The sequence below is a fragment of the Oncorhynchus keta genome, chromosome 7 (genome assembly GCF_023373465.1).
Source record: "Oncorhynchus keta strain PuntledgeMale-10-30-2019 chromosome 7, Oket_V2, whole genome shotgun sequence".
Classification (NCBI taxonomy): domain Eukaryota; kingdom Metazoa; phylum Chordata; class Actinopteri; order Salmoniformes; family Salmonidae; genus Oncorhynchus; species Oncorhynchus keta.
In genome coordinates this window covers 26,329,182-26,468,738 of record NC_068427.1, presented here as the reverse complement: position 1 = coordinate 26,468,738, position 139,557 = coordinate 26,329,182, and the positions used below count along the sequence as shown (strand labels likewise).

The 139,557-nt window shown below is 43.4% G+C and overlaps 4 protein-coding genes across 10 annotated transcripts in view; 2 read left to right on the top strand and 2 right to left on the bottom strand.

Moving 5' to 3' along the window:
- LOC118385832 (rho GTPase-activating protein 20-like) overlaps nt 1–9,878 on the top strand; it is a 77,354-nt gene extending 67,476 nt beyond the window's left edge. For both annotated transcript variants that reach the window (XM_052522357.1, XM_052522356.1), the window contains exons 10-13: nt 588–697; nt 1,202–1,385; nt 6,330–6,444; nt 7,865–9,878. In XM_052522357.1, the coding sequence (XP_052378317.1) occupies nt 588–697; nt 1,202–1,385; nt 6,330–6,444; nt 7,865–9,522 (2,067 nt within the window). In that variant the 3' untranslated portion in view covers nt 9,523–9,878. The remainder of the gene's footprint in view (nt 1–587; nt 698–1,201; nt 1,386–6,329; nt 6,445–7,864) is intronic.
- A 10,931-nt stretch (nt 9,879–20,809) lies between these two features.
- Nucleotides 20,810–44,757, bottom strand: LOC127931097 (adrenodoxin-like). Of its 2 annotated transcripts, XM_052522354.1 has the most exons (5): nt 44,462–44,757; nt 37,565–37,771; nt 27,592–27,716; nt 22,768–22,897; nt 20,810–21,771 (listed from the first exon to the last, which is right to left on the bottom strand). In XM_052522354.1, the coding sequence occupies exons 1-5, from the start codon at nt 44,626–44,628 to the stop codon at nt 21,654–21,656; spliced, it is 747 nt and encodes a 248-aa protein (XP_052378314.1). In that variant the 5' UTR covers nt 44,629–44,757; the 3' UTR covers nt 20,810–21,653. The 2 variants fall into 2 exon arrangements, with proteins under 2 accessions (XP_052378314.1, XP_052378315.1); XM_052522355.1 differs by lacking the exon at nt 37,565–37,771.
- On the top strand, nt 40,378–101,850 carry LOC118386231 (radixin-like). Of its 5 annotated transcripts, XM_052522352.1 has the most exons (15): nt 56,051–56,250; nt 58,633–58,726; nt 60,492–60,591; nt 84,844–84,927; nt 91,921–92,139; nt 92,268–92,419; nt 92,601–92,684; nt 92,800–92,946; nt 93,312–93,408; nt 93,613–93,776; nt 94,701–94,831; nt 95,963–96,123; nt 97,730–97,822; nt 98,361–98,570; nt 99,543–101,850. In XM_052522352.1, exons 2-15 carry the CDS (start codon nt 58,689–58,691, stop codon nt 99,705–99,707), a joined length of 1,845 nt encoding a protein of 614 aa, XP_052378312.1. In that variant the 5' UTR covers nt 56,051–56,250; nt 58,633–58,688; the 3' UTR covers nt 99,708–101,850. The 5 variants fall into 5 exon arrangements, with proteins under 5 accessions (XP_052378311.1, XP_052378312.1, XP_035629678.1 ...); XM_052522351.1 differs by lacking the exons at nt 56,051–56,250; nt 58,633–58,726 and adding an exon at nt 40,378–40,433; XM_035773785.2 differs by lacking the exon at nt 58,633–58,726 and having other exon boundaries at nt 56,052–56,250.
- A 662-nt stretch (nt 101,851–102,512) lies between these two features.
- Nucleotides 102,513–130,777, bottom strand: LOC118386230 (probable ribonuclease ZC3H12C). Its single transcript, XM_035773783.2, has 6 exons — nt 130,469–130,777; nt 121,956–122,774; nt 121,660–121,799; nt 107,967–108,201; nt 107,744–107,850; nt 102,513–107,652 (listed from the first exon to the last, which is right to left on the bottom strand). The coding sequence occupies exons 2-6, from the start codon at nt 122,642–122,644 to the stop codon at nt 106,169–106,171; spliced, it is 2,655 nt and encodes an 884-aa protein (XP_035629676.1). The 5' UTR covers nt 122,645–122,774; nt 130,469–130,777; the 3' UTR covers nt 102,513–106,168.
- Nucleotides 130,778–139,557: the final 8,780 nt, after the last annotated feature.

Here is a 139,557-nt window from a genome sequence, read left to right as displayed (position 1 = left end):
ACATACACACACACACAATCAAGGGTCTGTGTGGATTAATCATAGACCAGTTCTAGCCAGGCTTGTCAGATCAGATATATTGAGACATCAGAGAGAGGAGGTTTGAAAGATCGGTGTCATCCTGCTTCAACGATACACATCAAAATAATTCACTGCACAGCGCAAACACAGCTGCACCCTCACATACACATATTTACCACAGTATCTAGTGTGTGTGTGTTAGAAAGTCTTAGACAGACAGAAAGAAATGAAGTGATTGGAGCGAAGAGAAAGCTCAGGTAGAAAAACACTCAATTCAATGCACATGTTGGGAGGTTGGTGCCAATGGCTTTACTGTAAACCTGTAGCTGTATTAGATCAGGTAGAACAGAACACAGAGAGAGAAAGAGAACACAGGCTGCTGTTCAGTTAGCTATATTACTATACCCACTCCAACCAACAAACCAATAACAAGTGAGCTGAGTGAGCTTTCTATTTTACATGCCATGTTTTCAGGATCCATATTAACTCCACTGAAGAGAAGCATATGTGGTGATGGTGAAGGGTGTTCTAACATATAATGTGTCCCTGTGGTTGTGACCCGATAGGACTTCCTGCGGAACATTCCGGGCAGTCTGCTGTGTGTGAATCTGTATGAGCAGTGGGTTGCAGTGATGGCGCAAGAGGAGGAAGAGCAGAGGATGCAAGCCATCCACAGGTACTGGTATTCTCTGTAACGCACCTTTACAAACACATACACACAGCGAAAACAAAGCTGCTGTGTAGGGGTGGCACAGGGAGAGAGAAGGAAAGAAAATGGGCGGGAAAAGCTGTTTTGATCCAGAGGCATGAAAATAAAGTCCTTCTCAGGCCAAGAGGAAAAAAAGAACATAAAAAAAAACAATGAAAATCTGAAGAATTCTTTTCCAGAAGACTCTTAGACAAACAATAACCTGACACAGCTCATCTGATGTCTTCACTGGAAAGAAACTGTCCACAGGAATGTGACAAACTCTATAATCTGCTGGATTTTCTGAGGATGTAGCAATGTATTTGCGTGTGTAGAATATGAAAATGTATGCGTGTACTACTGTAAATAGCTTAAATGTAAATGTTTGTGAGAGGGGGGGATGTGTCTGACACATCCGAAGTCTTACTAGATGTTGTTGATGTTGTGTATTCATCACTGATTATTTTGTCTGTTCTCACCACCCCACCCCAGGTTGGTCCATCTTCTGCCCAGTGAGAACCTGTTGCTACTCAGACATGTGGTTGCCATGCTCCACTGTATCCAAGACAACGCAGGCGACAACCAGATGAATGCCTTCAACCTGTCAGTGTGCATCGCTCCCAGCATGCTGTGGACCCTGTCCCCCTGTAGCCCAGAGGGGGAGGCAACCAAGAAGGTGAGACTGGACCCTAAAAACGATTTTTTAGGTTTCCCTCTCTGTTAAGTTACTTTTTATATTTCTTCATTTTATTTTAATGTCTTCTTTCGAACACATAATTGTACCATACTTTCAAAGTGTATGTGTATTACTACATAATACTTTTGCTTATATCACACACACACACACACACACACACACACACACACACACACACACACACACACACACACACACACACACACACACACACACACACACACACACACACACACACACACACACACACACACACACACACACACACAGAGAGAGAGTTCCCTCAAATATTTTCCGGCACTGAGCAAATTTCAGATCTGCTGAGCGCAAACTGAGGCTGTATCCCCTTAAGTTACAGTTTTAACAGTGGCCATGTAGGCTACTGTGGCTATTTGATCACAGTCTAGGCCTACCAGAGTGACCTAATATCAAGAACAATAGAGAAAATGCATCCCCTAACATTTTAACATGGAAATAGCTGTTCTGTCATTCAGCCTGCAGTAGCAGACAATGTGTGGTGTTCAACGTAGGCCTACATTTCATGAGACTTTTGAAAATAAATATGCAGGGCTTGACATGAACCTTTTTACCCTTCAGACAAGGAGGTGACTGAAAATACTGTTGTGTTGTTTGATGCAAGAAACCACTTTACAAAAGAAAAATATCATAGCATTATTACAGAGAATCAGACAAATGATTCTACCCTCTGCCTTTTGGCTACTTAGCTCTCAAAAGACAACATTTCCCCTTTAAGACAAGAAAAAGCTCTTTACCTGACTCCCTTTTCAATGTCTAGAAATGTACATGTTTTGTGCTCTTGTAGGATGCAATTACTCTCTAATTGCTGACTACAAATGATCTATAACGGGGCTAATAACTGACTAACTAGCGAAGGATATGAACAAAATGTGCACACATGGCTACATGCAGCCTTCGTTTTGATCTCAAAACAAGCACATCTACAGTACTCATGACTGCTCATGCTGTTAACACAGTCCATTTCAAAGTAAATGGCACAGATCCATATATGGTAATGATCTATTTCCATATAGGCATACTGCAGCTCTGATTGTTTGTGCCGCACCGGTCTGTATATATTAGGGGCTGAGTAGTGTGTGTCAATGCAATCGTATCCTACTCAGATGCATTCTGCTTACAACAAATTTTGTTTTGTTTGAAAGTGACTAATATTACATTGATTCTATCACAGTAAAGGGAAATGTTGATAGTGTTAACAGGGAAAACTCTAGAACAGTGTTCAGCAACCTTTTCAGAGTCAAGATCACTTTGAGTCAAAAGGCAAGCCAAGATCTACCACACATATTCTTTCTTTTACATGACCTAAAAAACATAAGTCTATGTAACATTAACCAATTAAAAACAGTTCTGTAGCAATGAGGTTTGTGCAGTAAGCTATAGGCCCAGTACATTATCACTGCATATTGGCTTTAATTAAATGCAGCATACATCTAAATAATTCAATTTTTATTTTACTGGGCTGATGGTGCCTGCATCTGATGGTCAGTCTCAGTGGAGGGAGAGAGCAGCAGACTGATGGTCTGACTCTCAATGTCCCTCCACTCTCCCTTTCCGCCGCTGATACAGACCAAAAAAGTCTTCCAGCTGATGGAAAAACCAGTCTCACAGCATTATTTCTGCCTCATGCACAAATTCATGTTGTTACTCGTATGAGAAAAGTCAAATATCCCTCGATATTAAAAAGACCCAAGCCGCTAACAACGCAAGCCTAGAGATACTTTCCCACTCATTCATTACTGCTGCAGTGCTTGTTGTAGTGCTGAGTGAAAATAGGAAGAACGCAAATTTCATGGCTCATAAAAGTGTTGAATACAGTGTTGACAGTGGAATTAAACATGAATTCACTCATAAAAACAGCATCTGCTGTATTCGTTGACAGTCTCTCTCTAGTCATGGTTTTACATTTTGTTCTTTATTTTTCTCACCAATTTCATGGTATCCAATTGTTAGTAGTTACTGTCTTGTCTCATCGCTACAACTCCCGCACAGACTCGGGAGAGGCGAAGGTCGAGAGCCATGCATCCTCCGAAACACAACCCAACCAAGCTGCACTGCTTCTTAACACAACTCACATCCAACCCGGAAGCCAGCTGCACCAATGTGTCAGAGGAAACACCGTACAACTAGCGACCTGGTCAGTCTGCACTGCACCCGGCCCGCCACAGGAGTCGCTAGTGTGCGATGAGGCAAGGCCAGCCAAACCCTCCCTAACCCAGACGACACTAGGCCAATTGTGCGTCGCCCCATGGGCCTCCCGGTCGCAGCCACCCGGGAGGCCCTTGTGCCACCCGGGAGGCCCTTGATTTTAAACATTTTGAAATCTCACAGTATTAACTTTGCTGTAGCTTTCTTTCATGCCTGCTATGTTACAGAAGACACTGTCATCTGAGCCATCTGATTGGCCAGCGGTAGGCCTATAGTGCACTTGTTTTGTTCTCTGGGCCTGCCGGGAAGGCAGAGTTTGTACCTTCAAACAGATGAAATGGTTCAAAATGGCAACAGTTCACCTACCCAGCACGCAGGGCAGCTGAATTTGATGCACCTACCCACAACAGCCCGTGACGAATAAAAAAAAAGGAACATGTGACCACTGCTCTAGAAAGTTTAGTGAAATTCAATCTCGTTCTCCTCTCTATGGGCTTATATTTCTGCTCAGCAGTACCGGGGCTACTGCGTGTCCGCACACGCGTGCAATTTAGAGGGAACGTTGCATACACACACACACACACACACACACACACACACACACACACACACACACACACACACACACACACACACACACACACACACACACACACACACACACACACACACACACACACACACACACACACACACACACACACACACACACACACACACACACACACACACTGTATGTCTGGCGGGCTAGGCACCAGGACAGGGTGTAAAGGAAAGATATACTGTTGCCACATAGCTGTCTGACTAAGCAGGATGTCCAATGGAAGAACAAACAGCAGTGAGGAGTTAGAGAGTAGAGTGTGTCAACCTCCTGCTACAGTAAAAGCCGCATGCTGGGCTATACTATATACGTTTTCTCTTTAAACCTGGACTGACGTACTCCTTTTACATTTCTCTAGTCACAGGTTTTCAATCTCTGTACTGACACACACACACTTGAGATCACGGTGACACATAACAAATGTGAAATTCGTACCCTGACAAAAAAGCTTGACATTTTATGATAACTTACTCACAAGGAGACTGTAAATATCTGAATTGACACACCAGTTCACAGTCATAACCCTACCACAAGACTACAAGACTGTAGCCAACCATGCTAGCCCTGAAATGATTGAGTTCACCACCAGTGGCCCCAGATGTATTGTAAGTTAATAATAAGCAAGAATAAGTCACAATGTCTTTAATAGTCTCTAATTTTATGGTCGATTTGGACACATTATTGTTGAAACACAATCAATCTGGGTGTTTCCAGATCTTTCTCTCTCCTTGTCAAATGTGTATTTGTTTCTGGTGAGGCTTGGGGCCTGTTGAGGTTCACTGGGAAAAAATCCAAAGCATTTCCTACAGATTCCTGAGGGCGAGTGTGTTTTCACAAACCCGCTATGCTAAAACACTCCTTTCTGTCTTCACACACGCGTGCAAACACACACACACACACACACACACACACACACACACTCACACTCACACTCACACTCACACTCACATTCACACACACACACTTTTTTTCTGTTTGTTTGTATGTGTGGCCCCAGCGCCTCTGAAGGGGAAAAATGTGATATTTCAACATTCCCCTGATTGGTCGCGGTCTCACAAGGAGCCAAGTCAAACTGGGCTGGCGTGGGTCTGGTCTCTAACGGCACTGGGCAGTCTGGAACACTGCTCTCCTTCCACTTGACACGCAAACCCTTATTTTCCTCCACTTCCGCTCCCTTTTCCACCACAGTTCTAATTTAGATGTTTGTGGCTCCTACAGACATGTTAGTCTCCGAGTGGCTTGAGTAAATATTGTGTGCTGTGTTTGTCAGAAAAGGTGGCTGAGATACACATACTAACTTTGCTTTTGAACGATTGAGAAAAGCTGAATGAGTGAGTTTCTAGATGTTTCCTCTAGATGTTTCCTCAGTGGGTTAAATAAGCAGCCCCTCTGATGGACAGAACCAGGCCAAATACAGGGAGAGACGCAAGGAAGGAGGGAGCGAGAGAAGCCTTTTTCCCTAGCTGGAGTTCCGTTGTGTTGGACTAGCTTGTGAAATTCGTAGCCAAGCTCTAGCAGTCCATTCACTCCCATAGCCCTCTGAACACAGGCGTGTAACACAGACTGACAGACATATGGTAAAAACCATGACACACACATCTGGCCCAACAACACACAGATAGGCCCCATGTTTGTCTCCTTCATATTTCCATAACCTCATTCTGTCTGTAGACTCTCCATAAGGGAAGCTAACAAAAACAACACATTTATAATCACTGTTTTTTAAACGCTTTGCCCTAGGGAAACATTCAAATCCCAGACTGGAACTGACTGTTTGGGAGCATGACTGACATTTTGTGTTTCAGATTTGGAGGTTTATACTGTGTAACTTGGGTTTTAATTCATGTTTGCTATGTTTGTAAACATCTGGGAATAGACAAGATTCTTTCTCAGATTTAGTTTTCTGTAGTCTCCTTAAATTGTGATTCTCATCTTAGAAAAAGGAGTTCAGACGATTTACATTATGTCAATTTTGATCAGCTATATGTGGCCAGTAAGAAAGTTGGCAAGACTTTACATCTCTTATACCAGGGAAACTACCTGTGAAATAACCTTTAACTTGCAGTCGGAGCCTTAATCTAGGACCAGTCATTGACTTGTGTGACTGAGGTGTAACCAGGTCTATGATCTGTTCCTAGGTCTGTGAGCTTGTTCGGTTCCTGATTGAGAACTGCAGGAAGGTCTTGGGAGATGACGTCCCCTCTCTGTTTAGTGGATTCCCTCAGAAGAGCAATAGCAGCGACCATGGATCAGGTAAACAAAGTCAAAGTATTCACTGAAGAAATAACAACATCTAATTGCAAATTATATTGTACAGTGCTCTAAACAAATGCTGTTCGTTTTGGTTGGAGAAAACATCATAAGATAAAGTTGGATAGGGACAGAGGGAGAGGGAGGAAGAGAGGTCCAAGCAGAACTGAAATGACACAGAGGTGGTTTAATTTGCCATGGGTCTTCACAAGGGTTTAGAAAGTTCATGAGTGTGTGTGTTTATGGCAAGACAGTGGTTCTGTGTATTGTAGACATTATCATCATTATAGAGTAGATTAACCCTGACTAGCTTGTGTGTGCGTGTGCGTGTGTGTGTGTGCGCGTGCGTTGAGTGTTCTCTCAGACCTCTTCATAAGTCATTGTCTCTGTGAGGTCTGCTGATTGGGGTCACCATGTTGACCTCATTCATTAAAGTCATTAGTACACTCTCAGACACTCATTAACACACCAGTCAATTTCCTCTTCTCCCCTAAACCAGGGGTAGGCAACTAGATTCAGCCGCGGGCCAATTTTTGTTGGAGCGGCTGGTCGGTGGCGGAGCATAATTATAATAATTTGTACACTGCAAATTGACCACAGCTAAGCCCAAAAAGAGATCACACAATCATTTATCTAAATTGACCACAACTAAGCCCAAAAAGAGATCACACAATCATTTATCTAAATTGACCACAACTAAGCCCAAAAAGAGATCACACGATCATTTATCTAAATTGACCACAACTAAGCCCAAAAAGAGATCACACGATAATTTATCTAAATTGACCACAACTAAGCCCAAAAAGAGATCACACGATAATTTATCTAAATTGACCACAACTAAGCCCAAAAAGAGATCACACGATCATTTATCTAAATTGACCACAACTAAGCCCAAAAAGAGATCAAACGATAATGTCTTTTTTTCAATTTGTGGGAATACTTGGAAACATATTTCCTAAATTAAACCCATTTTCAGCTAAATTCTTGGAGATTTGAAAGTATTTTTATTACCAAAAACTCACCCCAGGTTGAAATTGGTGAAAGCCCTCAATGACACCCATGCTATAACAGCCTTTTGGACACTAGAGGCCTCAATCATTCTTTATGACCTAAACCAACCTCTATGAATGGCAGCTGTATGCTTGGGACTATGACAGCACTTTGCGCTTGTTTTCAAACCCTGTGTCTATCTAATGAAATGGAGGTTTGTTCAAACTCTCTCCTTCTCCATTTCCCTCCACCCCAGCTTTATTGGCATGATAGTCAGTCAGTGCAACATTTCCAACACTTCCAAAGCGGAAGTGGGAACATATGAAATCCATAACAATCAAAATGGGCCGCATGTCATAACAATAATTTTAGCATATTAACTCTCTAACTCCCCCCGCTTCTCTCTTTTCCTCTCTCCTTCCCTCCGTAGACGTGTCCTCTTTCCAGATGAATGACTCATCCTATGACAGTCTGGAGAATGAGTTAAACGAGGACCCAGAGTCGCCCTTCCAGGAGTCCCACCCTCTGAGAGACAAGGCCAAGCCTGACAGCTGCAGCAGAGACTCTGTCATCACCCTGAGTGACTGTGAACCCGACCCTGACCCTGAGGCTGAGGCTGACCTCCTACATATTCCCCCACTTGCCAGACCCAGAAAGTTCACCCCCGCCCTACGGCAACCACGCCCACGCCAGTGCTATGTCCAATCACAGGGCCCTAGGAGGTTACGACGCAGCTCAGAGCCTGCCATCGGACACACCCCCGGAGCTCTGATCATCCAATCGGATAAGTACCATTTGGCGTCTCGTAAAGCGAGCTATGACGCGGCGATGGAGGGAGAGGAAGAGGAGGAGGAGGATGAAGTGTTTCAGGGGCTTAGGGCTCTGCAGCTGAAAGACAAAGTGATCGCAAGTGGAGAAAGAGGAGGGGTTGGAACTCTCGGGCAGAGGAAACTGAAACACACCCCACCCTCTCCTTTACGACTGGACGCCAGCTGCTCTAGCCTGTCCTCCCCAGCAACCTCCCCCACAGGCTCCTCCCTTAGCTCCTTAGACTCCGCCTTCTCCCAATATTCCACAGACTATGTCACCAGTGCCGGCTTCCTGTTGGCTGAGTCTTCCCCCCGCTCCCCCCTTTCACCCCGCTCCCCCAAGTGCTCACCCCCGAAGAGAGATACAGTGGACTGGAGTGAAAGCCAGCCCCCTCATTCCTCCCGGACACCCTCTACCCACCACGGACTGCATCCCAACACCTGGCTCAAGAGGAACCTCCGACTGTCACTACGGCAACCCGACAATGGACACCTGGAGGAGGAAGTGGGGAAGGGGAAAGGGGTTAGCCTCCCAAAAGCCTCAGAGGGTAAAGGTGTAGAGGTGACCACCAAGAGGAGGTCCAGCAGCCCTCCATCCTACCAGCAGGCTATCCTACAGCTGCAGAAGAGTAGGTCTCCCTTCTACAGAGGCACAGAGAAACCCCTTACTGTCAGAGAGCTACAGTTGCTGCACGACCAGGCTTGCAATGCCACCCACAGACACCCCACAGGATGTGACGTCACCCAGCGGCCCACTGGAACAGGAAGTGAGGTCATCCAGCCTCCCCAGGATGTGTTCTATGGACAGAGTGGCTCAACACTAACCCTCCAGAGGCAGAAGTCTCACTCCCTCACCCTGGCCATGGAGGCTGGCCGCAAGGTCCTCACCCTGCCTCGCAGAGCCTCTGAGCCCTCCATGGTGACAGATGCAGCCTCCATCCTCACCCTGGAAAGGCCCTTGGTCAAGTCCCAGACCCACGGGGTCAAAGGTCAGCAGCTCCCTGAGAGTGGACTTAGAGTGTCTGACATTGAGCCACAGCGCAACGGAGCAGGCCCAAACTCAGAGCCACGCTTCTGCCTCTCTCCCTCCGCCACGCGGGCAGTAAGGGACTACTTTTCCTCACAGGAGCGGGCGGATTCAGGCGCGTGCCTGCAGAGGAGTCAGGAGGTGGCTCTGGCCCTTGTCCAGGGGAAGAGGGAGTGGCAAAGCAGGAAGTGTAGCAATCCTTGCGTGGACGACTTTGACCAAATGTTCTTTGCAGAGGAGTCTTACGTTTAAAAGGACTTTTAAAAGACTCTGGGCTTGTTTTATATGGCTAATCAATGTTTGTAGCATAACGTTTTTATGTTGTCATATATGTAGTTATTTTCCCTTGGTTATGGTAGATGCAGTTGTTTGGTTGTGCTGGAGCTTTTCTTCAATATCTCTGGTAATCAACAACAGGTATAGGTCTATATTTATGTTCATATGCTTTGATATAGTGTTGTGCGAGCTGTAAGAAATCAAATGTGTATTTTTGTACATGATGCCAATACTGCTGCTGTCCTATAGAGTATATTTGCTACAGAATGCACCATTTGTATATTATGTACGCACATGTTACTGCCAAATAAAGGAAACACTTGATGAAATGAGAGATGCAAAGTATATTGAAAGCAGGTGCTTTCACACAGGTGTGGTTTGTGGGTTAATTAAGCAATTAACATCCCATCATGCTTAGGGTGATGTATAAAAATGCCCAGTTGCCCATTATTTTGGCTACCATGGCTAGAAGAAGAGATCTCAGTGACTTTGAAAGAGGGGTCTCAAAGGAGCTTAGTGTGTCTCAGTCACCAGATCTCAACCCAGTTGAACACTTATGGGAGCGGTGGCCATCAACAAAACACCAAATGATGGAATATCTCATGGAAAAATGGTGTCACATCCCTCTAATATAGTTCCAGATGCTTGTAGAATCTATGCCAAGGTGCAATGAAACTGTTCTGGCAGCTTGTGGTGCCCCAACGCCCTATTAAGACACTTTATGTTGGTATTTTGGCAGTTACCTGTATATCTGATGTCTAATGCTTATGAAAATGAATGATCAGGATTTGTGACAAAACAAGCAAGTATATCGTAGAGAATCAATGTACCACCACTGTGAAATATATTTTCCTTGGCCAAAAATATTGTATTTTCAGCTGTTTGAAGCTAGTGTACAAAACCGAAAGATGCAAAAACAAAACTTAAGACCGGGGAGCATAGAAATAGCGCACATAGAACAGATCTACAGCTTCTTAGACTTGATTTCAATGAGAATGACAGATCTATAACACACATTTCTATGTGAATTTGGTCAGGCCACCCAAAAAGTGACAGATTGCAGCTTTAAAGGTTGCATTCTGTTCATAACACATATTGTGTCTGTGTCTCACTACTCACATACACTGAGTATACCAAACATTAGGAACACCTTCCTAATATTGAGCTGCACCCCAGTCTCCCTCAAAACAGCCTCAATTTGTCAGCGCGTGGACTCTACAGGCTACTGAACGCATTCCACATGGATGCTGGCCCATGCTGACTCCAACGCTTCCCACAGCTGTGTCAAGTTGGCTGGATGTCCCTTGGGTGGTGGACCATTCTTGATACACATGGGAAACTGTTGAGTGTGGAAAACCCAGCAGCATTGCAGTTCTTGACAAGTTACATATTGCAGCTTTAACTATATAACTAACTATTTAGCAGTCTTATGGCTTGGGGGTAGAAGCTGTTCAAGGTCCTGTTGGTTCCAGACTTGGTGCATCAGAATCGCATGCTGTGCGGTAGCACAAAGAACAGTCTGACTTGGGTGGCTGGAGTTTTTGTAAATTAAAAAAAAGGCAAACATTCGGAATTTCTGTTTCTCTATTATTTTGTGCCTTCTTTGGTGACGTTCTGGAAGACGACCCTGCAGAACTGATAAAGTAGAACACTGTATCATACTAAAAGCACAGTACTGTATTAGTGTTAAAATGTAAACTCTTTACACCTGTTTAGCATTAATCATCAAACTCACAGTGCGAAGTAAACATCACATTTCCCATGAATAACTCCTCTGTAATGGTCTCTGGTGTCAGAGTGATGTAGGTCTGGGTCTAAGAGGATAGACCGATAGGTCTGGTAGAGACAGAGTCCACACATACATGCTCACTGAGGTGCTGCTTCTCAGAGGACAGACAGGTCTGTTAGAGTTAGTCAGCCAGACAGGGAGACAGAGTCCAAACACAGCTAATTATGTAATGGAAGCAGAGCCATGAACCCCACGGGTTTGGCCCACCTTCCTGGACCTGTCTCAAAGGGTGTGTGTGAGAGAGACTGCACATGTGCACATGTTGTGTAGGGCTGGATGCTGATTGTTAACATAAATATTCAGATTTGTTTATATTATTGTTATGGTGATTGAGAGACTTATAAACACTACAAGCTGTGACATCATAAAACGTGCCGCCCATCTTCACTAGTCTGTGGTAGAATTTTGATAAAGGTTTTTCTCTCCAATTATAGAAGGACAAAATAAAAAGGCTTTTGTAACATGATCAGCAGTTGCTGTGAATAGGAAATATGTCAAATCTAACAGCTACTTTGACTCTCAGGATTATACCAATTTCTGTGTTTGCAGGTCCTGCTCTCTCACACACACACTTTGTCACCAGTGGTGTCCCCTCTTTGATGACCCTACTTTAGCATGTCTCCACCAGTATTAAGTGTTAAGTCTCTAATCTAAAAGGTACTATATGCTGGCCCACATGACCACGGTTGACCCAAGTTAACACCAGAGAGAAAGAGGCGAAACGAGAGGGGTCCACGAAAATAAGACCATAAAGTGAGGAATATTTGTATGGAGGTCAGTGAGATCGTTCCAATTTGGTCAGCAAAAAATGTAATTGCTAATTTGATGCTTATTTGATCGAATAGGTTTCGTAATGTTTAGGTTGTTAAGAATGGACTAATGTAAAAGTGGATGCACGTGGCATTTTGGCAACTTTGGAAAAAAACAACTTCATATCAGAGTTGTGCCTGTTATTCACATGCGTATCTGCCCTCTCATTGGCTAGAATGTTCCCACCTGATCGCGGGACCATCTTGTCAATATAATAGATCATCTTTGACACAAGCTCTGTGTATTTCTCGGGTCAGGAGTCAGGTAAAGCCTACTAGATGGATTTTGAAGTCAACTGATTCTGCCTGCTTCTGTGGTCCTTCTGTGGCTCAGTTGGTAGAGCATGGCGCTTGTAACGCCAGGGTAGTGGGTTCGATTCCCGGGACCACCCATACGTAGAATGTATGCACACATGACTGTAAGTCGCTTTGGATAAAAGCGTCAGCTAAATGGCATATATATATATAGTACCTCTGCAGAGGTGCTAAACTAGGTGGGGAAGTAGTACAAGCAGGAATGGTTGGTTTAGTAATCAGGAGCTTGATGGAGTTATTAGTAGTTATAACTAGGGGGGTTAAGAAAAACTCATGGCCCCTGTTATCTAGAACATGCCGAATTAGAATTCACTGCTAGTACAAGAGCATTTCCTTTAGATACGAAAGTTTGACCCTTGAAGCTATGTTGTTGATGCGTTGGGAGTCTGTTAAGTTAAACCGGCCTCAGAAGTCACATTTTGGAGAGGGGAGGCTCTAACAATCTGCAATAAACGTGAGTGATCTACTGTCCCTGACACTGTGAGCCCTTGGAGAGGACAGAATGTGCCAGGGTCATGACAGGGCTTCTGACAAGGTCCCTGTGCAGCTTTATGTTACCACCTGGGCCTAAACCCTGGTCTCTTGCACGTCATAAGACTGTGTTGGCCAGCTGGGCTAAAGCTTACATTAGCTTGGGGACTGGAGAGCTAACAAAAGTTGTCAGGTCTCTGGCAATGTTTCTCATCACGCAAGAGTGGCTACACCATCCATACAGACACACTTATTAACAATATCCTCTGATTGGCACCATTGTTGAATTCCAAGGTAATATAATGAGGCGTTGAACTCTCCACCCTGTAACGATACACTGAGGCACTGAGCATCTGTGCGGTTGTATTTTGACAGCAACTCTCGCCTATCTACACTCTTTCCACTCTGGGTTTGTGGATTCTTATGGGGGACGTTGCTCGTAGGGCAGGTGCAGCCAACACGCCCGGTTCCTCTCTGTTTTCCTTGGAGACAGTGAATTTGCTTTTTGTTTTGATTGGGTCCAGTTAAGAGGATGGTGGTGGGGGTTCGGAGCTGCTCAGTGAGGTGTCTTGGCTGGCTCACGGCCCTCTCTGATTAAGTCACAGTTGATACTATCTGGCTCTCTTACAAATCCCAGTCAAAACAGCCATTAACAGTATTTTCCCCTCATTTTGCACTCTTGACCCACGCGGAATAACATGTTACCTCCCTGCACAGAAATCCGGATAAATCTCTCAGCTGTTGTTTGTCTGACACACATACTGGTGTTGTTACACTGTTACAATGAGAAGCAGGCATGAGTCACCCACTACTTAATGTGCTGTGGGACCCAGCATGTGATGTTAATTTAGGGAAGAGATAATATGACAATATGTGTCATATTATATCATTCTAAATATGTTAAGACTAATGATATTTATTATTGCAGTCATTGAGTATAAACTGGACTAGTTATCACTTTTACAATCATACTATATAGAGAGAACTAATATTTCTCATAGTTTTCAGACCAAGTTAAATGCCATAGAAGCGATTCTTACAGGTTGGTCACTTTAGGTCTTAAAACAAAAATGTAAGCCAATACCATATTATTAAGAGATAAACTTGTCATTTTCTGAAGGGGTTTTGAGATCTTTGTGTCCAAATACTGCAAAATTACAGGCCTTGGAAAAATCGGGACACCAAATCCCCAGGAGTTGAACCTGAGGTGGACACAAGACTTCACGAGTCAGAGATGGTTATGGGCAGATGAGAGCGGAAGACACCTGTCAGAAAGAGAGAAGAGGGGGAGGGAAGACAGGACTAGCCACATAGTCTCAGAAGAGCAGCCAAGCAGTGATGGAAATCTGGGTTGATCCAACGTTTCTGAAACGCTCAGTGACACGGATGTCTCTGTACTCAGTGACACGGATGTCTCTGTACTCAGTGACACGGATGTCTCTGTACTCAGTGACACGGATGTCTCTGTACTCAGTGACACGGATGTCTCTGTACTCAGTGACACGGATGTCTCTGTACTCAGTGACACGGATGTCTCTGTACTCAGTGACACGGATGTCTCTGTACTCAGTGACACGGATGTCTCTGTACTCAGTGACACGGATGTCTCTGTACTCAGTGACACGGATGTCTCTGTACTCAGTGACACGGATGTCTCTGTAGTCAGTGACACGGATGTCTCTGTAGTCAGTGACACGGATGTCTCTGTAGTCAGTGACACGGATGTCTCTGTACTCAGTGACACGGATGTCTCTGTAGTCAGTGACACGGATGTCTCTGTAGTCAGTGACACGGATGTCTCTGTACTCAGTGACACGGATGTCTCTGTACTCAGTGACACGGATGTCTCTGTACTCAGTGACACGGATGTCTCTGTACTCAGTGACACGGATGTCTCTGTACTCAGTGACACGGATGTCTCTGTACTCAGTGACACGGATGTCTCTGTACTCAGTGACACGGATGTCTCTGTACTCAGTGACACGGATGTCTCTGTACTCAGTGACACGGATGTCTCTGTAGTCAGTGACACGGATGTCTCTGTAGTCAGTGACACGGATGTCTCTGTAGTCAGTGACACGGATGTCTCTGTACTCACTGACACGGATGTCTCTGTACTCAGTGACACGGATGTCTCTGTACTCACTGACACGGATGTCTCTGTACTCAGTGACACGGATGTCTCTGTACTCAGTGACACGGATGTCTCTGTACTCAGTGACACGGATGTCTCTGTACTCAGTGACACGGATGTCTCTGTAGTCAGTGACACGGATGTCTCTGTACTCACTGACACGGATGTCTCTGTACTCACTGACACGGATGTCTCTGTACTCAGTGACACGGATGTCTCTGTACTCACTGACACGGATGTCTCTGTACTCACTGACACGGATGTCTCTGTACTCACTGACACGGATGTCTCTGTACTCAGTGGGGTACATTCTTGGCACCTGGCCTCTGCTGTGTTCTGAACAGGTCCCCGGAAACCCATCTGATCTTGCTGTGTTCTGAACAGGTCCCCGGAAACCCTGTCTGATCTTGCTGTGTTCTGAACAGGTCCCCGGAAGCCCTGTCTGATCTTGCTGTGTTCTGAACAGGTCCCCGGAAACCCTGTCTGATCTTGCTGTGTTCTGAACAGGTCCCCGGAAACCCTGTCTGATCTTGCTGTGTTCTGAACAGGTCCCCGGAAACCCTGTCTGATCTTGCTGTGTTCTGAACAGGTCCCCGGGAAACCCTGTCTGATCTTGCTGTGTTCTGAACAGGTCCCCGGGAAACCCTGTCTGATCTTGCTGTGTTCTGAACAGGTCCCCGGAAACCCTGTCTGATCTTGCTGTGTTCTGAACAGGTCCCCGGAAACCCTGTCTGATCTTGCTGTGTTCTGAACAGGTCCCCGGAAACCCTGTCTGATCTTGCTGTGTTCTGAACAGGTCCCCGGAAACCCTGTCTGATCTTGCTGTGTTCTGAACAGGTCCCCGGAAACCCTGTCTGATCTTGCTGTGTTCTGAACAGGTCCCCGGAAACCCTGTCTGATCTTGCTGTGTTCTGAACAGGTCCCCGGGAAACCCTGTCTGATCTTGCTGTGTTCTGAACAGGTCCCCGGGAAACCCTGTCTGATCTTGCTGTGTTCTGAACATGTCCTGGAAACTTCAAAGACTTGTGTGCTCACATACCCCTGGACGCTGTCCGTCTGCACACACACACACACCTTTATAACACCGCATTCATGGTTAGCCGTTCCAAGAGCACAAGACAACTTTTGACACAGTCTCCTCCCTCTTCCTGTGTTTACCTGTGTGTGATTTACAACTCAGAATGGACGGTTCTTCCAATTACCTACTAAACCTTTTATGACCTGCACTTTCACGCATGCACACACTTATGTAACTTCAAGACCATAACAAAGACCTAACCAGTTTCCAGAGAACCCTGTGACCACTAGATGCAGACAATGGGTCTTGCGAGGGAGAGATGGAACAGAGGGGTGTGTCTGTGTCAGATATGTGATGGAGGTGAGTCCAGACTCCACAGGAGTGGGTGGCTATTATTATGCTGACCTTTGAACCCTAACTCAGGGGGAACTCAGTTACACAAGGTTCTGTGTTTACTGTACATTTGTGTCAAGGCATCCACTTACAGGTGTAGGATCTTCATTTGATCATTTTTTGTGTATTCAAGGTTTAAAAAGCTTCTAAAGTTTGTAATTTCCACTTTACAAGTTTTTTTAGACTCGATCTGCCCTAACAAAAAAATGTATCAACCTCTACAAAAATTTTAATTAATTAACATTTCCTGTTGCTGCAGGATTATTTTCCTGCAGGGAGAAACTGGTCAAATTAAGATCCTAAATCTGTAGCTACAGTACAATATAATGATAACAGTGCCGCACAGCCTCCAATAATCCTTTACTTCTGACAGAGAGGAATCTGCACTCCAACCTTTGGTACAGTTCAGGATGGAAAGGCATCTACAGAATAACAGTGTTGTTGTGACTAACCAGAGTCATTTGTTACAATGTACACACCTGTCCACATGGTAAAGGATTATTCTGTTCTAGGAATGGCAAAGAGATGTCTTTATTAAGGTACCTCAAAGACCTTGACTCATGTCTTTCCCTGCTCAGCACCTGTGACGTTGTGCGCTGAGAGTCAGGAAGCAAGTTCAGGGAGTGAGTGTTGTAATAAAATAAACGGAACATAATACAAACCAAGAACCTTGAAAAACACAGGCATGAAACAGAAACAATGACGCCTGGGGGAGGACCCAAAGGGAGTGACATTTATAGGGCAGGTAATCAAGGAAGTGATGGAGTCCAGGTGAGTCTGACAATGCGCAGGTACACGTAACGATGGTGACAGGTGGTGACAGCCTGGTGACCTAGAGGCCGGAGAGGGAGCATAAGTGACAGTACCAAATCAATTTTCTATATATATATATGTGTATATATATATGTGTATGTGTATATATGTGTATATATGTGTATGTGTATATATATATATGTGTATATATATGTATGTGTATATACACATACATATATATATACACATACTTGAAGTCTGAAGTTTACATACACTTAGGTTGGAGTCATTAAAACTGGTTTTTCAACCGCTCCACAAATGTATTGTTAAAAAAAACTATCGTTTTGGCAAGTCAGTTAGGACATCTACTTTGTGCATGACACAATTAATTGTTTACAGACAGAATATTTCACTGTATCACAATTCCAGTGGGTCAGAAGTTTACATACACTAAGTTGACTGTGCCTTTAAAGCTTGGAAAATTCCAGAAAATTATGTCACAGCTTTAGAAGCTTCTGATAGGCTAATTGACATAATTTGAGCCAATTGGAGGTGTACCTGTGGATGTATTTCAAGGCATACCTTCAAACTCAGTGCCTCTTTGCTTGGCATCATGGGAAAATCAAAAGAAATCAGCAAAGACCTCAGAAAAAATATTGTAGACCTCCACAAGTCTGATTCATCCTTGGGAGCAATTTCCAAACGCTTGAAGGTACCACGTCCATCTGTACAAACAATAGTACGCAAGAATAAACACCATGTGACCACGCAGCCCTCATACCACTCAGGAAGGAGACGCGTTCGGTCTCCTAGAGATTAACGTACTTTGGTGCAAAAAGTGCAAATCAATCCCAGAACAACAGCAAAAGGACCTCGAAGATGCTAGAGGAAACGGGTATAAAAGTATCTATATCCACAGTAAAACGAGTCCTATATTGACATAACCTGAAAGGCCGCTCAGCAAGGAACATGCCAATGCTCCAAACTGCCATAAAAAAAAGCCAGACTACGGTTTGCAACTGCACATGGGGGACAAAGATCGTACTTTTTGGAGAAATGTCCTCTGGTCTGATGAAACAAAAATAGAACTGTTTGGCCATAATGACCATCGTTCTGTTTGGAGGAAAAAGGGGGATGCTTGCAAGCCGAAGAACACCATCCCAACCGTGAAGCACGGGGGTGTCAGCATCATGTTGTGGGGGTGCTTTGCTGCAGGAGGGACTGGTGCAATTCACAAAATAGATGGCAACATGAGAGAGGAAAAGTATGTGGATATATTGAAGCAACATCTCAAGACATCAGTCAGGGAAGTTAAAGCTTGGTTGCAAATGGGTCTTCCAAATGGACAATGACACCAAGCATACTTCCAAAGTTGTGGCAAAATGGCTTAAAGACAACAAAGTCAAGGTATTGGAGTGGCCATCACAAAGCCCTGACTTCAATCCTATAGAATATTTGTGGGCAGAACTGAAAAAGCGTGTGTGATCAAGGAGGCCTACAAACCTGACTCAATTACTGTCAGGAGGAATGGGCCAAAATTCACCCAACTTATTGTGGGAAGCTTGTGGAAGACTACCTAAAACATTTGACCCACGTTAAACCATTTAAAAGGCAATGCTACCAAATACTAACCAGTGCTCAAGTACATTGGCTAACCGGGCTATCTGCAGTGTGTCCCACCACCCGCCAACCCCTCTTTACGCAACTGCTACTCTCTGTTCATCATATATGCAGTCACTTTAACCATATCTACATGTACATACTACCTCAATCAGCCTGACTAACCGGTGTCTGTATGTAGCCTCGCTACTGTATATTGCCTGTCTTTTTATTTCTTTACTTACCCATTGTTCACCTAATACCTTTTTGCACTATTGGTTAGAGGCTGTAAGTAAGCATTTTACTGTAATACCTTAATATTAACACCTGTTGTATTCGGGCGCACATGACAAACTTTGATTTGAATGTAAACGTCTGACCCACTGTGATGAAAGAAATAGATAATTCTCTCCTATTCTGACATTTCACATTCTTAAAATAAAGTGGTGATCCTAACTGACCTAAGACAGGGAATTTTTACTAGGATTAAATGTCACGAATTGTGAAAAACTGAGTTGAAATGCATTTGGCTAAGGTGTATCTAAACTTCCGACTTCAACTGTAAATCAATTTTCCCTATTCCATTCTGACTCAGGTATGAATATGTTTAACCTATATTTCCTTCCACTTGTACCTACCCCTGACGTTACTACCTCTTTATTAGCCTCTTTCCACGTTTCCATTTGTCAACCCTGTCCTCACACATCTCCTTCTACCCTAGTCACCTAACCCCTTTGTCCATACCTTTGCAGTGTTCCCCTTTCTCACCCCTTTACTCCGGTCTCTCCTCTCCCTTCCTCTGTGACGGTTGATTGATGTGTTTGTCAGCAGCTCTCTCTCAGAACAAAGATGACGTCATCACTGAGCGACACCTCAGATGAGTGACTGTGTCGAAGCCACTTCTTATCCACTGCTCCCACTAATAACCCCTCTGAGTCTGACAACACATTCCACACAATCCATCTTTGAGTTATGTCTCAATTAGAACTAGGGGAAAGCGGAGGCAACATAAACACACATTTCTCAAGGGGGAAAGGAGGAGTCTGACAAAATGAGAAGAGTGCAACAGTGTAGAGATGCTGAACACAGAGGAAGAACGCTCAGAATGTTAGAGATTATAAATGTGAAATGTTTTGTAAAGTTAGTATTATAGTTTAGGCCTACCTGAACGTGGGTGACAAGGTGGAATGACAAGGTAAAATGACGGTAAGAAATAATATACAGAGTGGATGCATTGATCTTAATAATTAGGAAAACTATTTTATTTCAGCATTTCAACAATACAAAATATTTTTATCTATAAACAAAACTTGACGTTCACTTACTAGCTATTTACTGTAGGTTACTAGCCATTTACTGTAGGTTACTAGCTATTTACTGTAGGTTACTAGCTATTTACTGTAGGTTACTAGCCATTTACTGTAGGTTACTAGCCATTTACTGTAGGTTACTAGCTATTTACTGTAGGTTACTAGCTATTTACTGTAGGTTACTAGCTATTTACTGTAGGTTACTCGCTATTTACTGTAGGTTACTAGCTATTTACTGTAGGTTACTAGCTATTTACTGTAGGTTACTCGCTATTTACTGTAGGTTACTAGCTATTTACTGTAGGTTACTAGCTATTTACTGTAGGTTACTAGCTATTTACTGTAGGTTACTAGCGGAACACAGGAGTGATGTTTGCTGATAATGGACCTCTGTACGCCTATGTAGATATTCCATTTAAAAAAATATGCCATTTCCAGCTACAATAGTCATTTACAACATTAACAATGTCTACACTGTATTTCTGATCAGTTTGATGTTATTTTAATGGATACATTTAAAAATAAATATATATATATTTAAACAAGGACATTTCTAAGTGACCCCAAACTTTTGAATGATAGTGTGTGTGTATATATATATATATATATATATATATATATTTTTTTTTTTACCAAATATTCTGTATACCCACCCCTACCTTGTCACAACCCAATGATTGGCTCAAATGCTAAGAAGGAAAGAAATTTACTTTTAACAAGGCACACCTGTTAATTGAAATGCATTCCAAGTGACTACCTCATGAAGCTGGTTGAGAATGCCAAGAGTGTGCAAAACTGTCATCAAGGCAAAGGGTGGCTACTTTGAAGAATGTCAAATATATTTGGAAATATTTAACACTTTTTTGGTTACTACAGGATTCCATATGTGTTATTTCATAGTTTTTATGTATTCATTAGTATTCTACTATGTAGAAAATAGTAAAAATAAAGAAAAACCCTTGAATGAGTAGGTGTGTCCAAATGTTTTACTGGTACTGTATATAACTTGCACTTCTAGAGGCCTTAACAAAGGCTTCTAAACTGGCAGTGAATGCAGGGTAAAACAGACCAAAGAACATGGCAAATACTAAACCATTAAAGGTTTAAGACTTGCTGCCACTCCAATCTGTCCCCTACTGTATGCACATTCAATTGTTGAGGCACTACTACCACTGTATCAGTTAAATTGGTACCTCATTCTCACTAACCGGTGGAACAAATGCAACGTTGCAGCCTCTTACAAGGCACACCTCATAATATGTTAATGAAAACAACAATACCATGAACCCACTACAGGGAAGGGTACAGTATTCTGTGGGGTGGAATTACAGAACCATTGGAAATATAGCACTTTTTAACAGGAATGTACTGTTAAACCAAGTTTCTTAGGAATTGTATATTATCAATTAATCAGTTACAACTAAAACCACTCAGATTGCATTTCAATTTAGGGCAATTAATCATTAATATAGTACTTTACTGTTAGTTTTGTATAATACTGTAAAAACAAGATGCTTTACAGTGTAGTAGGTCCAGCATCATCAGACCGCCGCATGTCGTTCACCCGGTCTGGCACACGGACCGTTATGCCCTCCAGATCTCTGGATAGGCAGACCTGACAACCCAGACGAGACCTGCAGGACCGCAGACAGCAGGTACAGGGACAAGGTCATTAGACACACTTTATTAACAGGGAACCATGTTGTCAAATCTATTCCCTTCCCACTAGCACCTGGTTTGGCTCTTTTGTGGTTAAGGCCCAGGCTGGTCTCATGCACTTTGTGACAAAATCATTAATAAAATAAAAATCTACAAACATCTAATTTGATGCTACAGACAGTTAAAGCAAACACCAAGTCTTAAAAGTCTGTGGTGGAGGGGTTAATAATAAAAAAATATCACACTAGCATAATAAGCGCACATACACTATGTTCACATTCACATGTGAATAGACCTTATGTAACATGTTATGTTATCATTCCAAACGTGTGAGTTACTGTGTAAACTGTTTGTCTTAAACTGGGATGGGAGCCATGTGGGAGAAGCACATCCTCATTAGTAGAGAAACCCACAGTCAGTATCTGGTATTGACGTGTTCCAGAGAATCATGTTAGATATGTGAAAGGTCAGCCAGGGGAAAACTCTGGTCTTGACCAGGTTAAATGTTATAGACAAACAAGAGTCTCAAATACAAGGTGGCTGAGAGCATCACGTTGCTGAGACAGAGCACATGTGAGGGAGAAAACACACATTTGATATGCATTATAATCATACTGATTTGATTTGTCACCTGAGGGGAATTAGTACCCTTTTCATACCTAACTAATTATATTCTAATGTGAAGTGAAAAGAAACAATTATCTTTAATCTGCTCATCTCACCCGGCAACTGAACCTCTTGATCTCTATTGGCTGGAAGCCGGCCTGAAATAAGGTGATTTATCAGCAGGTTAAGCTGTGGGCCAGGCTTAACATGTTCATGGGTGTTCTACGTGTGGGAGTGAGTACATACTATGTGATGTGTATGCATCAGCAAGCATGTCACTCATTTGTCTGTGAGGCCTTTAATAGGCCAGAATCATCTTCCCGCCAATGTGTGTTTTGGAATGTGTGTGAATGTGTGTGACTCACGTATCAGTGAGGCCAAAGGCCAGGTCCAGCATATCATTCTCCTCATCAGTGATGGGCCCCAGCTGGTTGTACACCTTCTGATCCAGGATCACATGACAGGTGGAACAGGCCAGGGTCCCCTCACACGCACCTGGGGAACACACATTTAAAATCAAACTGTTAAGAGATGATGTATATCAGGATCTATCAGTAGAAAACAGCCCAGTCCTAGAGGGGAAGGACTTCACTGACTTTCCGTTCATATGATTGAAACCACAGGATGTACACATCGTATTACCTTTAACCTGCAGAGAGAGAGAGAGATATGTAAGGCCTAGCACATAAAGGGGTATCATTCCAGCTGAGGATGTCAGGGGGTGTGGTTGGAGATTTTTTTTTAAATGGGATATGTAAGGATGAAGTTCTGAAGGCACTGGATTAATGTCTACTCTAATGCATGGAACAGTTTATACTGTGAGGAGAGAGGAAGAGGTGAGAGGTTGTGAGAAAGCTTTACATCAGCCCAACCCACAGACCTGCCCAGAAACACTAAAAAAATCAGTTCAGCCTATCAAAAGCACATTCCATTCAGGGGACTGACTTCTTTCTGCAAGAGGTGGGTTCACGTGTTGGTAGAGCATGTCGCTTGTAATGCGAGGGTAGTGGGTTCGAGTCCTGGGGCAACCCATACATAAAATGAGGGGGCGCAAACAACGCAAAACTAAATTTGCACAGGTAATAGCCAAATCACATAGATGCCATTAGCTAAATGCTAACGAGCTAAAACTAACCAACTAATTGCAAAGACAAGCTAATCCAGCTCAAGTTATACAAGCATAGATAGTAGCTACCCAATGTCATTTTTGATAAGTGTGGACATTTACAAGCGAAAGTGAACGAGACAAATTGTGCAAATGAACAAAGTTGTGATTCATGGTTTTCTGAAGGAAGAGCAGCAGGGTTACAGAGAGCAGATGGGAGATGAACGGGGGGGGGGGTGAACAGTAGAAGAAATAACAGGGAAAAAAATGTCAGCTGTACAGAACTCATCCAGAACTCTGACTCCTGGCAGAAAAATATATTTATTTAACTAGGCAAGTCAGTTAATCACAAATTCTTATTTACAATGACGGCCTACCACGGCCAAACCCTCCCCCCTAACCCGGACAACGTTGGGCCAATTGTGTGCCGCCCTTTGGGACTCCCGATCACGGCCGGTTGTGATACAGATCAAATCAGGGGCTGTAGTGACACCTTAGACCACTGCGCCACTCAGTAACTTCCTCACCTCATGTGCGTTGCACAATAAAGACTCACCAATAAATAGATATAGAACACTATGGACTCACCAGCTCCTGCTTTCTCCCATTATGCTATTTACAAACAAACACGTCAAATCAAATGTATTTGTCACATACACATGGTTAGCAGATGTTAATGAGAGTGTAGCGAAATGCTTGTGCTTCTAGTTCCGACAATGCAGTAGTAACCAACGAGTAATCTAACCTAACAATTCCAAAACTACTACCTTATACACACACACAAGTGTAAAGGGATAAAGAATTTGTACATAACGATATATGAATGAGTGATGGTACAGAACGGCATAGGCAAGATGCAGTAGATGGTATCGAGTACAGTATATACATATGAGATGAGTAATGTAGGGTATGTAAACAAAGTGGCATAGTTTAAAGTGGCTAGTGACACATGTATTACATAAAGATGCAGTAGATGACAGTACAGTATATACATATACATATGAGATGAGTAATGTAGGGTATGTAAACATTATATTAAGTAGCATTGTTTAAAGTGGCTAGTGATATATTTTACATCAATTTCCATCAATTCCCATTATTAAAGTGGCTGGAGTTGAGTCAGTGTGTTGGCAGCAGCCACTCAATGTTAGTGGTGGCTGTTTAACAGTCTGATGGCCTTGAGATAGAAGCTGTTTTTCAGTCTCTCGGTCCCTGCTTTGATGCACCTGTACTGACCTCGCCTTCTGGATGATAGCGGGGTGAACAGGCAGTGGTTCGGGTGGTTGTTGACCTTGATGATCTTTATGGCCTTCCTGTAACATCGGGTGGTGTAGGTGTCCTGGAGGGCAGGTAGTTTGCCCCTGGTGATGCTTTGTGCAGACCTCACTACCCTCTGGAGAGCCTTACGGTTGTGGGCGGAGCAGTTGCCGTACCAGGCGGTGATACAGCCCGACAGGATGCTCTCGATTGTGCATCTGTAGATGTTTGTGAGTGCTTTTGGTGACAAGCCGAATTTCTTCAGCCTCCTGAGGTTGAACAGGCGCTGCTGCGCCTTCTTCACGACGCGGTCTGTGTGGGTGGACCAATTCAGTTTGTCCGTGATGTGTACGCCGAGGAACTTAAAATACCCTCTCCACTACTGTCCCATCGATGTGGATAGGGGGGTGCGGATACGTGACTGGCTCAACTGGGAACTACGGTAAGGTGAAATGAAGAACGCAATCTGCTTCATCTCCTAACATATTGCACAAGTTGACTGCTGCTATTTACTTAAAATGTAGCTGCAAATCTGAACATTACTCAAAAAAATTCAAATAAATAGTTTTGGCGGTATTGAAAAACCATCCCATGGCTTTTCCCCCCCAATACCCCGGGTATACCACCCAAGACTAGAGTCTAGAAATAGACCTCCAGTGGCCTTCGTTTACTGCTCTCTCCCCCTCTCTCTAGACAGGAGGATGAGGAGTCCTGACATCTGCAGGGGAGGACAGAACCCCAGACAGGTTTTCCCCCTCTTTCTACCATGGCGCTCTTTCAGGGATCCAGATTGTATCATGTCAATGCCTAAATAGGACAGATGCGCAGGAGAAATGAGCTGGACAGAGAGACAGAAGGGAAAGATAGAAAGCCTTGCAAACATCAAAGGTGATGTTGCTGACGCATATTGTGCTCACCGCCTCTTTCCCTCCCTCCCTCCCTCGGTTCTCTCACTCTGTCTGGATAGAATGCTTGATGCTAGGGCTCATCCATATAAAGCCATGGAAACATTTAGTAGAAGTGCCAGAGGTAACTGGGCAGCATGGTGAAGTGCCACTCTTGGTGAGAGAGTGACAGTCTAACTACACGCCCTAATATGGAAATAATGCAATGTCATCCTCTGGCTTCTTCATCAGCTTCTTGTAGGAAATGTATATTGGATCTTATCAAATAAACACAGCATCAGAAATATGGACCCACATTGGCAATTGTCAGGATGCAAACAGTATCCATAAGCCTGCAGTCTACTTCACCATGGCACACCTAGGACTGGCACAATTACCGTATAACAGTGTAACTGACGGTTGTGGATGATGACCGTCATAACCGTTTATTTTTTGTTCAACAAACTGACTGAAGATGGGTTGGCTGGGCATTTGTGTGGTTGAGTCCATTTAGGTGGTAACGTTTGTGGCCTGTGGAATGTTGTCCCACTTCTCTTCAATGGCTGTCTGAAGTGGCTGGATATTGGCGGGAACTGGAACGCTCTGTCTTACACGTCGATCCAGAGCATCACAACATGCTCAATGGGGTAAAATGTCTGAGTATGCTGGCCATGGAAGAACTGGGACATTTTCAGCTTCCAGGAAATGTGTACAGATCCTTGCAACATGGGGCCATGCATTATCATGTGGAAACATGAGGTGATGAATGGCAAGACAAGATCTCGTCACGGTATCTCTCTGTGCATTCAAACTGCAATCGATAAAATGCAATTGTGTTTGTTCTCCATATCTTATGCCTGCCGATACCATATCTCCACCGCCAACATGAGGCACTCTGTTCACAACATTGACATCAGCAAACCTCTCACCCACACGACGCCATACACGTGGTCTGCGGTTGAGGCCGGTTGGACGTACTGCCAAATTCTCTAAAGCCATGTTGGAGGCAGCTTATGTTAGAGAAATGAACATTAATTCTCTGGCAACAGCTCAGGTGGACATTTCTGCAGTAAGCATGCCAATTGCACACTCCCTAAAAACTTAAGACATCTGTGACATTGTGCTGTGTGACAAAACTGTGGCCTTTTATTGTCCCCAGCACAAAGTAATGATAATTCTGTTTAATCAGCTTTTTGATATGCCACACCTGTCAGGTGGATGGATTCTCTTGGCAAAGGAGAAATACTAATAGGGATAAACAAATTTGTGCACAAAATTTTAGAGAAATAAGCATTTTGTGCGTATGGAACATTTCAGGGATCTTTATGTCAGTTCATGAAACATGGGACCAAAACCTTACATGTTGCATTCATATTTTTGTTCAGTGTAGAATGTTCATTCAAATTATGCAGATTTGGCTCATGCAATGGAATATTTAGTAATGTCAGAATCAATGAATCACAGCACATAATGGGTACACTTCCTACATTTGGTACTACATAATGGGTACACTTCCTACATTGGGTACTACATAATGGGTACACTTCCTACATTGGGTACTACATAATGGGTACACTTCCTACATTGGATACTACATAATGGGTACACTTCCTACATTGGGTACTACATAATGGGTACACTTCCTACATTGGGTACTACATAATGGGTACACTTCCTACATTGGGTACTACATAATGGGTACACTTCCTACATTGGATACTACATAATGGGTACACTTCCTACATTGGGTACTACATAATGGGTACACTTCCTACATTGCTCCGCCAGTCCACCCATTATGCTATCATTGACTTGAATTGGGACGCCAGTTCTCTTCATTTTATGACAGCATAATGTGTGTAAAAAATGTGCAGTCATTTGGCAGGCCAATTATGTCATCCAATATTTCATGACCATCACAGCCCTAGGTACACCACACTTACCAAAACCTTCAATATCTAGGTTTTGTTCGACCACCAGGTCTAGAAGACTGTCGCCCTTGGCACTCGAAGTGGTGATCTTCCGCCCATCGCGGTTGATGAAATAGACAGTCACCTTCTCCTCTGACCTAGAGTAGGATAGAGAAAGTGAATGGAGACAGAATGAGAGGGAGAGAGAACCAGGGTTCTTTTCAGGTGAGCCACGAATAACATAATACAAAAAAAACATTTTGGCTTGCCTTTGAACCCAACTTAAAATGAGTTTGCATGACGTATGTTAGCGTTGCCAGGATATTTTGTTACCTTTGAAGTCTCAAAAAGGTAACAAAGTATACAGGTAATGCACTGGACCCCGACAGTCACTCAAAGTATAGACTACCAATCGCTGTCAAAGATGCTGAAATTTGTCCTTTATAGGCTACCTGAACCTGCATGACATGAGCCGTCCTCTCACTCTCTCCCAGTTTGGATATAAAGTTGTTGTGGGGCGAGTGGCGAGTGCTCAGTCCCCTCCTGTACTCCCTGTTCACCTATGACTGCATGGCCAAGCACGACTCCAATACCATCATTAAGTTTGCAGACGACAACAGTGGTAGACCTGATCACAGACAATGATGAGACAGCATATAGGGAGGTCAGAGACCTGACAGTGTGGTGCCAGGAAAACAACCTCTCCCTCAACATGATCAAAACAAAAGGAGATGATCGTGGACTACAGGAAAAGTAGGTCCAAGCACGCCCCCATTCTCATCGATGGGGCTGTAGTGGAGCAGGTTGAGAGTTTGTCCACGTCACCAATGAATTATCATGATCCAAACACACTAAGACCGTCGTGAAGAGGACACGTCAAAGCCTATTCCCCCTCGGGAGATTGAAAAGATGTGGTATGGGTCCTCAAAAAGTTCTACAGCTGCACCATCGCAACTGCTTGGCCTCCAACCACAAGGCATTGCGTACGCCACAGTACATCACTGGGGCCAAGCTTCCTGCCATCCAGGACCTCTCTACAGTACCAGACGGTGTCAGAAGAAGGCCCTAAAAAGCCTTCCAGCCACCCTAGTCATATACTGTTCACTCTGCTACCACACGGCAAGCGGTACCGGAGCGCAGTCTAGGTCCAAAAGGCTTCTTAACAGCTTCTACCCCCAAGCCATAAGACTCCTGAACAGCTAATCAAATGGCTACACAGACTATTTGTATTGACTCCCCCCCACCATTTTTATTCTGCTGCTACTCTGTTAATTATCACCGTACCTCTATATATTACCTCAATTACCTTGACTAATTTGCAGAGGTACAATTACCTTGAACTGAACTGGTACCCCCTGTATATAGCCTCGTTAGTTATTTTATTGTTGCTCTTTAATTATATAAAAAAATATATTTTTTATTTTTTACATCAGTTTATTTTAGTAAATACATTCTTAACACTTATTTTTCTTAATATACATTGTTGGTTAATGGCTTGTAATGTAAGCATTTCAGTGTAAAGTCTACACCTGTTGTATTCAACGCATGTGACAAATACAATTTGATTTGATGCATGCCAATATACACAGAGTGTACAAACATTAAGAACACATTCCTAATATTGAGTTGCATCCACCCTTTTTGCCCTCAGAACAGCCTTAATTCGTCAGGGCATGGACTCTACGAGGTGTCGAATGTATTCCACAGAGATGCTGGCCCATGTTAACCCCAATGCTTCTGACAGTTGTGTCAAGTTGGCTGGATGTCCTTTGGGTGGTGGACCATTCTTGATACACACAGAAAGCTAATCAGGATGAAAAACCCTGCAGTGTTTTGGACACAAACAGGTGCACCTGGCACCTACTCCATACCCCGTTCAAAAGGTACTTAAATATTTTGTCTTGCCCATTCACCCTCTGAATTCTACAAATACACAATCCATGTCTCAAGGCTTAAAAATCATTTTTTTAACTGGACTCCTCCCCTTCATCTACACTGATTGAAGTGGATTTAACAAGTGACATCAATAAGGGATCATAGCTTTCACCTGGTCAGTCTGTCATGGAAAGAGCTGGTGTTCATAATATTTTGTACACATAGTGTATACCAGAGATAAGGGACTGTTGATATTGCAACCACAGAACTCAAACGCCGGTTCACCAGTATGAACGAAATCCCTTTTTTCAATAACTGTTATCCGCTAAAGATGATCATCTGTTTGAATCTGCCAATTTATTGGCTGTCCAGTATCGACTACCTGTCCCCAGAGCTTCCTATACAGTTAATCTCTTTTCGTAACGTGTTGAGGCCGGCCATTAAGGAGAATGAGAGGCTCAATTAAAGACATTGCGGAATTTGTATTTGAAGCACCCTTCTGCCAGGTTTCCCTGATGTTGCTACAACAAGCTGTTTTTACCATCCCTGTAACTGTCACTTCTGCGGAGAGATCGTTTTCTAAACTAAAACCTTGAACTCATAAAGACCTACCTAAGAAGCATTAGGGTATCGGTCTGATATGGGCTTTTGAACACCTGAGTAAACTCCACTCACTGCATTGGCGCAATCATAGCCTTGACCAAGGCATTTGTTCACCGATATCCCTTTAAACATCAGCAGGGCCTCCTGAGTGACACAGTGGTCTAAAAAGGCACTGCATTGCAGCACTAGCTGTGCCACTAGAGATTCTGCGTTCGAATCCAGGTTCTGTCACAGCCGGCTGCGACCAGAAGACCCATGGGGCGCGGCGCACATTATTACTCCAAGATGGCGTAGCAGTCGGAAGTGTGTGTTGTCTTGTCTCATGTAAATATAGTTTTTTCGTATATATTTAAATCTACTTTCCATCTACGTACTAAATACACTCTCCTGCAACCAAGCCTCACCCAATGTGGTAAGGATCTGCTATTTTAATACTTTAGAACCGGAACCCCCATCAGAAGCTAGCCAGCTAACTAGCTACTAGTCAGTTAGCCACTGCTAGCGGTCTTCACCGTTAACTCGGACAACAGCATGACTCAGCTCGGTCAATACCCGCCTGTCTGCACAGAGCGATATCAACCCAGAGCATATCGGACTGCTTTTTCTCTACCACATCTCCGGATTCCTACTGCAAGCTCTGAACTTTTACACCGGCTCATCGCAGCTAGCTAGATGCAATCCGCATGGATACTCCTGGCTAACATCACTGTCCCGAAGCAAGCACCAGTTAGCCTTGAGCTAGCCCCATCTCACGGCTAACCGAAGAGGTCCAACAGCCAATTCTTGGGCTGCAATACCTCTTTTGCCAATTGGCCTGGCCTACTTACTGCCGACACAGAGCCCTGCCAATTCATCATGACTGGTCTGCTGACGTAATCTTCCAAGGTGGTTTCAATCAGTCTCTTCCGTTGCGACATCAGAGGCCCATCTGCTAGCCCCGGCCCGCTAGCTCGGCTAGCACAGTAGAAACTACTGAAATCGTCTCCCTGAATAATCTATTGCTACTCATTGGACCCTATGATCACCCAGCTACACATGCCTCTCCCTAATGTCAATATGCCTTTTCTATTGCTGTTTTGGTTAGTGATTGTCTTATTTCACTGTAGAGCCACCAGCCCTGCCCAATATGCCCTAGTTAGCCCCTTTATTCCACCCTCCACACATGCGGTGTCCTCACCTGGCTTAACTGGTGCCTCTAGAGAAAAAAACGCTCTCAACGTCACGCAATGCCTAGGTTTACCTCCACTGTACTCACATCCTAACATACCCTTGTCTGCACATTATGCCTTGAATTTATTCTGCCACGCCCAGAAATCTGCTCCTTTTACTCTCTGTTCAGAATGCCCAAGTCGACAAATTCTTATAGCCTTTAGCCGTACCCTTCAAATCAAAGAAAATGTATTTATATAGCCCTTCGTACATCAGCTGATATCTCAAAGTGCTGTACAGAAACCCAGCCTAAAACCCCAAACAGCAAGCAATGCAGGTGTAGAAGCACGATGGCTAGGAAAAACTCCCTGGAAAGGCCAAAACCTAGGAAGAAACCTAGAGAGGAACCAGGCTATGTGGGGTGGCCAGTCCTCTTCTGGCTGTGCCGGGTGGAGATTATAACAGAACATGGCCAAGATGTTCAAATGTTCATAAATGACCAACATGTTCGAATAATAATAAGGCAGAACAGTTGAAACTGGAGCAGCAGCACGGCCAGGTGGACTGGGGACAGCAAGGAGTCAGGTAGTCCTGGGGCATGGTCCTAGGGCTCAGGTCCTCCGAGAGAGAGAAAGAAAGAGAGAAGGAGAGAATTAGAGAACGCACACTTAGATTCACACAGGACACCGAATAGGACAGGAGAAGTACTCCAGATATAACAAACTGACCCTAGCCCCCCGACACATAAACTTATCCCACTCCTCCACTGGTGATGTAGAGGTTAACCCAGGCCCTGCAGCCCCCAGCACCAATCCCATTCCCCAGGCGCTCTCATTTGTTGACTTCTGTAACCATAAAAGCCTTGGTTTCATGCATGTAAACATTAGAAGCCTCCTCCCTAAGTTTGATTTATTCACTGCTTTAGCACACCCCGCCAACCAGGATGTCCTAGCCATGTCTGAATCCTGACTTAGGAAGGCCACCAAAAATCCTGGAATTTCCATCCCCACATTTTCCGACAATATAGAACAGCCAAAGGTGGCGGAGTTGCAATCTACTGCAGAGATAGCCTGCAAAGTTGTGTCTTACTATCCAGGTCTGTGCCCAAACATTTCGAGCTTCTACCAGAAACAAGTCTCTCACCATTGTCGCTTGTTATAGACCCCCTTCAGCCCCCAGCTGTGCCCTGGACACCATATGTGAATTGACCCCCCCCCCATCCATATTCAGAGTTCGTACTGTTAGGTGACCTAAACTGGGACATGTTTAACACCCCGGCCGTCCTACAATCTAAACTAGATGCCCTCAATCTCACACAAATGATCAAGGAACCTCCCAGGTACAACCCTAAATCCGTAACCATGGGCGTAACCATTTTTCTACGGCTGGCCATGCTTTCCACCTGGCTACCCCTACCCCGGCCCCGGCCTTAGATATCATCCTGACCAACTTACCCACTAAATACGCCTCTGCTGTCTTCAACCAGGATCTCAGCGATCACTACCTCATTGCATGGGTCCGCGGTCAAACGACCACCCCTCATCACTGTCAAACGCAGGCCTTTCTAATCAACCTGGCCCGGGTATCCTGGAAGGATATTGACCTCATCCCGTCAGTAGAGGACGCCTGGTTGCACTTTAAAAGTGCTTTCCTCACCATCTTAAATAAGCATGCCCCATTCAAAACATGTAGAACTAAGAGCAGATATAGCCTTGGTTCACCCCAGGCTTGACTGCCCTTGATCAGCACAAAAACATCCTGTGGCGTTCAGCATTAGCATCGAATAGCCCCCGCGATATGCAACTTTTCAGGGAAGTCAGGAACCAATACACTCAGTCAGTTAGGAAAGCTAAGGCTAGCTTTTTCAAACAGAAATTTGCATCCTGTAGCACTAAATCCATAAAGTTTTGGGAAACTGTAAAGTCCATGGAGAATAAGAACACCTCCTCCCAGCTGCCCACTGCACTGAGGACAGGAAACACTCACCACCGATAAATCTACGATAATCAATCATTTCAATAAGCATTTTTCTACGGCTGGCCATGCTTTCCACCTGACTACCATTACCAAAATCTCAGCACTCCTTGCAGCAACATGCCCAAGCCCCACCACCGATTCTCCTTCACCCAAATCCAGACAGCTGATGTTCTGAAAGAGCTGCAAAATCTGGATCCCTACAAATCACCTGGGCTAGACAATCTGGACCTTCTCTTTCCAAAATCATCCGCCGAAATTGTTGAAACCCTATTACTAGCCAATTTAACCTCTTTTGTATCATCTGAGATCCCGAAAGATTAGAAAGCTGCCGCGGTCATTCCCCTCTTCAAGGGGGGAGACACTCTAGACCCAAACTGTTATATACCTATATCCATCCTGCCCTGCCTTTCTAAAATCTTCAAAAGCCAAGTTAACAAACAGATCACCGACCATTTTGAATCCCACCGTACCTTCTCCACTGTGCAATCTGGTTTCCGAGCTGGTCATGGGTGCACCTCATCCACTCTCAAGGTCCTAAACGACATCATAACTGCCTTCGATAAAAGACAGTACTGTGCAGCAGTCTTCATAGACCTGGCCAAGGCTTTTGACTCTGTCAATCACTGCATTCTTATCGGCAGACTCAATAGCCTTGGTTTCTCAAATGACTGCCTCGCCTGGTTCACCAACTACTTCTCAGATAGAGTTCAGTGTGTCAAAATCGGAGGGCCTGTTGTCCGGATCTCTGGCAGTCTATGGGGGTGCCACAGGGTTCAATTCTCGGGCCGACTCTTTTCTCTGTATATATCAATGATGTCGCTCTTGCTGCTGGTGATTCTCTATCAATGATGTCGCTCTTGCTGCTGGTGATTCTCTGATCCACCTCTATGCAGACGACACCATTCTGTATACATCTGGCCCCTGTTTGGACACTGTTAACAAACCTCCAAACGAGCTTTAATGCCATACAACACTCCTTCCGTGGCCACCAACTGCTTTTGAATGCTAGTAAAACTAAATGCATGGTCTTCAACCGATCTCTGCCCGCACCGCCCACCCGACTAGCATTACTACTTTGGACTGTTCTGACTTAGAATATGGGGACAACTACAAATACCTTGGTGTCTGGTTAGACTGTAAACTCTCCTTCCAGACACACATTAAGCATCTCCAATCCAAAATTAAATCTAGAATCGGCTTCCTATTTCTCAACAAAGCCTCCTTCACTCATGCTGTCAAACATACTAGAGGTCGACCGATTATGATTTTTCAACGCCGATACCGATTATTGGAGGATCAAAAAAGCCAATACCGATAAATAAAATACATTTAAAAAATATATATATATTATTTGTTAAATCGGCTGATTTATATTTTATTTGTAATAATGACAATTACAACAATACTGAATGAACACTTATTTTAATTTAATGTAATACATCAATAAAATCAATTTAGCCTCAAATAAAAATGTAAACATGTTCAAGTTGGTTTAAATAATGCAAAAACAAAGTGTTGGAGAAGAAAGTAAAAGTGCAATATGTGCCATGTAAGAAAGCTAACGTTTAAGTTCCTTACTCAGAACATGCGGGCACATGAAAGCTGGTGGTTCCTTTTCACATGAATCTTCAATATTCCCAGGTAAGAAGTTTTAGGTTGTAGTTATTATAGGAATTATAGGACTATTTCTCTCTATAAGATTTGTATTTGATATACCTTTGACTATTGGATGTTCTTATAGGCACTTTAGTATTGCCAGTGTAACAGTATAGCTTCCGTCCCTCTCCTTGCTCCTACCTGGGCTTCCCCAACTTGGGGAAGCTCATGGGAGACGGTGTGGCCACATTACCATAACACTGTTTATATAATAGCCTCAGATATGAGGTTTACATCTAATTGTTGTATAAGGTGAATGAATGAGTATGATACTGTTGGTATAATTGTGTAATATGATTTTGGACTGTTTAATTAAGAAAATTCCCTACAATTCCCTTTTGATTTGAACTAAATCAGAAGACCGCCCCTGAGCCCAGTTAGGGTCAGGCCTCCTGGGACAGCCCTTTTCGGCACTTCCGAATAAAAACCCCACTCTGGTTTTCGATCAGCAGACAGAGCTTACCTCAATTACGAGATGGCTAAAGGTTGCAGACCATGTTTTTCTCCATTAGGAGGACAAAGGTTGTAGACCATTGCTGAATCTTTTAACCATACCACGTGGTTAAACTCGTAGACTATCGATACCGACAGAATAAGAACAAGTCTTTGATATTAATTACTAGTCTGCAGCTAGGAATTCAGTATCATTGAACGTGAAGAACGACAACCGCCGAAACATCCATTATATATGGGGTGGCAGGGTAGCCTAGTGGTTAGAGTGTTGAAATAGTAACCGGAAGGTTTCATGTTCAAATCCCCCGAGCTGACAAGGTACAAATCTGTCATTCTGCCCCTGAACAAGGCAGTTAACCCACAGTTCCTAGGCCGTCATTGAAAATAAGAATTTGTTATTGACTGACTTGCTTAGTTAAATAAAGGTAAATAACGAAACAAATTAATGTCACACTGAACTATCCACTATAACCACGAGAGAGATGGACAATTCTACAAAATAAACAAACTTTTCACCAAGACGACACACTGAGCATAAATATATATATTGATTGCAATTTTTCCCGATGAGTGAGTGTTCATGTGCAAAGGATTAGCATTTCAATTGTCATAATTATCACTTTGTAGTGACTTCTTAGTTGACCCTCACTTCCCCTTTTGTCTAACAAGCCTTAATGCCGGTTTAGCCCACTAGGGCACATTCTCCTATCATTTCATGTAACCACATTTACCTTGTTTGTTTATGCATTTCTGTGAATTATTTAGTAATAAATAAATGATTTAAGACAATTGATGTATGGATGACTCATAGTGAAGACTGGGTTCGTGCAGATAACCATCAATTTACGGCGTTTGGAATGAGACTAACGTGAGGTAAAGTAAATAATTCATTAATTCGAAGACTAATTGGTCAGATAAAGTATCTGAAAAGTTATTTTAGGAAATTATAACTTTGTAATCTGAATATTTTTCCTTGGTGCCCCGACTTCCTGGTAATTACGGTTACATGATTAATCAGTCTAATCGCGTAATAACTAATTACAGAGAATCTTTGATAACGACTATCAGTCTTCAGTTAATGATAGTAAAGACACGACACCATTTGCACAACCTTTCATTTAATGTCATAATTACGTAAAATTCTGGCAAATTAGTTCGCAATGAGCCAGGCGGCCCAAACTGTTGCATATACCCTGACTCTGCATGCAATGAACGCAAGAGAAGTGAATATTGCCTGCTAACCTTATTATTATTATTTAACCTGGATTTCTTTTAGCTAAATATGCAGGTTTAAAAATATCTACTTCTGTGTATTGATTTTAAGAAAGGCATTGATGTTTATGGTTAGGTACACGTTGGAGCAACGACAGTCCTTTTTTCACGAATGTGCACCGCATCGATTATATGCAACGCAGGACACGCTAGATAAACTAGTAATATCATCAACCATGTGTAGTTAACTAGTGATTATGATTGATTGTTTTTTATAAGATAAGTTTAATGCTAGCTAGCAACTTACCTTGGCTACTTACTGCTTTCGTGTAAAAGGCAGGCTCCTCGTGGAGTGCAATGTAAGGCAGGTGGTTAACACGTTGGACTAGTTAACCGTAAGGTAGTAAGATTGAATCCCCCGAGTTGACAAGGTAAAAATCTGTCATTCTGCCCCTGAACAAGGCAGTTAACCCACAGTTCCTAGGCCGTCATTGAAAATAAGAATGTGTTCTTAACTGACTTGCATAGTTAAATAAATCGGCCAAATTGGTGTCCAAAAATACAGATTTCCGATTGTTATGAACACTTGAAATCAGCCATGATTAATCGGCCATTCCGATTAATCGGTCGACCTCTAAAACTTACCCGTGTGAAACTGACTATCCTACCGATCCTTGACTTCGGCGATGTCATTTACAAAATAGCCTGTAATCTATCACAGTGCCACCCGTTTTGTCATCAAAGCCCCATATACTACCCACCACTGCGACCTGTATGCTCTCGTTGGCTGGCCCTCACCACATATTCGTCGCCAAACCCACTGGCTCCAAGTCATCTATAAGTATTTGCTAGGTAATGCCCCACCTTATCTCAGCTCACTGGTCACCATAGCAACACCCACCCGTAGCACGCGCTCCAGCAGTTATATCTCACTGGTCATCCCCAAAGCCAACACATCCTTTGGCCGCCATTCCTTCCAGTTCTCTGCTGCCAATGACTGGAACGAATTGCAAAGTTCACTGAAGCTGGAGACTTATATCTCCCTCACTAACTTTAAGCATCAGCTGTCAGAGCAGTTTACCAGCGCAGTGCACGCTGACACGGTCGCCAGGTGTACGGTGTTTCCTCCGACACATTGGTGCAGCTGGATTCCGGGTTAAATGGGCATTGTGTCAAGAAGCAGTGCGGCTTGGTTGGGTTGTGTTTAGGAGGACAAACGGCTCTCGACCTTCGTCTCTCCCGAGTCCGTATGGGAGTTGCAGCGATGAGACAATTGGATATCACGAAACTGTGGAGAAGAAAACGGTAGATAATATAAAATAAAACATTCAATCAGTAGAAAAAAATGCAAATCAGGGCCTGAGTCACTTTTTCAGTCAAATTTCTGAAGCCCAAGAAACAAACAAACACTTAGATTCCTAGTACATATGGAAATGTACTATTACTTTTTGGAGGGTTATTGTAACAAAAAAAAAGAGACATTGATGACAGGCGCATGGGCCCTCCAGGGCTCGTGGGCAACCCCACCTTTCGGAGGCTGCGAAGGTGTTCGGTATACCAGATAGGTAATGCTACCCATACACACATCAATCACTTATTTTTCAATTACTTTCTTTACTACAAAAACAAAGTTTCACTGCTATGTAGGCTTTTAGTGGATGGTGGTCCAACCATGGTGCTGCTATAGTTCTGTCTGGTCACAGTATCCCTTCATCTTATACTGTAGGAACTTCTGTAACACTCTACTTCATCATCTGAGGAAAGCAACACCGTCTGTTTAGCATCCAACACTGTTGTAGTTTGGTAGCCAGAGCACAGCATCCAAACACCATCCACATAACAGACTTTTACAAGGTTTTTTCTGTGTGCTGTAATGTGTGGGCCAGAAGCTCTGGTTTATAGATTTAGACAATAAGAACACACTTTCTCCGTTACTACTCCCACATGATGAATTACTGTCATAGGGTTTAACAGCGGTAAAACCAAGAGTTTAATAATTGTCATATCAGTCTATGGTACTCCCCCATAAAGGAAAGTCTTCATTGTAACCAGGCGACTTGATTAGGTCTTAAGATCAAAGTGTCAATGCTGCTGTCACTAACAATAAGGGCCAGCTCTAGCCTTTTAGGGGCCCCAACATAAGAATTGTTTGGTTGGCTCCCCTCTTGACGCTGTAGAGAATTTTTTGTTTTAAAGATAATTTCCTGCAATTCTACCCATTTCTCCAGCCTGTCCTTTACAGAGATTGCACTCGGTTTCCAAACATTCACAGTGGTGTGTATTTATAGTTTCCAAGGGAAGCCAGGCTTCCACCCCAAAAACTATAAAATAAAATAAAAGATAATTAGTCTCTCTGTGTTTCGTAAATGTCCTTCAATTCACAAGGTGCTGAATGTATCTCACCAGAAAACACATCCGAGCGAACGAAACCCGGAGAAGGCGAGTGGGAAAGCTGCTGTTACCGTCGAATACTACTCGTCAATGTGCAATCATTGGACAATAAATTAGACGTGGTACGATCACGAATATCCTACCAACGGGACATCAAAAACTGTAATATCCTATGGTTCACGGAATCGTGGCTGAATGACGACATGGATATTCAGCTAGCGGGACACATGTCGGCAAGATAGACATTGCACCGGCAGGATAGAACAGTACACTCCGGAAAGACGAGGGGGGTCTGTGCATATTTGTAAACAACAGCTGGTGCATGAAATCTAAGGAACTACTGGACTGTTTTGCTATCACGGACTGGAACATGTTCCGGGATTCTTCCGATGGCATTGAGGAGTACACCACATCAGTCACTGGCTTTATCAATAAGTGCATCGAAGACGTCGTCCCCACAGTGACTGTACGTACATACCACAACCAGAAGCCATGGATTACAGGCAACACTCGGAAGCTTACAAGAAATCGGAAGCTTACAAGAAAGCTCTAACTCGGAAGCTTACAAGAAATCCTGCTATGCCCTGCGACGAACAATCAAACAGGCAACGCGTCAATACCGAGCTAAGATTGAATCATACTACACCGTCTCCGACGCTCGTCTTATGTGGCAGTGCTTGCAAACTATTACAAACTAAAGGGAAGCACAGCGGCCAGCTGCCCAGTGACACAAGCCTACCAGACAAGCTAAAACAATTCTATGCTCGCTTCGAGGCAAGCAACACAACATGCATGAAAGCATCAGCTGTTCCGGATGACTGTGTGATCATGCTCTTCATAGCCGACGTGAGTAAGACCTTTAAACAGGTCAATATACACAAGGCTGTGGGGCCAGAAGGATTACCAGGACGTGTGCCCCGGGCACGTGCTGACCAACTGGCAGGTGTCTTCACTGATATTTTCAACATGTCCCTGATTGAGTCTGTAATACCAACATGTTTCAAGCAGACCACCATAGTCCCTGTGCCCAAGAACACAAAGGCAACCTGCCTAAATGATTACAAACCCTTAACACTCACGTTCGTAGCCATGAAGTTCTTTAGAAGGTTGGTAATGGCTCACATCAACACCACTATCCCAGAAACCCTAGACCCACTCTAGTTTGCATACCGCCCAAACAGATTATTGCATCTCCTTGTGTTGTTGTCCTCTGGTGGCTTTCCTAAATTAGTCATGGATGGAGATAGGGATTTGGACTTGTAGTTTTCCTTAATTCTCCAGACTGGCCAATGATTATGACCGCGATTCTGATCCAACCACAAATCCATACATTGTGCCCTTGCCCTGAGAGGATGGAAGTAGCTTGATGTAGTATGCTAATGTTAATTAGCTGGCCTGGTGTATCGTTGCCCATAAAAGGAAGTTAGGCTAGCAAGCAAGAATTTTAGCCAGGTAGCCTAGGACAACAAAAACTAAAAGTGTGTACTGTATGACAAAATCAAAGACCATTTAGGCAACATGAAAGAGGAAGATGGCATTGGCGTTTCTACACAAGTAGGGTGAGTCGGAAACATTACCTTGCTTTAGCATGCTGTAGGTAATTTACCCGTTTGTTACATGCAATATGTTTTGTGGACTTCCCCAGACAGATTTTGCTCTCTGGTTTTGTAATGAAACAAAAGGTGTGGTTGAATTCATTCTGCCACTGTGTCTTCTTATTGTCTCGGCCTTAGGCATATACTATATATCACAATGCTAAAGCATATGCACTAGCAGATTATAGAGTAAACAATGCAATTTCCACAACACATAGGTTGTAATATGGATTTTCTTCCTGGATTGGCATACCCTGAGATTTTACCCACACCCACTGAACATGCATGGCTTGAGAGATGTGGTCACCGGTCGAGTGTGTATAGCTAGCTACCTAGTTTAACTCCTCCATCACATTGCGTTTTGGTACACCAGAAGTACATTCATTTCCATTAGAATGCAGCATTGAGTTGCAGAGGCAGTTGCAATGTGTTGTGTGGTGCATACCTTGGATTTATCCAAGACGGCTTGACAGAAATAGTAGAAGGTGAATGTTGAACTTTTGTTGCATACATATCCAAATTATGCTGCGTACCATTTTTCACAATGATGCTGTCGGTGTGATCAAGGCATAAATATCAACAGTACTGCCACAGCAGCATAACATTTGATTAACACTTGATTTTTTATAGTTCAATTATACAAAATTCTTGCAACCAACATAATGTTATATATATGGGGGATACAACCATCCCAGCTCTGCAGATTTTGTACGAATAATCATTAGATAATTGTTTTTGGTACTGTCCATATGTAGCTTGTTTTTAGTCGCAGGTCCAGGAATGGTTGAAGAATTGCAACATTTATCTGGAGCTAACTCTGCAGATAGCACTACTGGGTGATTTGAAAAGTCATAGTCAATTGATCAATAATCTAGTAATTATTTTAGCATTTACAATCTGTAGAAACTATGAGAATGGAAAGATTCAGAACTTTAATGAAATATGACAAATAGAAATTTAAAAAATGGATGGTGTTAAGAGATAGATGGGAGGGGTTGAGTAGAGCTGAAGGGTGGGATTAATAACAAGATAACTAATGTAAAATATACCGTGTCCGTAGAACGTGTATAGCTTCAGAACTTTTGAAAAACAGCACAGTTAAAAATATGACAAAATAAAATTCAAACTGGATGGTGTTCAGAGATAGATGGGAGGGGTTGATGGTAGCTGAAGGATGGGATTAAAAACTAACAAAATATAACTATAACCCTTTGCCTTGACAGTTTTGCACACAATTGGCATTCTCTCCACCAGCTTCACCTGGAATGCTTTTCCAACAGTCTTGAAGGAGTTCCCAAACATGCTGAGCACTTGTTGGCTGCTTTTTCTTCACTCTGCGGTCCAACTCATCCCAAACCATCTCAATTGGGTTAAGGTTGGGTGATTGTGGAGGCCAGGTCATCTGATGCAGCACTCCATCCCTCTCCGTTGTGGTAAAATATGCCTTACACAGCCTGGAGGTGTGTTGGGTCATTGTCCTGTTGAAAAACTAATGATAGTCCAATTAAGTGCAAACAAGATAGGATGGTGTATCGCTGCAGAATGAGGTCATAGCCATGCTAGTTAAGTGTGCCTTGAATTCTAAATAAATCACAGATAGTGTCACCAGCAAAGCACCCCCACACCATCACACCTCCTCCTCCTCCATGCTTCACGGTGGGAACCACACATGCAGAGATCATCCGTTCACCTACTCTGCATCTCACAAAGACATGGTAGTTGGAACTAGAAATGTCAAATTTGGACATTATTCATTGCTCATGTTTCTTGGCCCAGGCAAGTCTCTTCCTATTATTGGTGTCCTTCAGTAGTGGTTTCTTTGCAGAAATTCGACCATAAAGGCTTGATTCACACAGTGAACAGTTGATGTTGAGATGTGTTTGTTACTTGAACTCTGTGAAGCATTTATTTGGGCTGCAATTTCTGAGGCTGGTAACTCAGGTAATGAACTTATCCTCTGCAGCAGAGGTAACTCTGGGTCTTCCTTTCCTGTGGCAGTCCTCATGAGAGCCAGTTTCATCATAGTGCTTGCTGGTTTTAGCCTACATCATCGTCAATATTCGGTCTGGTTGGCTGATGGGCGCAGCAGAGAGGCAGAAAGAGTGAGGTCAATCAGTAGAAGAAATCTAGCTAGCTAACTAGCAGAATTACATCAATCATCAACAATTAGCTGATCGTCCCCCCTCTTTTCCCAATGTCAATGATGTCTTTAGGAGGTACTGTAACTAGCCTTCTTAAAATTTGTGATGAGTTGTTTCAAAAAAATTAATCTAATTTTTGCTAAAGAGGCATTTGGTATTTTATGAATTTGGAGATATGAATTATGAAAGCTTTTTTTCCATTTTGAATACCTGCCGGCTACAACTACCGGCTACAACTAGAAATGTGAAATACATCAAATGCAATACTAAACCAAGTGAGTTCAACCACAAGGGAAAGACGTCTCTCCCACAGTACACAGTGGTTTATGGTGATGTGTTGCTGTCCTCTAGTGTCTATAAGTGAGAAGACAATTTTGGTATGGAGTCTCGATCCCTTCTCTCTGAATTGTGCACTTGAACACTCTCTCTACTAGAGTTCAACAGTCCTTATCTCGCTAATAGGGTAAAGGGCCTTGCGTGGCACTTTCAGTTCGTTCCTTAGGACTTTCTCTATCTGCTTCTATCTAGAGAAAGTCCTATGGAACCGAGAGAAAGTCCTAAGGAACGAATTGAAAGTGCCACGCAAGGCCCTTTACCCTATTAGCGAGATAAGGACTGTTGAACCCAATAGTAATTAAATTACTACCCCTCCAGATGTAGTTTGTGGCTGTGTTCAAGGCCATGTCATTACACAACTACCGAGATTGTTTTAATATCACAGCCATAGATCCTATGAAATTATTCAAATTATATGGTCCTAGCCCTAAATTGTATATGCGCACACGCACATAATACAATTATAGACATTACATTTTCCTACCTGAGTGGCTGTGCACACGGCTATTTTTGCAACGTTTTTGATATTGCAAGGCCTAAAAACTTGTGAGATCCAATTTGTAAGTCGCTCTGGATAAGAGCGTCTGCTAAATGACTTAAATGTAATGTAAATGTTGTATAGCACTCACTGCAAGTGACACGTGCACAAAGGGAGATTAAAAAAGAACTGTTGCGCCGTGATTGGATAAAGCTTAACCTTGGGGACGAATTGCCTGACGACACAAAATGAATTATTCCGCTGCTGTATGTTCGAAAAAATAAACTTCTACTCTTCGAGCATACCGATAGTGTTTTCGCGCAAAATGGTACACAGTATCATCTGGATGTGTGCAACAAAAGTTCAACATTCACCTTCTGCTAGTATTTCTGTCACGCCTTCAACTCAACACATACAGTTTGACGCATACGTTCGATAAATCCAACGTATACATCACACAGAACGTAATTCAACTACCTCGGCAAGGCAAATGCAGCGTTCCATTGGAAATGAATGTACTTCTGGTGTCCCAAAACGCTAAATACTGGCAGTATGATCGAGGCGTGTGCGTAGCGTTTGGCCGAAGCAAGGAGTTGTAATAACCAGGCAAGGGGACAGGCGTCACTTAGATTTTTTTTTAAATCAGGGAGCCAATCATACAACAGTAGGGCAGGCTACCCAAGGTGTGCAGTCGGCAGATGTTTCCTAAAGAAAGATAAAAAAAATTGCTAACATTTTGCAATTTGTACTCTTTCTGTAGGAAAGAACTGATGACTGCACAAGTGTGCCACATATATAAGCAGCAGGACTTCCACGCATCCTGCCTTTATAACGTTCCGTGCTGAACAAATATTGCTGACCTTAATCGGATACTCTCATTCATAAAATATGATCAAAGTTATGTTGACGTTGAATAGCCTAATTGAAATGTATCAGGTGCATTCAGTCGACACGCAAACATTGTTTCATCGGTCTTTCTATGGCATGGCTAGTGTTGAATGCTAAATAGTACAATTTTAGACGTCACACTTTCCTACCTGAGTGGCTGTGCACAGGTGCCCAGTAGCACCTTATTACCGCCAAAGACCTGGGGCAGGTATGGTGATATTAAAATCCTAGATGCTGCGTGAAACGCAACGCCACATTTCGTTCGATATCGTAACAAACGAGTAAAAAACTGTATTGATGCAGACGCAACCGACATGTTGCCCCAACGTCGATGTAAAATAGCAAAAATTATAGCAATTGATGCAAGTTCAGGAGTGTATCAATGTACCCAGGCGAGAGCGAAATGTAAGCGCCACAAAACATTTACCCCACTTGCAACCCTTAAGTGGATGTCTCCCTCCCTCCCTCCCTCACCCCTCGGAATTGCTCAATAGGGCATAAGGGGACCCAGGGTTTATGTGTGTGTGGAGCATGGATTGTGCCAGATAGGTTACGTGATTCATTAAAAACATTAGGGTCCTTAGTTCATAGTTATTTTTTTAAAAAGGTCTAAGTCTAAAATGTAATCCATAAGAAACAAACCTGTAGACGAATTAATGTTTACAATGTAATTACCATTTTGCATGTTATTTCTTAACCTGTTTATTTCTATTGTTTAGGCCTAATCAATGTATTTGTAAATGTGTATAATGTTGTGCATAACTACATAAACAGATGGTATCCAACAAACCTCACCTGCCTACTGCCCTCTGTCACACCTTGAGAACTCTTTATGCCTTTATGCCTGTCTTTGTGGAGCAGTTTCCTATCCAGGGTTGGGTAGGTTACTTTCTAAATGTAACACCAATAATACATTTTTGGTCATTGAGGAGGCTCATTTAAGGTCATTAACCAAAAAATAATTGACTAAAGTGATCCTTCTGTAGCTCAGTTGGTAGAGCATGGCGCTTGTAACGCCAGGGTAGTGGGTTCGATTCCTGGGACCACCCATACGTAGAATGTATGCACACATGACTGTAAGTCGCTTTGGATAAAAGCATCTGCTAAATGGCATTATTATTATTATTATTATTATTATTAATAATTTTGTTCACAATATATTTTCCCTTCATTTAAATGGAGTAACACCAATGAATCTTTGTATTTAGACATACCAAATGATCAATGGAATCCCTTAAATTCTGACATACTTAAAAGGGTCTAAGGATTGGGTAGGTTACTTTCTAAATGTAATCTGGTACTGTTACTAGATACCGGTCCAAAAGTTGAATCAATAATGCAACTTTAGAATTACCCAAACTCAGTTACGCAATCTGAATACTTTCAGACTCGCTCAGGTTTAACAAACCTAAACGCATGCCTTTTTCAATGCTGAATTGAATGTCAAAAGCTGTTAACAGAAAGATGTCTATGTATTTTTTTTCCTGTAAACATCCTTTCTGAATGTAAAAGTAGTCCAAGATAATCATCTACTTTTTCAAAAGTATGTAATCTGATTACAATATTTTAGCTGGTAACATAAGGTGATTAGTTTGTTTCTTTTGTAATCAGATTACATGCATCTGATTGCATGTAGGCCTAATCAGTTACTCCCCAATCCTGTTCCTGTCTGCACTTCAGTAATAGGATCATAGATCTTGGCTTGTTCCCCCACACTGGCCTCAGCCCCATGGTCTCACAATACTCATAACCAGCTACCACCCATATAATCGACTTACTGTAGGCCTACATCAATGAATCCCATCACAAAGCACTTACTTGACTTTACTTTATCATAGACTTGCTAAACTCACTTATGCAACCTTGATTTCAGTTTAAATAACAATTAATCCTCAGGTCAATTTATACAGTAAGACTGCGCATTAGCGTTATACTTTGGATAGAATTTGCCCATAGGCACAGATCTAGAATCAGTTTACCCTCATCTAATCCCACATTTAACTATCAGGTGGAAATTGCTAAACTGACCAGAGGTCAGTGTCTAGGGGTAGCTTTCTACCTACTGAGGTAAATCAGAAGACTGAGTGAGTGGATGGGGGAGGAGAGGACAGATTAATCAAAGATCAGGGACAGATTAGAGAGGGATTGTACTCCCCTTTGCCACACCCCATGTCCCAATACTATAAAAAGACTAGACAATTACCAGGGACTGCAGCTGAGATGTCTAAAAATTACAGATACACCTCATGTCTTTGTCATTATACTTTGACTAGAGTATACAATATTATAGTCCGATGTCTTATACATGCAACAATGCATAGCTTTCATCATCATAGAAGTATAATGCAGAGATTTCATTATAGATGTAGGCTACTGTATATTGACACACTGAGCTACAATCCAATAGTGAGGCCACTGCACTAAGAACATTCAGTGGATTGTTGTGGTGTCCACAAGATTTGAATGGAATCAGATTCTCCCAGACATAATAACCTCACTGAGTCAATGAGAAGAGTCTGGCTCATGGCCGTAGGGATAGATGTTAATCTAAACTCAGAACAGTTTTACAATTAGTGAAAAAAGGCTCATAAGTAAGGATTTCACTGTAAAGTATACACCTGTGGTATACGGAGCATGTGACAAATACAATTTGATTAATAAGAAGAGCGCAAACAAAAAATAACAAAAAAAGCTGAAAAGCAAGAGAGATCATGAGCCAGTGAGAGAGAGGTAGAAGGAGAGGCAGAGTGAGAAAGAGAGCAAGAACTCAATTCCTTCTCATCTCTTTGACAAATTACCAACCACAATAGACAGCTACAGTAGCTCTCCCCTGCAGTGCCTACCTGAAGTGTAGGATGACATTGCCATGAATTCCCAATAGATGACAATAGTGCAGTTGGTATTGGGAGTTAGTGATGTCAAAGTAGCCTAGTGATGCCAAGCTACAAACTGAGATAATGAATGAGTCAGAAACAGACTGAGTCACATAATACGGCTGTGGTAATGGAGTGTAAAGTAACCACATCAGTAGTTAGGTCATCGATACAGAATGGGGACAGTTACGATGTGGTGGGAGTGTGAGGGACCGTCAGTAAACAGAGACGGACTAACAATGAGAATGTGTAGACTATATGTGAAAAAAGGTCCAGTTTCCATGATAACAAATACAAATTCAATTTAGACACAGTTGCCCTAGAGTACACAAAGAATTAAACCTACCTTGGCCTAAACCTCAACACCACAGGTAACTTCCACAAGGCTGTGAACGATCTAAGAGACAAGGCAAGAAGGGCTTTCTTTGCCATCAAAAAGGAACATACTGTACAACTTGACATCCCAATTATGATCTGGCTAAAATATAACGTATTGCTCTCTATGGTTGTGAGGTCTGGAGTCCATTCAACAACCAAGAAATCACAAAATTGGACAAACACCCAATAGAGACTCTGCATGCAGAATTCTGCAAAAATATCCTTCATGTACAACTCAAAATCCCAAACAATGCATGTACAGCAGAATTAGGACTATACCCGCTAATGATCAAAATCCAGAAGAGCTGTTAAATTCTACAACTACCCAAAAGAAAGCAATGCCCACACAAAGCCCTCAACTACAGAGAAATTAACCTAAAGAGTCCCCTAAGCCAGCTGGTTCTGGGGCTCTGTTCACAAACAGACCACACAGAGCCCCATGACAGCAACACAATTAGACCCAAGCCAATTATGAAAAAAACAAAAATATTACTTTTTGACACAGAAAAAAAACAAGCTAACCGGAATGCTATCTGGCCCAAAATAGAGAATACACAGTAGCAGAATACCTGACCACTGTGACAGACCCAAAATTAAGAAAATCCCTGACCATGTACAGACAGTGAGTATAACCTTGCTATTGAGAGAGGCCACCATAGGCAGACCTGGCTCTGCCCACAAAATCAGGTGGAAACTGAGCTGCCCTTATCTCCTGCCAAAGGTATGACCATATTAGAGACACATACAGTGAATTCTGAAAGTATTCAGACCTCTTGACTTTTTCGACATTTTGTTATGTTACAGCCTTACTCTAAAATTGATGAAATTATTTTTTTCCAGCTCAATCTACACACAATAGCCCATAATGACAAAGCAAAAACATTTTTATTACATTTTTTAAATATTAATAAAATTAAATATCAGATTTACATAGTCATGGCCAAAAGTTGAAAATGACACAAATATACATTTTCAAAGTCTGCTGCCTCAGTTTGTATGATGGCAATTTACATATACTCCAGAATGTTATGAAGAGGGATCAGATTAATTGTAATTAATTGCAAATTCCCTCTTTGCCATGCAAATGAACTGAATCCCCCCAAAAAACATTTCCACTGCATTTCAGCCCTGCCACAAAAGGACCAGCTGACATGTCAGTGATTCTCTCGTTGACACAGGTGTGAGTGTTGATGAGGACAAGGCTGGAGATCACTCTGTCATGCTGATTGAGTTCGAATAACAGACTGGAAGCTTCAAAAGGAGGGCGGTGCTTGGAATCATTGTTCTTCCTCTGTCAACCATGGTTACCTGCAAGGAAACACGTGCCGTCATCATTGCTTTGCACAAAAAGGGCTTCACAGGCAAGGATATTGCTGCCAGTAACATTGCACCTAAATCAACCATTTATCGGGTCATCAAGAACTTCAAGGAGAGAGGTTCAATTGTTGTGAAGAAGGCTTCAGGGCACTCAAGAAAGTCCAGCAAGCGTCAGGACCGTCTCCTAAATTTGATTCAGCTGCGGGATCGGGGCACCACCAGTACAGAGCTTGCTCAGGAATGGCAGCAGGCAGGTGTGAGTGCATCTGTACGCACAGTGAGGCGAAGACTTTTGGAGGATGGCCTGGTGTCAAGAAAGGCAGCAAAGAAGCCACTTATCTCCAGGAAAAACATCAGGGACAGCCTGATATTTTGCAAAAGGTACAGGGATTGGACTACTGAGGACTGTGGAAAAGTCATTTACTCTGATGAATCCCCTTTCCGATTGTTTGAGGCATCCGGGAAAAAAAGCTTGTCCCGGAGAAGACAAGGTGAGCGCTACCATCAGCCCTGTGTCATACAAACAGTAAAGCATCCTGTGACCATTTATGTGTGGGGTTGCTTCTCAGCCAAGGGAGTGGGCTCACTCACAATTTTGCCTAAGAACACAGTTATGAATAAAGGATGGTACCAACACATCCTCCGAGAGCAACTTCTCCCAACCATCCAGGAACAGTTTGGTGACGAACAATGCCTTTTCCAGCAGGATGGAGCACCTTGCTATAAGGCAAAAGTGATAACTAAGTGTCTCGGGTAACAAAACATCGATATTATGGGTCCATGGCCAGGAAACTCCCCAGACCTTAATCCCATTGAGAACTTGTGGTCAATCCTCAAGAGGCGGTTGGACAAACAAAACCCCACAAATTCCCCACAAATTCAAATTGTATTATTTTCGACATTGTAGAATTAACTATGAAATAACACATATGGAATCTTATAGTTACCCAAAAAAGTGTTAAACAAATCAAAATATAGTTTATATTTGAGATTCTTCAAAGTAGTCATCCTTTGTCTTGATGACAACTTCTCTCATCCAGATTAATACCAACAGTCTTGAAGGAGCTCACAAATATGCTGAGCACTTGTTGGCTGCTTTTCCTTCACTCTGCGGTCCAACTCATCCCAAATCATCTCAATTGGGTTGTGGCCAGGTCATCTGATGAAGCATTCCATCACTCTCCTTCATGGTCAAATAGCCCTTACACAGCCTGTAGTTGTGTCCTGTTGAAAAATAAATGATAGTCCCACTAAGCACAAACCAGATGGGATGGAGTATCCTGCAGCATGCTGTGGTAGGCATGCTGGTTAAATTAATCACAGACAGTGTCAACATCAAAGCACCCCCACACCATCACACCTCCTCCTCCATGCTTCACGGTGGGAGCCACACGTGGAGTTTATCCGTATACCTACTCTGCATCTCACAAAGACAAGCCTTTGGAACAAAAAATCTCAAATTTGGACTCAGACCAAAGGAAAGATTTCCACTGTTCTAATGTCCATTGCTCGTGTTTCTTGGCCCAAGAAAGTCTCTTCTTATTGGTGTCCTTTAGCAGTGGTTTCTTTGCAGCAATTCAACCATGAAGACCTGATTCACACAGTCTCCTCTGAACAGTTGATGATGAGATGTGTCTGTTGCTTGAACTCTGTGAAGCATTTATTTGGGCTGCAATTTCTGAGGCTGGTAACTCTTATGAACTTATCCTCTGCAGCAGAGGTAACTCTGGGTCTTCCTTTCCTCTGGCATCCTCATGAGAGCCAGTCTCATCATAGCGCTTGATGGTTCTTGCGACTGCACTTGAAAAAACATTCAAAGTTCTTGAAATGTTCCGTATTGACTGAACTTCATGTCTAAATAATGAACTGTCATTTCGCTAATATGAGCGGTTCATGCCATAATATGGACTTGGTCTTTTACTAAATAGGGCTATCTTCTGTATACCACCTCTACCTTGTCACAACACAAATGATTGGCCCAAACGCATTAAGAAGGAAAGAAATTCCACAAATGAACTTTTAACAAGGCACACCTGTTCATTGAAATGCATTCTAGGTGACTACATCATGAAGCTGGTTGAGAGATTGCCAAGTGTGTGCAAAGCTGTCATCAAGGCAAAGGGTGGCTATTTGAAGAATCTCAAATATAAAATATACACTACCGTTCAAAAGTTTGGGGTCACTTAGAAATGTCCTTGTTTTTGAAAGAAAAGCTATTTTTGTTGGCCATTAAAATAACATCACATCGATCAGAAATGCATACATTGTGTATACATTGTTAATGTTGTAAATGACTATTGTAGCAGGAAACATCAGATGTTTTATGGAATGTCTACACAGACGTACAGAGGCCCATTATCATCAACCATCACTTCTGTGTTCCAATGACGCGCCGTGTTAGCTAATCCAAGTTATCATTTTAAAAGGATAATTGATCATTCGAAAAACATTTTGTAATTATGTTAGCACAGCTGAAAACCATTGTGCTAATTAAAGAAGCAATACAACTGGCCCTCTTTAGACTAGTTGAGTATCTGGAGCATCAGCATTTGTGGGTTCAATTACAGGCTCAAAATGGCTAGAAACAAAGAACTTTCTCTGAAACTCGTCAGTCTATTTTTGTTCTGAGAAATTAAGGCTGTTCCATGCGAGAAATTACTAAGAAACTGAAGATCTCGTATGACGCTGTGTACCACTCCCTTCACAGAACAGCGCAAACTGTCTCTAACCAGAATAGAAAGAGGGGTGGGAGGCCCCGGTGCACAACGGAGCAAGAGGACAAGTACATTAGAGTGTCCAGTTTGTGAGACCGATGCCTCACAAGTCCTCAACTTGGAGCTTCATTAAATAGTACCCATGATTCCATGTGTTTTTTCATAATTTTGATGTCTTCACTATTATTATACAATGTAGAAAATAGTAAAAATATAGAAAAAGCCTTGAATGAGTAGGTGTGTCCAAACTTTTGACTGGTAATTTAAGTATTCAGACCCTTTACTCAGTACTTTGTTGAAACACCTTTTGCAGTGTTTACAGCCTTGAGTCCTCTTGTTTAGTTTTAGTTTAGTTTATTAATTCGACCATTTAAAATCATTGAGGATAACACACATTAAAGTCTGGGACTTATTTCCATTGCGGTCCTCTTGAGACAAGATGGCTCGACAAGATAGAACACAATATGGCAGTGAAATAATAAAACAAAAACAGAAGAACATCTATCTCATCATTCCAGTTACATCATAGGGGTTATTCATATGGGCACAGAGGACACAAAACATATTTTTATTTTATTTTTTAAAGCTGTCCAAAGAGGACGTTGTATTTATAGGCAGAGGCAACTCATTCCATTCTGAGGCTCCAGTATACAAAAAAGTACCTTTCCCAGCATTACTCCTGAACCTGTATAAGCACACATCAGCAACACCTGATCTGGTGCTGTGATTGTGTGCATCCCTAACACGAGGAAAGTAAACACTTAAATATCTGGGCGTAGGACCATAAATACTCCTGTAAACCAAACCTAGTCTAATTTGGGACAACCTAGCCTCAACAGGCAGCCAGTTTAGTTCCTGAAAGCAGCTCCTGCCTATATAAGTACGTGGACTCACCTTCAATACTACCCTGATCAACTTATTCTGGGCTATCTGGAGCTTCCCCTTCATAAGTTTAGATAAGCCCCCAAACCAGGAAGTACTAGCATAGTCAAAATGGCATTGAATGAGGGCAGTAGCTAGCACTTTCATGGAGTCCTTATCAAGCAGCTTGGACTTTCTAGCCCAAAACTTAGTCCTGGCATTAACCTTCCGAGCATCTTAATGGCCATGCTCACACCTCCCAAGCTTCCATCAAGGGTACATCCCAAGTAGCTAACAGAGGTTTTAGTAGTCAGCACCTCACCCCCTAACTCCACTCTGATTTCAGACAACCTACACAATTTAGGTCTGGATCCCAAAATAATTGCTTCAGTTTTCCATAAGTGCAGAGAAAGCGTAATATCTCCAAGCCATTTGCTAATGTTAGTAAGCTCTGTGCTAAGTATGCTCTCCATCATAGTTTAACTTTTGTGAGACACCAGAAGTGTAGAGTCATCCGCATAAAGAAAAAGACGGCAAGAACAAGCATCTTTCATATCCTTAATATACAATAAAAACAGCAGAGGCCCAAGTAAAGTAGACATGAATCAGTGGAGTATGTTTTTCTAAAACCCGACTGAAAATCATACATTAGACCCTGTTTGTCAACATATTCATACATTTTCTCATGTACAATTCTCTCCAGGATCTTTGGTGTTACACAGAGGAGTGATACAGGCCTATAAGTCCCAGGGTCAGACTTTATCCCCTTCTTATACAGAGGTATAACTTTAGCTTGTTTTATGTACCTGGGAAAGGTGCCTTGTTCAAGAGAGAGATTAACAATATGCTTAATACAAGGGCCAATTTGCTCAGCAGAATCTATTAGAAACCTTGCAGGAATATTATCCAGGCCTCTGGCTTTGGAGCACTTACGCTCTGCCAGCATACTGACTATTTTGGCTGTTGCTATCTTTGCAAAAGAAAAAGAGTTTGAACCCCTAACTCTACATAATAATTATTGACTTGGTTGCTTCCATACAAACGAGAACTGGTGGGCAGCTTGCTAACCAGCTTGCTGGCAACAGAAGTAAAAAAAAAAGAATTGAATTAATTGGAAACCTCTGCTTTTTTATATACCATCTCCCCTTTGATGTTCAGTCCAACACTGTTTAGTTTGTTTTTGGTAGTGCTACTACAGCCTAGTTCCTTAAATGATTTCCAAAGCTTTTTAGGGTCATTTTTGTTTTCAATTATTTTCTCAGCAAAGTAACCCCTCTTAGCTTCATCCATCCTGCTCTGTGCTTAATTTCTGTAAAGGACTGAGGGAAAGATGAATGGAGAATGAGTATGACGCTACAAGCTTGGCACACCTATTTTTGTCTATTTTCAGGTGTCTCCAGAAATGTTTGATCAGGTTCAAGTCCAGGCTCTGGCTGGGTTACTCAATGACATTCAGAGACTTGTCCCAAAGCCATTTCTGCGTTGTCTTGACTGTGTGCTTAGGGTCGTTGTCCTGTTGGAAGGTGAACCTTCAACCCAGTCTGAGGTCCTGAGCGGTCTGGAGCAGGTTTTCATCAAGGATCTCTCTATACTTTTCTCTGTTCATCTTTCCCTCAATCCTGACCAGTCTCCCAGTTCCTGATGCTGAAAAACATCCCTGCAGCATGATGCTGCCATCACCATGCTTCACCATAGGGATGGTATTGGCCAGGTGATGAGCAGTGCCTGGTTTCCTCCAGACGTGATGCTTGGCATTCAGGCCAAAGAGTTAAATCTTGGTTTCATCAGACCAGAAAATGTTGTTTCTTGTCCTTCTGGAAGGTTCGACCATCGCCACCGTGTAACTCTGGAGCTCTGTCAGAGTGACCATCGGATTCTTGGTCACCTCCCTGACCAAGGACCTTCTCCCTCAATTGCTCGGTTTGGCTGGGCAGCCAGCTCTAGGAAGAGTCTTGGTGGTTCCAAACTTCTTCCATTTAAGAATGATGGAGCCCACTGTGTTCCTGGGGACCTTCGATGCTGCAGACATTCTTTGGTACCCTTCCCCAGATCTGTGGCTCGACACAATCCTGTCTCGGAGCGCTACGCATAATTGTTTCAACCTTATGACTTGGTTTTTGCTCTGACATGCACTGTCAACTGTGGGACCTTATATAGACAGTTTTGTGACTTTCCAAATCATGTCCATTCAATTGAATTTACCACAGGTGAACTCCAATCAAGTTGTAGAAACATCTAAAGGATAATCAATGGAAACATTGAGCTCTGAGCTCAAATTCATGTCTCATAGCAAAGGACATTTGAAAACACTTTATATCCTGGATTCACATGGAATTGTTGTTCAATTTAAATGTTTGAATATTAAATTATTTGTGATGGGATGAAATTAAGGTATTTTTTCATACATTTGAAAACATTAAAAAAAAATCTGTTTTCACATTGTTATTATGGGGTATTGTGTATAGATTGATGAAGGAAAAATATATTTGATCTATTTTAGAATAAGGCTGTAACAGGACAAAAAAACTGTGGAAAAACTGAAGGGGTCTGAATTCTTTCCGAATGCACTGTATTTCCCACAGATCACACAGACCCACAAAGGATTTGAAAACAAATGAAACATTGATAAACTCCTACAATATATCTGTTAGGCGAAATACCGCAATGTGCAATCACAGCAGCAAGATTTGTGACCCATTGCCATGAAAACAGGACAACCAGTGGAGCACAAACATTGTAAATAAAACAAATATTTATTAGTACTACAACTATTTGCACATTGTTAAAAACACTGTACATAGCTGCTAATATAACCTTTAAAACTTCTTCATCTTTTTGAAACGTTTGAATGCAATGTTTACTGTACATTTCTTTTTGTTGTTTATGTTTTGTTTTGTTTATTGTTTATTTCACTTGCTTTGGCAATGTAAACATGTTTCCCATGCCAACAAAGCCCATTTGAATTGAATTGAGACTGTGTGATTGGGAGAAGAGTGTGTGTAAACCAGGACATGTTTGAAATATGCGCATTAAATGTAGGCTTATTGTATTCTCAGAAGGGTATGAGGACAGGTGTCTTGGCCTAGATACATAGAGAAGTCTGGTTGCAGTCATATTTCCTCATTATTAGTATGTGCTTTATGTTGAAGCATGTTCATAATCTGTGAGTCACATTTCCTGTTGACACCCTCCTTGGTAATACAGTAATGTATTCATGAAAAACAACAATACTTCAGTGTCTAAATTGATAGGTCTTATGTTTCTAAAGTCTCATCCTCACAAGAATATCTTGGCAGTCACTCATATGTTATCCCGGAAAACCCTAAATTAAAAGATACATTTACGACATTTTCCCTTGAAAAATGCGATTCATAGAAACACTGCGTTGAAACTGATCTCAACACAACTTATATAAAAGCATTAGTCGTTTAGAAACATTTTAAATGTCTATAGTCCATCTTTCTATGGGCTACCTTCAGGTTATTGTAGGTTAAGGCAGGACATTTTGAAGTTGACTCTTATCACATTTACGTTGTGCTTGTGTATGTTCCTCTCTCAACCCAGTTTTAAGTGAGCGTGTTCCATCAATGAACCACGCCTCGCTCCGCACCGTAAAAGTCCGACGGCCATATTGACTGACTGCATCTCCTTCTCCGCGGTGAAACTGGCCCAGTCGCGTCATACATAGCCGGGTGTCTAACGGAAAACAACCCGGTCTATTTTGGTCGCGTGGAATTTAAAGTAGACTACCAGGTGGACAGTTTACCGTTTTCAGAACGCAGTTCATCAACTGAGGTGAGTTTTTAACTGGTGCATTTTTTTCACTGGTGGCTCCTAAACAGCTCAGAATAAAGGGAATTTGCTCTGTGTCGACCATAGCTGTCGTAATGTAGACTTGTTTCCCAAATAAACCCGCTCCAGTATAATATGTGCTCTCTGTATAGGCCTATTGGTATTAATCCCGTCTTTTTGTAATTGTGAAAACATTTGGTATAATGTTGAATGTTTCATTCAAGGACATTACTGATCATACGGGCCATCGACCATAGAACAACTTAAGTGTTAAACATTTCAAAAGTTCTCTAAGTTACCAGTTAAATGTCACTACAGTTGTCTGTGACCGAGCATCAAACTAATTGGTCATTTCCATTCACCTTAACGTTACATTTAATTCACTTTAGGCTACGGATAAGGCTTTCAATGTTCAGTGTTAATTTAGGATGTTTTTAATATATGAGATGAATGAAAGTAGGCTACTACCTGGTTTGTTTTCATGACAACTGTGACATGCCCTCCTTTGATGCATAACAAACACAACGGTTTGTTGCAGGTGCCGATTACACGTGTGCAGTATTTGTAACCGTTTCTTGTTACATTGTAGCCTATTTTGCACTCTCGCGACCAGTTCCCCAAGCTGGCCAGTGGAGTGTTTTTCTGTGGTTTTAGACATGTTTTGTGGTAGTAGCTTAATTCAAATTCCACTTGTTTCTGCTCAGCGACAAATACTTTAGATTCTACAAAGGACAATATGGGTTAATGTTTTTTTGGGGGCAAACATGACCTTGAACATCACCACTGCGCGACCTGGCAGCATATAACGGTGCTTGTAAAACCATCTGGCAGAAACAGATGCTATGATGACGCTTTTAATTAGGCCTGTCACAGTGGCACACCATATTTTATTGGCCATTGTCCCTGTCACTCAAACCCTCCTGTTGCTCAGTTCATCCCTCCTGTGGGGCTGCGTTACAACCATAGAAATAGATAGAGGACTCATCTTTATCTGTGCCATTTATAGAATGTGTCAGCATGGGCAGCACCATTGAGGCTACACCACATAGCAATTCCCACCCAGTTTACTACGTTGACTACTTTAAAATAGTGGAAGCATGTTGGAAGCTATCATGCGCATGCTAAAATGGCCTTTTGACCACTAGAGGCCTCCATCATTCTCTATGGTTACAACTCATTTAAGAAAGGATTTACCAACATGATCCTTTTTACTGCAGGTTTCATGTTTCTTCCAGTACTATAGTGTGTTGAATAATCCTGTGCCTGCGGAAGTCTTGGACATGGACACTGTCCTCCAGTTGAATATTGGAAGACTATAGTACATTTACTATTTATACATAACCATCTTTTTTCTCATGGTTATGCAACTGAACACAACACTGATCGTATACTTGTATTTAATGTGTTCAATTTACGTCAGACAATTTTTCCTCCAAATGTGTGCCGCCTCACACATCGTTGTACAGTAAACCTATAGAGGTAGCAAAGATAAGGCCCTGCTCTGTAACAGTCTGTACAGGGTGTTCTGAACCAGCATGACTGACATCTCTGGCAGGGTCACAAACTGATGCTATCTGGTTACCTTGGCGATGCATTTGGTTTCCCAGCGGCCTCAGGGAAATCCCATCCCTGTCATTCCAACGTGATAACCCTGAAACAAAGGACTGTATTAATCAGGAAATGAACCAGGCAATACAGGATATTACAATAAAACACTGTGTTATGGTTAAATAGGAACGGGATGGTTCACCAGACTCTGCTCTCCTATGGCTGTATCAGTAGGGGGTTGAATTAGGCCTTACACGTTGTCACTCATGTGAGCCTTTCCTACAACTTTCCAGAAGTTGAAATGCCTCATAAGGAGAGCCTAGTACAGTTGTTGTCACAGCTGTTGTAATGGTGCTACGTATAATTTGTCTGTATGCCCTCTGTAGTGTAATTCACACCACAGCTGGAGATGTTACCATCAGCTCTGTAAACACACACACACACACCACAAACGCACACTAAACCCACTGGCACATGTGTTTAGCAACCTCTTTGCTCTTGCTTGTACAACTGCAGTGAAAGTGTGAAAGAGGAGGGAAACATGATTTGTGAGGGGTACACAGACAGTGTCTGGGAGAGGCTTGTTACTGTAAAGCATGTCATTCATTTTATGAGCCCTATATGCCATGCTCTGTTAAGCTATTGCATTAGAGAGGGGGAGAAAGGCAGAGAGAGGGAATGGAGAGATAATATGTGTGTGTGTGTGTGTGTAGCGCAGAGCCTCATTGTTTCTGGATGAATGGTGACCTGGAAGCTGTATCCGTTTGAGAGTGACCCTCCGGCTTTGGGTGAATAGAGGGGTCAGGTAACACATTATATATTTTCTCTGCTCGGCAGGCTTGAGTGAGTTGGCTTAACAGGGAGTACCTGTGTTTGGCACCGGATGCTAGTTTATGACCTCACCGAGTCAACAGGTTATGGCTGCCCTGAGGTGGGTGGTGAAGTCACAGGTCAATATATATATTTTTTTCCCATAACCTGTAGGCAGGTAGGACTTGGGTCTTAATAGATAGTTCAGATGTTCATCTATTTTCTATATCCTGTAGGGACACAATGTATGGTATGTACTTTTCTGTAAGTTTCTCACTCAGGTGGCACACATGGTGATATGTGGAAAGGGAACGGGCAGGGTATATTCAAATTGAATACTGTAGTATTTACTATAGTTCAAAAAAGTTGTGTTTTTGCAGATATTACTGTAGTATTTACAACAGTGTGTAGTTTAGTATACTACAGTTTACTATATAATTCTATAGTAAGTACTGTAATATTCTATAGTAAACTGTAGTATTTCTTTCCATGTGGGTCTCTGTTATACACTGCTCAAAAAAATAAAGGGAACATAATGTAACTCCAAGTCAAGCACACTTGTGTGAAATCAAACTGTCCACTTAGGAAGCAACACTGATTGACAAATTTCACATGCTGTTGTGCAAATGGAATAGACAACAGGTGGAAATTATAGGCAATTAGCAAGACTCCCCCAATAAAGGAGTGGTTGTGCAGGTGGTGACCACAGACCACTTCTCAGTTCCTATGCTTCCTGGCTGATGTTTTGGTCACTTTTGAATGCTGCCGGTGCTTTAACTCTAGTGGTAACATGAGAGTGAGTCTACAACCCACACAAGTGCTCAGGTAGTGCAGCACATCCAGGATGGCACATCAATGCGAGCTGTGGCAAGAAGGTTTGCTGTGTCTGTCAGCGTAGTGTCCAGAGCGTGGAGGCGCTACCAGGAGACAGGCCAGTACATCAGGAGACGTGGAGGAGGCTGTAGGAGGGCAACAACCCAGCAGCAGGACCGCTACCTCCGCCTTTGTACAAGGAGGAGCACTGCCAAAGCCCTGCAAAATGACCTCCAGCAGGCCACAAATGTGCATGTCTGCTCAAACGATCAGTAACAGACTCCATGAGGGTGGTATGAGGGCCCGACGTCCACAGGTGGGGGTTGTGCTTACAGCCCAACACCGTGCAGGATGTTTTTCTTTTGCCAGACAACACCAAGATTGGCAAATCGCCACTGGCGCCCTGTGCTCTTCACAGATGAAAGCAGGTTCACACTGAGCACGTGACAGGCTGGAGATGCCGTGGAGAACGTTCTGCTGCCTGCAACATCCTCCAGCATGACCGGTTTGGCGGTGGGTCAGTCATGGTGTGGGGTGGCATTTCTTTGGGGGGCCGCACAGCCCTCCATGTGCTCGCCAGAGGTAGCCTGACTGCCATTAGGTACCGAGATGAGATCCTCAGACCCCTTGTGAGACCATATGCTGGTGTGGTTGGCCCTGGGTTTCTCCTAATGCAAGACAATGCTAGACCTCATGTGGCTGGAGTGTGTCAGCAGTTCCTGCAAGAGGAAGGCATTGATGCTATGGACTGGCCCGCCCGTTCCCCAGACCTGAATCCAATTGAGCACATCTGGGACATCATGTCTCGCTCCATCCACCACAGACTGTCCAGGAGTTTGCGGATACTTTAGTCCAGTTCTGGGAGGAGATCCCTCAGGAGACTCCATGGGTTGATAAATTTGATTTCCATTGATAATTTGTGTGATTTTGTTGTCAGCACATTCAACTATGTAAAGAAAAAAGTATTTAATAAGAATATTACATTCATTCAGATCTAGGATGTGTTATTTTAGTGTTCCCTTTATTTTTTTGAGCAGTGTGTGTGTGTGTAACGGTTCTGCTCACTCCTCCAGGCGGTGGAGCCCAGAGCGAGGCAACAAGGAGGAGGACGTTTTGTTTGCATTTTCTCTGCGGAAGGGCAAGGCCGGAGAGAGGAGAAAGATGCCCAAACCGGTAAGACTCACCTCAGGAGAAAGGATACAAATAAAGATGTATATAGGAATATAACAATATTCACAGGAGAAGTGAATGTTCAGGTTATGTTTTGAGATTATTTTCCACTTCAACACATGAGGCTTTGTCACAAAGTATCAGTCAAACCATGCAGGAATCACAGCCACTTGTTAAAACACATCTAACCTAACTGTAACAAATGCTCACATACATATGCACGCACACCCCTTCCCCCAAACAAACACAAACAAAAATGCACACCAAGTACAAACACAGTCCTGATTACCCACTTCAGACCTGTTTGTAGAAAACACAAAGCCCTCTTTCTACTCTGTTGAGCAACACACACAGGCTTCTTGTGTCTCTAACAGGCTCAGACAGACAGACAGACAGTCTCCCTGTGGTCTAGATCTTACATAAGCACTGTAAACCCTCTACTCTACAGACATGGCTACTCCATCATACACACACTGGAGAGGAATTAGAATGGGGCCACCTCCACTTCTTGGATAGGGGAAGAGGAGATAACGGGATGGAAAGCACAGCGATAAAGAGAGGGGGAACAAAAGAGAGAAAGGGAGACAGAGACTCAGAGTGAGGGAGACAAAGAGATGGATAGAAAGTGAAAGACTGAAAGGGAATGAGAGAGAGAGGAAGAGATTGATAGAGAGAGAGAGAGACCTTTGTTCACATTTTGATGATTGGGCAATACATTATCCAACTAATCCCCAGGATGCCCTTAGGGGAAAGATGTTAATCAGACATTTTTATATGTTAACATATCGTTGGACTAAATGCATTGTATTACCGTGGCCTGTCATTTGTTGTCTGCACTTACTGTAAGAGGTTCTCTCTAAGTGACCCCTCCAGATACACTCCACAAAAAGATATGGTGAGAGTAAATAATGCCTCCATCAGGGTGCAGTGTGTTTTTGGGGAGCGAGGCAGACAGACCGGTCTGTTGTGTTCTTAAAAGGGTGGATATAGGGACCTCTGGCCTCTCTCGATTGCCTGGGGCACTCCATTAAATCAGTGGTTTTCTGTGTAGGACCCTTTCTTCTGTGCACGTTTTAATGGGGGATTATTCCTCTAACATCACTCAATAGGTATCCAAAGGTGTGCCTGTTTTTCTGTCTGCTGTAAAGGGTTTCCTTGTTAACTAGATTTGGAGGCACAACCTATGGGAGGACACAGCAGGGAGTCTAGGGGCTGAATAATATTCTCATAGGCTCTGCTTGTTTAGCATTGTCATTGTCTCTTTGTGTGTGTGTGTGTGTGTGTGAGTACTTGTTTGTTGTGTGTGTGTACTTGTCACCTTTTACTCCACACACAGACAGATACAAAACTCACCCTCCATTTGGGCAAATCTAACCATAACTCTGTTCTCCTGATTCCTGCATACAAGCAAAAACTCAAACAGGAAGTACCAGTGACACGTTCAGTACGGAAGTGGTCCGATGAAGCAGATGCTAAGCTACAGGGCGGTTTCGCTATCACAGATTGAAATAGGTTCCGGTATTCAGTCACCGGCTTCATTAACTTCTCTGAGATACGTTGGCCAACATCCAGTGAAAATGCAGAGCGCCAAATTCAAATAAATTACTATAAAAATGTCATGAAATCACACATGCAATACACCAAATTAAAGCTACACTTGTTGTGAATCCAGCCAACGTGTCAGATTTCAAAAAGGCTTTACAGCGAAAGCAAACAATGCTATTCTCTGAGTACAGCATCCCAGCAAACAAACACAATCATATTTCAACCCGCCAGGCGTGACTCAAAACACAGAAATAAATATACAGTATATCACAAGTAAGTACACCCCTCACATTTTTGTAAATATTTGTGACAACACTGAAGAAATGACACTTTGCTATAATGTAAAGTAGTGAGTGTACAGCTTGTATAGCTTGTGTAAATTTGCTGTCCCCTCTAACTCAACACACAGCCATTAATGTCTAAACCGCTGGCAACAAAAGTGAGTACACCCCTAAGTGAAAATGTCCAAATTGGGCCCAAAGTGTCAATATTTTGTGTGGCCACCACCATTTTCCAGCACTGCCTTAACCCTCTTGGGCATGGAGTTCACTAGAGCTTCACAGATTGCCACTGGAGTCCTCTTCCACTCCCCCATGATGACATCACCGAGCTGGTGGATGTTAGAGACTTTGCACTCCTCCACCTTCCGTTTGAGGATGCCCCACAGATGCTCAATAGGGCTTAGGTCTGGAGGCATGCTTGGCCAGTCCATTACCTTTACCCTCAGCTTCTGGTTGTCTTGGAGGTGTGTTTGGGGTCGTTATCATGTTGGAATACTTCCCTGCGGCCTAGTCTCCGAAAGGAGGGGTTCATGCTCTGCTTCAGTATGTCACAGTACATGTTGGCATTCATGGTTCCCTCAATGAACTTTATCTCCCCAGTGCCGGCAACACTCATGCAGCCCCAGACCATGACACTCCCACCACCATGCTTGACTGTAGGCAAGACACACTTGTCTTTGTACTCCTCACCTGGTTGCCACCACACACGCTTGACACCATCTGAACCAAATAAGTTTCTTGGTCTCATCAGGACATGGTTCCAGTAATCCATGTCCTTAGTCTGCTTGTCTTCAGTAAACTGTTTGCGGGATTTCTTGTGCATCATCTTTAGAAGAGGCTTCCTTCTGGGACGACAGCCATGCAGACCAATTTGATGCAGTGTACGGCATATGGTCTGAGCACTGACAGTCTGACCCCCCCCCCCCCACCCTTCCCACCCCTTCAACCTCTGCAGCAATGCTGGCAGCACTCATACGTCTATTTCCCAAAGACAACCTCTGGATATGACGCTGAGCACGTGCACTCAACGTCTTTGGTCGACCATGGCGAGGCCTGTTCTGAGTGGAACCTGTCCAGTTAAACCGATGTATGGTCTTGGCCACCATGCTGCAGCTCATTTTCAGGGTCTTGGCAATCTTCTTATAGCCCAGGCCATCTTTATGTAGAGCTACAATTCTTTTTTTCAGATCCTCAGAGAGTTCTTTGCCATGAGGTGCCATGTTGAACTTCCAGTGACAAGTATGTATGAGGGAGTGTGAGAGCGATGACACCAAATTTAACACACCTGCTCCCCATTCACACCTGAGACCTTGTAACACTAACAATTCACATGACACCAGGGAGGGAAAATGGCTAATTGGGCCCAATTTGGACATTTTCACTTAGGGGTGTACTCACTTTTGTTTCCAGCGGTTTAGACATTAATGGCTGTGTGTTGAGTTATTTTGAGGGGACAGCAAATTTACACTGTTATACAAGCTGTACACTCACTACTTTACATTGTAGCAAAGTGTCATTTCTTCAGTGTTGTCACATGAAAAGTAATAATATATAATAAATATACTCAAATATTTACAAAAATGTGAGGGGTGTACTCACTTTTGTGATATACTGTATAATTCATGCCTTACCTTTGACAAGCTTCTTCTGTTGGCACTCCAATATGTCCCATAAACATCACAAATGGTCCTTTTTGTTTGATTCATTCCGTCTATATATATCCAAAATGTCCATTTATTTGGCGTGTTTGATCCAGAAAAACACCGGTTCCAACGCAACATGACTACAAAAGATCTCATAAGTTACCTGTAATCTTTGTCCAAACATTTCAAACAACTTTCCTAATTCAACTTTCGGTATTTCATAATGTAAATAATCAATAAAATGTGAGACGGGATAAACAACGTTCAATACCGGAGGAAAACAAAGTGTAGCGAGCTTTCAGGACACGCACCTCTAACAGTGCTACTTCTTCAATTCTCAAAGGAAAAACCTCAACCAATTTCTAAAGACTGTTGACATCCAGTGGATAGGAACTGCATGCAAGTCCCTTAGAAATCTGGATTCCCAATGAAACCCATTTAAAAAAAATCTGAATGGTTTGTCCTCTGGGTTTCGCCTGCCAAATAAGTTCTATTATACTCCCAGACATCATTCAAACAGTTTTAGAAACTTCAGTGTTTTCTATCCAAATCTACTACTAATATGCATATCTTAGCATCTGGTCCTGAGTAGCAGGCAGTTGTACTTTGGACAAGCTTTTCATCTGGACGTGAAAATACTGCCCCATATCCCAATGAAGTTAATAAGTGCATCGTACCTACATATCCCAGACAGAAGCCAAGAATTACAGGTAACATCCGCACTGAGCTGAAGGCTAGAGCTGCCGCTTTCAAGGAGCGGACTCAAATCCGGTTGCTTATATCTTGCTATGGCCTGAACCATCAAACAGGCAGAGTGTCAATACTGGACCAAGATCAAATCCTACTACACTGGCTCTGACGCTTGTTGGATGTGGCAGGGCTTGCAAACTAAATATTTTTTGTAATCTGGATGGGAAACCATCCATGAGCAGTGCAGTGACACGTGCCTACCAGATGATCTAAATACCTTCTATGCTCGCTTTGAGGCTAGCAACACTGAACCATGCATGAGAACACCAGCTGTTTCGGACGACTGTGTGATCACACGCTCCGTAACCGACGTGAGTAAGACCTTAAAACAGGTCAACATTCACAAGGCCGCAGGGCCAGACAAATTATTAGGATGCGTTCTCAGAGCATGCAATGACCAGCTGACAAGTGTCTTCACTGACATTTTCAATCTCTCACTGTCCCTGTCTTTAATACCTACATGTTTCAAGCAGACCACCATAGTCCCTGTGCCCAAGAACGCCAAAGTCATTTAGACGGGTTACCATCGGCCCGTAGCACTTACATCTGTAGCCATGAAATGGTGCACATCAACACCATCATCCGCCCCAACAAATCCACAGATGACACAATCTCTATTGCACTCCACCCTGCCCTTTCCCACCTGGACAAAATGAACACCTATGTGAGAATGCTGTTCATTGACTACAATCCAGCGTTCAACACTATAGTGCCCTCCAAGTTTATCACTAAACTAAACACCTCTCTCTACAACCTGATTCTGGACGTCCTGACGGGTTGCCCCCAAGTGGTGAAGGTAGGCAACAACACATCCGCTACGCTGACCCTCAACATGGGGGCCCCTCAGGAGTGCCTGGTTAGTCCCATCCTGTACTTCCTGTTCATCCATGACTGTGTGGCCGTGTATGACTCCAACACCATCATTAAGTTTGCAGACGACACAATGATGGTAGGCCTCATCGACGACGATGAGACAACCTAGAGGGAGGATGTCAGCGATCTGGCAGTGTGGTGCCAGGACAACAATCTCTCCCTCAATGTCAGCAACACAAAGGAGCTGATTGTGGACTACAGGAAACGGAGGGCTGAGCATTCCCACATCAACAGGACTGTAGTGGAGCAGGTCGAGACCTCCAAGTTCCTCTGTGTCCACATCACTATGGAATTATCATGGTCCAAACACATTTGTGAAGAGGGCACGATAACATCTCTTTGGCAAGATTTGGCATCGGTCCTCAGATCCTCAAAGTTAAACAGCTACACCATTGAGAGCATCTTGACTGGCTGAATCACCACTTGCTATGGCAACTTCTTGGCATCTGACCGCAAGGCGCTACAGAGAGTAGTGTGTACGGCCTAATACATCACTGGGGCCGAGCTCCCTGCCATCCAGGACCTCTACACAAATCAAATTTTATTTGTCACATACACATGGTTAGCAGATGTTAATGCGAGTGTAACGAAATGCTTGTGCTTCTAGTTCCGACAATGCAGTGATAACCAACAAGTAATCTAACTAACAATTCCAAAACTACTGTCTTATACACAGTGTAAGGGGATAAAGAATATGTACATAAGGATATATGAATGAGTGATGGTACAGAGCAGCATACAGTAGATGGTATCGAGTACAGTATATACATATGAGATGAGTGTGTAGACAAAGTAAACAAAGTGGCATAGTTAAAGTGGCTAGTGATACATGTATTACATAAGGATGCAGTCGATGATGTAGAGTACAGTATATACGTATGCATATGAGATGAATAATGTAGGGTAAGTAACATTATTTACATTTACATTTAAGTCATTTAGCAGACGCTCTTATCCAGAGCGACTTACAAATTGGTGCATTATATTATATAAGGTAGCATTGTTTAAAGTGGCTAGTGATATATTTACATAATTTCCCATCAATTCCCATTATTAAAGTGGCTGGAGTTGGGTCAGTGTCAATGACAGTGTGTTGGCAGCAGCCACTCAATGTTAGTGGTGGCTGTTTAACAGTCTGATGGCCTTGAGATAGAAGCTGTTTTTCAGTCTCTCGGTCCCAGCTTTGATGCACCTGTACTGACCTCGCCTTCTGGATGATAGCGGGGTGAACAGGCAGTGGTTCGGGTGGTTGATGTCCTTGATGATCTTTATGGCCTTCCTGTAACATTGGGTGGTGTAGGTGTCCTGGAGGGCAGGTAGTTTGCCCCCGGTGATGCGTTGTGCAGACCTCACTACCCTCTGGAGAGCCTTACGGTTGAGGGCGGAGCAGTTGCCGTACCAGGCAGTGATACAGCCCGCCAGGATGCTCTCGATTGTGCATCTGTAGAAGTTTGTGAGTGCTTTTGGTGACAAGCCGAATTTCTTCAGCCTCCTGAGGTTGAAGAGGCGCTGCTGCGCCTTCTTCACAACGCTGTCAGTGTGAGTGGACCAATTCAGTTTGTCTGTGATGTGTATGCCGAGGAACTTAACTTGCTACCCTCTCCACTACTGTTCCATCGATGTGGATAGGGGGGTGTTCCCTCTGCTGTTTCCTGAAGTCCACAATCATCTCCTTAGTTTTGTTGACGTTGAGTGTGAGGTTATTTTCCTGACACCACACTCCGAGGGCCCTCACCTCCTCCCTGTAGGCCGTCTCGTCGTTGTTGGTAATCAAGCCTACCACTGTTGTGTCGTCCGCAAACTTGATGATTGAGTTGGAGGCGGCGTGCGTGGCCACGCAGTCGTGGGTGAACAGGGAGTACAGGAGAGGGCTCAGAACGCACCCTTGTGGGGCCCCCGTGTTGAGGATCAGTGGGGAGGAGATGTTGTTGCCTACCCTCACCACCTGGGGGCGGCCCGTCAGGAAGTCCAGTACCCAGTTGCACAGGGCGGGGTCGAGACCCAGGGTCTCGAGCTTGATGACGAGCTTGGAGGGTACTATGGTGTTGAATGCCGAGCTGTAGTCGATGAACAGCATTCTCACATAGGTATTCCTCTTGTCCAGGTGGGTTAGGGCAGTGTGCAGTGTGGTTGAGATTGCATCGTCTGTAGACCTATTTGGGCGGTAAGCAAATTGGAGTGGGTCTAGGGTGTCAGGTAGGGTGGAGGTGATATGGTCCTTGACTAGTCTCTCAAAGCACTTCATGATGACGGAAGTGAGTGCTACGGGGCGGTAGTCGTTTAGCTCAGTTACCTTAGCTTTCTTGGGAACAGGAACAATGGTGGCCCTCTTGAAGCATGTGGGAACAGCAGACTGGTATAGGGATTGATTGAATATGTCCGTAAACACACCGGCCAGCTGGTCTGCGCATGCTCTGAGGGCGCGGCTGGGGATGCCGTCTGGGCCTGCAGCCTTGCGAGGGTTAACACGTTTAAATGTCTTACTCACCTCGGCTGCAGTGAAGGAGAGACCGCATGTCTTCGTTGCAGGCCGTGTCAGTGGCACTGTATTGTCCTCAAAGCGGGCAAAAAAGTTATTTAGTCTGCCTGGGAGCAAGACATCCTGGTCCGTGACTGGGCTGGGGTTCTTCTTGTAGTCCGTGATTGACTGTAGACCCTGCCACATGCCTCTTGTGTCTGAGCCATTGAATTGAGATTCCACTTTGTCTCTGTACTGACGCTTAGCTTGTTTAATAGCCTTGCGGAGGAATAGCTGCACTGTTTGTATTCGGTCATGTTGCCAGACACCTTGCCCTGATTTAAAAGCAGTGGTTCGCGCTTTCAGTTTCACGCGAATGCTGCCATCAATCCACGGTTTCTGGTTAGGGAATGTTTTTGTCGTTGCTATGGGAACGACATCTTCGACGCACGTTCTAATGAACTCGCACACCGAATCAGCGTATTCGTCAATATTTTTATCTGACGCAATACGAAACATGTCCCAGTCCACGTGATGGAAGCAGTCTTGGAGTGTGGAGTCAGCTTGGTCTGACCAGCGTTGGACAGACCTCAGCGTGGGAGCCTCTTGTTTGAGTTTCTGCCTGTAGGCAGGGATCAGCAAAATGGAGTCGTGGTCAGCTTTTCCGAAAGGGGGGCAGGGCAGGGCCTTATATGCGTCGCGGAAGTTAGAGTAACAATGATCCAAGGTTTTACCACCCCTGGTTGCGCAATCGATATGCTGATAAAATTTAGGGAGTCTTGTTTTCAGATTAGCTTTGTTAAAATCCCCAGCTACAATGAATGCAGCCTCCGGATAAATGGTTTCCAGTTTGCAAAGAGTTAAATAAAGTTGGTTCAGAGCCATCTGTGTCTGCTTGGGGGGGGGATATATACGGCTGTGATTATAATTGAAGAGAATTCTCTTGGAAGATAATGCGGTCTACATTTGATTGAGGAATTCTAAATCAGGTGAACAGAAGGATTTGAATTCCTGTATGTTTCCTTCATCACACCATGTCTCGTTAGTCATGAGGCATACGCCCCCGCCACTCTTCTTACCAGAAAGATGTTTGTTTCTGTCGGCGCGATGCGTGGAGAAACCCGTTGGCTGCACCGCATCGGATAGCGTCTTCCCAGTGAGCCATGTTTCCGTGAAGCAGAGAACGTTGCAGTCTCTGATGTCCCTCTGGAATGCCACCCTTGCTCGGATTTCGTCAACCTTGTTGTCAAGAGACTGGACATTGGCAAGAAGAATGCTGGGGAGTGGTGCGCGATGTGCCCTTGTTCGGAGTCTGACCAGAAGACCGCCTCGTTTCCCTCTTTTCGGAGTCGTTTTCTTGGGTCGCTGCATGCGATCCATTCCGTTGTCCTGTTTGTAAGGCAGAACACAGGATCCGCGTCGCGGAAAACATATTCTTGGTCGTACTGATGGTGAGTTGACGCTGATCTTATATTCAGTAGTTCTTCTCGACTGTATGTAATGAAACCTAAGATGACCTGGGGTACTAATGTAAGAAATAACACGTAAAAAAACAAACTGCATAGTTTCCTAGGAATGCGAAGCGAGGCGGCCATCTCTGTCGGTGCCGGAAGTACAATATATCACCAGTGGGAACCAACAGGACCCTGAACAGCTTCTACCCCCAAGCCATAAGACTGCCAGATACAGTGGGGCAAAAAAGTATTTAGTCAGCCACCAATTGTGCAAGTTCTCCCACTTAAAAAGATTAGAGAGGCCTGTAATTTTCATCATAGGTACACTTCAACTATGACAGAAAATGACAAAAAAAATCCAGAAAATCACATTTGTAGGATTTTTAATGAATGTATTTACAAATTTTGGTGGAAAATAAGTATTTGGTCAATAACAAAAGTTGCTCAGTACTTTGTCATTGCCAACAAAGGGTATATAACAGAGGTCAAACAGGTTTTCACACACTGTTGCTGGTATTTTGGCCCATTCCTCCATGCAGATCTCCTCTAGAGCAGTGACGTTTTGGGGCTGTTGCTGGGCAACACGGACTTTCAACTCCCTCCAAAGATTTTCTATGGGGTTGAGATCTGGAGACTGGCGAGGCCACTCCAGGACCTTGAAATGCTGAAAGACCCAGCCACGTTTCATCTTCAATGTCCTTGCTGATGGTAGGCTTTGTTACTTTGGTCCCAGCTCTCTGCAGGTCATTCACTAGGTCCCCCCCGTGTGGTTCTGGGATTTTTGCTCACCGTTCTTATCATTTTGACCCCTTGGGGTGAGATCTTGCGTGGAGCCCCAGATCGAGGGAGATTATCAATGCTCTTCCATTTCTTAATAATTGCTCCCACAGTTGATTTCTTCAAACCAAGCTGCTTACCTATTGCAGATTCAGTCTTCCCAGCCTGGTGCAGGTCTACAATTTTGTTTCTGGTGTCCTTTGACAGCTCTTTGGTCTTGGCCATAGTGGAGTTTGGAGTGTGACTGTTTGAGGTTGTGGCAGGTGTCTTTTATACTGATAACAAGTTCAAACAGGTGCCATTAATACAGGTAACGAGTGGAGGACAGAGGAGGCTCTTAAAGAAGAAGTTACAGGTCTGTGAGAGCCAGAAATCTTGCTTGTTTGTAGGTGACCAAATACTTATTTTCCACAATAATTTGCAAATAAATTCATTAAAAATCCTACAATGTGATTTTTGGGATTTTTGTCATTTTTGTCCCTTCCTTTTGTCTGTCATAGTTGAAGTGTACCTATGATAAATTACAGGCCTCATCTTTTTAAGTGGGAGAACTTGCACAATTGGTGGCTGACTAAATACTTTTTTGACCCACTGTAGTTTGTCCGGGTAGTTATTGGTTAATTATCTACATTGACCTTTTTTGCATGAACTCTTTTGATTCATCACAAACACTGCTGTTACCCTTTTATTAACCCTCCTGTTGCCTAGCCACTTTATCCCTACCTATATGTACAGTTTAAGTCAGAAGTTTACATTCACTTAGGTTGGAGTCATTAAAACTCGTTTTTCAACCACTCCGCAAATGTCTTGTTAACAAACTATAGTTTTGGCAAGTCGGTTAGGACATCTACTTTGTACATGACACAAGTAATTTTCCCAACAATTGTTGACAGACAGATTATTTCATTTATAATTCACTGTATCACAATTCCAGTGTGTCAGAAGTTTACATACAGTAAGTTGACTTTGCCTTTAAACAGCTTGGAAAGTTCCAGAAAAATATGTTATGGCTTTAGAAGCTTCTGATAGGCTAATTGACATAATTTGAGTCAATTGGGGGTGTACCTGTGGATGTATTTCAAGGCCGACCTTCAAAACCAGTGCCTCTCTGCTTGACATCATGGGAAAATCAAAAGAAATCAGCCAAGACCTCAGAAAACAAATTGTAGACCTCCAAGTCTGGATCATCCTCGGGAGCAATTTCCAAATACCTGAAAGTAGTTTGTTCATCTGTACAAACAATAGTATGCAAGTATAAACACCATGGGTCCATGCAGCCGTCATACCGCTCAGGAAGGAGACTCATTCTGTCTCCTAGACATGCACGTACTTTGGTGCGAAAAGTGCAAATCAATCAAAGAACAGCAAAGGACCTTGTGAAGATGCTGGAGGAAACCAGTACAAAAGTATCTATATCCACAGTAAAACGAGTCCTATATCTACATAACCTGAGAGGCCGCTCAGCAAGGAAGAAGCCAATGCTCCAAAACCGCCATTTAAAAAGCCAGACTACGGTTTGCAACTGCACATGAGGGACAAATATCGTACTTTTTGATCGTCCTCTGGTCTGATGAAACAAAAATAGAACTCTTTGGCCATAATGACCATTGTTATGTTTGGTGGAATAAGGGGGAGGCTTGCAAGCTGAAGAACCCCTTCCCAACTGTGAAGCACAGGGGTGGCAGCATCATGTTGTGGGGGTGCTTTGCTGCAGGAGGGACTGGTGCACTTCACAAAATAGATGGCATCATAAGAGAGGAAAATTACGTGGACAAATTGAAGCAACATCTCAAGACATCAGTCAGGACGTTAAAGCTTGGTTGCAAATGGGTCTTCCAAATGGACAATGACCCCAAGCATACTTCCAAAGGTGTGGCAAAATGGATTAAGGACAAAGTCAAGGTATTGGAGTGGCCATCACAAAGCACTGACCTCAATCCCATAGAACAGTTGTGGGCAGAACTGAAAAAGCGTGTGAAAGCAAGGAGGCCTACAACCTGACTCCGTTACACCAGCTCTGTCAGGAGGAATGGGCCAAAATTCACCCAACTTATTGTGGGAAGCTTGTGGAAGGATACCCAAAACGTTTGACCCAAGTTAGGCAATGCTACCAAATACTGTGTTTGTAAACTTCTGACCCACTGGGAATGTGATGAAAAATTGAAGCTGAAATTAATAATTCTCTCTACTATTATTCTGACATTTCACATTCTTAAAATAAAGTGGTGATCCTCACTTATCTAAGACAGGGTATTTTTACTAGGATTACATATCAGGAATTGTGAAACTGAGTTTAAATGTATTTGGCTAAGGTGTATGTAAACGTCTGACTTGGAAGGGTACATATCTACCTCAATTACCTCGTACTCCTGCAAATCTATCCTGTTGCCTAGCCACTTTATCACTAACTACATGTACATGTCTCCCTAAATTACTTAATTCCTCTGCACATCTATCCTGTTGCCCATCCACTTTATCACTAACTATATGTACATGTCTCCCTCAATTACTTAATTCCTCTGCACATCTATCATGTTGCCTAGCCACTTTATTACATTTACATTTAAGTCATTTAGCAGACGCTCTTATCCAGAGCGACTTGCAAATTGGTGCATTCACCTTATGACATCCAGTGGAACAGCCACTTTACAATAGTGCATCTAAATCTTTTAGGGGGGTGAGAAGGATTACTTATCCTATCCTAGGTATTCCTTAAAGAGGTGGGGTTTCAGGTGTCTCTGGAAGGTGGTGATTGAATCCGCTGTCCTGGCGTCGTGAGGGAGTTTGTTCCACCATTGGGGGGCCAGAGCAGCGAACAGTTTTGACTGGGCTGAGCGGGAACTGTACTTCCTCAGTGGTAGGGAGGCGAGCAGGCCAGAGGTGGATGAACGCAGTGCCCTTGTTTGGGTGTAGGGCCTGATCAGAGCCTGGAGGTACTGAGGTGCCGTTCCCCTCACAGCTCCGTAGGCAAGCACCATGGTCTTGTAGCGGATGCGAGCTTCAACTGGAAGCCAGTGGAGAGAGCGGAGGAGCGGGGTGACGTGAGAGAACTTGGGAAGGTTGAACACCAGACGGGCTGCGGCGTTCTGGATGAGTTGTAGGGGTTTAATGGCACAGGCAGGGAGCCCAGCCAACAGCGAGTTGCAAAAATCCAGACGGGAGATGACAAGTGCCTGGATTAGGACCTGCGCTGCTTCCTGTGTGAGGCAGGGTCGTACTCTGCGGATGTTGTAGAGCATGAACCTACAGGAACGGGCCACCGCCTTGATGTTAGTTGAGAACGACAGGGTGTTGTCCAGGATCACGCCAAGGTTCTTAGCGCTCTGGGAGGAGGACACAATGGAGTTGTCAACCGTGATGGCGAGATCATGGAACGGGCAGTCCTTCCCGGGAGGAAGAGCAGCTCCGTCTTGCCGAGGTTCAGCTTGAGGTGGTGATCCGTCATCCACACTGATATGTCTGCCAGACATGCAGAGATGCGATTCGCCACCTGGTCATCAGAAGGGGGAAAGGAGAAGATTAATTGTGTGTCGTCTGCATAGCAACGATAGGAGAGACCATGTGAGGTTATGACGGAGCCAAGTGACTTGGTGTATAGCGAGAATAGGAGAGGGCCTAGAACAGAGCCCTGGGGGACACCAGTGGTGAGAGTGCGTGGTGAGGAGACAGATTCTCGCCACGCCACCTGGTAGGAGCGACCTGTCAGGTAGGACGCAATCCAAGCGTGGGCCGCGCCGGAGATGCCCAACTCGGAGAGGGTGGAGAGGAGGATCTGATGGTTCACAGTATCGAAGGCAGCCGATAGGTCTAGAAGGATGAGAGCAGAGGAGAGAGAGTTAGCTTTAGCAGTGCGGAGCGCCTCCTTGATACAGAGAAGAGCAGTCTCAGTTGAATGACTAGTCTTGAAACCTGACTGATTTGGATCAAGAAGGTAATTCTGAGAGAGATAGCGGGAGAGCTGGCCAAGGACGGCACGTTCAAGAGTTTTGGAGAGAAAAGAAAGAAGGGATACTGGTCTGTAGTTGTTGACATCGGAGGGATCGAGTGTAGGTTTTTTCAGAAGGGGTGCAACTCTCGCTCTCTTGAAGACGGAAGGGACGTAGCCAGCGGTCAGGGATGAGTTGATGAGCGGGGTGAGGTAAGGGAGAAGGTCTCCAGAAATGGTCTGGAGAAGAGAGGAGGGGATAGGGTCAAGCGAGCAGGTTGTTGGGCGGCCGGCCGTCACAAGACGCAAGATTTCATCTGGAGAGAGAGGGGAGAAAGAGGTCAGAGCACAGGGTAGGGCAGTGTGAGCAGAACCAGCGGTGTCGTTTGACTTAGCAAACGCGGATTGGATGTCGTCGACCTTCTTTTCAAAATGGTTGACGAAGTCATCTGCAGAGAGGGAGGAGGGGGGGGGGGAGGAGGATTGAGGAGGGAGGAGAAGGTGGCAAAGAGCTTCCTAGGGTTAGAGGCAGATGCTTGGAATTTAGAGTGGTAGAAAGTGGCTTTAGCAGCAGAGACAGAGGAGGAAAATGTAGAGAGGAGGGAGTGAAAGGATGCCAGGTCCGCAGGGAGGCGAGTTTTCCTCCATTTCCGCTCGGCTGCCCGGAGCCCTGTTCTGTGAGCTCGCAATGAGTCGTCGAGCCACGGAGCGGGAGGGGAGGACCGAGCCGGACTGGAGGATAGGGGACATAGAGAGTCAAAGGATGCAGAAAGGGAGGAGAGGAGGGTTGAGGAGGCAGAATCAGGAGATAGGTTTGAGCAGAGGGAAGAGATGATAGGATGGAAGAGGAGAGAGCGATGGTTGGGACGGCGCGATACCATCCGAGTAGGGGCAGTGTGGGAAGTGTTGGATGAGAGCGAGAGGGAAAAGGATACAAGGTAGTGGTCGGAGACTTGGAGGGGAGTTGCAATGAGGTTAGTGGAAGAACAGCATCTAGTAAAGATGAGGTTGAGCGTATTGCCTGCCTTGTGAGTAGGGGGGAAGGTGAGAGGGTGAGGTCAAAAGAGGAGAGGAGTGGAAAGGAGGCAGAGAGGAATGAGTCAAAGGTAGACGTGGGGAGGTTAAAGTAGCCCAGAACTGTGAGAGGTGAGCCGTCCTCAGGAAAGGAGCTTATCAAGGCATCAAGCTCATTGATGAACTCTCCGAGGGGACCTGGAGGGCGATAAATGATAAGGATGTTAAGCTTGAAAGGGCTGGTAACTGTGACAGCATGGAATTCAAAGGAGGCGATAGACAGATGGGTAAGGGGAGAAAGAGAGAATGACCACTTGGGAGAGATGAGGATCCCGGTGCCACCACCCCGCTGACCAGAAGCTCTCGGGGTGTGCGAGAACACGTGGGCGGACGAAGAGAGAGCAGTAGGAGTAGCAGTGTTATCTGTGGTGATCCATGTTTCCGTCAGTGCCAAGAAGTCGAGGGACTGGAGGGAGGCATAGGCTGAGATGAACTCTGCCTTGTTGGCCGCAGATCGGCAGTTCCAGAGGCTACCGGAGACCTGGAACTCCACGTGGGTCGTGCGCGCTGGGACCACCAGATTAGGGTGGCCGCGGCCACGCGGTGTGGAGCGTTTGTATGGTCTGTGCAGAGAGGAGAGAACAGGGATAGACAGACACATAGTTGACAGGCTACAGAAGAGGCTACGCTAATGCAAGGAGATTGGAATGACAAGTGGACTACATGTCTCGAATGTTCAGAAAGTTAAGCTTACGTAGCAAGAATCTTATTGACTAAAATGATTAAAATGATACAGTACTGCTGAAGTAGGCTAGCTGGCAGTGGCTGCGTTGTTGACACTACACTAATCAAGTCGTTCCGTTGAGTGTAATAGTTTCTACAGTGCAGCTATTCGGGGGCTAGCTGGCTAGCTAGCAGTGTTGATTACGTTACGTTGCGTTAAAAGAACGACAATAGCTGGCTAGCTAACCTAGAAAATCGCTCTAGACTACACAATTATCTTTGATACAAAGACGGCTATGTAGCTAGCTATGTAGCTAGCTACGATCAAGCAAATCAAACCGTTGTGCTGTAATGAAATGAAATGAAAATGTGATACTACCTGTGGAGCGAAGCGGAATGCGACCAGGTTGTTGAGTGGGAAGTTATATTCGGTAGACGTTGGCTAGCTGTTAGCTAGCTAGCAGTGTCTCCTACGTTAAGGACGACAAATAGCTGGCTAGCTAACCTCGGTAAATTAAGATAATCACTCTAAGACTACACACTCTAAACTACACAATTATCTTGGATACGAAGACAGCAAAGACAACTATGTAGCTAGCTAACACTACACTAATCAAGTCGTTCAGTTGAGTGTAATAGTTTCTACAGTGCTGCTATTCGGTAGACGGTGGACGTTAGCTAGCTGGCTAGCTGCTGGGCAGTAGACTACATTAGGACGACGAAATACGATAATTACGCAATTATCTTTGATACAAAGACGGCTATGTAGCTAGCTAAGAAGAAATTGCTAAGATTAGACAAATCAAACCGTTGTACTATAATGAAATGTAATGAAAAGTAATGAAAAGTAATACTACCTGCGGACCGAAGTGCGAATGCGACCGCTCGCTCCAACCCGGAAGCATCACTAACTATATGTACATGTCTCCCTCAATTACTTTACTTTCCTCTGCACATCGCCTCAGTACTAGTACCCAGTGTATAAAGCCAAGTTATTGTTACTCATTGTGTATTCATTCCTCGTTTTTTATTTTTCTATTTCCCTTTTTTTTCCACCCTCTGCATTGTAAGCATTTCACTGTTAGTCTGCAACTGATTTTTTTTCTTGTACTTTTTTTTTATTTGACTAGATCTGTATAGTGCAAGTGCGTGGATTGTAAGCGTGTATCACCATTGTAGAGCTATGTGGGGTGCAGTGGGACTTGATGCATTATTGATTTATTGAGGCGTTTTGCAGGTTGCCCCTCTGGTTCATCTCACTACTCTCTGCTCCACACCAGCACGCCTGTGCCCACCGGCCACGCCGCACACAGTCAGGCTTTAAATATTTCATAACCCAGTTTTCATTAATATAATCACACACAGTCAGGCTTTAAATATTTCATAACCCCATTTTCATTAATATAATGGGAATTATCCAAGTCACTAAATCTAATTATCAGGTATGAAGTTCACTCACCCATCCCCTCCCTCCACCTCTCTTTAGCCCACACACATAGTAAAATGTAAGCTCTACATAATCCTCCACTCCCCACTTCTACCTTCGCTCTCCCGTGCTCCTTATTTTCTCTACCTTTTGATGTGCTTATAGTCCTCCCCTCTATTGTCTTCCTCTCCTAGTCTCTCTGACCAGCTCTCTCTCTCTCTCTCTCTCTCTCTCTCTCTCTCTGTGTGTGTGTCCTCCACCTTTCAGTTAGGAGGATGTGTCTTTGGCCCCAGGCTGTGGGGATTAGCTCTGTTGGACCTGGAGATAATGGGACTGCCTCGATGGAGAGGGGAAGGACGGGAGAGGCCTGAGGGTAGATAAGAAGTGGAGATGACAGGGAAGGCAATGAGGAGAAAAGAAAGGACCGGATTGGTGAGAGGAAGGCAGTGAGGAGAAAGGAAGAGGGGACAGGAGTGGTGGGTTATAGTGGGGTGAAGGAGATGATGGTAAGGTGAAGGGTGTGCTGGAGGAGGATGGATGAGTGGTGAAAAGGAGTAAAGCCCAAGTCTGGTCCTCTGCCTTAAAGCCCCTGGTGACCGGCTTAGCAACAAACAGCTGTGCATTTAATTAGCCCTGTCTGGTACTGAACGAAAACACACACACAAACTTGCTTGGTTGGGGGATATGTAAAGGACTACCTCTGCCTTGAGGGTTACTGGAGCAATAGCTAGAAATGGCCAATCAAGCATAGAGATGGTATCTGTTCTTCTGACGGATTTTTCTAACCCATTTCCAATTTACTTCCTGAATTGGCAGAACTGAAACGGAATTGACCCCGACCCTAGCTAGCAGACGTGGCTACTGTATGTATAGCAGTCAGAGAATGAGGGTTTCTAGTATTCACTGTGCACTGCTCTGCTCTCCATGTGGTTTGTCAGTTGGGGATTAGCTCCTATCACTTCTGAGACATCTTGCTCCGTCTGCTCTTCTCCTCTGTCAGTCTCTCTCCTCTCCTGCTCAGTTTCTCTCGCTCTCTCTTGGTCTACACGAGAACATATTAAACTATTTCCTCACAGAAATAGCTATGTTTGGCTATAGGATGGGTATCACTGCTACGACACAAAGGAAAGGATATTTACACAGCTCCATACCTCCCTTACCCTCAGTCTGTCTCCCCTGTAGAGCATCAGAATTATCTCCAATACCAGCATCCACGCCACATCACAATTCTATGTATACAATACACACCGTTGGGGCACTGTCGTGTTCAATTGGACCACTGTGCTGAAGGGGAAAAAGTGGTCTACATGCAAGATTTGAGGTCCTGTAGAACTCCTCAGTGTCATTGTGGTCCATCGTGTTAATGATGCAGTGTTATTCATCTCCCAGCCTAAGAGGTTAATCCTACATAAATTGTTTTCTGTGCCCCTGTCAGTGTTTAAATCCCTGTTTAGTGGTGTGGGGCAGGTTTTTAAACATTTACATTAAACCATCCCTCAAGGTGTCTGCCACGTTGTTGCCCACCAGTGAAACACACACACACTATGCATACAGTACATCTGAACCCAGTTTTGGTCTCTTCTAGACAGGAGTCTGTACATGAACAAGGTTTACCTGTGATTGTGTTGAGGCTTTTCTCTCTGACCAGCCTCACAGTCCAGCTTCAGACCATCAGATGATGGACCCACAGCTAGCACAACACTGACGTGTACTGTTGAAGACAACAGTGGTATGGTCTGAGAAAGAGAGCCAGAGACGTGTGTTTTCTATTTAGTTCTCTGGTGATACGGAGAGCTGCTTCCTTTGTCTGTGACTGCAGGTGTGTGTGTATTACTTGATGTACTGACTGGGCCCCAGGAGCTCTATCTAGCTCTATATACAGTCGTGGCCAAAAGTTTTGAGAATGACACAAATATACATTTTCACAAAGTCTGTTGCCTCAGTTTGCATGATGGCAGTTTGCATATGCTCCAGAATGTTATGAAGAGTGATCAGATGAATTGCAATTAATTGCAAAGTCCCCCTTTGCCATGCAAATGAACTGAACCCCAAAAAAAAAAAAAGTTCCGCTGCATTTCAGCCCTGCCACAAAAGGACCAGCTGACGTGTCAGTGACTCTCTCGTTGACACAGGTGTGAGTGTTGACGAGGACAAAGCTGGAGATCACTCTGTCATGCTGATTGAGTTTGAATAACATATTGGAAGCTTCAAAAGGAGGGTGGTGCTTGGAATCATTGTTCTTCCTCTGTCAACCATGGTTACTTGCAAGGAAATACGTGCCGTCATCATTGCTTTGCACAAAAAGGGCTTCACAGGCAAGGATATTGCTGCCAGTAAGATTGCGGTTCAATTGTTGTGAAGAAGGCTTCAGGGCGCTCAAAGTCCAGCAAGCGTCAGGACCGTCTCCTAAAGTTGATTCAGCTGCGGGATCGGGGCAACACCAGTACAGAGCTGGCTCAGGAATGGCAGCAGGCAGGTGTGAGTGCATCTGCACGCACAGTGAGGCGAAGACTTTTGGAAGATGGCCTGGTGTCAAGAAGGGCAGCAAAGAAGCCACTTCTCTCCAGGAAAAACATAAAGGACAGACTGATATTCTGAAAAAGGTACAGGGATTGGACTGCTGAGGACTGGGGTAAAGTCATTTTCTTCGATGAATCCCCTTTCCGATTGTTTGGAGCTTGAATTCGGCCTGTCACCAAAAACACTCGCAAACTTTTACAGATGCACAATCGAGAGCATCTTGTCAGGCTGTATCACCGACTGGTACAGCAACTGCTCCACCCACAACCATAAGGCTCTCCAGAGGGTAGTGAAGTCTGCACTACACATCACCAGGGGCAAACTACCTGCCCTCCAGGACACTTTTTTTTAACCTTTATTTAACTAGGCAAGTCAGTTAAGAACAAATTCTTATTTTCAATGACTGCCTACGAGCAGTGGGTTAACTGCCTGTTCAGGGGCAGAACGACAGATTTGTACCTTGTCAGCTCGGGGATTTGAACTTGCAACCTTCCGGTTACTAGTCTAACGCTCTAACCACTAGGCTACCTTGCTGCACCTACACCACCCGATGTCACAGGAAGGCCAAAAAGATCATCAAGGACAACAACCACCCGAGCAGCAGCCTGTTTACCCCGCTATCATCCAGAAGGCGAGGTCAGTACAGGTGCATCAAAGCAGGGACCGAGAGACTGAAAAACAGCTTCTATCTCAAGGCCATCAGACTGTTAAACTGCCATCACTAACATTGAGTGGCGTCTGCCACCATACTGACTCATCTCTAGCCACTTTAATAATGAAAAAATGTATCACTAGCCACTTTAAACAATTCCACTTTATATAATGTTTACATACCCTACATTACTCATCTTAAATGTATATACTGTACTCTATACCATCTACTGCATCTTGCCTATGCCATTTGGCCATCGCTCATTCATATATTTTTATGTACATATTCTTATTCATTCCTTTACACGTGTGTAAGGTACTTGTTGTGAAATTCTTAGGTTAGATTACTTGTTAGATATTACTGCATGGTTGGAACTAGAAGCACAAGCATTTCGCTACACTCGCATTAACATCTGCTAACCATGTGTATGTGACAAATAAAATTTGATTTGATAGGTCCTCTCTCCTTGTGCATGCTCCTGATAGATCCTCTCTCCTCGTGCACTCAGTGGTGGAAAAAGTACCCAATTGTCATACTTGAGTAAAAGTAAAGATACCTTAATAGAAAATGGCTCAAGTGAAAGTCATCCAGAAAAAATCATACTTGAGTAAAAGTCAAAGTATTTTAGTTTTAAATGTATAAAAAGTAAATGTAATTGCTAAAATATACTTAAATATCAAAAGTAAACATATAAATCAAATTTGATTTGTCACATGCGCCGAATCCAACCGGTGTAGACCTTACCGTGAAAAGCTTACTTACAAGCCCCTTAACCAACAATGTAATTTACCCCCTTTTCCTCCACAATTTCGTTGCGTTCTTGTCTCATCGCTGCAACTCCCCAACGGGCTCGGGAGAGGCGAAGGTCGAGTCATGCATCCTCTGAAATATGACCCACCAAGCCACGCTTCTTAACACCCGCCCACTTAACCCGGAAGCCAGCCGCACCAATGTGTTGTAGGTAACATGGTCCAACTGACATCCGAATTCAGCATGCAGGTGCGCAGTCTGCCACAAGGAGTCGCTAGAGTGTGATGAGCCAAACCGTCCCCTACTCCAGACAATGCTGGACTCTCAGTCACAGCCACTCGGGAGGCCACCAACAAAGCAGTTTTAAGAAAATCGAGTTAAAGTATTTGCTAAATAAACTAAAGTAAAAACAATAATGAGGCTATATACAGGGGGTGCCGGTAGCAAGTCAATGTGCAGGGGTACAGGTTAGTCGAGATAATTTGTACATGTAGGTAGGAGTAAATTCCTTATATTAAGCAAACCAGACCACACCATTTGCATTTTTTACAGATAGCCAGAGGCACGCTCCAACACTCCGACTTAATTTACATACTAAGCATGTGTTTAGTGACTCCACCAGATCCGATGCAGTAGGGATGACCAGAGATGTTTTCCTGATAAGTGTGTGAAGTAGACACTTTTCCTGTCCTGCTAAGCATTCAAAATGTAACGAGTACTTTTGGGTGTCAGGGAAGATGTATGGAGTAAAAAGTACATATTTTCTTTCAGGATGTAGTGAAGTAAAAGCTGTAAAAAATATAAATAGCAAAGAACAGATACCCCAACAAAAACTACTTATGGAGTATTTTTATTTAAGTACTTTACACCACTGCTTGCATGCTCCTGATAGATCCTCTCCTCGTGCACGCTCCTGATAGATCCTCTCCTCGTGCACGCTCCTGATAGACTGCTGCGCCACTCGGAAGCCCCAAAAAGATCTAAGGCACTGCATCTCAGTGCTAGAGGCGTCGCTACAGACCCTGGTTCGATTCCAGGCTGTATCACAACTGACCGTGCTTGGGAGTCCCATAGGGACGCATAATTGACCCAGCGTTGTCTGGGTTAGGCTGTCATTGTATATACGAATTTGTTCTTAACTTAAAAATCCTCTCCTCATGCGTGCTCTTAATATAGCTTCTCTCTTTGTGCACACTCCTGATAGATCCTCTCTCCTCGTGCATGCTCCTGATAGATCCTCTCTCCTCGTGCATGCTCCTGATAGATCGTCTCTCTTCGTGCATGCTCCTGATAGATACTCTCTCCTCGTGCACGCTCCCGATAGATCCTCTCTCCTCGTGCATGCTCCTGATAGATCGTCTCTCTTCGTGCACGCTCCTGATAGATCCTCTCTCCTCGTGCATGCTCCTGATAGATCCTCTCTCCTCGTGCACGCTCCTGATAGATCCTCTCTCCTCGTGCACGCTCCTGATAGATCCTCTCTCCTCGTGCACGCTCCTGATAGATCCTCTCTCCTCGTGCACGCTCCTGATAGATCCTCTCTCCTCGTGCACGCTCCTGATAGATCCTCTCTCCTCGTGCACGCTCCTGATAGATCCTCTCTCCTCGTGCACGCTCCTGATAGATCCTCTCTCCTCGTGCACGCTCCTGATAGATCCTCTCTCCTCGTGCACGCTCCTGATAGATCCTCTCTCCTCGTGCACGCTCCTGATAGATCCTCTCTCCTCGTGCACGCTCCTGATAGATCCTCTCTCCTCGTGCACGCTCCTGATAGATCCTCTCTCCTCGTGCACGCTCCTGATAGATCCTCTCTCCTCGTGCACGCTCCTGATAGATCCTCTCTCCTCGTGCACGCTCCTGATAGATCCTCTCTCCTCGTGCACGCTCCTGATAGATCCTCTCTCCTCGTGCACGCTCCTGATGGAAAGAGGATCTAAGTGCACACTCATGAGGCCCATCCTCTGCTTGTGCACACTGCTCTAAATGTGTGCATGCTCTTCAAGCATCTATTTCAGCGTGTATACTTCTCACTGCTAGTGTATTGTCCCCGGCTTCCTCTCTGTTGGTGCTACTGTACTGTATATCCCCAGGCAAGTGCTGTCAGCTGAGTCAGCTAACTATGCACTGGGATATAGACTCCCTCTGTCACCCTTCTTATTGCTAAAGGCCAGCCTCTCCTCCTCTTCTGTCAGCCTCTCCTCCTCTTCTGTCAGCCTCTCCTCCTCTTCTGTCAGCCTCTCCTCCTCTTCTCTCCATGCCAGCCTCTCCTCCTCTTCTCTCCATGCCAGCCTCTCCTCCTCATTGGGGTTTTATCAGGACACAGCTTCTTGCCTCTAGCTGCTCAGTATTTTACTGTTGGCTGGCTGATACTGTACGTCTGGCTGGGCCTGACTTGCTGCAGTCACACACATACTGGAGCAAGGGAAGTTCTTACACACTGACTGGAAGGGAGATAGATGGCCACATATTTGGACTGAAGCTACAAATGACCCATATAGTTTTGAAGGGCTAAATGTGTCTTGATGTTTGGGTACGAGACTTGTTGCAGTTGTTCTGAAGCCTCTGTGTTCCATAGGTGGGATTAAGATGGCGTGTGTTTTCATTAATGGGTAAAAGGCCGTATGACTTTTATCTGAGGTGATGACATAACATACTTATGATGTCCTGGATTGCATTTGATTGTTTATTGCCCCTGGTGCAAATCTGTAATACTTAGTTTCTTCCCTTTTCCATCTCCGTCTTTGGCCCACCTCTCAGCTGCTAGAACAGAACGACACTGCAATATTCACTCCTCCTCAAGTTCTTCAGGCACAGAGGATTTACTTTTTATAGCGGTGAATAATTCAAACCCATGGAGTTCTGTTTCTGTACAAGTAATGTTTACTCATTCATGCACTAAATGGCTGCTGCTGCTATTCTGGTGCCAAATCACTGCTATCGGTTTTGTTTGTGTGTGTGTGTGAGAGAGTGTTTTTCGTCTTCATGTTTATGGCACAGCCCTCTTGGCTACATCGTTGCTCAACTTAAAGGGGTAGTTGACCCAAATTAGGAAATGACAATGTGTGTGTAGATGTCCTACGAGAGGATAGGGATATTTCTAGAAGAATTATAAGCAGTGGACCACACAGTCTCCCTCACATCCTCAGCAGAAGACTGCACACAGGTGCCCACTCAACACAGTCTGATTAAATCCAACATCCATGTGAACACACATTAGGATTTAGCTCCTGGCTCCCTCTCTCTAATTCCCATGCAGCAATGTGTCCCATGCAGTGTACTGGGTTCAGTCATGGCTGCTGTATACAGTAACAATATGTGTTCTCTTCTCTCCAGCTGTGAGATAAAGGGGACGGGGTGCAGCTGAGTAGACTGATAGAGGGGGGAGCAGCCTGCCACGTGGGCTTTTTGAAGCATACTTGTATAAACGTATCTTTGGGGAAGTTAACATGTGTGTCTGTGTTTAGATCAATGTGCGTGTCACCACCATGGATGCAGAGCTGGAGTTTGCCATCCAGCCCAACACCACCGGCAAACAGCTCTTTGACCAGGTAAGCATGGTTTTAATTCAGCTCTCATGCTCATTCCCTCACATACAGACTAGCTTCATGACCAGGTAAGCATAAGGTTAATTTAATTCTCACTTACGCCACTCAATTACAGACTAGCTTTATGTCCAGGTAAGCATGGGGTTAACGTACAACAAACACACACTGCTGAGTGTCAACAAGGCTGGGAGCTGGACTGGTCTAGCCTGTGTGTGTGGAAAAAAAATATATATATGCAGGAGTACGAGGTAATTGGGGTAGATATTTATTTTTTATTTTACCTTTATTTAACACATTCTTATTTTCAATGACAGCCTGGGAACAGTGGGTTAACTGCCTGTTCAGGGGCAGAACGACAGAATTGTACCTTGTCAGCTCGGGGGGTTGAACTCGCAACCTTTCGGTTACTAGTCCAACGCTCTAACCACTAGGCTACGCTGCCGCCCCTGTACAGTTCAAGTCTGAAGTTTAAATACACCTAAGCAAAATACATTTAAACTCCGTTTTTCACAATTCTTGACATTTAATCCTAGTAAAAATTCCGTCTTAGGTCGGTTAAGATCACCACTTTATTTTGTGAATGTCAGAATAATTATTTCTTTCAGCTTTTATTTCTTTCATCACATACCCAGTGGGTCAGAAGTTTACATACACTCAATTAGTATTTGGTAGCATTGCCTTTAAATTGTTAAACTTCCACAAGGTTCCCATAATAATAAGTTAGATGAATTTTGGCCCATTCCTCCTGACAGAGCTGGTGGAACCGAGTCAGGATTGTAGGCCTCCTTGCTCACACAAGCTTTTTCAGTTCTGCCCATACATTTTCTATAGGATGGAGGTCCGGGCTTTGTGATGGCCACTCCAATACCTTGATTTTGTTGTCCTTAAGCCATTTTGTCACAACTTTGGAAGAATGCTTGGGGTCATTGTCCATTTGGAAGACCCATTTGCAACCAAGCTTCAACTTCCTGAATGATGTTGCTTCAATATATACACACAATTTTCCTTTCATCATGATATAATCTATTTTGTGAAGTGCACCAGTCCGTCCTGCAGCAAGCACCCCCACAACATGATGCTGTCATACTTGCTGAGTGGCCTTTCAGGTTATGTCGATATAGGACTCATTTTACTGTGGATATAGATACTATTGTACCTGTTTCCTCCAGCATATTCACAAGGTCCTTTGTTCTGGGATTAATTTGCACTTTTCGCACCAAAGTACGTTCCTTCCTAAGCGGTATAACGGCTGCGTGGTCCTATGGTGTTTATACTTGTGTACTATTGTTTGTACTATTGTTGAACGTGGTACCTTCAGACGTTTGGAAATTGCTCCCAAGGATGAACCAGACTTGTGGAGGTCTACAACCTTCTTTTTTTTTTTTTTTTTGGTCCTGGCTGATTTCTTTAGATGTTCCCATGATGTCAAGCAGAGATGCAGTGAGTTTGAAGGTAGGCCTTGAAATACATCCACATCTCAAATTCACTCAAATTATGTCAAATTACTCAAATTATGCCTAACAGAAGCTTCTAAAGCCATGACATAATTTTCTGGAATTTTCCAAGCTGTTTAAAGATACAGTCGACTTAGTGTATGTAAACTTCTGACCCACTGGAATTGTGATACAGTGAAATCTGTCTGTAAACATTTGTTGGAAAAATGACTTGTGTCATGCACAAAGTAGATGTCCTAACCGACTTGCCAAACTATACTTTGTTAACAAGAAATTTGTGGAGTGGTCATTTGCAGCTTTGTCTGACAATTCTCCCCAATGCGACTAGTTCATTCTGTAGTGTTGGAAGGGAGCCCAGCTCTGACTCAACAGGAATCCTCTTCTGTTGACTGGGCTCTGCTCGTTCCCCTCACAGCTCATCAGAGTGTGTGCGCCACTCAGTCATTGGACTCCATTGACCTTAACTTACTCTCGCATGCACACTCGGTCATGCTCACTACAACACGCCTGCACGTGCGCGCAGACACACACACACACACACACACACACACACACACACACACACACACACACACACACACACACACACACACACACACACACACACACACACACACACACACACACACTTGTTTAACAATTTATAACCATTCAAAATACTTTTTTCCCCAAACCTAATTCTAACATCAATTCTACCTTAACCTAAGCCCCCTAGAAATAGCACTAGACCTAACAAAATGTTACCAGTTGGTCAAATTTTTGTTTGTTTACCATTCTTGTGGGGACTGTTGGTCCCCACAGGTATAGTTAAATACCTCCACCAACTGCTGTTCGCTGCTGATGGAGCACATTGGGCCTGCTTCAGTCAGTTGGACAGCTGGTTTCCATGGTGACTGACAAATACACAGAGAGACAGAGATCCGGTGAGTCAGGCTTTCTGTCTGTCAGAGCCTCAGTGTGTGTTATAAATACAAAGACAGGAGCAGTGTGTGCATGTGTGCTTAGATACGGACGCCACCTGACGTCAGACTAGGATCAACAGTTGGCCCAGTGTAGAGACTCTTTTTGAGAGAGAGTATGTCCACAGAGCTGAGTGCAACTGTGTGTGTGTGTGTGTGTGTGTGTGTGTGTGTGTGTGTGTGTGTGTGTGTGTGTGTGTGTGTGTGTGTGTGTGTGTGTGTGTGTGTGTGTGTGTGTGTGTGTGTGTGTGTGTGTATTTCTGAATTATAGTAAAATGAGCACAATAAAGAAGACTCATCTGCTAATTTCATGACGTCAATGATAACATATTTAATTGAATATGACTTTTTTTTCTCCTATCGCATAAAAATAGGCATCATGGTGATTTGCATCAATATTATTATTCACATAGCTACTTCACATACTCATCCACTTCTGCAATTTTGGATCAATTTGTTGAGAGAGTGCTTTCGGAAGGTATTCCGACCCCTTGACATTTTCACATTTTGTTACGTTCCAGTCTTATTCTAAAATGGATTAAATAAAAACAATTCTTCGTCAATCTACACATGATATAACATAATGACAAAGTGAAAACAAGTTTCAGAAATGTTTGCAAATGTATTAAAACTAAACTTTTACAGAAGTATTCAGACCCTTTGCTATGCGACTCAAAATTGAGCTCAGGTGCATCCTGTTTCCATTGGTCATCCTCTAGATGTTTCTACAACTTGATTGGAGTCCACCTGTGGTAAATTCAATTATTTGGACATGATTTGGAAAGGTACACACCTGTCTATATAAGGTCCAATAGCTGACAGTGCATGTCAGAGCAAAAACCAAGCCATGAGGTTGAAGGAATTGTCCGTGTAACTCCAAGACAGGATTGTGTCGAGGCGCAGATCTGGGGAAGAGTACCAAAACATTTCTTCAGCATTAAAGGTCCCGGATAACAGTGGTCTCCATCATTCTTAAATTTAAGAAGTGGAACCACCAAGACTCTTCCTAGAGCTGGATTACAGGCCAAACTGAGCAATCGGAGGAGAAGGGCCTTGGTCAGGGAGGTGACCAAGAACCTGATGGTCACTCTGACAGAGCTCCAGTGTTCCTCTGTGGAGATGAGAGAACCTTCCAGAAAGACAACCATCTCTGTAGTACTCCACCAATCAGGCCTTTTATGTTAGGGGCCAGATTGAAGCCACTCCTCAGTAAAAAGCACATGACAGCCCGATTAGAGTTTCCCAAAAGGCACCTAAAGGAGACTCAGACCATGAGAAACCAGATTCTCTGGACTGATGGAACCAAGATTCAACTCTTTGGCCTGAATGCAAATGTCACCTGGCACCATCCCTATGGTCAAGCATGGTGGTGGCAGCATCATGCTGTGGGGATGTTTTTCAGCGGCAGGGACTGGGAGACTAGTCAGGATCGAGGGAAAGATGAACGGAGCAAAGTACAGAGAGATCCTTGATTAAAAACCTGATCCAGAGCGCTCAGGACCTCAGACTGGGGGCGAAGGTTCAACTTCCAACAGGACAATGACGCTAAGCACACAGCCAAGACAACACATTGGTGGCTTTGGGACAAGTCTCTGAATGTCCTTTAGTGGCCCAGCCAGAGCCTGGACTTGAATCCGATCTAACATCTTTGGAGAGCCCTGAAAATAGCTGTGCAGCGACGCTCCCCATCCAACCTGATAGAGCTTGAGAGGATCTGCAGAGAAGAATGGGAGAAACTCCCCAAATACAGGTGTGCCAAGCTTGTTGTGTCATACCCAAGAATACTCGAGGCTGTAATCGCTGCCATAGTTTCTTCAGCAAAGTACCGAGTAAAGGTTCTGAAAACTTATGTAAATGTGATATTTCAGTTTTTTGTATGTTTTTTTATAAATTTGCAAACATTTCTAAAAACCTGTTTTTGCCTTGCTGTTATGGGGTATTGTGTGTAGATTTGAGAAAATTAACAATTTAATCAATTTTAGAGTAAGGCTGTAACTAACGTAACAAAATGTGGAAAAAGCCAAGTCGTCTGAATACTTTCCGAATACACTGTGTGGGTGGAATGAACTGAAGATGGGACAGCCGGGCATTCATGCGGTTGTGTCTGTTTATGCTGTTAAATGGACTCTACAACATTTTCTCAGATTGAGCAGCCCCCAACTCCACCACCATAAAAATACATTGCGATTCTCCACACAATCACATTACACAACAAATACAGTACAATACACCAGCAAGCACCACATTACAACTGTACATCCAGTTGTGCAACTGAGTCCTGCACAAGGGTGCGTGCTCAGCCCCATCCTGTACTCCCTATTCACCCATGACTACGTGGCCACGCACGCCTCCAACTCAATCATCAAGTTTGCAGACGACACTACAGTAGTAGGCCTGATTACCAACAATGACGAGACAGCCTACAAGGAGGAGGTGAGGGCCCTGGTGGAGTGGTGCCAGGAAAATAACCTCTCCCTCTTAGTCAACAAAACAAAGGAAATGATCGTGCACTTCAGGAAACAGCAGAGGGAGCACGCCCCATCCACATCGACAGAACCGCAGTGGAGTTTGAAGTTCCTCTGCATACACATCACTGACAAACTGAAATGGTCCACCCTCACAGACAGTGCGGTGAAGAAGGCGCAACAGCGCCTCTTCAACCTCAGGAGGCTGAAGAAATTTGGCTTGGCCCCTAAGACCCTCAAACCTTTGAAGATGCACAATTGAGAGGATCCTGTTGGGCTGTATCACCGCCTGGTACAGCAACTGCTCTGCCCGCAACCACAGGGCTCTCCAAAGGGTGGTGCGGTCTGCCCAACGCATCACTGGGGGCACACTGCCTGCCCTCCAGGACACCTACACCACCCGATGTCACAGGATGGCCAAAAAGATCATCAAGGATATCAACCACCATACGGCCTTATCAACCATCCTCCTTGCAAAACAGCTCGAGCTCAGTGAGGTTGGATGGAGAGCATTTGTGAACAGCAGTTTTCAGTTCTTTCCACAGCTTCTCGATTGGATTCAGGTCTGGACTTTGACTTGGCCATTCTAACACCTGGATATGTTTTATTTTTGAACCATTCCATTGTGGATTTTGCTTTATGTTTTGGATCATTTTCTTGTTGGAAGACAAATCTCCGTCCCAGTCTCAGGTCTTTTGCAGACTCCATCAGGTTTTCTTCCAGAATGGTCCTGTATTTGGCTCCATCCATCTTCCCATCAATTTTAACCATCTTCCCTGTCCCTGCTGAAGGAAATCAGGCCCAAACTATGATGCTGCCACCACCATGTTTGACAGTGGGGATGGTGTGTTCAGGGTGATGAGCTGTGTTGCTTTTACGCCAAACATAACGTTTTGCATTGTTGCCAAAAAGTTCAATTTTGGTTTCAACTGACCAGAGCACCTTCTTCCACATGTTTGGTGTGTCTCCCAGGAGGCTTGTGGCAAACCTTAAACGACACTTTTTATGGATATCTTTAAGAAATGGCTTTCTTCTTGTCACTCTTCCATAAAGGCCAGATTTGTGCAATATACGACTGATTGTTGTCCTATGGACAGAGTCTCCCCTCAGCTGTAGATCTCTGCAGTTCATCCAGAGTGATCATGGGCCTCTTGGCTGCATCTCTGATCAGTCTTCTCCTTGTATGAGCTGAAAGTTTAGAGGGACGGCCAGGTCTTGGTAGATTTGCAGTGGTCTGATACTCCTTCCATTTCAATATTATCGCTTGCACAGTGCTCCTTGGGATGTTTAAAGCTTGGGAAATCTTTTTGTATCCAAATCCGGCTTTAAACTTCTTCACAATAGTATATCGGACCTGCCTGGTGTGTTCCTTGTTCTTCATGATACTCTCTGCGCTTTTAACGGACCTCTGAGACTATCACAGTGCAGGTGCATTTATACGGAGACTTGATTACACACAGGTGGATTGTATTTATCATCATTAGTCATTTAGGTCAACATTGGATCATTCAGAGATCCTCACTGAACTTCTGGAGAGAGTTTGCTGCACTGAAAGTAAAGGGGCTGAACAATTTTGCACGCCCAATTTTTCAGTTTTTGATTTGTTAAAAAAGTTTGAAATATTCAATAAATGTCGTTCCACTTCATGATTGTGTCCCACTTGTTGTTGATTCTTCACAAAAAAATACAGTTTTATATCTTTATGTTTGAAGCCTGAAATGTGGCAAAAGGTCGCAAAGTTCAAGGGGGCCGAATACTTTCGCAAGGCACTGTACATATTTCCTAATTCCATTCTTTTGCTTTTTAGTTTTGAATTGTTAGATATTACTGCACTGTTGGAGCTAGGAAAACAAGCATCTCGCTACACCCGCAATAACATCTGCATGTGACCAATAAGATTTGATTTTAATGATAACTCTGGGTTTGTTGCCCCTGGCTCCTTCTTGTTAGCCATATTGACAACTTGGCCTGGACAAACAAAGTTCAACATTGCTTGAATACCTCGGGCCCCATCCCAAACATCCCCACAGAGAAGACCACCCTCAACCTCACACACAAAACCCACCCCAACGCACCTATAGATAGCCTGCTAATCATTGATGCATTTTGTGTTTTCAGGTGGTGAAGACAGTGGGCCTCCGGGAGGTGTGGTTCTTTGGCCTGCAGTACACAGACAGTAAAGGCTACAGCACGTGGCTCAAACTCAACAAGAAGGTGACACAGCAGGATGTGAAGAAGGAGAACCCTCTGCAGTTTAAGTTCAGAGCCAAGTTCTTCCCGGAGGACGTGTCTGAGGAGCTCATCCAGGAGATTACGCAGAGACTCTTCTTCCTGCAGGTAACACACACGCGCGCTCGCACACACACAGTTCTACAGTGTGTCCTTTGTACTCACAATGTACATTGCAGATCCAAACAAAGTATTCAAACAAGCATGTGTGTGTGTGTGTTCCCTGCCCATTCCAGGTGAAGGAGGCCATCCTGAACGATGAGAACTACTGTCCTCCAGAGACAGCCGTGTTGCTGGCCTCCTACTCTGTCCAGGCCAAGTATGCAGACTACAGCAGAGACGTCCACAAGCCTGGTTACCTAACTTCCGACCGCCTGCTGCCACAGAGGTCTGGACTCCATATCCATTCCTCTGTTCCCTCTCTGTCCCCCTCAGAGGGAGTGTGTTCTTTCTTAAATGAGTTGTTCTTTAGTAAAGTGGCTCAACTCCCTGACAATAAATCTGTTTGGTCTTTTGATGCCAGGCCTCTACTGTGGCTCTGTTTGAATAACCCTGTGTGTGTTCTGCAGAGTGCTGGAGCAGCACAAGTTGACTAAGGAACAGTGGGAGGACAGAATACAGACCTGGCATGAGGAACACACAGGCATGCTCAGGTAGGTCTGTGTATGAGGGTCTCTGTCTGTGTGTGTGGCAATGTATGAGGGTGTTTGTATCACACTTTCTCCTGTACATAAGTTATAACTTTCTAATGTGTGTCTGTGTACATAGAGAGGACTCTGTGATGGAGTATCTGAAGATAGCCCAGGACCTGGAAATGTATGGAGTCAACTACTTTGAGATCAAGAACAAGAAGGGAACCGAGTTGTGGCTGGGTGTGGATGCACTGGGACTCAATATCTATGAACATGAGGACAAGTAGGCAATACTGACTTATACAATGTGGAATAATTATTTATCCACTTATCTATTTGATATACTCCACGACACTATCGCCCTCTGCTGACCATGGATGGTACCTCTAGTTTCACTTTGTACTTCTCTGACATCAAATCAAATGTTATTAGTCACATGCGCCAAATACAACAGGTGTGGGTAGACCTTACAGTGAAATGCTTACTTGCGAGCCCCTAACCAACAATGCAGTTTAAAGAAATACGGATAAGAATAAGAAATAAAAGTAACAAGTAATGTACTGTAGATGGGTAGTTATCTTCCTATTGCATATTACTGTACTAGCATAGTGTTGAGACAGTCTGTGTTTTCCCTTCCCTCCACCCCAGGTTGACACCAAAGATTGGCTTCCCCTGGAGTGAGATCAGAAACATCTCCTTCAATGACAAGAAGTTTGTCATCAAACCCATCGACAAAAAAGCCCCAGTAAGTCCGTCTACCGGGAAGGCAGGGGACCCGTAATAATACCACACAATGTACAATAAACAATGAGAATATAAGAATAATAATAATAATATTGGAGTAGAGTTGTCCACCCCTGTTCTCCACCTTGCACTGTCTGTAAATTACCTTTAAATTGAATTAACCCCTTCCTCTCCTCTTCCATTTTTTCCCCTCCTCTCACTGCAGGACTTTGTATTCTACGCACCACGGTTGCGGATTAACAAGCGTATCCTGGCGCTGTGCATGGGGAACCACGAGCTGTACATGAGGAGGAGGAAGCCTGATACCATCGAGGTGCAGCAGATGAAGGCCCAGGCCCGGGAGGAGAAACACCACAAACAGATGGAGAGGTACAGTACTGGGCGAACACATGCAGACATGTGGTTGTGATTCTGACCAGAAGGGGGCAGCATTGTATTAAAATATGTCTGGTCTGCATTAGAACTACATAAAAGGCAAATCTCTGTATTTCCTTGATTCCCAAAAGGAGGGGAGAAGAGAGGATACAGGGAATTACAGAAATGAAAATGAGATACAAGTCTGATCTACCATCCTGACAGCTGCTCTCTGAAGATCAGGATGGTCCAAAGAGGCTATTGAGAAACAGCCTTGGACTGCATATCTCTGTATGCAGTGGTGTAAAAATATTTTAAAGGACTATTTACGTAGTTTTGGGGTGTATCTATACTTTACTATTTATATTTTTCACAACTTTTTACTTTTACTTTACTACATTCCTAAAGAAAATATGTACTTTTTACTCCACTACAGTTTCCCTGAAAACAAAAGGTACTCAGACAGAACAGAATTATGGTCCAATTCACGCACCTATCAATATAATGCGTTGTCATCCCTACTGCCTCTGATCTGGCAGACTCACTAAACACAAATGTATACACTGTGTTTGTAATTCATGTATGAGTGTTGGAGGGTGCCCTTGACTGTCCATAAAAACATATATTTTTTAATTGTACCGTCTGGTTTGCTCAATATAAGGAATTTTATGTATTGCTTTTACTCCTTCACTTTTACTCAAGTATGACAATTGAATAGTTTTTCCAATACTGTTATGTGCATTTTTGTGTGTCTTGTCTTTTTGTAAAGCATCTTAGAATGTTGTACCTATTTTGGGATGATAATATTTTATACATAGATATATAGTTTTATATTGAATATTATTTATATATATATCTGTCAACCGGGATATATATTCTACAATTCTTAATTTTAATATATTATTAGCCCAGGCATGTACATCGTCTTTTGTTTTACAGAGCCCAGCTAGAAAACGAGAAGAAAAAACGAGCGCACGCAGAGAAAGAGAGGGAGAAGATGGAGAAAGAGAAGGATGAGCTGATCGAGAGACTCAGACAGATTGAGGAACAGACGCTAAAGGCCCAGAAAGGTATACACACACACACACACACACACACACACACACACACACACACACACACACACACACACACACACACACACACACACACACACACACACACACACGCTAAGGATGCATCAGAGGAAAAATGACTCATTTGCATTCTCTCACTTATTTTTAAATGTCATAGGTTAACCTTGCAAGTAACACCTTGGTGTTACACTAAAGGAATCCGTGTGCTTCCAAGCCGAAACAATTCTCAAGACTTTGTGTATATATCATGACGACATTTTGTGACATATTTGTTAGTTCTATACCTTTTTTCCGGCTGTTCTGCCACACTGAAAATTTAAAAAATACTGCACCAAACAACTTAGTTAGATGTAAAATTGCACTACTAAGATCTCCTTGTCAAAATTAATGACAGATTTCTTGAATTATTTTCGATTTATTTTGACTATTTTTAGGAAGTGTATACTGGCTACGTCATCTCAAAATGGACACCTTTTTATAGTTTTTCAAGGGAAGGTCTTTTAAGTGAGTATGCGAGCACACTCATTCGGTTCAGCTAGCTGAGGCACCAGCCGAACTGAAGCATGCTGACGCCTTAACACCCACTATAGTACACAACTGGTGTTCAGACACTCAATTACCACAGAACAAGTTCACAGCTACAACATTTGCATTCAAGCCTCTTATCAGGAGGAGGTGAAGAATGGGATATCAGTTAGATATGGGCATAGGATGACACTGCCAGCTGTTATATCATGTTACGAGAACATTCTCTCTATTGTTGGCCCTTGACTTGTTGCACCACAGCTTTTCTGTTAGGACAGGACATAGCATGCCTGGGGTGTATTTGCATAGAGTTAAGTCATGGACAAGTATTAGCCATTGAGGCTGTAGTGCTGACATTATGGTGCCTCTAGAAATCTGATTTTATAATATAGATGAGGCCTTTAAACACTGTCATTCCATTGGAGATTATTTGAGTACTCCTCTTGTTTCATAAAATATATAGATTAATGTGTGAATGGATATCAGGAAAGATGGGTGTGATTCTTGCTCAGATCGGAGTATATTTGCCATAAATTGTTGTCAATTGTGTGTGCATCTTTGTCTGTCTCTGTCTGTGTCGTTCTGTGTACGCTCATACAGAGCTGGAGGATCAGACACGCAGGGCCCTGGAGTTGGACCAGGAGAGGAAGAGAGCGAAGGAAGAGGCAGAGAGGTTGGAGAAAGAGAAACAGGCAGCAGAGGAGGCCAAAGCAGCTCTGGTTAAACAGGCTGCTGACCAGATGAAGAACCAGGAACAACTGGTAACACATCACATCACCAGTCTGGGCCACGCTTTGGATCAGGGCCCCGTTTACTGAACATACTTTCAGTGCATACTTCTTTCCTTCCTTCCTTGAAAAAAATCACTGATTAGTGAATGCAATATGATAAGACACCTTACTCTGCATTCTATTTATTGATTACGTCAAGGAAGGATGGGTCTTAGTGTAGTTAACCATGTAAATATACCTACTGTCGGCAGCTATACAGTAATTCTCTAAATCAACAATCTCCTCTGGATTGTGCAATTATCACACTAAAACAGTTGTAAATTCTCTATTCTACATTATAAATTGGGTGGTTCGAGCCCTGAATGCTGATTTGGTTGACAGCCGTGTTATTTCAGATGGAATAACACAGGTATTTTTATTTATTTAACCTTCATTTAACTAGGCAAGTATGACAGCATTTATTTTTACTGCCGTAATTACATTGGTAACCAATTTAGAATAGCAATAAGGCACCTCGAGTTTGTGCTATATGGCCAATATACCACTGCTAAGGGCTGTATGCAGGCACTCTGCGTTGCGTCGGGCCTAAGAACAGCCATTAACTGTAGTATATTGGCCATATACCACAAACCCCTGAGGTGCATTATTGCTTAGACATAGCATCACTGTAATAACCCTGTCCCTGCTCTATTATCACCATGTCAATACATACAGTTGTATGTAAATAAGTGAGACTGACTTTTGTAAACACCTCCTCTGGTCACACTAGATTTTGTGGTTGGTTTTACTAGCATTCCACAGGTGATTTGGTTATTCCTCGTGGTATTGGTTTTTTCTTGGTCTTTCACTTGACATGCCTAAGCCCAACACATAGCTCAACTTTGTGCTTCAGCTCCAAATGACTGATTATGGTCTTATTTAGAGATAGTCATTGTTTTAAAGGGATATAGTTCACCCAAATGACAAAATAACATATTGCTTTCCTTACCCTGTGAGCAGTTTATGGCAAAGGTATGACAGCAATCCATGCTTTGGTTTTGTTTACCTGGCCACTGTTTCTGGCCATTGTGGCACAACTCCAATGCAAGTCATGCACTTCATGTCCAAATCATCCTAAAAAAAAAAAAGTATTGTATAACTCAATGAAGTTGCAAATGGATGATTTGGACATGCATTTGATTTGTGGCCAGGTAAACAATAGTGAAGTATGAATTGCTGGCACACCTTGTCCATAGACTGCTTACAGGGTAAGGAAATCTAAATGCAATTTGGGTGAACTTTCTCTTTATGCGTAGGGAAATAACATTGATGTGTTTGGTTTGATGCTGTGTTGGAAGGCCCTGAGGCAGTAACCTTTTTAGAGTGCTGACAGATATGTGTGATTGAGGTGTCAATGGGGGGAATTCTATCCTCTTACCAGCCTCTCTCCCTCTGGTATTCCAGGTAATATTTCATAGGTGGTATAACATGTTAAGAGTACTCACCACACAACCACGTGTCAATTTATATTGATATTGGTTGGTCATTAAGTTTAATGTGGAGGAGAATGGGCCATGGCCAACTCTTGCAGTCTGGTGGCCAGTGTGTTGGGGTGTGTGTGTGTGACAGAAGTGTGCCTTGTGCTTGTCGCTCGCAGGCCGCTGAGCTAGGAGAATTCACCGCCAAAATCGCTCTGCTTGAAGAGGCCAAAAGGAAAAAGGAAGAGGAAGCGACAGAATGGCAACACAAAGTAACTGTTACCTCCTCTACCTCTCTCTGACCCCCACATGCCCCCTGCGCTTACTGAACTAATGCATTATTATAATGGTGTCTGTGTCTAAATGTGTGGGGGTGTGTGACCTCAAACCAAATCGTATAACAGCTTTCCTAAAATAACTTCACGTTTTGTGTATGTGTGGGAGCTGAGGTTGAAATTGTGAGCGAGGATTTGTTTTCATTGTGTGTCTGTCCTTTTTATTTGCATGTTAACCCGTTACTGTGTGCATGAATGTTTTACTGCTTTTTACAAGTCTCTGGCCTGCTCAGGCCCTACACGTGCATTACCTTTAAATACAGATGTCCCTGTGTTTTGGCAAATGTATCTTAAAATGTGTTGGTGTGTGAGTTTGTGTGTGAAAGCAAGAATGTTTGTTCTACCTGTTGTGGATCCAAATAGAATATTGAAATGTGTCAATACTGTGTGATAGTTATGTACGATACAATAGATAAGCACTTTATTGAACGCCAAGTGACAGTATTTCGCACATTAACCTCCCCCTCCCCACTAGGCCATCTCAGCCCAGGAGGACCTGGAGAAGACTAAAGAGGAGCTGAAGTCTGTGATGTCATCACCCCCGGCGCCAGAGCACGATGAGCAGGATGAGACGAATGCTGAGGGTAGCACCGAGCTGCACAGTGATGGGGTCACCAGCCACCACAGCGAGGAGGAACGTGTCACAGAGGCCCAGAAGAACGAACGCGTCAAGCAACAGCTGCAGGTAGGCTAATGAAGACATGGCCTCACTTACATTTAACATTTTAGTCATTTAGCAGACGCTCTCTCCAGAGCGACGTACTGTACAATTAGTGCATTCCTCTTAAGATAGCTAGGTGAAGCAACAATACATCACAATGGTCCTCTGTAGCTCAGTAGAGCATGGCTCTTGCAATGCCAAGATAGGGGTAATTCCAGGAATTGAACCCACTATGTGAGAAAAGGTTGTACTCTATGGATGTTGAAGAGCATTAACCTGCAGGAGTGTGTCACCGCTTTGATGTTTGCAGAGAACGACAGGGTGTTGTCCAGGGTCACGCCAAGGTTCTTTGCACTCTGGGAAGGGGACACTGTGGAATTGTCAACCGTGATGGAGAGGTCATGGAGTGGGCAGGCCTTTCCCAGGAGATAGAGCAGCTCTGTTTTGTTGAGCTTGAGGTGGTGGTCAGACATCCAAGCTGAGATGTCTGCCAGGCAGGCAGAGATGCATGTTGCCACCTGGGTGTCAGAAGGGAAGGAAGCAGAAGAATAGTTGAGAGTCATCCGCATAGCAATGACCAGAGAGACCATGTGAGGATATGACTGTTGAGAGACCTGGTGAAAAGAGAATGGTGATGATGTAAAGAGACTTGGTCTAAAGAGAAAAAAAACTTGGTGAAAAGAGGATGAGCACCTAGAACCGAGCCCACGGGGACACCAGTAGTGAGAGCACGTGATGCAGACACAGGTCCTCTCAACGTCACCTGGTAGTAGTGACCTGCCAGGTAGGATGCAATCCAGGAGTGTGCAGATGCCATTAGGATGGATAGACCCCTAGAAGCTCAAACTAACAACTGCAAAAACATGTAGGGTTATGGTTAGGCCTAGTGTTTGGGTTAATGGATCAACAGTTTGCAGATTAGTTCAAAACATTTAGACCCTGTCTGCAACTATCAAAATTAAGTGTTCTCTCTCTTCCCCTCTCCCTCTCTGTCAGGCTCTGAGTTCAGAGTTGGCCCAGGCGAGGGATGACACCAAGAAGACCCAGAATGACATGCTACATGCGGAGAACGTGAAGGCTGGGAGGGACAAGTACAAGACCCTGCGTCAGATCCGCCAGGGAAACACCAAGCAGCGCATCGACGAGTTTGAGTCCATGTGAGAGACCTCGCCCTCCCACCCTTGCATTGCCACGACAGCGGCTCGTTTTTGTGTACAGCAAAACCTGCCCGTTCCCGTCCCATTCCCCCAAATCCCTACTTGCAAAAAGGCCAGAGGTGTGTGGATTCAATGTCCCGCCAACTATGCCTTGCCAAAGCTCTGCCCACTAGCGGATGGCCAATCAAACTGCTCCATGCTTAGAGCTCTGCCTAACCACATCTGGACTCGCCTAATCTGGAATGGCAAGCAACATACTGTCGAAGACAACTTCTCCATGAACAAAGGATCATTTAATGCTTGCATGTCTGATGTAAGAATGGATAGAGGAATTGGTTGATATCTTGCTTTCATTGAGAGGGAACAATTGCAGTTGAACTTTTGGATGTCGCTGGCCAGCTTGTATGTAAAGCTTTAAATACCGTACCTTACGTTTATTTGTTTGCCATTAGATTAAGAATTTTAATAGTTTTCTTTTTTTTAACGAAACAGCCTTATTTGTCTAATTTAATTTCGGCTTCATATTTAACTGTGGTGAGTTAGCTGTGCTCTAGTCAGTCATGGGTCAGCTGATGTTGAACCAGTGGTTTAATTCCTCCAGAATTTGACAACAGCGTTTATCTGTCCGTTCTGACCTATACCTTTTTGTGTCGTTTATCGTCAATTGAAGCATTTACCAATTATTTATTTTCCTTCACAATAAAGATTCCATGTATGTTTCTTATTTCCAGTCAGTCAAAGTGTTCATCCCCAGGCTGAACGAGGTAAAACCAAATTGGAGGGAGGCAGCAGTGCATTATTATATGGATGGAGTGATATGAGGAACTGTTCATTTTGAACATTCCAGATTCATCACCTTCCAGACATGTAAGAATGGGGAAAATAAAAGAACCACAAAAGCGCCCTAGCCACGTTGGTTTTCTAAATCAAGATTATGTAAGGAATGATCAGGTCAGCCACCTCCTTGAATTTACAACTGGTGTTGTTTCTGGTGAAAAAAAAACTGTTATTAAATTGTAAATATCAATTGTTTTATCCTTAATGTCAAGCGATGTACAATAATGTACTTTACTAACCTTTATCATCTTCAGTTATAACTTTGAACCCATTAATCATTATTTAAAAACATGTAAAAAATAAAAATGTAATGTTGTAGTAACCTTTCCAGAGATATTACCTTTCATGTAGTGTTGTGGAAAGATGACGACACATTATAGGCTATTCATTCAACTTTATCACCACAGTAAATGTAGCATCCGTTTGATTTTAAATTTCAGATGTCAGAGTGCCTTCAGGAAAGTATTCAGATCCCTTGACTTGTTTCACATTTTGTTACATTATAGCCTTATTCTAAAATGTATTACATTGTTTTTTCCCCCCTCATCAAACAGTACCCCATAATAACAAAGCAAAAACCGGTTTGCTAATTTATTTTAAAAAACAACTGAAATATACTTTATTGAAGCACCTTTGGCAGCGATTTACAGCATTGAGTCTTCTTGGGTATGACGCTACAAGCTCGGCACACCTGTATTTGGGGAGTTTCTCCCATTCTTCTATGCAGAGACTTTTTGGTTCCAAATTTCTTTCATTTAGGAATGATGGAGGCCGCTGTGTTCTTGGGGATCTTCAATGCTGCAAAAATGTTTGGTACCCTTTCCCAGATCTGTGCCACGACACTATCCTGTCTCTGAGCTCTACGGGCAATTCCTTTGGCCTCATGGCTTGGTTTTTGCTCTGACATGCACTGTCAACTGTAGGCCCTTATATAAACAAGTGTATGCCTTTCCAAATCATGTCCATTCAATTGAATTTGTGTTAAACAATTCAAAATCTATTTTATATTTGAGATTCTTCAAAGTAGCCACCCTTTGCCTTGATGACAGCTGTGCACACTCTTGGCATTCTCTCAACCAGCTTCATGAGGTAGTCACCTGGAATACATTTCAATGCCAAGAGTGTGCACAGCTGTCATCAAGGCAAAGGGTGGCTACTTTGAAGAATCTCAAATATAAAATAGATTTTGAATTGTTTAACACTTTGTTTGCTATCTACAGGATTCCGTATGTTATTTCATAGTTTTGATATCTTCACTATTATTCTACAATGTAGAGCATAGTGAAAATAAAGAAAAATCCTTGAATGAGTAGGTGTGTCCAACCTTTTGACTAGTACTGTAAGGTATTTCATTTTTTCTAAATTTTCTAAAAACCTGTTTTCGCTTTGTCATTATGGGGTATTGTGTGTTTTATAATAAGGCTGTAACAAAATGTGGAAAAAGTAAAGTGGCCTGAGTACTTCCGAAGGCACTGTATGTACACATCATCTTCTGACATTATTTTCAGTATGACAATGTTTATGGGGGGAAGAAAGAAAAAATATTTGAGTTAGGCCGGTTCGATTTGACATTTAAAGTTACAGTAAAGCCTAGCATTGTTATCGAAACAATGATGTTGACATGACAGGCTTCTTAAGTGTTATTTAAATTCCTTAGTTAATGACTATTTCCCTGTCAACCCATTCACTCTAGGCTACAATACACTTCTCTGACACCCTAGATCAGTGAACTATCGTATTCACATGATACACACTTGCCTCATCAACATCCTATCTTAATGAACCTGAGCACCATTTTGGCAGCACACCCATCCCATCCCCAAGAAAGAAGACACATTGTCATCATCTGAAAGCTTGAATAGGTCTTTATTGCTCTTATTATTCATCTTAACATGAAGGAGTCAACATGTACCACTTGGCCACAGTTCCCTGAATTGGCATGTAGTCTGCTACAGGCCAGAGTGTCATAGAGAGTCACATGCTCTGGGGTTCCAGTACCTAAAGCTCATTGTTGCAACATGTGTTCTCCCATTCACATACAGTACAGTCACCAAGGCAAAACATCAACATCACATCAGGCCACAGTTCTTGTTCTCCATTCTCCAGATTCTATTTTGGCTTGAAATGACCCATGTTGACCTGTGAAGAAAGCAGCATCATAATTCAGAAACATAAGTTAACTCTCAATTATTTTGCCAATTGCTTTGGTCCCTGACAGAATACCCGAATCCCAACCTTATTTTTGTGGATCTTTTTTTTTTTTAAACAATCATTTTTAAGACATTTATATTTAACAGTTTTATTGTAGCACAAATGGTTGGATTTAAAGCACAGCAGTGATGAATATGAAAATAAATTATACTTGACATTGGAAAGTTTGACACGTTAAAATCTATTTGTTTTGCTTGAATTTTAGGCCCTGGATGCAGACTGGCGAAATTAAACAAACAGTTAGCAGTCAAATAGAATTAGAAGTCAACCAGTCAGACCAATGACATAAAACCAATTACTATCCACATTCCAAAATGACCAAAAAATGGCCATGGTGGAAGAGATTCAACCCAGTACTGTATCCAAAACCCAGCACATGTACATACACTGTCTTCAAACTGAACCTCACGCCATCAAACGTGATTATTATACAAAAGGTGAACGGTCCCGTACAGCCTATATCCAGAGACGGTGAGGAAAACCACCCAAACAATTTCCCTAAAATGTCTTAATGCTGATTAAAAAAATACATCACATATAATTCCAATATCACCTCTTTAAAAAATCAGGACATGGAAAAATAAATGTTTAACTGAACATGGTTCAGACTATCATCGGATGTGTTTGAAAAAGTAGAGGCATTTACTACTCTGCCCACACCCCGGCACACACTGGCACACCCCGGCACACACTGGCACACACTGGCACACACTGGCACACCCCGGCACACACTGGCACACCCCGGCACACACTGGCACAACCCGGCACACACTGGCATACCCCGGCACACACTGGCACACCCCGGCACACACTGGCACACCCCGGCACACACTGGCACACACCAGCACACACTGGCACACACACTGGCACACACTGGCACACACCGGCACACACCGGCACACACACTGGCACACACACTGGCACACACCGGCACACCCCGGCACACACTGGCACACCCCGGCACACACTGGCACACACTGGAATACCCCGGCATACACTGGCACACACACTGGCACACACACTGGCACACACCGGCACACACACTGGCACACACCGGCACATGCCGGCACACACCGGCACACACACTGGCACACACACTGGCTGGCACACACCGGCACACACTGGCACACCCCGGCACACACACTGGCACACACCGGCACACACACTGGCACACACCGGCACACACACTGGCACACACTGGCACATACACACTGGCACACACACTGGCACACACTGGCACACACACTGGCACACACCGGCACACACACTGGCACACACCGGCACACACACTGGCACACACCGGCACACACTGGCACACACACTGGCACACACCGGCACACACCGGCACACACTGGCACACCCCGGCACACACACTGGCACACAGTGCCCTGCAGCTACTGAGAAGGCTCTTTTTTTAGAAAGGTGCTAGACGTCAAGTCTTGGGTGGCGGTTTTATTCGGCCACAATGTCACATGCTCGCTCAGCTCAAAGCTAATATGCCAACCAACTCAGGGGACCAGAAAAGAACACTGCTATTCAGTGACTTGCCATGTAATACTACTGTGTGAATGGACATGGTTTCTTATATGTAAAAAAACAACAATAACATATTTGAACCTTTTGGTTGTTGTCATGTTAAGAAACTGGTTCCAGAGAGGAAGTATTGTCTTTGTCAAGTCAGCAGTGTTCCACTGATCCTCTGAAGGGATAGGCTTAGTTTATTGAGAGAGCTGAGAACCACGGTACAAAAACATGTTAAGTGAAAGATCATGACCATCAATAGGGGCTGATGGGGAAGAAAAAATTCTCTGCTTCCCCATAAAGCTGAACCCCACAGTCACATTCACATGACTGTGACCTGAGTTAGATTGTGACCAGCCAACGAGAAAACACACTTTCAGACGAATGATAATAAAACAACCAATATTTTCAGTCCTGTGTCTGTTGATCACCAATCACAGTACAGTAGTTGGAAGAAATTGCATTTGATGCCTTTTCTTTCCCAAATAATTCTTAAAAACACAATACAACATTTCCCAAAATATATTTTAGAACATTAACAAATGTGACCAATTACGGCACATGAATCTCAAAATACTTTTTGTATACATATTCTCATATAAAACAATGATCTGGTTTAAGTTAATAGGATACAATTTGTATCAACGAGGAGAGGGATTCTCTTGGCCACTAAAGTTTGTTGTGGTCAGGTTACCTTGGCAACACAAGTCCAGTGTTTTGGATTGTAAACGGGTAGATGTAGTCCCTGCTGTGTGTGAGCAAGGCATTTCCCAACACGGTGTCATTGCCTAACTATTCCTATTCACTGAGCGATTGTGGCAACTTTACAATGGATTCTAAGCCAGGAGGTATAGAATGACCTTGTCCACAGAGTTAAGTACATTGACAGTTACAGTATAGCACCATCTGTCTGTCTGTCTGGATGGTTACACCTGACACCTTGTAATGAAACCCTAGCAACAGAAACCCCCTTCAACTAAAATAATCTCACACAACAAAAAGGACAAAGGGACATTAATAAATTAACACATTCAAACATTTAAATAAAAAGGTTAAGATAAACACCTGCACTAGTTTGCATATCCTTAAGAACCATCTGATTTCAATGTCCAGAATGGTTGTTGGAGGGCAAAAAAGTGGTTAAAAAAGAAAGCGAAAATCAATATCGCAATCTCTCAAGCTGTGAAGTAAGCTTCAGAGCTTTCCCCAGAGAGGAACTAGCTGCTGTCTGTGAGAGTAAACAATGCTCTGGGGTTTTCACATGGACTTTACCAGGCCTTTAACAGCTGGAGTTCTTCACTATAAAGGGGAAGTTCATCAAATTATTTCAACAACGTTATTCAATTCACCACCTGCTTTTATGAATCGTTAATGAACAAATGACAGGGATGCAACTAAATCAGTGTAGCTTAGATTTATGAATTTGCTTTGTCTTTTAGTTTGAAATGTTTGGAAGTAACATGTTTATGACAACAAACAATACCTTCGATTTGGAATCCCAGAATTCCCCCCGTGTTAACACCTCAGGATTTTATGATATGATTGGCAAAATGTTGATTAAAAAAAGCAACGAAAAGTGCCATAACAAAATATAAAGACAATAAAAATAATTTAAAACATACAAAATAAATACATTTAAGCAACACATCCCATTCAAAGAGTCTCCTGAAATAATGCTGACACACATGTTCACTCCTACCCACACACCATAAACAATCCTGACCTTAAGTGCTTGTGGTGGTCTCATACCGCACAACAGTAACGGACAACAATAAGGTAGCTCGGATTCTCCTTAAAAAATATAATAAAAAAATCTCCCCCTGTATCGTATATGTTTTGGGAGGACTATAGAGTTGGGCACGTCACATCTTTCCTCTACTACAGTAGTGTCAGTACTCAGTAGCGAGCCTGGGACTTCTCAGCCAGGATGGCTGCAGCCAGCTGCTGGGCGTCCATCACATGGGGGTTCCTCTCCATCACCACCTTCACCAGCTCTGGAGGAAAGATGTTACATAGATTGACAAACACTTTATCCCTCACATCCTGGCATCTTCCCCCCTGGTGCTGGGGGTCCATGGAGGGGTGGGGTAGAGGATGGGAGGAGGAAGGGGGTTGAGGATGGGGCGAGTGTGTCCCCCTGGGCCAGGAAGAGTGCCAGGGTTGTTCGTGGCCCTCAGGCTGGGACTGGAAGTTGAAGGCCTCGTAGCAGGGCTGGAGGAGCTGCTGGTAGTGGGAGTCCCAGCTGGCCAGCCGCTGCTCCTGTCCCATCCCAGGGTAGGTCCTCCGTGGGCGGACAGGGGAGTGCTCGTAAAGCCGGGAGTTCTGGAGGCTGTTGTTGTCCTGCCAGGTGGAGCCCCCCAGGTTATGCCCCAGAGTTGAGCTGTGAGAGTGGCAGTGGGGGCTGGAGGTCTGGGGTGGAGGTTGGGGAGGGTAGTCCTCCGAACAGCCAGAGCTGCTCCCCACAGATGGGTGCTGAAGATGGGGAGGAAGGTAGGTGAGATGGGCCTTGAAGTGGTGAAGGGAGGAGGGATGATCCTCCAAGCTGAAAACCTGTGTCCTCCCCATGCTCTGAGATAGGGGGTAGCTATGGTGGGAGCCTCCATGTGGGTGCAGTGTCAGACCAGGGGGCGGGTGGTTGGTGTGGTGTGGGTAGCGGCTGGAGCAGTGGTGGTGATGGGGGTGGTGGCATTTGAGGCCATCCTCCAATAGGGGGTCAGGAGAGAAGGAGTCAGAGCTCATGCTGCCCTCACTGCTGCAGTCAGATGCCAGCAAGCCTGTCCGTAGGTCAGTTGGGAACAGCCGCTCGGGTATCAGTGGCACCACCAGGTTTAGGCTGGAGTACGCCCTCATTAGGGAGTTGTAGCCCAGCTTTGGGGACTCACAGGTGGGATAAGACTCAGAGTGACCAAGCTCCAACAGCCCTGGAGCTCTGCAGGAGCCGTTCCTCCCTGCGTTGTGGTCCCTCCAATCCTGCAGAGAGAAGCCTTGGCTGGAAGGAGGACCCCCAGAGGCAGGAACCAGGAGGCTGTTGCTACAGCTGCTGCTACTGCTGCTGCTACTACCTCTGCGGGCCTCTGATTTGGTCCTCCCGCCCAGCCGCTCCTCCAGGAGGTCGTTGTAGGGGGGGGTGCACAGGCCGGGGTCCGACCGCCTCTTTGGGGCGGCTCGGTGGGGTTCTGGGAGCCCGTCTGCACTGGAGCTGCTGGACATGCTGTGGCTCTTCACCAGCGGAGCAGAGCCCAGGCTCTTGGAGGAAGAGTTGGAGGAGGAAGAGGAGTTCTTGGCACTGGCACGCAGCTCGTCGGCCACAGAGCGCTGGGGCTGACTGCCTCTCTCAGGGTGGTAGAATTTACACTTGTGGCCGTAAGTGCACTTCTTCCCTTTAGAGAATACAGGGTGGTTAACTCTCAATCATGAGACAAGCCAGAGGAGGCTGGATGAATAATGTATAAGAGGATGGCTAGGTGTTACCATAGGGGCAGGGCTGCTTCCTGTGTTCTGGGATCACTGGTCTCTTCCTCAGGAAGTTCTCCAGACTGGGACCATGGCGACCCAGAGGATCATCAGGAGGCATGAACCTGGACACACAACCACATACCAGACACACGGTCAGATAACCACTCAACATCCACATATCAATCCCCGGGAAAAACAACTCCAGACACTAATAGTTATAGGCTTGGTGGGACCTTACTTGTCATTGACGAATGAGTACATGAGCAGCCGCTCGTCAATGAACTTCTTCCACTCTGTCTTCTCATTGGCCAGGTCCCGGTAGTTGTCGTTAGAGACGATGATGCCGTCGGACTCGTAGGCCAGCTTGACGATGAAGCGGTCGTCGTAGCAGACCACTCGGCGACCCTGGACCCGACGAGACGGAGTGAACACCAGGATCTTGTCTTTCTCCAGACGACGCAATATCTCCTGGTCTAGAGAGAGAAGAGAGGGGGGGAACAGGAAGAGAGGGCGAGAGATAGAGAGAGAGAGATAGGGTATGCATTTTGCTGCCAGGAATATACCTGACACCTGCAGTGTATTTGTATTTGGAGATCTGGGTAAGGGTAAGAAATGGGTAAGGGTAAGAAATGGGTAAGGGTAAGACATGGGTAAGGGTAAGAAATGGGTAAGGGTAAGAAATGGGTAAGGGTAAGAAATGGGTAAGGGTAAGACATGGTTAAGGGTAAGAAATGGGTAAGGGTAAGAAATGGGTAAGGGTAAGACATGGGTAAGGGTAAGACATGGGTAAGGGTAAGAAATGGGTAAGGGTAAGAAATGGGTAAGGGTAAGACATGGGTAAGGGTAAGAAATGGGTAAGGGTAAGAAATGGGTAAGGGTAAGAAATGGGTAAGGGTAAGACATGGGTAAGGGTAAGACATGTAAAACCTATGAATTCATGAGCCAAGCCCTCCAGCATTTAAGGTTTGTGTGTGTCTCTTCTTAATAAATATTTAAAACCAGACTCTACTTTTGCCTTTAGAAAAGATTGATGTAATTTCCACCAATATGAAAATCAGCCATGATATAGGTTAAAGGTTAGACAAGTCTATACAGTATAGTCTATTTTAACCCCAACATTTTATGGGATGACATTGAATCAACGTGGAAAACTGATTGGATTTGCAAAAGTCATCAACGTAAGAGAATTTCGTGTTTTTTGCACCCAGCTTTTAACCTAAATCCAATTACAGGGTGACATTTCGCTTGATTTCACGTTGAATTCACGTTGGTTGACAACTCAACAAAATGTAAATCAAAACTACAGTAGACGTTGAACTGATGTCTGTGTCCAGTAGGTAAGTAGAAAGTCAACGACTATAACATGTGTACCTAAGGGCTCTACTCAATCTGTATCGCTGAAGTTTTACAGATTGCAAGCTAGAAATGCAAAAGTCATTTCAGATTGAGCCAACATACCTGTAGACCTATGCAGCGTTTATTGCATGCAGTATATCGTGGGAACATTGCCTTTAAATTTCAACTGTGATGCTGAACTTCCACCATACAGATCGAATAGAGCCATACATTTTTATGTCATTGGTGTTAGTAATTACAAAGACAAGGACCTTCAGCATTCCCTCCAGTGGCAAACTGTTATTGGAGTCTATATTTAGGAAAATTATTTTCTAATTAACCGGGTTGCGGAGACCCGAATTACAAAAAAAACAGCTAATGTAATCCGTTACATTACCATTAAAAAATATTGTAATCAGATTACAGATACTTTTAAAAACCTTTTACTTATAGGATTACTTTTACATTTTGTAAAGGACGTTTGCCTCAAAAATATTGAACACCTTTCTGTTTTCTTAATGACATTCAAATCAGCATTGAAAAAAGGCACAAGTTTTGTTCCCAGTCTGACCACAAGTCAGAGACCACTATGCAGGGCTGGAACCAGAACAAATCAGTTGGACGGGCCTTTCATTTCTATAGGTGGGCACGTTTTTTTCACGGGACCTCCTATGTACGCTTGCATGTTCACAGTTTTTTAAATGGGTGTTATAGTATTTGTATTTGTATTTATTAAGGATCCCCATTCCTGGGGTCCAGCAACATTAATGCAGCTAAATACAAGTTAAAATATTATATGACATTACATTTCATAACACTTTACCCAATACATTTAGTGTGTTCCCTCAGGCACTCCACTATCATATATTTACAATACAACATCCATGTGTACGTGTGTGTATAGTATGTGTCTTATCATGTGTACGTGTGTGTATAGTATGTGTCTTATCATGTGTATGTGTGTCTGCGGCTGTGTGTGTCTTTTCACAGTCCCCACTGTTCCATAAGGTGCATTTTTATTTATTTTTTAGTAAAGATCATAGGCAGCTTGTGAGTTTCAAGTTTGGGGAAGCTTACAATTTATCCTAACATTTCAGCAGATTTGCATGCCAGCTATGATTATTTATTATTATATGCACATTTTCGTGGAACAATTTCATTTTTAGAAATATTGTTTTTGTTTCCCAACATCATTATCACGGGGTTAATCCAAAGTAAAGCGCTAAAAATGTAAAAGTTCAAATGTAACTAAGGCGAGAGCATCAGCCTCTGCCATATGGACACGTTGATGCACTGTGATCCGTTGGTGGCTAAAGAAATGAGCGCATAGAACTCAGAGAACTCAGAGCAGTAAGCCTAAAACTTCTTCGTCAGCTAAGTAAAATACATAGGCCTAAAGCCGACAAATAAAACCAGTAGAAAATTATTCACATTCATCCCTCTATTTCGCCTGTCTGCCTCCCTTTCTTTCTGTCTTGACTTGAGCTATTTATAGTGAAGTTCATTGTATCAAATCCTCAACTGGGTCAGCCCAAAGCTGTCACTAGCAAACATGCAATTCCGGCGCCGACAGAGATGGCCGCCTCGCTTCGCGTTCCTATGAAACTCAAATCAAATCAAATCAAATTGTATTTGTCACATACACATGGTTAGCAGATGTTAATGCGAGTGTAGCGAAATGCTTGTGCTTCTAGTTCCGACAATGCAGTGATAACCAACAAGTAATCTAACTAACAATTCCAAAACTACTGTCTTATACACAGTGTAAGGGGATAAGGAATATGTACATAAGGATATATGAATGAGTGATGGTACAGAGCAGCATACAGTAGATGGTATCGAGTACAGTATATACATATGAGATGAGTATGTAGACAAAGTAAACAAAGTGGCATAGTTAAAGTGGCTAGTGATACATGTATTACATAAGGATGCAGTAGATGATATAGAGTACAGTATATACATATGAGATGAATAATGTAGGGTAAGTAACATTATATAAGGTAGCATTGTTTAAAGTGGCTAGTAATATATTTACATCATTTCCCATCAATTCCCATTATTAAAGTGGCTGGAGTTGGGTCAGTGTCAATGACAGTGTGTTGGCAGCAGCCACTCAATGTTAGTGGTGGCTGTTTAACAGTCTGATAGCCTTGAGATAGAAGCTGTTTTTCAGTCTCTCGGTCCCAGCTTTGATGCACCTGTACTGACCTCGCCTTCTGGATGATAGCGGGGTGAACAGGCAGTGGTTCGGGTGGTTGATGTCCTTGATGATCTTTATGGCCTTCCTGTAACATCGGGTGGTGTAGGTGTCCTGGAGGGCAGGTAGTTTGCCCCGGTGATGCGTTGTGCAGACCTCACTACCCTCTGGAGAGCCTTACGGTTGAGGGCGGAGCAGTTGCCGTACCAGGCGGTGATACAGCCTGCCAGGATGCTCTCGATTGTGCATCTGTAGAAGTTTGTGAGTGCTTTTGGTGACAAGCCGAATTTCTTCAGCTTCCTGAGGTTGAAGAGGCGCTGCTGCGCCTTCTTCACGACGCTGTCAGTGTGAGTGGACCAATTCAGTTTGTCTGTGATGTGTATGCCGAGGAACTTAAAACTTGCTACCCTCTCCACTACTGTTCCATCGATGTGGATAGGGGGTGTTCCCTCTGCTGTTTCCTGAAGTCCACAATCATCTCCTTAGTTTTGTTGACGTTGAGTGTGAGGTTATTTTCCTGACACCACACTCCGAGGGCCCTCACCTCCTCCCTGTAGGCCGTCTCGTCGTTGTTGGTAATCAAGCCTACCACTGTTGTGTCGTCCGCAAACTTGATGATTGAGTTGGAGGCGTGCGTGGCCACGCAGTCGTGGGTGAACAGGGAGTACAGGAGAGGGCTCAGAACGCACCTTTGTGGGGCCCCAGTGTTGAGGACCAGTGGGGTGGAGATGTTGTTGCCTACCCTCACCACCTGGGGGCGGCCCGTCAGGAAGTCCAGTACCCAGTTGCACAGGGCAGGGTCGAGACCCATGTTCATTGCTCACATGGAGTACTCCAAACAATAGACAATGAACACATTTACAAAACTCATAACGGTTATGAAAGAAACCAAAACTTGTTTCTCACAAGTGTAGCAGGTTGTGAACTCCGTGAACAACGTTTCCAGTCCGAGAATGAGAACGATAAATGACAGCAATTAATACATGCATTAACAGAAATGAATATAACCAAATGATGGGGGATGAATGGTACGTTTATTAGGCCTACTGGTGATATACGTAAGGGGAAATTGATCAAAATCAAAATCAAAGGGCAAACAATTCACACAATGAATGCCCAAGAATTATCAGGAGACAACTGAGTGGATGCATTCTGGAGAGAGACACGCCATATCTTTGCCACACACACCTCCCATTCCTCTTGTTGCAACATTTTAAGTTATACTCAAGACACATTATCTTCACACATATTTGAGATACTTATCACTGAAAGCTGCAACTCAATCAGCCCCAAATTGCGGGCTTCCCAAATATGCATAGGCCTACACACTTGTGATTTGAAACAATCCACAGCCAATTAAAAAAATAAGCTAATGATCATCTGTGGCTAAGTCATGCTCCCTGGTGAAGTATTTTGAATTATATTATTTAGACAGGAGTAATTATAGCCTATCATTTTTGTCATAACATCAATTTACTTTATGGGAATCCAGCATCCTAACAAAGCATAGGAATCCTGCCAACTTTCATTTCCAATTTGCAAGAGGCTGAAACCAGAGATCTGTATATAATGACGAGATGTCTCCTCCCTAACAATTGGAGTCTTTGGACCAAAAGCGGAAGGCAGGTGACAAGCTTAAGTGTGCAAATTATGCCCATAGAAACGCATTGGGATTATTCTGCAAAGATTTTGGCGAGAGTGAACCCTCTCGATTCTCCTCTTCTTCTCTACTGAAGCCATGTCACCGGAGAAAGTATCAGAGCATGTGAAACAGCCTGGACAGTCTGGACAGGAATATACTGAACAAAAATATAAATGCAACATGCAACAATTTCAAATATTTTACTGAGTTACAGTTCATAGTAGGAAATCAGTCAATTTAAATAAATAAATTAGGCCCTAATCTCTGGATTTCACATGACTGGGCAACCAGGCCCAGTCATTTCAGAATGAGTCTTTCCCGACAACATTTATTACAGACAGAAATACTTCTGAGTTTCATCAGCTCTCCGGGGTGGCTGGTCTCAAATGATCTCGCAGGTGAAGAAGCCAGATGTGGAGGTCCTGGGCTGGCGCGGTTACACATGGTCTGCGGTCGTGAGGCCGGTTGGACGTACTGCCAAATTCTCTAAAACGACGTTGGAAGCGGCATATGGTAGAGAAATTAACATTAAATTATTTGGCAACAGCTCTGTTGGACATTCCTGTAGTCAGCATGCCAATTACACGCTCCCTTAAAAATTGAGACATCTGTGGCATTGTGTTGTGTGACAAAACTGCTCATTAGACTGGCCTATTATTGTACCCAGCACAAAGTGCCCCTGTGTAATGATCATGCTGTTTAATCAGCTTATTGATATGCCACACCTGTCAGGTGGACAGATTATCTTGGCCAAGGAGAAATGCTCACTAACAGGGATGTAAACATATCTGTGCACAAAATTTGAGAGAGATGAGCTTTCTCTGCGATCTTTTAGTTCAGCTCATGAAACATGGGACCAACACTTTACATGTTGCATTTATATTTTTGTTCAGTATAGTATGACATGCCATACTGTTTTGGTCCAGACAGCATCAAATACATGATCTACACATATTGAGAGAGAGGGGCGCTGTCTCGCTCGCTCGGATGCTTTAACTGAGATTCATGCGTCTTCCTGTCTGCACACGTTTGAAGCACGTAAAAATCGTCTGTTCTCGGTTGCAACACTGATTACCGTATTCCAAACTGCCTCTGGAAACAACGGCAGCACAGTAACTAGGAGCTTCATGAAATGGGTTTCCATGAGCGAGTAGCTGCACACCAGCCTAAGTTTACCATGTGCAATGCCAAGCGTCATCTGGAGTGGTATAAAGCTCACCTCCATTGGGCTCTGGAGCAGTGGAAACACGTTCTCTGGAGTGATGAATCACGCTTCACCATCTGGGAGTCCGATGGACAAATCTGGGCTTGGCGGATGCCAGGGGAATGCTAGCTATCCGAATGCATAATGCAAACTGTAAAGTTTGGTGGAGGAGGAATAATTGTCTTGTGCTGCTTTTCATGGTTCGGGCTAGGCCCCTTAGTTCCAGTGAGGGAAATCTTAACGCTACTGTATACAATGACATTGTAGATGATTCTGTGCTTCCAACTTTGTGGCAACAGTTTGTGGAAGGCCATTTCCTGTTTCATTGTGACAATGACCCCGTGCAAAAAGGGAGGTCCATACAGAATTTTTTTTTTGAGATCGGTTTGGAAGAACTTGACTGGCCCACACAGAGCCCTGACCTCAAAGCCATAAAACACAGACTGCGAGCCAGGCCAAATCGCCCAACATCAGTGTCCAACCTCAGTAATGCTTTTGTGGCTGAATGGAAGCAAGTCCCTGCAGAAATTTTCGAACATCCAGTGCAAAGCCTGCCAAAGCAGCAAAGGGGGAACAACTCCATGTTAATGCCTATGATTTTGGAATGAGATGTTCGATGAGCAGGTGTTCACATACTTTTGGCCATGCGGTGTATCACAGACCCATTATAGGCTACATTTACATTTACATTTACATTTAAGTCATTTAGCAGACGCTCTTATCCAGAGCGACTTACAAATTGGTATTTTATTAGGATCCCCATATTAAGATCCATATTAGCTGTTGCAAAAGCAGCAGCTACTCTTCATGGGGTCCACACAAAACATGAAACATAACATATTGTAATACAGAACATTAATGGACAACAGCTCAAGGACAGAACTACATACATTTTTTAAAATACAAAAGGCACACCTAGCCTACATATCAATACACACACAAACTATCTAGGTCAAATAATGAAGAGCAAAACGTGCCACTCTGTTCTGGGCCAGCTGCAGCTTAACTAGTCTAGGTCTTTCCTTGCAGCACTCAACCACACGACTGGACAATAATCAAGATATTGCTTTTTGGAGTGTGGTGTGAAAAAAGCAGAGCATCTCTTTATTACGGACAGACCTCTCCCCATCTTTACGACCATTGAATCTATATGTTTTGACCATGACAGTTTACAATCTAAGGTAACACCAAGTAATTTAGTCTCCTCAACTTGTTCAGCAGCCACACCATTCATTACCAGATTCAGCTGAGGTCTAGAACTTAGGGAATGATTTGTACCAAAAACAATGCTCTTAGTTTTAGAGACGTTCTGGACCAGTTTATTACTGGCCACCCATTCCAAAACAGACTGCAACTCTTTGTTAAGGGTTTCAGTGACTTCATTAGTTCTGGTTGGTGATGTGTATATAGTTGAATCGTCAGCATACATGGACACACATGCTTCGTTTAATGCCAGTGGCAGGTCATTGGTAAAAATAGAAAAGAGCAGAGGGCCTAGAGAGCTGCCCTGCGGTTCACCACACACCACACTGTTTGACACTGCACTGAAATCTAACAGTACAGCTCCCACAATCTTCTTATTAACAATTTCTTTCAACCAATCATCAGTCATTTGTGTCAGTGCAGTACATGTTGAGTGCCCTTCTCTTTAAGCATGCAGAAAGTATGTAGTTAATGTGTTTACAGAGAAATATCATTGTATTTGGTCAAGCACAATTGCTTCCAGCAGTTTGCTAAGAGCTGGCAGCAAGCTTATAGGTCTGCTGTTAGAACCAGTAAAGGCCGTTTTATCACTCTTGGGTAACGGAATTACTTTGGCTTCCCTCCGGGCCTGAGGACAAAGACTTTCCTCTAGGTTCAGATTAAAGATATGACTATAGAGTCAAATACCATCCTCAGTAGCTTTCCATCTAAGTTGTAAATGCCAGGAGGTTGTCATTATTGATCGATAACAAAAACCAATCTACCTCTCCCACACTAACTTGACAAAATTCCAACTTTCTTTTTTATGCATGGATACGATGGCTCACTGTTCATTAGTTTGCATTTCCTGCCTAAGTTTGCCCCCTTTGCCAATGAAGTAATCATTCAAATAATTGGCAACATCAAATGGTTTTGTGATAAATAAGGCATCAGATTCAATGTAAGATGGAGTTGAATTTGTATTTCTGCCCATAATTTTATTTAAAGTACTCCTAAGTTCTTTCCATCATTCTTTATATCATTGGTCTTGGCTTCACAATACAGTTTCTTTTTATTTTTGTTAAGTGGGGTCACATAATTTCCAAAAGTTTAAGGGGTAGATCAGCTTTAATATTGCAGATAGATTGTAGCTTCCATCAATGGGGGATTGGCAGTAATGCAGACAATAACATTGATGGAAGCTACAATCTATCTGCAATATTAAATATTACATCTCTATATATATACATATACATACATACAGATACATAAATACATACATACAGATACATAAATACATACATATACACATGCACACATACATATAAATACATATACATACTGTATACATATCTTTAAAAATATATATATTTCCTTTACTACCCTCCAACCATACCACCCTCCCCCAATTGGAGCAAATAGTGAAAAACAACGCTTAGGCCTGTATTTCCAGCTTATACATACTATGTACATTTTATGGACACAGTCTATTTTATAATAGTTTTATTTTGTTTTATTTTTACTCTTGTCCTTCCTCTACCCTCAACCTCTCCCATATATTTATGATGACGATCCGTTTTGATTTCTATTTGACATATCTTTCAAACTGTGCTCTTTCAAAAAGGTTCTTAACATGGGGATAGGGCTGTCTACTGCCCCCGCTGGAGTAATTGCGTGCCCATAGTAAACATAATTTTTTTTTGTCAAAAGTTGCTAATATATGCAAATAAAAAATATTATTGAATAGAAAACACTCTAAAGCTTCTAAAACCATTTAAATTATGTCTGTATGTAAAGCAGAACTCTCGGGGCAGTCATTCTCCCAAACTCTCTCTTGTCATCATAAAAGTTGGCCCAACTTTGACGTCATCGCCCCACCCTTCCCAAGCAGTTACAGGTCTGGGAACAGTCTCTCTGTCTTCTGCGCGATCTCAGCTTTCAATGGGGCTTCTCATTGTGAGAATCGCGCGCTCCCGAGAGTTTTGGCAGGCCGAAACCTTTCGGTCACGCGAAAAAACAGGTCACTTTTATGCGCGCTCTGCTCAGGTCCTGTCTTTTTTCCAAGATCAAGCGTTTCTGTTCGTCCTCACGATTGCTGTACACCTTTATAACATGTTAAAGCTTGATTATGAAGTTAGTTTGACAAGTTTAATCGACATATAATATGTAAGTTCAACGTTTTGGTGCGCATCCACTTGACTTTTGGCTACATTTCAACTGAAATGTGTCGTGTTTGAGAACCGAAAGACACAGACTGCAAAACTAAACGCCTTCCAGGTCTTCTGATGGAAGAACAGCAAAGGTAAGGGAATATTTATGTGGTAAATTTGGGTTTATGTGGACTCCAAGATAGAGGAGCCATAATGCTACGTTTTGAGCGCCGACTCATAGTATAGCCTAGTGAACGAAACCTGTAACGTTAAAAATAAATGTAACACAGCGATTGCATTCAGAAGAAGTGTATCTAACTATATATATGTAGAACATGAATATTTAGTCAAAGTTTATGATGTGTATTCCTTGTTAGCTGACGTTATCTGCCGGAGCTATCGTCATTTCTCAGGACATTTGATTAGCATTTTTTGAACGATGCATCATCATGTAAACAGAGATTTATGGATATATATAGCATATTATTGAAAAAAACATAAATGTACTGTGTAACATGTTATATTACTGTCATCTGATGAAGATTTCAAAAGGTTAGTGCATTATTTTTCTTTTAATCCTGCGTTTGTTGATTGCATATTTTTTTCAACTTGGCTATGCAAATTAGCCGTGTCTTCGGTGGTGGTTTGACATAAATATGTGCTATGTTTTCACCGTAAAACATTTTAGAAATCTGACTTGCTGGGTAGATAAACAAGGTGTTTATCTTTCATTTGAGCCATTGGACTTGTTCATGTGTGGAGGTTAAATATTTTTAGGAATATTTTTGCGTTCCATGCGCCACCTTCCAGCTGAACGGGGGGTGTTCCAAAATTGGAACCCTAGTCCCCTTCTGGTTAACCTATATAGGTTTTACGGGCACAGTATGTTTTACATTAGTAATCTTGTTGTTATTAGTTGTTATTAATCCCAACCTTCAGCTCCATTTAACCCCTCCCATCTATCTCTTAACACCATCCACATTGATTTCTATTTGCCATATATTTTTCAACTGTTCTGTGATGTTTCACAAAAGTTCTGAACTTTTTATTCTTATTGTTTCTACAGATTGTAAATTGAAAATAAACATTTTTGCTGAAAGTATTATTATATTGTTGATCAATTGACTATGACTTTTTAGATCGCCCAGTAGTGCTATCTGCAGAGTTAGCTCCAAGTAAATATTGCAATTCTTCAGCCATTCCTGGACCTGTGACCAAAAACAAGCTACATATGGACAGTACCAAAACAAATGATCTAATGGTTCTGCCTCTTCGCAGCAAAATCTGTAGAGCTGAAAAGGTTGTATCCCCCATATAAATAACATTACATTGGTTGCAAAAATTCTGTATAATAATTCAAATTGAAAAATGTTAAGTTTTGAATCCAACGTCGTTTTGCGTTGAAGTTCATAAACCATGTGCCATGAAATCGGTACGTCAACCATATAGTTTTTCAATTCCACATCAATCCATGGAGCCTTAACAGTTCTATCAGTCAGTTTCTTAACAGGTGCATGCTTATCAATAATTGGAAGAAACAATTTCATAAATTCCTCAAGTGCAGCATCTGGATGCTCCTTATTAATCACATCAGACAAACAAATATTTTTTTTTACATCATCCACATAAGAGTCACAGCAAAATATTTTGTATGATCTCTTTTACACTATTTTGACCCAACTTTTGGAACTTTGGCTTTCCTGGATATAGACTATATTGTGATAATATATATAATATAATTGTGATCACTGCATTCAATGGTTACGGATACAGCTTTAGAACTTTGTTCTACAGTATTAGTACAAATGTGATTGTTACATGTGGATGGTCTTGTTCCTGTAGTGTTTGTAAACACCCTGGTAGGTTGATTAATAACCTGAACCAGATTACAGGCACTGGTTACAGGGAGACAGGTTACAGGGAGAACTTCCTCTTGACTGGACAGCTTGATGAAAATCAGTCAAAATTCAGGTATGCAAGAAAGTAGACCTCTCTGTTTACATCACATACACTATCAAGCATTTCACACATATGATTTAGATACTGACTGTTAGCACTTGGTGGCCTACAGCAAAACCCCAAAAGAAAATAATTTGATGTGAAACACACTGCTGCTTTCTCATTTAGCTATTTGCGCCTTAGGGATTGTGGTTGTTGTGGATGGCTGTTCACAAATGTACGTACAGTATATGTGTATTTTAACCCAATGATGGTTGAATTGAAGAAATATAAACTGCCTATCAATCATTGTTTTTATGACCAGGGGTGTATTAATTACGGAAACCGTTTACCGTTTAAGAACCAAATCGAAGCAAACAGAGCAAAACGAGAGTTTCTATTGGACAAATTCAGGTAGGTCCCTCCACATTTCGTTACATTTGCTTCCATTTAAGAAATGTTTTGCAACAGAATCAACGTAATGAATAGCCTACGACCCAGTGGACAGCCAGTGAAAAATGTGCTCTTGGAACAGCTGTAATAGTATGGATCACAGCCTATGGAATAACAGTTTGAATTCCTCCCTTCTAAACTCCCTTGTGGTATTGTGCTCCATAATGTCAAAAACAAGTTTAATTTAAGAAGGGGCTTTTAGCCTATTGCTCAATCTCATTAATGCTGATTCTCAATGCTGATTCAAAAAGACAATTCGCTTAACCTAACTGACATTCTCAAACTTGCACACTTTTGATGGGATTGAAAGAGTAGTTTACTATTTAAATCTTGATATTAGATGGTTCCTCACCCTGAAAGTAGTCTATGGGCCAGGAGAATGGAACATTTATTTAACTGGGCAAATCAGTTAAGAACAAATTCTTATTTACAATGACGGCCTACCCCGGCCAAACCCGGACGACGCTGGGCCAATTGTGCACCGCCCTATGGGACTCCCAATCCCAGGCGGATGTGATAAAGCCTGGATTCAAACCAGGGACTGTATTGACGCCTCTTGCACTGAGATGCAATGCCTTAGACCGCTGTGCCACTCGGGAGAAACTGTAATCCATGGTTCAATATTATTTAAAAAGCCACTACAAGCTTAAATAGTGAACTACTCCTTTAAACAGCTGCAAATTATCACCAACAAAAACATAAACAATAGGCCAATAGCAAATGCAACATATGGAATACATTTTTCACAGGCAAATAGCACTTTTCTGTTGTGCTCAAAGCATGCCAATCTGAGAGCAGTATTTATTTTTCAACTTGAAGCAATGAGCCCAATGAGTCCCCCATGACAAAAGAAATCATAAACAAAAGGCTAGACTAAATAGTCCTTCGTTTTTGGGTTATGCTCAGGTAAAACAATTTGTCTAATCAAGATTTCCATATTTCCAAGTCCTATTTTTGAAGATAAAAGGCTATTAAATCAATTGGAATGACTGAAAATCTGACAGACTCTGTTGTTGTTTTTTATGTAAAGATCTATCCTAGTAGTGGACAGCAATGGGTAAGTAGAAGCCTACATAACCAACCCATAAAGTTAAACGGAACATCCATTTATGGCCAACTATGTAAACTCTAACATTCATTTATCTTGCAATAGATTTTCAATTGGTAATATACATTTTTGTCTTATTCTAATGCCTCTTAAGCAGAATTAGCTTTTTGGTCTTAATTTAATGTTAGGCATTAGGGTTATCAGTGTGGTTAAGGTCAGGGTTAGGGTTAGCTTTAAAATCAGATTTGATGACTTTGTGGCTGTGCCAGCTACTAACCTGCGCCTATTAAGAGGAAAGTAATCTAAAAGTAACTGATAGTAATCAGATTACATTACTGAGTTTGTGTACATTACTGATAAAAAACGAATAACTGTAATCTGTTACTAGTAACTGTAAGTTAGAAAGTAACCTACCAAATCCTTAGACCCTTTTAAGTATGTCAGAATTTAAGGGATTCCATTGATCATTTGGTATGTCTAAATACAAAGATTCATTGGTGTTACTCCATTTAAATGAAGGGAAATTACATTGTGAGAAAAATGATTAATCATGTCGCTTTAGTAAATATATTTTTTAATGGTTAATGACCTTAAATTTGAGCCTCCTCAATTACCAAAAATGTATTATTGGTGTTATTGTCATTGACAGTTAAGAGAAGACCCAGATGTTGGGAGAAAGAGGTGATTTAGAACAGGTGTGAGGGTGGGGTTTGAACAAAATTAGGTGTTAGGGGTTTGGAGGGGGGATGTTGGGGGTGGACATGGAAGCGCTGGTTTACCTGTGATGAGGGCGTCCGGTCTGGACTGTTCCTTTCTCCAGGCGGGCACAAACACAGTGATGTCACGGTGACCACGCTCCAAGAACCAATCAACAGCCAGCTGGATGCCGTGACAGGAGAACACTTCCTTATTCCCATGACTGTGGAGGAACGCACACAAATTCATGATCATGACATGTGTTTTTGTTTATTTGTATAATACTGTAGATCAAGAGAGCAGTGTATGAGGTCTTGCAGATAGAAAATGAACCTGAGTAAAGTGTTTCTGAATGCAGCAGCAGTTTGTGTTGACTCACCTCATGGCTACGTTACTCCCATCCACCACCACAGGCCTGATGTTCTCCTTGTCATCCAACAGAAGCTGGGAGGAGCAGTCCAGTCTGGAGGAGTCCAGAGAGGGGGAGGATAAGGAGGAGGAGGACGACTGGGAGGCGGCAGACTCCCCTTCCTCCTCCGTCTCTGTCCTGGTGCCTAGTTTGACCAGTTCTCCCAGTATGTCGTTGATGAGGGCGTCAGGCCCTAGCTTCCTCAGGACCAGCAAAACCAGCTCCTCAGAGTAGCCCAGCTTCAGGGCAAATTCCATCTTGGAGCGATACTCTGTGAGGGGGTCGGTGGGGAGTTTGGGGTCCCTAGGGGGGGGGCTTTTTGGCAGGCCCAGTCCAGCAGGGTGACAGGGGTGCGGATGGGGGGTCTCAGCGCCAGAACCAGTGCCATGGTGGATCCCCCGCTCATCTTCGCTGTCCGACGCAGCACTTTCTTCAGAGGAGTTACTGCTACTACTACTACTGCTGATGATGCTACTACTGACACTGCTATGGGTGCCTCCCACCGGTGCTTCTTCCCCCTCCAAAACTCCTGAGTGAGTGCCGGCTGTGACACTCAAGCTGGCCTGGCGGTCGGTGCCTTCCACATGGAGGTAGTCCAAATCCAGCCCCAGATTGAGGTTGTGGCCTGTTCCATCCTCCAGATGGTCCTTCAGGCCCATGAAGCCGTCTTATACATCCAGCTTCTGACCCTGGACCTCTGACCTCAGATGACCCTGGACAACCCCACTGTCACTGCTGCTGATGGGCTGCTCTCTGACCAATCCTGGGACGGAAGCCTGGTGGAGAGGGCTGGGCAAAAAAAGTTACCCCATTGGTCAGACTGGTTTCCACCTAGAAATCTGGACAATTTTCTGTGCTTTTCTATCTGAACATTTCATAATGTTATAATTAGCCCCCAAGTGATTTAAGTCACATTTTATAACTTGTTGAGCTACTTTATAACAGCCAGCCCTCCCCTCCAACACCCATGCTGCAGGGGGTAACCTTAAAAGTGGAGAAAAAATGCTCTTAGTGAGTAACCTGAGCTGTAATAGAGCTTCTCAAGTATTAGGCTGAATGACACACCACACGCATTTCCATTTAAAACCACAATCTCCATTGTTCACTTCCACTGATTTGCATTTTTGCAGTGCTAAGCTCAGCAGTCAGAAAAGCTCTCAATCAACGTTGGTGATAACAACACACCGTGCCAAGACACAAACATAGCTGACTTGGCCCTCAATAATATACTCTACATTGCACCTACACCCATACAGGAAAACGCCGTATGAATGCTTTTTTGGGGGGGAACTCTTACCATCCACCACCTGATATTTAAACTAGGAACAGGTGTCGCTTGCAGTCCCAGCAGGGGTTTGTGATTGACTGAAACAGAGAAAGAACTGTTCTAATGGACCTGCCTCCTAGTTTTTCAGTGACCCCTTTAAAAAGGACATGTGTCTCAGCATCATCAGAGCACAGTGACACACTAATCTGGGGGCCCAGGGCTCCTGCTTTACAGGCATGGGCTTCACTGTATTAAAATACCTATTTCTACTGTATATCTAAGCATGTTATGTAGGCTAGGATGTGTGTGTTGTGTTCACTGTGTTGCAGACTAAGTGGAATGTGGACAGTAATAGACAAGGGTGGAATGTGGACGGTAAGAGACAAGGGTGGAATGTGGACGGTAAGAGACAAGGGTGGAATGTGGACGGTAAGAGACAAGGGTGGAATGTGGACGGTAAGAGACAAGGGTGGAATGTGGACGATAAGAGACAAGGGTGGAATGTGGACGGTAAGAGACAAGGGTGGAATGTGGACGGTAAGAGACAAGGGTGGAATGTGGACGGTAAGAGACAAGGGTGGAATGTGGACGGTAAGAGACAAGGGTGGAATGTGGACGATAAGAGACAAGGGTGGAATGTGCTTTAGACTATTTCCTCAATACACAGTGTTTAAAATGGTTCTATAATAAGACATGCAAGGAATAATCCCATGATAAGGGCATATAAGGAGGCCAGCACTGATTCAGTTGTGTTGATTTATTTCATCAATGCGCACAGACAGTTGTCCTATAGCCCTGTATTTTAAGGTACACAAAACTACTGCACATCAAAGCTTGAGGCAATTTCTGGATTGGTATATCAGTGTGTGTAAGTGTGCGTGTGTCTGCATGCATGTATAAGTAGGGTAAAGGTAGGGTCTCAGTACCAGTCTCAGTACCCCCATTGACCTGCCTCTCAGAACCAAGCTGCTGCCTCACTGTGGCTCCTTATGAATGCCACAAGAGAGATTGAATAATTTAACCCTCCAACAACAAAAAGGGGCACAAAGAAAGCGACAGTGTGTGCATATGTGTGTGTGAGGGGGGTCAGGGGCTGGGGGTGGTGGGCGATATGGGGGGGCTAAAGTATGTCTGGCTTGCCATCCCCAAATAAAGCAGCTGCCATCCCAATCTGGACTCCTCCGATGGAGCATTGTTCCGCAGGCCGTGTGGCGTACACAGACGGAGGCTGGTGTTATTCAAACACACACACACACACACACACACACACACACACACACACACACACACACACACACACACACACACACACACACACACACACACACACACACACACACACACACACACACACACACACACACACTCAACGACCCTGTTAGAATCAGAACAGACGTATTGGTGTGAGTCCGAGTTACTGCTCACCAGTCTGATTTCGCAAGTGTTTAAACATGATACAACACACACTCATACACATATACCAACACAAGCACACACATTCCTATTCTCTTTTGTAGCATAAACACACAACCTACAATTTTTTACACAAACAATCTTCCAAACAAACACAGACACAATTAAAATCTTCCACAACCAGTGGATAATGAGGTCAGATCTACACATTCTCCCTATAACTTCCTGGGACAGACTTCTTTCTGTAAGTTGCATAAATATGAGAGAAATTGTATCAGTAAGAAGATGCAAAATCGTCTTTGAGATAAGCAGTGCAGTGCAGTGCACAGTCTAGTGATGTTACTAGAGTTAGATGTGAAAGACCACGGCTGAATAGACACTGAACTGAAATTAGAATGTTGCGAGGTTCAAGGCTTTTGCGACCAGATCAATGAACACCCTTTGGTCCTTTGACTCGTGTATATAGAGGACTGTGTCCATTTCTTCTTTATTTTACTGTACTTTATATGATGATTTAAGGTTGACCTTATTTGATCAAATGCAACAATAGAAACCAGAACTATTCTGGATTAGATATAAAGAGAAACTTGAATGATTATTTAGAAAATAAGATCCTTGTTGCAAACTGTATTTTCAAAGCATGGAAGAAGATACGACAAGATAAAGTATATAATAAAATGGCAGGTTTTGGTTTTCCAATTGTTTTTTGTATGAATGTATATATACAGTGCCTTCAAAAAGTATTCAGACCCCTTCACGTTTTCACATTCTGTTATGTTACAACCTTATTCTAATAAGGATTACATTTTTTTTAAACTACTCACAATACCCCATAATGGCAAACCAAAAACATGTTTTTAGAAATGTTAGCAAATTTATTCAAAATCTAAACAGAAATACCTTATTTACATAAGTATTCAAACCCTTTGCTATGAGACTCAAAACTGAGCTCAGGCGCATCCTGTTTCCATTGACCATCCTTGAGATGTTTCTACAACTTGATTGGAGTCCACCTGTGGTAAATTAAACTGATTGGACTTGATTTGGAAAGGCACATACCTGTCTATATAAGGTCCCACAGTTGACAATGCATGTCAGAGAAAAAACCAACCATGAGGTCGAAGGACTTGTCCGTAGAGCTCAGAGACAGGAATGTGTTGAGGCACAGATCTGGGAAAGGGTACCAAATTATTTCTGCAGGCTTGAAGATCTCCAAGAACATAGTGGCCTCCATCAGTCTTAAATGTAAGAAGTTTGGAACCACCAAGACGAGCTGGCCACCCGGCCAAACTGATCAATCGGGGCAGAAGGGTCTTGGTCAGGGAGGTGACCAAGGACCCAATGGTCACTCTGACAGAGCTCTAGAGTTCCCCTGTGGAGATGGGAGAACTTTCCAGAAGCACAACCATCTCTGCAGCACTCCACCAATCAGGCCTTTATGTTAGTGGCCAGAAGGAACCCACTCCTCAGTAAAAGGCACATGACAGCCCGCTTGGAGTTTGCCAAAAGGCCCCTAAAGACTCTCTGAGAAACAAGATACTCTGGTCTGATGAAACCAAGAGCGAACTCTTTGGCCTGAATGTCAAGCGTTACGTTTGGAGGAAACCTAGCACAATTCCTACGGTGAAGCATGGTGTTGGCAGCATCATGTTGTGGGTATGTTTTTCAGGGGAAGGGACTGGGAGACTAGTCAGGATCGAGGCAAAGATGAATGGAGCAAAGTACAGAGATCCTTGATGAAAACCTATTCCAGAGCGCTCAGGACCTCAGACTGGGGCAAAGGTTCACCTTCCAACAGGACAACAACCCTAAGCACACAGCCAAGACAACACAGGATCGGCTTCAGAGCAAGTCTCTGAATGTCCTTGAGTGGCCCAACCAGAGCCCAGACTTGAACCCGATCAAACATCTCTGGAGAGACCTGAAAATAGCTGTGTAGCAATGCTCCCCATCCAACCTGACAGAGCTGGAAAGGATCTGAAGAGAAGAATGGGAGAAACTTCCCAAATACAGGTGTGCAAAGCTTGTAGGGTCATACCAAAGAAGACTCAAGGCTGTAATCGCCGCCAAAGGTGTTTCAACAAAGTACTGAGTAAAGGGTCTGAATACTTATGTAAATGAGATATTTCAGTTTTTTCTATTTCTAAAAACTTTAGAACTTTAGAGATTTCTAAAATCATTTTTTTGCTTTGTCATCATGGGGTATTGTGTGTAGTTTGATGAGAGAAAAAACAATTGAATCTATTTTAGAATAAGGCTTTAACGTAATAAAATGTGTAAAAGTCAAGGATTTGAATATTTTACAAATGCACTGTCTATTTAAGCAATTTAACCCGAGGATGTGTGGTATATAGTGACGCATCGTGGAGTGCCTGGACACAGCCCTTAGCCATGGTATATTGGCCATATATCACAAACCCCCAAGGTGCTTTATTGGCATTATAAACTGGTCACTAACATAATTACAGAAGTAAAAATAAATGTTTTGTCATACCCGTGGTATATGGTCTGATATACCATGGCTGTCAGCATTCAGGGCTCGAACCACCCTGTTTATAAATGCACATAAACACTGAGTGTACAAACATTCCATAACATAGACTGACCAGGTGAATCCAGGTGAAAGCTATGATAGTTTATTGATGTCACTTGAATCCACTTCCATCAGTGTAGATGAAGGGCAGAAGACAGGTTAAAGAAGGATTTTTAAGCCTTGAGACAATTGAGACATGGATTGTGTATGTGTGCCATTCAGAGGGTGAATGGGCAAGACACAAAATGTAAGTGCTTTTGAACGATGTATGGTAGTAGGTGCCAGACACACCAGTTTTATGTAGAGAACTGCAATGCTGCTGGGTTTTTCACTCACAACCAGTTTCCCGTGTGTATCAAGAATGGTCCACCACCCAAGGACATACAGTCAACTTGACACAACTGTGGGAAGTATTGGAGTCAACAATTGAGGGTGTTCTGAGGGCAACAGGAGGTGCAAATCAATATTTATGAATGTGTTCCTAATGTTTGGTATACACAATATGTATACACTGTATATATCAGGGATGGGAACCTGGCCAGGAATAGACATGGGTGAAGTCTATTTTGAAGTCGTTTTGAAGGCCTCCCCCCGACTGAGTTCCTCATTCGGGGTCTCAATTTACTGTTGCAAGTTAAAATAGTAGAATACGGCCTCCCGGGTGGCGCAGTGGTTAAGGGCGCTGTACTACCAGAGACCCTGGGTTCGCGCCCAGGCTCTGTCGTAACCGGCCGCGACCAGGAGATCTGTGGGGCGATGCACAATTGGCCCAGCGTCGTCTGGTTTATGGAGGGTTTGGCCAGTAGGGATGTCCTTGTCTCATCGTGCACCAGTGACTCCTGTGCACACTAACCAAGGTTGCCAGGTGCACAGTGTTTCCTCTGACACATTGGTGCGGCAGGCTTCTGGTTTGGACACGCGCTGTGTTAAGAAGCAGTGGTTGGGTTGTGTATCGGAGGACGTATGACTTTCAACCTTCGTCTCTCCCGAGCCCATACGGGAGTTGTAGTGATGAGACAAGATAGTAGCTACTAAAAACAATTCAATACCATGAAATTGGGGAGTAAAAAATAAAAAATAATTGTAGAATACACAAGGTGAAATTTTGAAATTTGGTTGTGCATCAGCAGTTTTTCTCTTGTTATGTCAGTCACTGATAGTCACTCAATTAGCCCATATCAGATAACTTTAATTAGATTGGTAAGTTAGTCTAGAAGGCCTACTATTTAAGTGTAGTAGTGGCCGGGGTGTCCCCATTGATTTTGTTAGTCAGACTCACTCCGATATCATTAAAACCTACAAACATTTCTCAGGAAATTAGCTGTAAAACAGGAAATTAGCCGTGTGTACGTAGACCGGCAAGCAACTGATTTTTTTGTGGCTCCTCCCCCATATGATTATTTTATTTTGTTACCACAAATACAGTGTCTTATAATCCCATGTGTGCTTGGTATGTAAGATGTAAGACACTATAAAAATAAAATCAATAAAATCTCAAATCTAAAGAAGAAATGTGATCTTTAATACATCAGCTAATACAACTAGTTTCTATTCAATATTTCCCCCAAATGCCCTTACTTCCCCTCCTGAAAAACAATGACTTACAAAATCTACACAACTGTTAGCCAAACTGCAAACAATAACCACAGGCACTCGCAGTCCTAGAACCTCCAAACCTGCTCTCCCCTCTTGTACTCCCAGCAAATACGTGAAGGTAGAGTTAATTCTAGACTTCCAGCTGGAGCTGGAGCTGGTGAGATAGATAAAAAGGAAGATAAAGAATGTGATGGAAATATGGGAATACAGGACAAGCTAGATCTAGACATGAAAATGACCACTGAGATAAAGACAGAGGTGGGAGTTAAGGTCCTACTACATTGAGCAGATGCTGCAGCCTCCAGCTCCTCCTCAGTGTCCCAGCCTGCTGAGGGAGAGAGCCAGGGTTAGCCCCCTAGGGCCCTGCTATCTCCCCTGGGGCTAGGGCAGACCTGACCTGGGCTAGTCCCCTTGGCCACGTCAGACTCAGGATACTGAGCCATGCCACTCTGAAGTCTGCACCAAGCCAGGGACAAAGGGAGGAGTTAGAAGGAGTGAAAGAGAGATGGGGAGAGGGGGAGTGTATAGGCAGCAGGGGCAACAGATGCCTTCTGAAACCACAGGGGACCACGGCAACTGGTGTCCTGTCCTGCTTATCCTTCTACAGAGCGCGAACAGTAGAGGATGATACATATCACCACCATCATGTGACCCGGGAGTAGACCTCACTAAGCGCAGACATGCACATGTCCATAATGCTCAGTCACTCACTCACTTTATATTCTGACTTGCTCCCCATTCTCTCTCTGTGTGTGTTTCATATGCACAATACACTGATAACTTCACTGAACATATTTCCTTTCCTTGTCTAATTTTCCCCCAAGATGATAACATTTGACAATGAGTTCCCAAAATATCCACTGCATCATAGACTACTGTATGTGAAAGTAAAATTCTATAACTTCTATAACTATAAAACATAGAGTCACAATCCTCAACGAGAGTTTGACAGAGTTTTTACTTAGAAAACTCATCCACCAATTGACTTTCATTGCCTGTCACACTTAGCTACAGTAAGTTCCCTAATTTAAAACAATTACTTGTGCAGTTTTATTGTCATTGGCAGCAATCCCTGACCTGTTTTCCCTTGTCATTAAACATGAAGACTGATGACTCTGAAAGCGTCTGACGAGATGGATTCAATAATTCTATGTCAATCCTAAACTGTGACTTTAGCCAAAAACGACAGGCTTCTAAACCGACACACTCCATCTTGTGTGGTCTCCGCTGACACTGTTTTATGGCTATGTGTGTATTCCCTGGTGTTTGCTATGCTCCAAAGAGAAATATAGAGCTACATTTAGTACAATCAGCAGGTCCTTACTGTTTTACTGATAGCATACTTGCATTGAAAAGTATATCAATTATAGGCTACTTATCCATGAGTTATCAAATGAACAAATCATCAAACTGGGATAATTTAGGATTTTATTTACCACCAATAATTCAGAAGACAAAAACATTTAATCAAACATACATAATAAATTCTGAAAATGTATGAAAAGGTTTGAGGGGGAAAATGAACAATTGTGCATCAAACTGCAGTGGATTACAGCAAGACCAGACAAAAAAACACAATGAGATTTAAGATGTAATTTTTACACCTGCTATAACTATAATATGAACCTATGCAACTGCCTATATACAAATGTATTAAAATCATAAAATTCTTACCACAGGCTCCAAGGAAAAAGTCAAGCAGCAATACAAAGACAGAAGGAACTCCTAAAGATTCGCTCCTTACAGAAAACCTTCCAGCATGCCAGGGGGGCTGTCTCAGCTTTGTCAAGTTTTCTCCAAGTTTGGACTTGTTGACACTGGTACATAAAAATCCAGGTTCTCTGTATCCAGCAGAGAATAAATAAAGTGACAAAAAATCCAAAGGGAGGTGAAGTGAAACAAGCTTCCTTGTAGCACAGTGGTCCCAACTCAACTCAACTCAACGCATGTTAGATTTGATAGTGCTGCAGTCTGGTCCCAAGGCAGGAGGGTTGAACAATGTGAGTGTGAACAGATGGAGCTGCAGTGTCTACCATTCCCACATTACACACAGTCTGCCTAGTGACCAATAAGAGCACAGCAGTGACCACAAGCCCACTCCTCCGGCAAGTGTTTATTTACACACACACACACACACACACACACACACACACACACACACACACACACACACACACACACACACACACACACACACACACACACACACACACACACACACACACACACACACACACACACACACACACACACACACACACACACCAAAGGCCACTAAGATAAGCAAGTGGCTGCCACCCCTCCTCCCTCTAGCTCGAGCCATGAATGGACGAGGGGTGTGCGCTGACAATGGGAGTCACACAAAAGCGTCCCGGGCCGGCGGGCAGCTGCAGAGGCACCAGGCTGCAGCCATTACAGAGCGGCGGCCTTGCCCTGAGGAACACCTGGCTCACTGGGGACCACTGTCTCCCTGGCCCCTTTGTCCCCTGGAGAGTGGAGGGGGAGGGGGCCAGGCAGACAATGAGCTGAATTATGTTAAAAGTAGTGTGTGTTCCTAAAGGATGTTAGAAGAGACGGGAAGGAGGAAGAGGGGAGAGAAGGGAAAAGAGAGGGGGAAGGTTAGGAGGGGGTTGGGAGTGAGACACTGAAAAGCTTTCAGTGTAATTAGTGGTCCAGAGAGAGAGAGAGAGAGAGAGAGAGAGAGAGAGAGAGAGAGAGAGAGAGAGAGAGAGAGAGAGAGAGAGAGAGAGAGGGGAGAGAGAGAGAGAGAGGGGGAGAGAGGAATGGGAGAGAGAGAGAGAGAGAGAGAGAGAGAGAGAGAGAGAGAGAGAGAGAGAGAGAGAGAGAGAGAGGAGGAATGGAGAGAGAGAGGGGAGGAGGAATGGAGAGAGAGAGAGAGAGAGAGAGAGAGAGAGAGAGAGAGAGAGAGAGAGAGAGAGAGAGAGAGAGAGAGAGAGAGAGAGAGAGGGAGAGAGAGAGAGAGAGAGAGAGAGGGGAGGGAGGATGGAGAGAGAGAGAGAGAGAGAGAGAGAGAGAGAGAGAGAGAGAGAGAGAGAGAGAGGGGGTTGAGAGAGAGAGAGAGGGGGAGGGAGGAATGAGAGAGGAGAGAGGGTGAGAGAGAGAGAGGGGGAGGGAGGAATGGAGAGAGAGTGAGAGAGAGAGAGGGGGAGGGAGGAATGGAGAGAGAGAGAGAGAGAGAGAGAAGAGAGAGAGAGAGAGAGAGAGAGAGAGAGAGAGAGAGGGGTTGAGGGCCGGAGCAAAACCCCTCATTGTTTGGACACACTTCGACAAAATGGTGCGCTCTTTTCAAAGGAATCGGACCGGAGACAGACAGGGATTACTTTCGGACTTTGAGGTTGTCAATGACAAAGAGTCAGTGTGAGGCAACAGTTAAACAACTGGGGTTGGCATCTCTCTTTCCCTGAGTGCCAGGGTGACATTATATACTGACTCCTCCATTATCACCGGTCATCACCACTGTTGGCTGCCATCCAGAAACATTAGTAGCGGTAATATTTCCAATGCAAGTAACAGATGTCTTTTACTACATATATTTGCATTAGTGCTGAGCGATTAACCAAAATGTTTTATTTGAATTCCATTTTGTTCTTTTTTTTTCTGTGAGCTCAATGCGCACATTGCGCAGCAGTTTCTCTAGAGAGCCCATGCCGGAACTGTGAGATGTAGCAGGGAGTTGTAGTTTCGAACAGGCCAACACATTTTTATTTACAATGACAGCCAACCCCGGGCCAAAACCTAACCCGGACGACGCTGGGCCAATTGTACGTACGCCTCGTAAGAGAGAAGAATGCACGGTCAAGAGGGGATACAGAGAGAGCAATTTCTTTGTGAGGTATCTCTACCTGAAAATACTTGATCTAAGTCAGGGATGGGCGACTCCAGTCCTCGGGGCCGGTCTGGTGTCACACTTTTTCTCCATCCCTAGCAAGCACAGCTGATTCAACTAATTGCGTTCTAAAATGAAGATCATGATTAGTTGATTATTGGAGTCAGGTGTATTAGCTTGGGCTGGGGCAAAAGTGTGACACCAATCAGGCCCCTGAGGACTGGAGTTGCCCATCCCTGATCAAAGTGATTGATAGTTGGTATTCAGCAGTCAAAAAAGTATGCCTTATTTACTTTGAAGAACTGCTAAAATAGTGATTTTGTCAGACAGCATAAGCAGCTGCTTTATTTGGACCTTTATTTAACTAGGCAAGTCAGAGTGTGCAGAGCTGTCATCAAGGCGAAGGGTGGCCATTTGAAGAATCTCAAATACAAAATATGTTTAGATTTGTTTAACCCTTTGCTGTTACTACATGATTCCAAATGTGTTATTTCATAGTTTTGATGTCTTCACTATTATTCTACAATGTAGAAAATAGTAAAAATAAAGAAAAACTCTGAATGAGTAGGTGTTCTAAAACTTTTGAACAATAGTGTAGTTCAATACAGTACAATGCAGTACATTATAGTGTACTCAACTCTAGTGTGGTCTACTATGTACTGTACTGAACTCTAGTCTACTCTACGGTACAGTGTACTGTACTGAACAATACTTGGCTCAACTGTTTTTAAACTTTACTGTACTGTACTCTACTGTACTATACTGTGCCCGTCAAACTTGTGAAACATAGATGTATATGATTGGTTCAGATTTGGGCTGGTCTGAACTGGACCAAATCTGAACCAATCATGGATGTGTATGTTTGGATCAAATCAAGGCCGTTACGGACAGGACTCAAAATCAACATCTGTAGAAGTTGAAATTAAAGCTGATCTGTACCAAAAAACGACATCTGTGGACGTTGAAATCAAGGCCAGGGCGGACTGAACAAATTTCAACTAACATAAACTCACCCCATTCCTTACAAATGTGCGCAACCGCAACATTCAAATGAGGCTACAAAGAAAACTCATGGGACTGTAGCGACTGTGTTGTTGACTTCAAAATCTGGGGTGTGAACTATGTTTCTATTCAAGCGTTGATCGACATGGTAATGGCTCTATAGTATTGGAGAAAAGTTGAAAAAACGGACCCTCCGTTACATCGTTACATCATTACAAATCATTAAAATCCAGACAGAAAATATTTACACAAGAAGCAATCTAATATCACACACAGTCATGTCGTAACGTACAGCACGCATAAAGCAACTATTTCTGTCTTACAATCTCTCTCCACCAGGTGTAGCACTTCTCTCATCCTTTAAAAACAAGAAATGGACAGTGACGGGGGTAAGGGGGATACCTGGTCATTTTTTGCATCATCATTGCATGAGATCATCAATCTCAAAGCCACTGTTTACTTCTTCTGATCACTTTAGCACCGCCCTAAAAACCTGATTCAAATTCGACACAAACCTTCAAATATGTATGTAATGACACATTATATAAACTCTTTATATTGTTTTATTTACATTTTAGAGGCAATAAGGTGATAAGTTGGACAGATCGAGTGGAAAAAAAGCAATTTTCCCACACAACATCTCCTTCTCACTATCACGCATTAGTTTCGCTTCCCCACCCGCCATTTTTAAAAAGACCCGACGGGGCTCATTGCCTGCTTGAATCATGTGGAAACGGGCCGCGTTTAGGTCATGTAATGGATTCTGTTGAAAAGGGGAGAAATTGTGCTTTACAATGGTATTGACATTACAGTTGATCTGGAACTATTACGTTGTTGGGGCGCTAAAATAAGGTCAATTGTACGGACCAAGGGGATGTACAAAAGTGAGAGAGTTTACGTCACTTTTCAATGTCCATGGAAGTCTGGTGTCCTTTTACATGGAAATTCCCCCATATTGTCAATGTTAAAGCAAGCTAGCTAACTTTATTATTAGCAACCTTATGTTAGCTCATCTAGCTAGCTATTTTAAATTGTATTGGTTGAAGAATTGCTCCGACATCAAAAGCACTTGAACACGGTCATGTCAGACTTACGACTGGAAAGTTTTCCACTTGCGAAAAGCATATGGAGGTAGCATACTTCATGCCATTCTGTTGTATATGTGTGGTATGCTGGGGGGAAGGCTTGGGCTTTTGTAACTGTAGGTAATAACAGGTTTTGGGTGATAGGGCAGCTAGGAGCTGAGGGGGTCAAGTAGTGTATGTGTGATGGGTCTTCATGGAGGTGAAATTGTGTTTTTGGAGCACAAGGTGAGTTGTAGACTGAATATCATGCAGTCGCTTATAAGAGTGTGTGTGCCTACATACAGTATGTGCATGCCTATGTGGGTCCATATGTGTGTGTGAGCACGTAGGCAGGCGGGCGAGGTATACTGAGCCGTTTGAGTTGCGTTGCCGAGCGGTGCATGGGTGACTTCCTAATTGAGGCTCATCTGACTGCTTTCCCCTGGGGGGCCGTGAACTGACAACCATCTGCTGCTAAGGCCAATATAAACGGGTGTCCTCCTCCTCCTCCTACCTGCCTCTCTGCCTGCCTGCCTGGCCCTGCACCTCAAACTCTACTTTAGTCTGTTTATACAAGAACGAGCTCTGCCCTGCCCTGCCTCTCCCCTCTTCATCAGGCTTATCTCGGCCGAAAGGGAATGAATGCAACCTGCTTGCCTCACTTACTTTGAATTATATCCTTAAAGAGTCACTGAACACGCTGATTGTCACGTGTTTTTCTGTTGCTCATTAGAAAAATGAGATTTCAGTCTTGGAGGTGTGTTACTTGACTGATTCCACGTTTGCTTAATGATGTTTGTCCCCCACGAGACACTGTAAATGCGGACACCTATTTCACTTCCTCAATGTGTCTTAGAATGAATCTAAGATAGGTCAAGAAATCTGTCATTTATTTTGATGTATTTGCCAAGGATGTTTTAGTTGTGCAATTTTACATCTAACTAAGTTGTTTGGTTTAGTATTTCGCAAGTTAAAAAATGTGCGACGTGTTGTCTTATGTAAACAAAGCCGGAGCAGGTCTGTCTCACTGTCTATGCGATAAAGAGCAATCACCATATGTTAGGGGCAAAAAGAGATCGGAAAATTAAAACCCAACCTTCATTTACCCGTTGTAACGCACAGATGTTCCAAACTCAATTTACGACCAAAATTATCTTATTTACACTTTGTAGTAAATTTTGACACTAAAATAACTCTTTCTGACTCATATCGATGCCAACACTCTACTCAGCAAATTGGATGCAGTCTATCACAGGGCCATCAATTTTGTCACCAAAGCCCCATATACTACCCACCACTGCGACCTGTATGCTCTCGTTGGCTGGTCCTCGCTACATATTCGTTGCCAAACCCACTAGCTCCAGGTCATCTATAAGTCTTTGCTAGGTAAAGCTCTGTCTTATCTCAGCTCACTGGTCACCATAGCAACACCCACCCATAGCACGCGCTCCAGCAGGTATATTTCACTGGTCATCTCCAAAGCCAACACCTCCTTTGGCCGCCTTTCCTTCCAGTTCTTTGCTGCCAATGACTGGAACGAATTGCAAAATTCACTGAAGTTGGAGACTTAAATCTCCCTCACGAACTTTAAGCATCAGCTCTCAGAGCAGCTTACAGATCGTTGCAGCTGTACACAGCCCATCTGTAAATAGCCCATCCAACCAACAACCTAACTCATCCCATATTTGTTTAGTTTTTTCTTCTCTTTTTCACACCAGTATTTCTACTTGCACATCTTCATCTGCACATCTATCACTCCAGTGTTAATTGCTAAATTGTAATTACTTCACTACCATCGCCTATTTATTGCCTTACCTCCTTACTTCATTTGCACACACTGTATACACATTTTGACTGTACGTTTTTTAATCCCATGTGTAGCTGTGTTGTTGTTTTTGTCGCACTGCTTTGCTTTATCTTGGCCAGGTCGCAGTTGTAAATGATCATTTGTTCTCATCTGGCCTACCTGGTTAAATAAAGGTGAAATAAATAAATAAATATAGGCCGTTTTCAAAGGGATTCATTAATGAAGATGTGTGGGTCTCTTGAAGACGTTGGTACATACAGTGCCTTCAGAAAGTATTCACACCACTGACTTTTTTGTTATATTACAGCCTGGAGATTTTTTGTCACTGGCCTACTCATAATACCCCATAATGTCAATGTGGAATTATGTTTTTTCAAAATTTTTAAAGCTGAAATGTCTTGAGTATGTAACTCCTTTGTTATGGCAAACCTAAATAACTTCAGGAGTACAAATGTGCTGAACAAGTCACATAATATGTTGCATGGACTCACTCTGTGTGCAATAATAGTGTTCAACGTGATTTTTGAATGACCTCATCTCTGTACCTCACACATACAGATAATTGTATGGTCCCTCAGTTGAGCAGTGAATTTCAAACAAATACCAGGTGTCACGGATTCCCCCGGTACTGCTGCTCATTCCGTGCACCAGGTCTCCATCACGTGCTTCTAGGTGTCACTGAACTGGTTCATTACCACCAACCCCGGACTGTCTTGTCTAATTACGCACACCTGGTTCCTATTTCCACCTGATTTGTAATTGTATACAGTTGAAGTCAGAAGTTTACATACACTTAGGTTGAAATCATTAAAACCCATTTTTCAACCACTCCACAAAATACTTGTTAACAAACTGTAGTTTTGGCAAGTCAGTTAGGACACCTGCTTTGTGCATGACACAATACAATTTTCCCAAAATTATTGACAGACAGATTATTGCACTTATAAATCACTGTATCACAATTCCAGTGGGTCAGCAGTTTACATACATTAAGTTGACTGTGCCTTTAAACAGCTTTGAAATTCCAGAAAATGATGTAATTTCTTTAGAAGCTTCTGATAGGCTAATTGATATCATTCGAGTCATTTGGAGGTGTACCTTTGGATGTATTTCAAGGCCTACCTTCAAACTCAGTGCCTCTCTGCTTGACATCATGGGAAAATCTAAAGAAATCAGCCAAGACCTCAGAAAAAAATTGTAGACCTCCACAAGTCTGGTTCATCATTGGGAGCAATTTCCAAATGCCTGAAGGTACCACATTCATCTGTACAAACAATAGTACGCAGGTATAAACACCATGGGACCACGCAGCCATCATACCGCTTAGGAAGGAGAAGCGCTCTGTCTCCTAGAGATGAACGTACTTTGGTGTGAAAAGTGCAAATCAATCCCAGAACAACAGCAAATGACCTTGTGAAGATGCTGGAGGAAACAGGTACATAAAGTATCTATATCCACAGTAAAACGACTCCTATGTCAACATAACCTCAAAGGCCGCTCAGCAAGGGAAAAGCCACTGCTCCAAAACCACTGTAAGAAAGCCAGACTAAGGTTTGCAACTGCACACGGGGACAAAAATCATACTTTTTAGAGAAATGTCCTCTGGTCTGATGAAAAAAGTAAAATGTTTGGCCATAATGACCATCGTTATGTTTGGAGGAAAAGGGGGAGGCTTGCAAGCTGAAGAACACCATTCCAACTGTGAAGCACGGGGGTGGCAACATCATGTTGTGGGGGTGCTTTGCTGCAGGAGGGACTGGTGCACTTTACAAAATAGATGGCATCATGAGGGTGGAAAATGATGTGGATATATTGAAGCAACATCTCAAGACATCAGTCAGGAAGTTGAAGCTTGGTCGAAAATGGACAATGACCCCAAGCATACTTCCAAAGTTGTGGCAAAATGACTTAAGGACAACAAAGTCAAGGTATTGGAGTGGTCATCACAAAGCCCTGACCTCAACCCTATAGAAGATTTGTGGGCAGAACTGAAGAAGCGTGTGGGAGCAAAGAGGCCTACAAACCTGACTCAGTTACACCCGCTCTGTTCAGGAGGAATGGGCCAAAATTCACCCAACTTATTGTGGGAAGCTTGTGGAAGTCTACCTGAAACATTTGACCCAAGTTAAACCATTTAAAAGCAATACTACCAAATACTATTTGAGTGTATGTAAACTTTTGACCCAGTGGGAATGTGATGAAAGAAATTAAAGCTGAAATAAATCCTTCTCTCTCCTATTATTCTTACATTTCACATTCTTAAAATAAAGTGGTGATCCTAACTGACCTAAGACAGGGAATTTATACTAGGATTAAATGTCAGGAATTGTGAAAAACGGAGTTTAAATGTATTTGGCTAAGGTGTATGTAACATTTTTACTTCAACTGTACATGTGCCCTCAGTTCACCATTGTTTGATTGATTATTGTTCCCGTTGCTTGTGAGTACCTGTGCTTTGTTGTTTCGGCTTTCGTGCTACGTGTATTGTGTACTTGCTATTATGGGTCTCGTCCCAGGTATTGTGGTGCACCGGTTATTACGGGTCTCGTCCCGTGTATTTATTAGAGGTTTAACCTCACTCTGTTGTTTGGGTTACATCCCTGTGTTTTGTATACGTGTTTGTTTTGGGCTTCGTCCCAGTGCCTTTCATAGCATGTTGTATTTTTGGGTGGAGTATTAAAACTCCTGTGGCAGACGGCAGGGAGAGGCAAGGGGAGTGATTAGTGAGGGGAGATATCTGGCAGCCCGCTGGCTCCACCACCGGACCTTATATGGACTTCCTGCCCCAACGAGGCAAGGCTGTGGTTCGTTAAGCCAGGGAGTGAGAATGAAGCAGGAGGAAGCGGCCTGCACAAAGGGGCAGAGTAAGGAGAGAGCAAAGTGCATAATGAAGAATGGGAGAAGAGAGAAGAATGGGAGAAGAGAGAATAATATCTGTGTGATTACCCGTTGTGACCTGGACTGTCGGACTACCCCCCTTGTGTACCAGACCGGATTGGCTGAGGACCTAAGTGTGAGGATTACCCCTGGAAAATGGAACGGA

What these genes read in the sequence shown, in the direction of transcription:
- LOC118386231 (XM_052522351.1), top strand. Translation starts at nt 40,393, where the DNA reads ATGAAAGAGGAAGATGGCATTGGCGTTTCTACACAAGTAGG. An exon ending in GCAAACAGCTCTTTGACCAG is followed by an intron (nt 84,928 to 91,920) that starts GTAAGCATGGTT and finishes TTGTGTTTTCAG; the next exon opens with GTGGTGAAGACAGTGGGCCT. An exon ending in CGACAGAATGGCAACACAAA is followed by an intron (nt 97,823 to 98,360) that starts GTAACTGTTACC and finishes CCTCCCCACTAG; the next exon opens with GCCATCTCAGCCCAGGAGGA.
- LOC127931097 (XM_052522354.1), bottom strand. Translation starts at nt 44,628, where the DNA reads ATGTCGGTTGCGTCTGCATCAATACAGTTTTTTACTCGTTTGTTACGA. An exon ending in ACCTGTGCACAGCCACTCAG is followed by an intron (nt 37,772 to 44,461) that starts GTAGGAAAGTGT and finishes TCTTCTCCACAG; the next exon opens with TTTCGTGATATCCAATTGTC. An exon ending in CCTAGATATTGAAGGTTTTG is followed by an intron (nt 22,898 to 27,591) that starts GTAAGTGTGGTG and finishes TGTGTTCCCCAG; the next exon opens with GTGCGTGTGAGGGGACCCTG.
- LOC118386230 (XM_035773783.2), bottom strand. Translation starts at nt 122,644, where the DNA reads ATGGGCCTGAAGGACCATCTGGAGGATGGAACAGGCCACAACCTCAAT. An exon ending in ACCGGACGCCCTCATCACAG is followed by an intron (nt 108,202 to 121,659) that starts GTAAACCAGCGC and finishes TTCTCTCTCTAG; the next exon opens with ACCAGGAGATATTGCGTCGT. An exon ending in TACTCATTCGTCAATGACAA is followed by an intron (nt 107,851 to 107,966) that starts GTAAGGTCCCAC and finishes TTGTGTGTCCAG; the next exon opens with GTTCATGCCTCCTGATGATC.